Source organism: Antechinus flavipes, chromosome 1 (genome assembly GCF_016432865.1).
Source record: "Antechinus flavipes isolate AdamAnt ecotype Samford, QLD, Australia chromosome 1, AdamAnt_v2, whole genome shotgun sequence".
Classification (NCBI taxonomy): Eukaryota; Metazoa; Chordata; class Mammalia; order Dasyuromorphia; family Dasyuridae; genus Antechinus; species Antechinus flavipes.
Genome location: NC_067398.1, coordinates 680,771,061 through 680,882,210, shown reverse-complemented (window position 1 = coordinate 680,882,210; position 111,150 = coordinate 680,771,061). Strand labels below are relative to the sequence as shown.

Here is a 111,150-nt window from a genome sequence, read left to right as displayed (position 1 = left end):
GGGAGGAGAGAGCTTTTCTTAGTAACTCCCAGTGTCTAGCGCACAGTAGGTGCTCAATAAATACTTGTTGGTTTTTTTAGCTTTGACTTTTCCCATCCTCTCTGACCTGGCACTTAGAAGGTTCTGAATATGTGTTTATTGCCTGTCTCTGGCCCCGCCCCCCCGCCTACAGTTTAATCTCCTCGGGCCACTCCCTTCTCTTTTAACCCCTCCTCGACACTCTGGCCTCGCCCCCTTCACATAATAACCACGCCCCCTTTCCCATAATCCCAGTGTCTCCGGCCCCGCCCCTTTCTTCTTGGAGCCCACGGCCTCTAGCAGTGCGGCTCCTCAGACAAAGGAATACGACTCCCAGAATTCCCAGTCAATCGCCGCCATTTCCCAAAGAAGCCCTTGACGAAACCCACACAAGCCAAACACGACTGGGTGAAATATATCAGTCATAAGAGGAGATGCAGTGCACTTCCCTCTCCTGATTCTGTCTTGAATTCTTAGTCTGCTTTTATTTCTCCCATGTCTGACTCCCTATGTCCCTTCTACTTGACCTGCGACCAGTTAATTTCAGTTTAGGATGACTGAGCATGCTCGGGAGGCGGGATCTAGGCGGAAGACCAATCAGTGCTTTGAGAACTCGAACAAAACCAATCACAGGGCTCAAAACCAAGAAACCAATCAGCGCCTTATTCGTAACACGGACTCGACTTCGCCAGACGCGTAGCTCTATCTCGGGCAGTGTATTTTATTGATGTCCTTCTTGAACTGTGATGTCCAAAAGCGACGCTTCCGTGAGCTCTGACAAGGTCAGAGTATGGCGAGTACGGTGGGCTACCGTCTTCCTATTTCTGGAAGCTATGTTCCTCAGGACACCCCACTATATTTGTTTTTATGGTCCTCATATTGTTGAGGGATGAGACAAAGAGGAAAAGGGCTCACACATAAAAAGATAGTTCCGTTCATTTTTAAAATACAAATTTCTTTATGAATCATGTTGGGAGAGAAAAATAAGAACAAAAGAAAAAAAAAACTATGAGGGAAAAATAAAAAAGGAAGAGGTAGAATGGGGGAAATATAAAAGAGGCAAGAAAAAGCTTGTATAGTGGAGGAGAATAGGGGAGAGGAGTGAACCTTACTCACCTTGGAATTGGCTCAAAGAGGGAATAACATTCACACTCAATTGGGTGTAGAAATCTATCTTACCCTACAGGAAAATATAAAGGGGAGGGGATAATGGGAAGGGGAGGGACATGCTTCTCCAGTGCCTGGGGACCCCCAAACGCTGTTAGGGTGATCATCCTGAAGGACCCTACTATGTATCCAAGCATTGATTCGATCCTGGTGAGGCTGGAAGGGTCCTGTGGGATTCATTTCTGCATCTACTTGAGGGATAGCATTTAAGTAATAGCCTTTTAAAGTTTACAGAGCACTTTCTATCCTCACATCAGTCTTGGGAAGTAGGTGCCATTGTTATCCAATAATGCAGATGAAGACTCAAGATTGGGGATGTTAAATGAGTTGGTCAGAATTAGTACATAATAATTTGTTAGATTTAAGGCTGGGATCTGAATTCGGGTCTTCCTGAATGTGTCCAGGACCATTATCCTAGTGCTCCACCTTGGGTAGGAGGCTAATGTGTGTGACTCTTAAGTGGGAAACCTCAGGATGTAATGATAAACACATTACAGACAGATGAGGAAAGACTGGGTCCGTGAGAGGGACAGACTGTATGTGACAGGAGATCCTCTGCCTCTGGTGGCCGGGAAAGAAAGTATGAGGAGATGGACTGGGAATGGGGATAGACGGACATGGTTCTGGCCAGTGGGGTAGGGCTCAAGTGGCTTTGCTGGAGATAGACTATGTGTAGACAGACTGTGATTCAGTCCAAGTGGAGACACATCACTAGAGACTAACTGCAGACTGGTTCTTCTCAGTGGTTAGAAGAAAAAAGTGAACATGGATCGATTTACATTCATTCTCTATAATTCTCTCTCTAGATAAAGATGGTATTTTCTATCCAAAGTCTATTTTTTATCCTGTCCCTCCTTAATCAATTCTTCCTTTTACCACCTCCTGCTGTGCTTTCTATTATTTTCTTCTCTCCTTCTTCCTTGTTGATGAATTTCTATATCCAATTTGTATATGTGTACATATCCCTCCCTCTTTGAATTAATTCTGATGAGAGTAAGGTTCAAATATTGCCCACCACAGAAGCAGCTATACCCAAAGAAAGAACACTGGGAGATGAATATAAACTGCTTGCATTTTGTTTTTCTTCCCGGATTATTTATACCTTCTGAATTCAATTCTCCCTGTGCAACAAGAGAACTGTTCGGTTCTGCACACATATATTGTATCCAGGATATACTGTAACCTATTCAACATGTAAAGGACTGCTTGCCATCTGGGGGAGGGGGTGAAGGGAGGGAGGGGAAAAATCGGAACAGAAGTGAGTGCAAGGGATAATGCTGTAAAAAATTACCTGGCATGGGTTCTGTCAATAAAAAGCTATTAAAAAAAACACAAATATCGCCCACCAGACTACTCTTACCTTCCCCTTCCTATTATAAAAGATCTTCTTTGTGCTCCTCTTTTATGTGAAATTATATCTTAGTTTCCAATTCTTTGTTCCCACAAAAAAGAATTACCCTAACTATCTTTTTATGTGTGAGCCCTTTTCCTCTTTATTTGATTTCTTTGATGATACTAAATAGTAATATCATTAAGTCAAAGGGTATGTCCAATTTAATAGCTTTTTTTTTTTACTGATGTTCCAAATTCGTTTCCAAAACAGCCCCATGAACAGTGAATTTTTTCATATCTTTTCCAGCATTTGTCATTTTCCCCTCTTTTCATTTTAACTAAACAAATGAGTGAAAGATGGTACTACAGAGTTGTTTTGATTTGCATTTCTTTAATTATTAATCATTTAGAGCATTTTCTTTAAAATATGGCTATTGATAGCTTGGATTTTTCCTCTGAAAATTACTTGTTCATATCCTTTGATCATTTATCAATTAGCAAATAATTCTTATTCTAAATTTTATTCAGTTACCTATCTATTTTAGAAATGAGATCTTTATCAGAAAACGTTGCAAAAATTTTTTTTCCTTTCAGTTTCCTGCTTTTCTTCTCATTTTAGCTGCATAGGTTTTGTTTGTACAAAAACTTTTAAAGGTTATGTAATCAAAATTATGCATTTTACATCCAATGAGCCTTTCTACCTCTTGTTTGTTTAAAAACTCATTCTCCATCCATAGATCTAACAGATAATTTCTTCCATGTTTCACAATTGATATGAATCTTTAAGTTGCAATCATGTACCCATTTTGAGCTTATCTTGGTATACAGTATAAGATGGTGGTCTATGCTTAATTTGTTTTTTTCATTTTCTAGACTGTTTTCTAGTTTTCCCATCGGTTTTTGAGTTCTTGCTTCCAGTAGCTGGGATTTTTACATTTATTGAACACTAGGTTACTGTGCTCATTTGCTTCTGAATATTGTGTACATAATGTTACACTGATCAACCTCTCTATTTCTTACCTAATACAAAATTGTTTTTTGGAGGAGTCTTTTTGGAGGAGTTTGGGAGAGAGGGGAGCTCACTGTGCTTTTTTCTGCTACTCCCCCACATTGGCTTTGCCTCAGAAGCTAACATTCTAAAGAGAGAAATTTTTACAATTCACAAGAGAAAACTGAAAAGAAAACGGGAGGATGAAGGTATGTAGACATGGTTTTAAAGACCAAAAGAAAATAGGAACAGGGCTATGAGAATGAAGGTGGGAAACCTCAACAAAGAGAAGGTTATAGGAAAAACTTACTAATGTAAAAAGTGGAGGCAGAGCAAGCATTGCAATGGTATATTTCATGGTGAGCAGATTGTGGCAGTTGTAGGCTATTCCAAGATAAAAAGACTCCAGGTATTGAAGGAAGGTCTAGAATGAGCCAGAAATGTTTCTTGAAATCCAGAAGATATTTGAGTGGAAAGGAGCAAAGAGGCTCAGGGGGAGAATAAGGCCTGATTGAATGCCATTTTCCCCATTATCTCAAAGGCAGGAGCCTGGACCATAACATGAAAGCTTAGTGAATTTTTTTATCCTTGAAGACTTACATGAACTGATGCTAAGTGAAATGAGCAGAATCAGGAGATTATTGTATCCAGCAACAACAATCAATTCTGATGAATGTGACTCTTTCCAACAATGAGATGACTGATGCCAGCTCCAATGATCTTGTGACAAAGAGAGCCATCTACATCCAGAGAGAAGACAGTGGAAACTGAGTGTGGATCACACACATCATTCTCACTCTTTTTGTTGTTGTTCGCTTGCATTTTGTTTTCTTACTCATTTATTTTTTTTGATGTGATTTTTTCTTATGCAACAAAAGAATTATATAAATATGTTTATACATATTGGGTTTAACATATATTTTAACATGTTTAACATATATTGGATTGCTTGCCATCTGGGGAGGGGGTGGGGGAAGGAGGAAAAAAACTGAAACACAGGGCTATGCAAAGGTCAGTGTTGTCAAATTATCAGTGCGTATGTTTTGAAAATAAAAAGCTTAAAAAAAGAATTTTTTTTGACACAAGATGGAAGGATCCATTTTAGAGCAGACACGGGTGTTTTATGAATGTATATCATATGCTTACTGGATAATTAAGAAAAGTCTTTTAATTGACTGCTAAGCTTGAACTGGCAAAAGGCTTACCTTCCCCTCCCCATTATAAAAGATCTTCCTTGTGCTGGCAAAAGGCTCCAGTGGAGATACTTGACCTCTATGTCCCCTTGGCATTTATTGAGTTGGGAGGGGAAGGACTGTTAAGGGACTCCACATGGGTCAAGGAATCCTCATGATTTCTCTTCTACTGGGGCCAAGTGGTCCTCCTTACATGGTTCCGCCTTTTCTTTGATTTGTGTTTTCTCCTGATCTTGGGCAAATGAATGTTAGAATTGGAGTGGATCAGGTCATGATCTTGCAAGCTTTGTTGGAGTTGAGTATGTACATCTGTAGCAGAATGTGCCACAGCCACAGTAGTTGAGCTAGCATTTCCTTGAAAAGCAACTTGTTTGACTTACCCCAAGAAGGTATTGAACTGGCAGAGCAGACAGATACCATGTTCTGAAAATAAGAAGCTGGTTCATCCATTGGCTATACCATATTCAGAAATTAACATGGAAAGAGGAATATTTGTAGAAGTTCCTTTAAGTTTGAGTCTGTTCTTCCCAGGGACCAAGGTTGTAGCAGGGTTCTCTCCAGTTGAGGTGAGGGAAATGTTTATAGTTTTATGTTTATACTTTTTAATAATATTTATACTTTTGCCTTTGCTATATTTCCAGGGTAAATATCCCTTTATTAAATCTAGTTGGTGTTAATTGTTTATCATTGATATTGACATAACTTATTTGAATATATTGATATATATGCTGCCTAGTCTGATGAGGGTTAGATAAAATCCATACTAACTTGAAGTTTCAAAACACTATCTCCAAAGAAAAAATTGAAATGCAAGAAGTCTTAACTATCAAGCCTTGGGCTTAGTTAACATTATAAGGAAAATGAATGAAGTACAAGTACAAGCCTAGCCAGACACAAAGAAAATGGTCCAATGACAATTAAAACTAACTTGAGGAAAAGATAATGATAAATGTTGGAGGGGAGGTGGGAAAACTGGGACCCTAATGTATGGTTGGTGGAATTGTGAAATGAGCCCACCATTCTGGAGAGAAATTTAAAACTATGTCCAAAGGGCTATAAAACTGAAAACTGTGCACTATCACTACTGGGTTTGCATCCAAAAAGGATCATGAAAGAGGAAAAAGGACCCACGTTTGCAAAAAAAAAGTGTGTAGCAGCTCTTTTTTGTAGTGTCAAGGAACTGGAAATAGATTGTTATGCTCATAACTTTGGAAATGACTGGATAAATTATGATATATGAATGTAATGGGAATATTATTGTTCTATAAGAACTGATGAGCAGGGTGATTTCAGAAAAATCTGGAAAGACTTATATGAACTGATAGAAGTGAGCAGAATCAAAAGAAAATTGTACATAGTAACAGCCAGATTATGTGATGGTCAACTCTTCTCAGCAATACAGTGATTCAGGATAATTCCAATAGACTTGGGATGGAAAATACCATCCATATCCAGAAAGAACTATGGAGATTGAATGTGGATCACCTTTTTTGGTGTGTATTTGTTTGCTTTTTCTTTTTCATGTTTTTTCCCCCCTTTTGGTCTGATTTTTCTTGCAGAACATGATAAATATGGAAATATGTTTAAAAGAATTGTACATATTTAGTAATGTGCTGCCAAAGTTGTTTGCTGTCTTGGAGAGGAGAGCAGTAAAAGAAGGAAGGAGAAAAACTTGGAATATAAAACCTTATAAAAATGAATGTTGAAAACTGTCTTCACATATATCTGGAAAATAAAATACTATTGAGAGAAAAAAAAACCCTAACCTGCAGTACGGAGTCTATGACTGACTAGTGGGTGTTCAGAGGTCAAAGAGATGACTTGTAGCCATCTTAAGAGGGCTTCATGGAAGATGTGGGACATGAGCTGAACTTTGAAGGACAAAGGAGCTTTCATGAAGAAAAGGCGAAGAGGGAAGAGGAGAAGACACATAGTGTGTGAGAAGTTGATTAAAATTTTCTTTTACCTTGTGGTAATGTTGGCTAACAATTTTGAAAAATCATTTAAAAATGTGTATTGATATTATTTGTTTTTATATCATCTTTGTTTTCAATTCCAGTATATCCCTCCTATCTAATGCCCTGCCTAGAGAACCATACCTCCAAAGAAAAAGAACAACAACAACAAATTCAGAAAAACCAATCCATTTGTCCACAGTGTTGTAGAAGATGTTTAATATTCCATGTTCATAGATTGCTAATTAGTAGCATCTTTTATTTCTTACTTTTTGCTGAGGTAACTGGGGTTAAGTGACTTGCCCAGGATCCCACAGCTAGAAGTGTTTAGTGTCTGAGGTCATATTTGAACTCAGGTCCTCCTGACCTCAGGGCTGTTGCTCTATCCACTGGGATACCTAGCTGCCCCGTTAGTAGCATCTTTTAACAGGAGATTCGCAGGGTGTCAAAAATAGAAACTTTCTTAGCTGTGACCAGAAGAGGGCAGTACAACAATTTAAAGGTAAACGTGGTGGAGGAGGGAGGGGAAGCAGACTCTGCTGCTGCTGCTTAGGGACGGGGGGATGGGCCGCTTACCGATGACTCAGCGCCGCTGCACTCCGGCCCCAAGGAGGTCCCGTCCAGGTCACGGTAACCCTGGGTGGTGCTGTCCTCAGAAAAACTGCTGGCCTCCACCTCGTAGGGCTCCAAGGCCCAAATTGGAGACGTTCTCATCCTGCTTTTAAGTAGGTTTTGATTGATCGCTAACCCAAACCCTTTGTGCAACAGGCAGTAGCTGCGGGGGGTTGACAGCTCAGCCCTTCCCGGGACCGAAGTGCCCTTTCCGCACATTTAGGTTGCTGCAGGTGTCCTGTTAACTGGGGAAGTCATCCCGGGACCAGCAGAAGTCATCCCGGGACCGACTGAACCAGGAACTGCCTGTGCCTTTCCCCAGCGCTTGCCCGCCTGAGGCTTCGTTCTGACATTTGTCGTCTCTGTGTGTCCTGTATGTCCCCGAGGTGCCCCCACTCTGGGCCACCGAATTGTTCTGGGATGTTCTACTGGGAGTCAGAAAGACTAACCGTGAAAGCTTGGCAAGCCATCTGGGGGAGGGGCTGAGGGGCGGAGGGGAGGGGCAAAGTTGGATCAGAAGTGTTTGCAAGGAGCAATGTTGGAAAATTACCCACGCATAGGTTCTGTCAGTAACGAGCTATAATAATAATAATAATAATAAAGAGGTAGAAAGCAAAAAAAAAAAAAAAAAAAAGCTTGGCAAGCTACTTAACCTTTCTATTTTGGTTTCCTCACCTGTGAAATGGGACTAGTAATAGTACCTATCTCACAAGGTTAGTGTGAGAATCAAATGAGACTATATATATATAAACTTCACACACACGCACAAACACACATGCACTTGGCAAACCTTAAAGGATTTTATCCACGTTGGCTATTGTTTTTATTTACTCACCCAGAATGTCTCTCCCTCTCAATTCAAGTTAGTTGGAGATAAGTCACTGGAATTCAGAAGAAGGATGAGGTTTATTTGCATATAGATGTGTGTGTGTGTGTGTGTGTGTGTGTGTGTGTGTGTGTGTGTGTAGACACATACACACAGAGTAAATAGATAGATGATAGATAGAATATAGAGAGACAGAGAGAGTTGTTTAGCAGTTTTTCAGTCACGTCTGACTTCATGGCCCCCTTTGGAGATACTGGAGTGGTTTGCCATTTCTTTCTCCAGCTCATTTTACAAATGAGGAAACCTGAGGCGAGTAGGGTTATGTGGCTTGCCCAGGGTCACAGAGCTAGGAAGTGTTTGAGGTTGGATTTGAACTCAGGAAAAAACACACACACACACACACACACACACACACGAGTCATCTGGACCTAGAAAGGCACATGACCAGCTGCCCTGGAAGCCAGTCAAGCTTTTATTTTTGTCCCCCTTCTGAGGAACACTGGCTGACAAGCGCTGATGTCTCTCAGTACCCAGGTGCCTCTGACACCATATATTGCAGAAGCCTTAACCTGCCTTGGCAGAGGGCATTTCCCCATCTGAGAGTTCCTCACGCCAGTGAAATCATAGATCCAGTCCCCATCATTATCCTGCCTGAAGGTGATAACGGAATCTGGCCATTGTGAGATTTCTATGAGAGTGTAGAGAGAGAAAAAAGAACTTGGGACAGAGCCTTGGGGGCCCCCCATGGGTAAGGACTAAGTCTTGGACATGGACGTGGAGCCAGCAGAGGAGAATTGCAGGAGACCCTTGAATGAGAGGGTACCTCAAAAGCTGAGATGAGAGAGGGTCCAGAAGAGTCAGGGAGCTCCAACGCTGTGTCCAATATTTCAGAGATGTCAATTAAGCATGAAGGCTCTATGAGCCTCAGTTTCCTCATATGTACAGTGAACATGTAGACTAGTTAGCTCTTGATCTACAATCATACAATCAATCACTTTGCCCACTCTTCTACTGTTAACCCTTAGAATATAGAGATAGATCTGATAATGTAATCAATGAACTTAAGCTGTAGGGAAACTCTAGGTTTATTCTTCCGATTCACACGGGTTACCTGGCTTAGGTCCCAGAGCAAAACTGGCCAGATCTCTCCTTCAGAGTTTAGTGGTAACCCTGAGGAGCAGTGAGACCCTTCTAATGCTATTGGTCTATTTCCCCTAACCCCCCAGTTTTACTCCCAGTATTGATCACCAGTGATTTCTGCCCCAATATCATTTGCCAGTTTGAGTCTCTCCCTAATATCACTTAACCAATTGGTTGATGTCTCCATGGTATAATCAATGAGCAATGAAAGTAAATTAGCTTTTTAAAGGGATGTTTACTGTAACCTTCAAATTGAGACATACCCCTTGGTCTACACCTCAGCCTCTTGGCACAGTAGGCTTAAACTTGAAGTAATAGCTACAGATATTCCTCCTATCAAGTTCAGTCCCAGTGTGGTATTGTCACACTGGCATTGCCATAGACAATGGGTGAGTTCCTCCTTTGTTTTCTGCATGTGGTGTCTCAGCTCCTGGGTTAATTCACTATTTAGATGGCTTATGAAGTTCACTCCTTGGGGTTGTGCTGGCTTCTCATCATAGCTCACCTAAGATAGCTATGGTAATTTGTTCTCATCACTGGATTTCTAGTGTCTCCTGTTTTTTTTTTTTCTTTAAAGAGCTTTTTATTTTCAAAATATATACACGGATCATTTTTCAACATTGACCCTTACAGAACTTTGTGTTCCAATTTTTCTAGAAGGCAAGCAATCCAAAATACGTTATGCATGTTAAAATGTATGTCAAATCCAATATGCATAAATATATTTATACAATTCTCTTGCTGCACAAGAAAAGTCAGATCAAAAAGGAAAGAAAATGAGTAAGAAAACAAAATGCAAGTGAACAACATCAAACAGAGTGAGAATGATATGTGTGATCCACATTCAGTGCCCACAGTTCTCTCTCTGGGTGTGGATGGCTCTCTTCATTACAAGATCATTGGAACTAGCATCAATCATCTCATTGTTGGAAAGAGCCATGTCTATCAAAACTGATCATTGTATAATCTTGTTGTTGCCATGTACAATGATCTCTTGTTCTGCTCATTTCCCTCAACATCAGTTCATGTAAGTCTCTCCAGGCCTCTCTGAAATCATCTTGCTGCTTGTTTCTTACCAAATGCTATGCCATAGCATTCATATATCATAACTTAATAAGCCATTCTCCAACTGATGGGCATCCACTCAGTTTCCAGTTTCTAGCCACTATGAAAAGGGCTGCCAGAAACATTTTTTGCACATGTGGGTCCCTTTCCTTCCTATAAGATTTCTTTGTCTCCCATCTTTTTAAAGCTTCCATGGTCACCCTATCTCCAATACTCCTTCACATAAACATGACAGGACAGAAGAAACAGCAGGGCCATACATTCATGGATCACACCTGGCAGGTCTGGATTTGGGGGTGGTGAGGAGGATGTAGGGCACAGTTAGAGTTGCTGTTCCTACCCCACCTGGAAGTTTATAGCAATCCTTCCTCTTTTACCATAAGGGAAGTAAGAGATTAAATTCTTAAATTGAAACCATTTATATACACACTCACTTCCAGTTTAGCATCCAATAAAAAGTCTTTCATCATATCCTAAGGAAGCAGTCACTGAATGTCTATTGTATCTTCTGAAGTAGAGGATAGAGTCCTTTATTCTGAATTCCCAGAAGCAAGCTCACCAAGTCTCCCAGGGGAGGTTGGCAGGATGAGAAATGGTGAAAAAGCATAGTTAATCCACCTTGGCTAAAATATAGAAGAAAAACACTTGAAGTTTTAAACTGTTTGGGGGCAAGGAAGAATTGCATAAGTGTTAGAGACAAAAAAAGAGTTGGGATAAAGCTGGAGAAAAGGACTTTGACCCTAGTTTGTGGATGTGTAATTAAGGAAGTGAATCAACTTTTAAATCAATATGAATTTATTCAACACTATATACCAGGGGCTCTTTTAGATCATGAGGGATACAGAAGATCCAAGTAAAAAGTAAAAGTAAAAAAACAGTTCCTAGCACCCAAGGAGTTTATACATTGCTGGAAAGATGACATGTACATAAATAGGTACTATATACACGAGTGATGGGGATGAGTGGGGGCTAGGGCACTTTCCAAGGAATTGGGCAGACGCTCTGAACTTTTCCTTGGACATGTCCTTCAGCAAGGGGCCAGAGCACATGCTCTAATGAAAAGGGTCAAATTTCATGTCCTTGGTGGGGATGGGAGGGGGAGAACAATGAGATTGTCTGGGGAGGGGAGGGAGTAGGAAATGACTTATTTGGTGTTTTAAGTTGAGTTTTATAAAGGAAGCTAGAGGTGCGACAAAATGGAGGGGAGATGAGGAGGTAATTCCAGTCATAAGGATCATGGAATGACTATGAGTAAAAGGGGGAACTGCCACAATCTGAGATCCTTTCATCAAGATCTGTCAAAGATTCAATCTTGGGGAAACTAGCCAGGCAGGTCCTGCAGTGTCATTAACTTTGATCTTCCAGGAAATATCTAAATTAGGGTAAAAGTTTAACTCTGATGAGACCATAAAAACCTTGTCCTGTATCAGATCATTCTCTGTACTGTGTTGCATAACAACCATACTGTAAGGTTAAACAGAGATCTGGGAGGAGTCCAGGAGTCCTGAGAGGGTAATCATCCATAAAAAAAATGGCTGTAAGTGGAAACAAAAGTCAGTTCTAGATATGGAGCAACCTCTCTGGATGACAGAGCCGGGATAACCCTCCACCTCCATTCCATTCACTCTGCAGCTCAGGCATGGCTGACTAGACATGATTGCATTAGCTTTGCGCTTCCAGGTTAACAGAAGTGGCCAAGACTTTGGCTCCTGCTCTCCTGAGCTTACATTTTAATTACATCAGGCAAAGAGACATCAGTTAGCCTTTACTGATTCCTCATCTTAATCATTTTAAATCTATTTTTGAACTATATAGCTGTATGATGTTTGTATATTATATCTGTATATTTACATATGTGTATAAACACATTTACACTATACGTAAATATTATAGCTTTTGTAGTATAGGTGCATATGTGCTTGTATGTGTGCATATATACACAGACACACATAGGCAGAGTTATTCTTCTACTTTTGTATATATGTACATATTGTCTTTCCCATAGCAAGGAAGAGACAATGGAGGGGTAAGAAGTTTTTCCGCTTTGTTTCCAGCACAGGAGGTGGCCACAGAGTTGCCAATAGGATTATTACTCTTTCTGGCAAGAACATTTCACTACTTGCAGGAGGGCAGGAAAGAGGTTGGTCCATCCAGAATCCTCCCCTCTTTCTCTCTCTCAAAGTCAGGAAACGTTAAAGTCTTGCTTCAAATACATATTGAATATGTAACTAATGACAAGTGAATCAATCTCTCAGAGGTCTATGAACAACTCTCTAAGTCTTTAAGTTTCAGAGAAGCTGCCACTGAACTGAATCGCTCAAAGAAGTGTTTTCACCAAAACCACAGCTCCAGTTCCTATCCCTTCCCTTTTTACATTTCTTTTGTTTTTAAACTATAAATTTAGCAAACATCAACTGGCACAAATATTTCAATCTATAAACAAAAGAAAGTATTATATGTGAAACAACTTCTGTCGTGTGTGTGTGTGTGTGTGTGTGTGTGTGTGTGTGTATTTAAGTATGCATTAAATTTGAGAGGCAAGTAGGTAGCTCAGTAAAGAGAGCATTGAGTGGGAATTAGAAAGATCTGAAGTCAAATCCAGCCTCAGACACTTAGTAGCTGTGGGACTCTGGGCAAGTCACTTAATCCTGTTTGCCTTAATCCAGTAGAAAAAGAAAATGGCAAACTACTCCAATATCTTTGCCAAGAAAACAGTATGGTTCATAGAATCCCAAAGAGTCAGATGTGATTGAATAACAATAAATTTAATTTAATAGGCAGTATGTGGAGTGAATAGAGAACTGTCTTTGGAAACTAGGAATATCAGGGTTCAAGTTTCTCCTCTGACACTGACTGTATGATGCTGGACAAATCACTTAGCCTCTCAGTGCTTTAAACAGTTCTCTAAGATTGTAAATTTCAGAGATAATGCTGACTTGGATTGCAAAGAGTCCTCCAAACTGTGGGTTCCTTATGACAGGAGTGAACCCTGAAACTTAGATTCAGGTCTCAGATTCAGAAAAGTCTGGGAAAAAGCATACTTTCCCAGAAGTAATATTCTCTTGTTGGCATTTTCTTGAGGTCTCTGGGAACAGCCTTCATTTCAGTTCAGTAATCACCACATGAGTAGCCGGGATTAAAGTCTAAATCCTTTATTGTCTCTTTCCAAGTCTTGTCTCCTTTCCTAGAGCTCGGTTAGCTTTCTTATAGTTCAGATCCTTTATTATCTCCTTCCTGGGGCTGGGCAGCAGAAAGCCTTTCAGTCTGGCCTTGGCTCCAAGAGCTTGAGCTCCCTCCTGCCTTCTCTGGCTTCTGAATCTCCCTGACTGAATCCTGACTGAGGCTTCTAGCTTATATGCCCCACACTGAAAATAAACCAATAATTATATCACTAGGAAATCATTATTTGTTGTAGTATTAAATCAATGCTAAACTAGATTTAACTAACCATTGTCTCCTCAATTCTATTTGTTTCAAGTTCTGGCCCATAACATCTCCTTGTAGGAGTAAATCAATCATACTGAATCATGCTAAATTAGATAACTACTGTCACTATCAATTCCACTGATTTAGTACCTTGTAAGAATCCTTTGTTTCAAGTTCAGAATTCTAACCCATAACACCCAGACAAGCCTTTTCCAAGTTAAGTGGCTTCATTCAATTGGAGATCTTGGTCAAATCACCTTCCATTGATCTTTTGTGGTGGCCTGGATCCTCTTCAGGAAATTCCAGACTCTGGGAAAAACCCTTCAAAATGATTTTATTCAGTTGGATTTTATTCAGTCTGTTACTTATGGCCCTGGTGTGACGCAGGTACGGCAAGGCAAGAGGTGATTACAAGGGAAGAGAATAGACAATACCAAACAATATAAGAATGACCAAAAAAGAGATGGGGAATCAAGAGAATTTAGGGAAAGTCCCTTAACCTGCCTCATCATCTTCTCCTCAATTTCTACTCTTCCTTAGCTTTCCTGATGATGTCCCTTCCCATTCCAATCTTCTACTTCCACAGATCTGATGAACTGATCCTCTATCCTACCATCAGTCATACACTGAAACAGTCATATTCTGGATCTCATCATTACCCATAAGTATTCTGCTTCCTCCATCAAAGACCTGACATTTTGCTGACTATAACTTATCATTCCATCTCTCCCTGTGCCTTACCCCCTCCTAAAACTATCTTGTCCTCAGCCTACTTTCAACCTCTTCAGTACCTTTTTTAAGTCACTGGGATTAAGTGACTTGTCCAGGATCACACAGCTAATAAATGTCTGAGGGTAGATCTGAATTCAGGTCCTCCTCCTGATAACAGAGCTGTTGCTCCATTCATTGTACCACCCAGCTGTCATCACCATTCAGGACTTTCTCATGATATTGTTCTTTGAATTTAATTTTCTTTCCTTCCTAATTCTGATCCTAGAGTTAAAAAATTCATCTCTGCACTCTCAAAAAGAAATATAACTATAGCAGGATATCTTTGAAAGTTATATATTTAATTTATGATATTACATTTGTTATATCATTCACTGAATATATGTACATACCATACTTAACATATTAAAAGGAAAAGCACGGTATATAAAATAGATTTACAACTTTATACCCAGTCTTCCAACTTTTATGTTCAGCTTTGTATATGGAAAGACTTTTTTATTTGATGTTTGTTTAGTTCAGAATAAAAAAAATGTAAGAATTATTTTAAAAAATCAAACCAAATGATTGAAGGCAATTCCAATACAGTTATGATGGAAAGAGCCATCTACATCCAGAGATGGGACTATGGAGATTGAATATGGATCACAGCATAGTATTTTCACTTTTGCTGTTGTTGTTTGTTTGCTTGATTTTTTTTCTTTCTCATTTTTTTCCCTTTTTATCTGATTCTTCTTGTGCAGCATGATAAATGTGGAAATATGTTTGTAAGAAAAAAACCCCAAAGCAAAGTGGGTTGGATTTAGACTGGGGTAGATTTCAAACTCAGACTCTGGAGTTTGAATTTCATTCTGAAGGCAGCTTTAGTCTCTATTCCCACTTCTTTTGCTCTCCCTGTTGGCCTCTGAGATAGGATTCTAGGTGCAAAAGTGTTTGAGAAAGTTCCTACCACAATCATATTACCTGCTTGGAAGCAACCAGTCTAACTAACACAAGTGTTTTCACATGTGAAAGGCTCTCCAAGGTCCTCAAAGACTGGACATGCTATAGGTTGTCGAACTATTCCTTGAGTGAAATTGGCCAAAATACCCATGGGGAAACTCAACAAAAGGCACTTTGTCAAATACTCTAGTATACCCATGTTTTTTTTTGTGTTCAATGGGATATTTTTTCAGTTCAATAGTGCCTGCTATATGCAAGATTGTATTAGATGCCAGCATTTTTTTTTTTTTAAGTGATACAGTTCCTGCCCTTAAAGGGTTTTTAGTCTACTGGAGAGGGAAGGGAGGAATATGTTCTTATATGTGTATTTCAGGCATCTAAAGATACTTCATTTATTTTCTCTCTGTCTGGGATGATGTTCTCCCAAATTACCACTCATAATACTGACGAGTATGGAAGGTGTTCTGTCCAATGGAGGAGATAGCCATGGATGCCATGCCATAGCAACATGGTCCTAAGATCAATCCTGGTATAGAAGAAATACATCATTACACTCAGAACTGTAGCTTTTGAATTCCTACTGAAATCTCTTACTTATACAAATTAGTCATAAAGAAAGAATGAACACTTTGTGAAAAAAATAGATTTTATTAATATCTTCTGTTTTTACTCAGCTACATATCCCCATGTACCATTTTTTCTTCCCCCCTCTGAGACATCCCTTATAACAAAGACTTGAAAGCAAAAGATTCATTAAGATCAATCCAACAGAAAATATCTTCACAATTAAAGGTTCTGATAAAGACCTCATTTCCAAAATATATAGAGAACTGACTCAAATTTATAAGAAATCAAGCCATTCTCCAATTGATAAATGGTCAAAGGATATAAACAGACAATTTTCAGATGATGAAATTGAAACTATTACCACTCACATGAAAGAGTGTTCCAAATCACTATTGATCAGAGAAATACAAATTAAGACAACTCTGAGATACCACTACACACCTGTCAGATTGGCAAAGATGACAGGAAAAAATAATGATGAATGCGGGAAAACTGGGACACTGATGCATTGTTGGTGGAGTTGTGAATGAATCCAACCATTCTGGAGAGCAATCTGGAACTATGCCCCAAAAATTATCAAACTGTGCATACCCTTTGATCCAGCAGTGCTACTACTGGGCTTATATCCTAAAGAAATACTAAAGAAGGGAAAGGAACCTGTATGTGCCAAAATGTTTGTGGCAGCCCTGTTTGTTGTGGCTAGAAACTGGAAAATGAATGGATGTCCATCAATTGGAGAATGGCTGGGTAAATTGTGGTATATGAATGTTATGGAATATTATTGTTCTGTAAGAAATGACCAGCAGGATGAATACAGAGAGGACTGGCGAGACTTACATGAACTGATGCTAAGTGAAATGAGCAGAACCAGGAAATCATTATATACCTCAACAATGATACTGTATGAGGATGTATTCTGAAGGAAGTGGATTTCTTTGACAAAGAGACCTAATTCAGTTTCAATTGATAAATGATGGACAGAAGCAGCTACACCCAAAGAAAGAACACTGGGAAATGAATGTGAACTATCTGCATTTTTGTTTTTCTTCCCGGGTTATTTTTACCTTCTGAACCCAATTCTCCCTGTGACAAGAGAACTGTTCGGTTCTGCAAACATATATTGTATCTAGGATATACTGTGACATATCTAACATATATAGGACTGCTTGCCATCTAGGGGAGGGGGTGGAGGGAGGGAGGGGAAAAATCGGAATAGAAGCGAGTACAAGGGATAATGTTGTAAAAAAATTACCCTGGCATGGATTCTGTCAATATAAAGTTATTATAAAATAAAATAAAAAATATATATATAAAAAAAAGATCAATCCAACACATTGACAAAGTCTGATCTATGTAACGCTCTACACCTGTGGAACATTGACTTTAGCAAAGGAGCAGGGAAAAGTGACTTCTTGTTTCTTGTTGGGGCCAACTATGTTCTTCATAATTTTGCCACATTCAATTTCATTTATTTTGTGGTACCATTAACTCTTAAGCACAGGACTTTTACTAACTGAAAAGACAAGGCCAGTTCTTCAAACAACGGAGGATCAAGCTTTCTCAATCAGTCCCTATCATCAATGAAGTTCCTGCAATCAGATCAGCTCCAGGTACCAATGCAGACATTGTCTGCTTTTAGTCAGCTAACCTTGACTTTTTTTTCAACTCTACTGGTTTCTGTATTTTGTCTTCAATTTCTGTAAGCATTTGCTCTCACCAGTTTCTCTATCCTTTTAAACCTCAAATCAGAGCCTCTAATCAGATGTAAAAAAATTCCAAATCTACATTTTTGTCAGATGTGCTACAAAGAATTAATACATAATATAGTCTCAGGATCCAAAATAGTTCTTTCAAAGTTTCCAACAATAAAAATAAAATTAAAAAAATTAAATCCTCTGTAAATTAGCTATTGGGAAACTGCATCAATCACTTTTATAATAGCTCAGGACTTTGGCCTCTGAAAAGCATGCTTTCACTCCAGTCCTCTCAGAATTTTGAATCTCTCCTCAAAACTCTTTTTTACAAGGGGTTGCCTTTTTCTTCAACACTGTTTTTGTTTCTTTTCAAAGTGTATATATATATATATATATATATATATACACACACACACAAACAACATACATAAACAAAGTATATATAAACAAAAACAATATCTATTCACCTTCCAAAATAAAATAAGAAAAGGGAAGCATCTTCCATGCATATGGTGTGCATATGAATAAGGATAAGACAAGATAAAATGTGATAGGGATTTTTGAGATATTCTGGTAAAGTGCTGTTAGAAAACCTGAATAGGCAGAAACACTTTTTATTCCAGGGGATGGAGGAAGGCTCCCAACAGGAAGAAGTAGAACCAAAAGTTAGAGCTGAGAAGGGAGCACATTCCAAGCCTGAAAGGTAGTCTCACAATTGAACACAAATGGACAACCCAGTCCAGTTTGGATGTCAAGTAAAATAAAAGGTAATGAACCCTCTTCCCAGGGTGTTGTGAAGATCCAGTGAGATCATAACTATAAAGCATTCAGCACAGTCTGTGGCACCTAATAAAATCCATTTCCTTATTTGTAGAATGAAGGGATTGGATTCTATGACCTTTAAGTCCCCTTCTTACTCTGATTTTGAAATTTTATGTGATTTATTCTTTTTTCTTGATTCCATTTACATTATCTAATGTCTTTTTTTTTTTCTCTCAATGGAATCCTTCTTCCTACTTTTCCCAATCTTTTTTATCAGTAGGGCCTTCCCTGGACCTGGAGGGAGAAAACCTAGGGGCAAATCCCAGCTTTCACACTTATTTGGCACACATGAACTCAGACAAATGACTTAACTTCTCAGGGATTCAGTTCCTAAAGTGCAAAATGAAAGGATTAGATGAGATGACCTCTTAGATCCCTTCTGGATTTGTGAATTGATCTTATACATCCTGGGTTTTTTCTGGCTGGATGGGACTAGATGGCTGCTCCTATTCCTTTCATCTCAAATTCTTTGTTTCTACATCTGTTTATATTGCTTTCTCCCAAAGGAATGTAAACTCCTTTAGGGCAGGAAGTGTCTCATTTTTGTCTCTGTATCCCTAAAGCTCTGCACAGTGTCTGGCAGACAGTAGACACTTAATGCTTGCTGAATGGAATGAGAGTGAGATTGGAAAGGTAGAGGGGGGCCAATTTGTGAAGGAGCAAACAATGCAATGGACAGAGGCCACTTGACTTGAGAAGGCCATGAGAGACAATGTTTTTTCCCTCTGGTTTCTTTTAACAGAATGGATTAATCCCACTGAGTTGGGTAATTTTACCTACTGGCTAATCCTACCTGGGTGTGGACAGGATTTTGAACTTCACAGGTAGGGTCACACCCAGCTTTTCCCAGATTAAAAGCAAACATCCAGGAAACCCCAGGCCAGGAACCCACTGAAAATTCTGAAGAGAATCTAAGCATTCCCCATTTTTCTTCCAAATACTGGTCGTCGCTATTTCTCTGTGGTGTGGTGGTTGGAATGTGGGACTGGGATTCAGAAGATCTAGTCTTGGATATAATGGCATAACCATGTATAAATCACTTAACTTTTCTGAACCTGTTTTGTCTATAAAATGTGGATGATGATACTTGAAATACCCATCTCATAGGATTGTTATAAGGTTCAAATGAAATCATATATGGAAAACATTCTGCAAACCTTAAAGCTTGGATAGACCGACAGATAAATAATAGATAGTAGATAGATACCAGTTTATTATTAGTATTCCCTGACATGGGGAATGAAATGAAGTGTGGATGTTAATCTGTACCACATTTTGAGAGCAGATATGAGTATTTAACTCTGCCCCCACCCCTTTCTCCCCACCCTTGCTTTTCTGTCCCTAGTGCTTGGTATAGTATCTGATATACATAGCAAGCATTCAATAAATATTGACAAAAGAATGAGGGGCCAAGAATAAGAAAGATAAGAAGCTTGGGATGAGGAACAGGAAGAGGACCAGATGCAGATGAGGGATAATACCAAAGAGAGTTAGGGGGACAGAAGTCCAAAGAGATGGGGAGACAAGGGGAAAAGGGGATGAAGTAGACAAAAGACAGGGAGACTGGGAGAAAAAGGAAACGGGAAATGAAAGAAAAGAAGATAAGGGACAAAGATGAATCAATTAACACATTTTTAAGAGTGTTAGGCATTAGGCTGTTGCTAGGGTTAAAAAGAGTTTTATCTCAAGAAACTTTTGCCATTCTGGCAAAAAAAAAAAATGGATTGAGGAGAAAAGAAAGGTGTGCAGGGGATGCTTTTAGGTGTGCTCCATGGTCCCTAACCAAGATCTTCTAGAGGCAGCAGATATAATAGAGAGAGTCTTAAGTGGTTAATTCAATATTTAGTGTCACAAAGGCTTGAGTTCAAATCCTGATTCAGATATATAATAACAATATGAGCTTGGACAGTTATCTAATTTCCTCTTAATTTGTTTTCCTATTTGTAAATAGCACCTATTTCACAGACTAGTGCTATGGATCTAATAAGAAAATGTATATAAAGTGTTTTTGCACACCTTATTAGGTGTTATTGTTATTATTATTATTAGGAAGACAGGTTTTGTTTTATTTTGTTTTCATTTTCTGCACCTTTTTCTTTTTTTAAAATTTATTTATTTTTTTAAAATAAGTTTTTATTGACAGAATCTATGCCAGGGTAATTTTTTACATCATTATCCCTTGCACTTACTTCTGTTCCGATTTTTTCCCCTCCCTCCCTCCACCCCCTCCCCCAGATGGCAAGCAGTTCTTTACATGTTGAATAGGTTACAGTATATCCTGGATACAATATACGTGTGCAGAAACGAACAGTTTTCTTGTTGCACAGGGAGAATTGGATTCTGCACCTTTTTCTTTAAAAAAAAAAAAAAAGTGGGGGGGGATTTTTCATTCTCTTCATAAATTTTCTTCCTTTTCTAAGCATCCTTTTTTTTTTTCCATGCTTCGTGGTCCCTATCCGTATTTATTCCTCCTTTAGACTGTATTCTTATATTGTTCTGTAAGGAACGACCAGCAGGATGAATACAGAGAGGACTGGCGAGACTTACATGAACTGATGCTGAGTGAAATGAGCAGAACCAGGAGATCATTATATACTTCAACAACGATACTGTTTGAGGATGTATTCTGATGGAAGTGGATCTCTTCGATAAAGAGAGCCTTAATTGATCAAAGATGGACAGAAGCAGCTACACCCAAAGAAAGAACACTGAGAAATGAATGTAAACTACTTGCATTTTTGTTTTTCTTCCCAGGTTATTTATACCTTCTGAATTCAATTCTCCCTGTGCAACAAGAGAACTGTTTGGTTCTGCACACATATATTGTATCTAGGATATACTGCAACCCATTCAACATGTAAAGGACTGCTTGCCATCTGGGGGAAGGGGGTGGAGGGAGGGAGGGGAAAAAATCGGAACAGAAGTGATGCAAGGGATAATGCTGTAAAAATTACCCTGGCATGCGTTCTATCAATAAAAAGATATTAAAAAAAAAAAAAAACAGACTGTATTCTTGGGTTTCCTCTTCCAGAAAATCCCTACGTTGCTACTCTGAGGTGGTGCAGGGGACAGTCCTGGCCCAGGAGTCACAAAGATCTGAGTTCGAATTCTGCCCCAGTCGCGCTCTATCTCCTAAGGTAGTTGTGTGGGTGACGTGAGTTGTAAAGCGAGCACTACGATCACTATTATAGTTATTAGATCTGGCATCTTATACTGCCCGAGGTGAGGGGGAAAGAGGGAGGGTGATGGGCAAGTCCCATTCCCCTACTGGGGACTCCCTCTTGCCTTCCATCTCCAGGGAGCGGATCCATAGACCCCCAGGCCACAAAGACAGACCAGGAGCGGACGACATCTCGTGAAGCTCTGCGAGAGGATCTAGAGCCAAAAGGTACACTAACTCCTGGATATCCGTTCCATGATTGGTCACTCTCACCAAGGGTTAAGTTACCCCTCCATGATTGGTCTCTTTAGTACAAGACTGATGACGTAAGAGGCGAGGGCCTAGGAGGCTCTTGTGGTCTGTGATTGGTCAATACCATCAGGGAACGAAACCAATGCTGGTCGCCATTGGTCTCTACCGCGAGGGCGGTGCAACCTCGGAGGAGGTGTGTTCAGGGCCGAGATCGGGAGTCGGAGAGTCGTTGGCTCGAGTAAAACTTGGGAGGCAGCGCGCACTTTCGGTGGGTACCTGGACAGCGGGCGGGGAAAAGGAGTCGTCGAGCCGGGCTGGGCCACGTGTGCATGGTGAGAGTAAGGGGGAGGGGAACTGAGGGGGCCTGGGAGGGAGGGGGGACTCGTGGGGTGTCTGAGGATGTTTCGTGGGGGAGGGGCAAGGAGAAGAGCCTGGGGAGGGGCCGGGAGGCTGGTCGCTGGGTCTCCTCTGGTGGCCGCAGTCTGACTGTAGACTACCCGGGGCTCTGAGAAGAGGTTGGGGGGCGGTTCTAGCAGGACGGGTGACTGAAGGTCTGAGGCGGAAACGGCTGGAGGAAGGTTCTGGGGGAGGGGTTAGCCGGCAGGTGGCCGGAGGGCTGTGTGTGTGAGTTGAAGAGAATCCTTGGAGGGATCTGGTAAGAGGTGTCTGAGGGACTATGAGGGGGTCTGAAAGAGGATGTTGGGGAGATCTAATAGGGTCCGAGCATCTTGGGGGTCTCAAAGAGGATGATGCAGGGTTGAAGAGGGCTGGCTGAGGGTCTGTGGGAGGTCTGAACGAGGATATTGGGGTCTTGCAGGAGGGGCGGTGTTTGATATTCTGGGTGGACGAGCAGGGTGTCTGAGGGCGCTGATGAGAAGGGGGGAGGCGGGTAGCAATCACCACTCCTGGTAGAAGGGGAACGCTCTGCTGAACTTGGGGCCCACACAGAGCCGGCTTGGATGGGGGTGGTGTGGGACTGGGAGGAAGACTTGATTAAAAAGTTGACTTGGAAACCTGGTTCTGCCAGCCCTGCCCGGCGGTGTTTGGCTTCCTCTCCTTTTAAGTCTAGGGAGGGGCAGGGCCTCCACTTCAAAGGCTGCTCCCCCTGAAGAGGGAGTTAATTATTACCTGGCCCCACCTCTCTTGGCAGGGGTTGCTGTATTTCACTGCTCTTGTCTTTGGGTTCCTGGGCTTTGCCCCTCTCCCAGCGGGACTTGGTCAGAGCCTGCTGGGCCAGCTAGCTGAAACCCCCTTTGGGCTCTCTCTGGTCCTGCCTCAGTGGCCCAGGATGTTCCTCCTCCTGCAGAAAAAGCCTTCTTACGGTGTAGAATTGGAAGCCGCTCTTGGAGGCTGACTTTGTCCGTTTGATATAGTCAGGGAAGCTGGAGATTGCCTCCTGTCTCAGTGACTCTGTAGTTGTGGGACCCCTGGCAACTTTTGCCCTTTGTAAAATGGGGATCACTGCAGCACTTACCTCCCAGGGCTGTGGAGGATCAAAGGAGTCCTATGTCTATGGACAAGGCACTCCCAAGTGTCGGGTAAACGTTATCTATCATTTAGTCCAGCCCAGAGATAGAATGATCATATAGTCGAGCCAGTCAGCAAACATTTATTAGGTGCCTGTTATGTGGTAATGGGGTTATCATCCAAGCAAATAGCTGAGACACCATCACACAATACTTTGTGGAGAGAAAAAGGGCTCCTGGTCTGGGGCCTAATCCTAGTCTGCTCTTCCCCTGTTTTAGAGTGCCGGAGACAATGTCAGTCACCAGCCACGAGACCCGGAAGTCTCGCTCCAGCTCTGGCTCCATGAACATACAGATCTTCCACAAGCCGGGCCACGCGGACAGCCTGCTGACCCATCTGAACTTGCTGCGCCAGAAGTGCCTCTTCACCGACGTGGTGCTCAGGGCCGGGAGTGGTGTGTTCCACTGCCACCGAGCTGTGCTGGCTTCTTGTAGCTACTACTTCGAGGCCATGTTTGGGGGAGGCCTGAAGGAGAGCAGAGAGGGCCACGTGGACTTCGGAGACCGGCTGCACCCGGAGGTGTTGGAGCTGTTGCTCGATTACGCCTACTCGGCCAGGGTGCTCATCAACGAAGAGAACGCGGAGTCTCTTCTGGAGGCCGGGGACATGCTGCAGTTCCATGACATCCGGGACGCGGCTGCAGCCTTCCTGGAGAAAAATCTGCACCCCACCAACTGTCTGAATATGCTGGCCCTGTCTGACACCTTTAACTGTGACCGGCTGTTTGAGCTGTCCTGGAGAATGGCTTTGGCCAACTTTGCTTCTTTGTACAAGTCTGATGATTTCCTAAAACTCCCCAAAGGAAGGCTGCTGGAGCTTGTGCAGAGCGAAGACTTGGAAGTGGAGGAGGAGAGCCTGGTATACGAAGCAGTCATTGGATGGATCAAGTACGACCTGTCGGTCCGCCACGACGACTTGCCAGAGCTTCTGCGTTCGGTGCGCCTGGCTCTTTTGCCCGAGGCATACCTGAAAAACCAGGTGGCTCTGGAAGAAGTGGTGATGGACCACAAACTGGGAGGGGAGATCGTGGCAGACGCCGTGCGCTGTAAAATGAGGCTCTTGCAGAATGACGGGCTGGTGACGGGCTTCTGTGCCCGGCCCCGGAAGGTCAGCCAGGCTCTGCTGCTGCTCGGGGGGCAGACGTTCATGTGTGACAAGATTTACACCATCGACCAGACCACCAGCGACATCATCCCCAGGACAGACATTCCGAGTCCCCGCAAAGAGTGCAGCGCTTGTGCCATCGGCTGCAAAGTCTACGTCACCGGGGGCCGAGGCTCCGAGAACAGCGCCTCCAAAGACGTGTGGGTCTACGACACCCTTCACGACGAGTGGGCCAAGGCCGCCCCAATGCTGGTGGCCAGGTTTGGCCACGGGTCGGCAGAGCTGGCTCATTCTCTCTACGTGGTCGGGGGCCACACGGCCGTGAGCGGCTCCTTCCCGGCCTCCCCCTCCGTCTCCCTTAAACAGGTAGAACATTACGACCCACAGACTAACAAATGGACTTTGGTGGCTCCTCTCCGGGAAGGGGTCTGCAATGCTGCCGTGGTCGGGGCAAAGAAGAAGCTTTTTGTTTTTGGGGGCACCAGTGTTAACCAGATTCACTTGCCCAAAGTGCAGTGCTTCGACCCCTGTCAGAACCGCTGGACGGCACCCACCACCTGTCCCCAAGCGTGGAGGTACACCGCAGCGGCTGTGCTGGGCAGCCAGGTGATTGTGATAGGGGGCGACACGGAGTTCTCGGCCAGTTCTGCCTACCGCTTCCACAGCGATACCTTCCAGTGGTCCAAGTTTGGGGATGTGACGGCCCGAAGGATTAGCTGCCGAGCAGTCACCTGTGGAAATAAACTCTTTGTGGTGGGGGGCTACTGTGGGACTCAGCGCTGCAAAACCCTCGACTGCTACGATCCCTCCTCCGACACCTGGAGCAGCATCACAACCGTGCCTTACTCCCTCATCCCCACGGCATTTGTCAGCACCTGGAAGTATCTGTCGGTCTGAAGCGCACCCTGGCAGAGAGGAAGGAGGAAGGTAAAAACGAGGTTTTGTCCTGGTTAAGGGTCAGTTAGAGCTCCCCCTCGTCCTCTAGGCCCATAATAAGATGGTGACATGGGTGCTTTCTACTGCCAGGCTCTCCCCGAATTGCTACTTTCTCATTTCTCTCTGTGGTTTTGCTTACACTTAAGTTTGCCAAACTATATTTAGCTCTCCTTAGCTATGGGTTTTTGAAGTGTGGTTTGAGATTAAATGTCCTCAGTAACTCAGGCCACTTTGTAAAACAGCACACGTAGAAGCCGCCTTCCTCCAAAACAAACTTACCTAATTATACTGCAACGTGCCTTCTTCAGGTTCAGGAGATACAAAATCTGCCTTAGAGGAAACCTCAGTAATACTAGAAGGCTCAGGCAGTGAAAAGTAATGGAGATGGTGGGGAATTCTGAGTGGAAACTGAGATTCCGTCTGGGTCAGCCACACTGATAACCAGAACTTGTCCACTGCTGGACAGAGTCCTCGTGCACCCCTGAGATTCTGGCTTTTTCATAGTTCAGGTTTCACTTACACTGGCCTTAAAACTTTGAAGTGATTCTTACTCATGTCTCAGACAGAACCTCCAACTTTTTTTAATTAAAGCTTTTTATTTTCAAAATATATACATGGGCAATTTTCAACATTCATCCTTACAAAACCTTATAGAATCTCTTAACTTATTAATGAGCCATGAATTGCATTAGAAAAAGTTAATATGCTGCCAGCATATAATACATAAATGAATTATTTTATGTCAGAGCAAGATGAGACCTGATCTTCTCAGGGCAAGGGCAATTATTTTTAATTTTCTTTTGAAAATCATGAAAGCTTTTTCACTGAAAAGGAAAGGATGGAGCCAGGCCATTTTCTGTATGTATACTGTGCACCTAATCATCACTTTTTGAGTTGAAAACACCTACTAAAAGGAGAAAGCCCAGTCCTTTAATCCTAACTGCAATTTGTTCTGTCTGTAGACTCTAACTTAAGGTACCGTTGGTTCCTTCTCTCCTGCTCCCCCTTATAACCTCTCATCATTCAGCAGCCATTAACCACATGATGCCTTCTTTTATTCTCAACAGGAGACCTGGGCGTCTGCTTTCATTTTCTTGCTGCAGAGGATCCTCTTAGGCAGGCAAGTGTTGTCTGCCCTTAGAATGTCCTGTCCACACCCAAGTCCTGCCTGGCAGTTGGCAGGGTGGCGTCTGTTACAGACGTGGCTTCTGGGATCACAGGGGCAAAGGGGGTCTGCTCCCCAAAGAGCAAGCGATTTGATTGATGCTGGTTATATAGACTTGGGACAGATACAGTGAGCCCAGTTGGGTGAATGGAGGGAAGAAGAGACCCCCGTGGCAGTGATCACAGCCTCTGGAAGATGGTGATCATTGTCACCGATTGTTCCCTCCTGTTAAAAATGAGGAGAGCAGTAGGTCAAGCAGAGAGGACTTTTTAAGCAACATATTCACACCTTCCTGCCCAAGAGGAGGTGGTAGTCACTGCTATCCTGATTACAGTTCTGCCCTCAGGGGCCCGCCCCATCCTTTTCACAATTTGCTTTGCCAGTTGTGACATGTTTGTCCACGTTGGTGGATTTTAGTCAGTGAAGAATGCCAACCAGCGTCGAGCCTCCTGGTCAATGTGGTGAATGACCAAGCTGAAGAGTCCTATTTTAGACCCAAAATGAGACCCGTATGTGAAATGACAGCTGGCTTCAGGGACGTGAAAATTAGCAGCAGTTCCCAGAGATCTGTACTAGAAGCATCTTTAGAATCTGTGTGGCTTTCCAAGATCAGGCATTGTTTAAGAAAAAAAGTCTTCCCTGACAATTTTCTGTCTTTAGTTCTTTAACTTGCAATATTTTCTTGAATTTGTGGAGTTTTTATTCTTGTATTAACATTTAATTATTAATTGCATCATTTATTTAAAATTTTTTGTCATTTATTTAAAATTTTAAAACATCTGTTTTTAGTCTGTAGTTTTTTTTTTTTTTTATCAAGTTCAAAGTTGCCTTAATAAAACTAAGTCTTAAGTGAAAAAGAGGGCTGGCACTTCTCTTCATGTTCCCTTAGTCTCGACCGCCTTTCAGCGCAGCAGGGTAAGAAAAATAAATTTCAGTTTTGCTGTTAGGTCACATCATGGCTGCAGAGGACTGAGTCCCAAGTGAACTCACTGAACTGATTGATAGAGGGGCGGGGCTACCCAGGTGGAATGAGAGGCCCTAACTAGGAGTTCTCCAAGGGTCAGTCTTAAAATCCCTAGGACTTTCATACTCTTCTCTGAGATTTGCAGACAAACATACATGGGCTCACCCGAGATCACTCAGCAAAGCTGGTCAGGCTGGCACACCCACTGACTAAAACAGCTCAGAAGGAAAGACGTTTCTATGATAAAGTGACAGTCACTCCACTCTGGTTGGTGTAAAGACTTAAAGCTGGAATGTGTCTTGGAGATGGCCCTTCCTCTCATGGTATAGATGGATGGGTGAGTGGGCAGTGTGAAGACATCTCAGCCATTCCTGTGTGCGCACGATGCCCATTTAGAAACTAAATGTGCTTCAGTCCACAACCACTGCTCTTAAGAAACTCAACTCCCAGCAAGTGTTAATGGCATAGGGAATCGGAGGCCTGGTCCTGGGTTTGAATCTCACCTCACACTTGATAACTTTGGGTCCCCAGGACAAACAACCTTTGAGCGCTCAGCTATTTTTTTTTCCCAATATTTATTTTTCCTATGTGTGTTAAATATGGTAAAAATATATGTAAATCCAATATAGGCATATGTATGCGATTATCTTGCTGCACCAGAAGAATCAGATCAAAAAGGAAATAAAATGAGAGAAAAAATAAAATTCAAACAAACAACAAAAAGTGAAAATGCTATGTTGTGATCCACACTCAGTTCCCACAGTCCTCTCCGAGTATAGAGATGGTTCTCTTCATCACAAGATTATTGGAAATGGTCTGAATCATCTCATTGTTGAAGACAGCCACATCCAGCAGAATTGATCATTGTATAATTTTGTTGCCGTGTATGATGATCTCCTGGTTCTGTTCATTTCATTTAGCATCAGTCCATATAACTTTCTCCGGGCCTCTCTGAAATCATCCTGCTCAGCTATTTAAAAAAAGAATTTTTTAAAAACAGCTTTTGAATTTCTAATTCTATCTTCCCTCCAAACCTCCCTCTCTGAGACAGTAAGTAATCACAGAGAGGTTATACATGTTTTGAGCCTCAGTTATCAGTTCTAGCCCTGTGGAAATATAGGGATAATCACAGCATCTGACACTGAATAAATTGAATGAATGTGAACTGATTTGTAAACCATATATGTTCCAAGGAGAAGAACGGTGCTGAAAGCTAGCGAGCTCCTGGTTTTAGAGGGGAGGCACTTCAGTGCAGTCCCATGGCTGAAGGCACTGGGCCCAGCCTGCTGCCCATGCAGAGGTCACGTGCTCCTAGACACCTTCCTTAATCATCAGCCAACATTTACACATACAGCTCTAACCCCCTCCACTTTACGGAGGGGGAAAGTGAGGCTGTGCTTCATGTTATAAACTCCCATGTTTTAGCAGAACCTTGTCTCAAACAGGAGAGGGCTCTACAGCAGTGGGGGCCTGATGCCCCTAAACTACTCCTCAGACCCGGTCCAGCCTATGGGTCATTCCAGAGCACCATGGATGGGCTGCTTCCCTGAGAGGGTCATGCAGGGGTTCCTGGTCCTTTTTACGGGTTCTCTGTGCTTTGTTCCTGGCTTGAACAAACCATCTTTCCCAGGAAGATTCGTCCTCTCTGGCTCGCACAAGCTTCCTTTGTAGCATAAAGACTAAAGTCTTCCCCCCTAAAAGGACCCTTACCCACTAGCAAGAGTCACGGGCATGGTACCTTCCTTTTGCCTTTTATGCCCTGTCCCCCATTCTTTCCCTCACAAGGTCAATATCTGGCTAAGATGTAAGATCTAACACTGGCCTTTTGCTGAGCCCCACACAACAGAAATACATTCCTCAACCTATCCTTCCCATTCAAAGGTGCTGGGCTGGCTTCCGGATAAGTGTTTGTTTCCTCAATTTATTAGCCTTCTTTCCCTAAACAAACTGCTTTCATTTTGGCTACTTCCCATCCAACATTGTCATTGACTTTATTATGTAGTTGTGCTTTTGTGTGGCAATCCCCCAATTGAGGTCAGAGGCCCCAGTCTTATTTTCCTTCTTCAAAACTGAGAGGCTTGAAGTATCAAAGAATGCTGGATTTGGGTTTGAAATTGGGGTTATAAGTTATGCTGTGAAAGGGCAAGTAAATAAGTGATCATTTCTAGATTCACGAATCCAAATGCAACATTGATTTTTCTTATTTCATCACATGCAACACTGAGCCAATTAGAAGTTTTAAACTAAGACATACCCATTGAAATATAAACTATATCCCACTAGGACCTGTAGTTGAGCACTGACATACACTACTTGTGAATAAACCACAGTGTTTTGGTTTTGTCATTTGACTTATTTTTCTTGATGGCATGTGAATCTCATTTTAAAATGATTTCTCTGTAAATGTACTTTTAAAAATGTTTGATGTTTAAATGTTTGAAATGCTTTAAAATGAACTAAAAGCAGTTACAAAACGAGCAATACTAAAATTTATAAAAGCATAAAAAAGATATTTAAATAAATGATGCAGAATACTTAAAAAAAAATAAAATGGGGACGATGATGCTCAAATATTGCCAGAGCATAATTGATGTATAGACATCAATTAATGAGTGAATATCAAGTAGTTTGTAAAACAAACACCAGCTTTTATTATCACAGTACAGTAGTTATTTCACTTTTATTGAATTTCACCAAATTCAAGATAAAATCTTCCATCAAAGTGGCCTAATGTGGGAGCACCATTAGAATTCAATCAGGCTTGAATAGCACAGTGGTGGCTCGTGAAATATTCATATTCATCATAAAGCCCCGGAGACTTCTGGTGTCATTAAATTGGGAAGAGATTATGGAAGGACAAACTTCACAGAATAAGGTATGGGTGGGTGGTGAAGAAATCCCCAGGCCCCAAATTCATGGATCTATTTAAGTATCCCAATATGTAATTGTCACATGTATGGTAGCAGGAGTCATACCTTAGGGTTCCCTGTACAGCCCCATACAGGGACCCAACAGAAGGTGATCAATAAATGATTTTTAAAGAACATTTAGAAAATAACAACAATGCAAAGAAATACAAATTTGAAAGATTTAAGAACTCTAATCAATACAACAATCAAGTGTTTCCAGAGAACTGAAGAAGTCTGCTGCACACCTCCCGACACAGATGATAGACACACCCATAACACAGAATGAGGCTCAAGGTGGAAATTTGTTTTTCGTGCTTTCATAAGTTTTCTTTTTTCCCCTGAGGTGTGTGTGGATGAAAGAATTTTTTGTTAATTGAAAAGGAGAAAAAATTAAAACCAACCAAATAATTAAAAAAAAAAAAAACCTAAAGCTGAAATAGGCCTCCAAGTTCAGAGGTGGAGCATTCTAGCTTTGTCACTACCTTAAAATAGCCTCTCTCAAAGGAAAACGTTACACTGATCACAAATGCATCCCACTCCAGACAGGGAATGGAGGCTGGACAAGCTGGAGGCAGCACATAGCACCATGAGAATGTGCAATCCCAGCTCTCTACCCAGCTAAATCCAGTTGAGACCACAAGATCAACCATCCCTTGGCAAAGCTAGTCTTTCAGAGCATTATGAAACTGATACTCAGACACAGTTTAACTTGAGACACAGAGCTTATTTTAGTAATTTTTTTATTGCTAGAAATCAGTACTGTTGTTCTGAAATCGTGCTGACAAGAGCCAGCATAAAAAAATTATTAAAAAAAAAAACCCACAAAAACCCCAAAACAAAACAACAAACCAGGAAGTGAATCTAAGATCACAATACAATTAACGAAGTGCACGAGTCAACAGATGTATTAACATGTGCTTATCCATTAATTTTACAAATAAAATTAGATACTAACAAGAAGTGACGGGGATACCACTGGCAGGGACATGACTATTTACAACCCTGCCTTCCAGCAGAACTGAGAAATCTCCTCAACTTCAGGGAAGAAGACAATCCTCTTGGAGGTTTGGATTGAAATCCCCTGAATCTCCTATCATGATTATTAACGAGATCACAAAGTCACTAGACTGGAACTAAAACTAAACAGCATCAAACTATCACAGCTCAGTAAAGAATTATTACGTGAGCTCAGCAACAGAATTACAGACAAGTCATTTTCCTTCCAAAATCAAACAAATTTAAAGTAAACATTTCTAAAGTGCTCCAATACTTCAGTACAAAAATAAAAAACACTGATTATAAACATGGCACAATGAAATTTAATGTGTAGTACATATATTTCAAAGGGCAATGAGAATCACTGGTGAAAAGGGTTTTTAAAAATGGTAAAAAGTTTTTCTCTCTCAGAACTTCGCTTGCTGGGCAGGACCTGCCATCGTAACAGAAACTGAAATCAATGCTGACTCATGATTGTATAATTGTTCCTTCAAGGAGAGGATGGGGGTGGGGGGAAAGGAGATAGGGAGAGACAAGATCCCAAGTGTTAGGGACTCATTTCTGGGCTGACAGCAAACAACGTTCCAAGTGCCAGAAAGGTTTCCCTCATTAGAGTGAAGGTGAGAAGGAAGACTTCTGCTTTTGGTCCCTTCTGCAAGTTCATGTGGGACGTTTAAGCAAAAGCAGAACCTCACCTGTCCTGCCCACTCAGGTAAAACTCAGGTGTGCTGCGGGAAGATTTCTTTACCATCATGCTGATGGATGCAGCAAGACCACAGGGGCCATCAGAATTTATGTGGGGGGATGGGGGGGTGGAAGACATGTTCACAGAACCACAGGGAACAAAAGGGACTACTACGATCACAGGACGCTTTAGGAAAGACAGACTACCTCACTCTGGCACCAAGAGCTCGAGCTCTCCTTTCTCCGGCCCACTCTCTCCACCTTCCACTGGGCCTAGATGCAGCATCAATGGCAGAACTCCTCAATCAGGACAGGACCTGGACAGCAGGCACCTGGCCATGTCTCCCTTGTAGTAAGGAGACAGAGGTCCCCGACTAGGCCCTGGAAGGAGCTCCTTCTGGAAGCAACTTCCTTTCCTATTATCTTGCCTGTCAGGCTTTGAACAACTGAACTTTTGAATCCGATTTTGATTCAAAAAACTGAAAAATCTCTCCCAGCTCCACTGACAAATCTATTGTGGAACCCATGTGCATGCGTGTTTGGGGCTGGATTTCCCTGTGAGTATGAGTTGATAATAAGACAGGAGACTCTTACGTGGCCTGCAGACTGTGGACTTGCTGGAAACATACCTGTTCCAAAGATGAAATGAATTCCTGCAATAGGGCCTATAACTTTTATTATTTGCTGACAATTACAGTGTTAAACTCTTCAGTTGTCCTTAACTTGGAGGTCTGGGGAAATGAGTTGCAACTCTTCCCTGGCTATGACAGGTTACAGTCCAAACCCCCAAACTTAGATAAGCCGGCCATCAGCCCGATAAGTCCCACACCAGAGCCCTCGGAGGAGGCATCTGCAAGTCCAGAGTTTGGGCCAAAGCTGTGATATGGCTATAGATGGAAGCAGACAGAAATGATATCTAACCACTCCCCTAACATTAGATTTTAAAGGTATTTCCCCCCCAGGTGTCCAAAAGAACCATAGGCAAACAATTTCATTTCCACGACACTGGGCTGGGATTAATTTAGAGACAGACTTAATTCAAATCTAGCCTCTGCTATTTCCTCCCAGTGTTGGCGGCAGTTTCCTTACTGGTGAGATTATTGAGCTAATGTGTCTCTGGTCACTTCCAGTTATAAACTACGAAACTACCCCCAAACTGAGGGGAGGAGAAAGGAGAAAACTTCACACCAACAAATCTTTACTGTAAATCACCTTTCCCAATAGCATCTGTTTTGTGCTAGTCACTAACACTTTCCTGGCACCCAACCACCCAGATGATTCTCTCTACAGGAAACTTCAAATCATTTGCCAGCTCTTTTGGACAGATGAGAGAATATGTATTGGTTACATGGCTCCTTAACTACTGAGAATCAACACAAAATGTTTCTTTGCTTCCTGCCACTTTGTTCAGCTATTACTAAATATTCATCTTTAATGACAATATTCTAAGACCTTTAAAAAAAAAAAAAAGCCATTTGTCCCCATTTCAGAGCCAGACGGGTCACTTCCTTCCTGAGGGCGACTAGCCCGGTATATAACCCATACATTCTGCTTCTCCGGGGGCAATGGCAGGGAATGGGGCACACAAAGAAGAAGTTGCTGTTGCTAAGAAGCAGCTTCATGGCCCGAGAGCTCGGTTCCCCTGGGTTGCTTTATGACCTGCCGAGGGCCTGCAGCTTCTACAGATCCCCGGCCAACACCAAGCTCTGCCTCAGGTAAACTCCCAGGCATTCATCTGCAGAAGCACTTTCCACTGTCTGTGATAATCAGAAGCCCCCACAAAGACTGGGCACCGAGCTGCCATAAAGACACACTGCTGTCTGAACAGCCAAATTCATTTTCTTCACCATATCAAATTCAGAATGAGGAGACTCCAAAGCAATAATACAACGGTTCGCCAATGAGAACTCCTTTTTGTTACATATGTCTCGATGTTGCTGCTCACGTGTGGAGATAGCAGGACCTCGACAGCCACCTGCGTGGTAACAAACGCCTCTGCTGGCAGGGTGCCCACTCTAACAACCTAGACTACGTTATAGAAGGATTATTGAAGACAGTAACCTATTGCACTCTCAACCTTGCTAATAACTTTTTTTAGATTTAGCATCTTCATCAATGATCAGGAAAATATCCCAATCTTAAGTTCACTATGAACCAACAAATAATTCGCTTTGGGAATCTGCACCACACCCAACAAAGCCTCAGAAGCGGAGATGAGCTTAAGGCTCCTTTTCTGAAGACAGACAGCACTGACGGCCAGTCTGGACAGCCAAGAAGGTGGGCTGCTAGCACCACCTCCCCCAGAATGGACACATTTCCTAAGTTGGCCTCTGGGGCCTTAAAACTATTACCTGGCCTCCTGTATTCCAGGTCCGCCTGCCAGCTCATGCCCAGGGCCGAGAACCCCAGGACCTGTTTTCTGAAACTACAGCTAATGGCCACAGCTCTGTAAAACCAGATTGAAAATAGATTTCTCTCTTACCCAAACGGGGGTCCTATTATTTAGAATAGCTCCTTAGTTCATTTATAGTTCAACTTCCAATTAAAACTTTTTTCTAAAAAGAGATTAAAAACTTTATCAGGGAATCACTGCAAATTCACCAAAAAGAGCATATTATGGTGGATGGCAACATATCCATAAATTTGGAATTGAGACACCCAGGCCATGTTCAAGTCCATAGTGGTTATGCCTGAAAAAGAGACAAGCAGGTGCCCACATGGTCCCAATGACCCCTTGGAGTCCCCAAGTGGGTTCTGACCATGTGAAGGAAAACCTGGCTTCATCTGAAGGGGATGTCATTCTGGAGGAGACAAGAGATGCCAATCAGCAGTGGCCCTCTGTTGTCCTGGAGACTCCATGGAAATCTTCTCCAAGGGGATGGCACCAGATGCACCGTGCAACAGCAGTTCAGAAAAAGATAACATCTTCCTTGTTGGCGTCTTCTTCGGAAGCGGGCCGCGCGAGCGGCTGGGCCGGGGGCGAGAGGTGTGGGGCGCTGCTCGGCCTGAACATGTTTCCTGAGCCCAGAGGAGAGATCTCCGAGGTCTGGATGTCCGCTGGGACACATGACTCTGAAAAACACCGGATCCCGAGTCAGCAGTCGCCTCTGTCCCAGGAGCCCCCCCACCCCCCCCGAAAACCTTCATCAGCCCTCGGCCGCTCCCCGACCAGGCCTTACCCTGATGCACAATGACGCTCTGGCCTGTCAGGGCAGGACCCGGGGCCTGGCGGGCTTTCATAGTGTTTTCTTCTTTGCCCATAAACTTGCTGAGCATCAGCTGCTGTTTTAGGTCAAAGGAGGCTGGGGGGAAAAGGAGAGGGATTTGCAGGGGCTCTTTCGGATGATCTCTGCCCTCCCCAGCCCCCAGGGCCGGGGCTCCATGAAGACACCAGTTTCTGGACAGGAACCCTTTCAACGACTCCCTGCCAACACCCAAGCCGAGGGGGGAGAGAGGGAGCTCATGTGGCCAAGTCAGGAGTCACTTCCCCACCTCGGAAGCCCCTCCTGAATCTGTCTCCATCGCAAATTCACACGCAAGAAAGACAAAGTGCACAGAGGCTCCTGGTCTCGAGTTCTGTGCTGGAACCTACTGGCGGCTGTTGTAGTCTCTCCCCACCCCCCACAAGCAATCAGGCTTAAGTGACTTGCCCAGGGTCACACAGCCGGGAAGTGTTAAGTGTCTGAGGCTGGATTGGAACTCGGGTCCTCCTGACTTCAGGGCTGGGGCTCTATCCACTGCGCCCCGTAGCTGCCCTGTTGTAGTCATTCAATACTGATTTCATTGGGACACGGTCCCGCCATTACTCTCCTTACCCTCAGCAGTAACTGTATCTTGACCATCTCCCTTATGCATGTCTCAAACAAGATAAAAGCCTTAGAACAAGAAGGTAGGAGCCGGGCTTCCTCCGCAGGCTGCCTCCCCTCTCCACCACAGCCTCAAGCCTGGCTCCTGATGGGAGGGAAGCTCAGGCTGTCTCCTTATTCATTTGTGAGCCGGACTCACTAAATCCGGGTCTGCTCGGGGAACCACAAAACAAGGGCTGCAGCTGCCCCGCCACACTTAGGGCCAGAGCGCGGCCGGGAGCCGGGGCGTCACTCGGCTCTGCGGCCACAGAGAGGGCGGCCCCCCGAGCCGGCCTGTCTGCAACACAGCTAAGGAGGAATCTAAGCAGAGGCTTTCACAAAGTGGCCACGTTGTGGCTTTAGTCTTGCCTCTCACTGGCAGAGATCACAACCTTAAATTAATTCTCAGTGACAAATGTAGCTTTAGCTTCTATTTTTACAACTATAAAAGCTGATTCAGTGCCTGAGACTTAGGTTAGCTCGTCTGAGGACTTCCCACTCTTACAAATACCTCCCCCTCCTTCTTAGTGACCAAGACAGAAAAGACATGTCTCTAAATGAGTGACCTAGGAGGGTTCCGGTTAAAAGGTTCCCTTTTCTCTTCAAAGCTCTTCTTTTAAAGAATAAGCCTATTTCAATCTGTTACTGATCAAATTCCCCAATGAACTATATTCACCAACCACAATGACTTTAGCCTCTCCAGGCTACTTCCCTGCCCACTAGTGACTGCTTCCTCCTCTGTCCCAGGAAAATGGCCCATGAGCCTCCTCAGGTTCAGTGTGGGAAGAGGGCACAGGGCATTAGTCACCAGCTGGGGTCACCAACAGGGAGCCCAACCCCCCTCCCCCCAGGCTGCCCAAGGGCTTTGTGCTCTGTACATTCTGAGAGCACTGAGGGGGAACCAGCACTCACTGGAGCTGTCGGAGCGCTGGGAGGCTTTGCTCTTCCCCCCCTTCTCTTTGCTCCCTTTTGTGAGCACGGCCAGCTTGGTGGGGATCTGCTGCTGGACGGCAGCTTGCTTCTGGATCTGGTTGGTGGCGCTCAGGAGCTGGATGGGCACGTCGCTCTTCGCCAGGCGGCCCTCTGCGGCCGTGCTGTCCCGACGAGCCACCTCGGGGCGCTCCGCGTAGTCAGAGCCGCACAGCAGGGTGCTGGTCCTCGCCAGGGGCTTGGCCAGCTGCACGGCCCCCTCGAGGCCCTCGCCGTTGAAACTCGAGGAGGTGCTCAGGGTGTGGCCCTACAAGAGAAAAGTCCGCTGACTCACCCGAGCCATCAGGGCCATCCCCGCTCCGGCCCCAGCACATCAGGGAAGGCTGCCTCTAGGCAGAACCCCAAAGCCCTGCAGCTCTTCCGAGTGGCAGTTAACCTCTCCACCTAATAGCTGGTAGTACAGCTTCTAGAGTATATGGCCTCTTTCCTGAACTAAATGGAACGATGGGTAGGGACCAGGATTTGTACCCTTCCTTATCTTCCAGAGCCTAGGTACTCCAAAATTTTGGATACGAGAATTTTCCCCTAGGATTCTTCAGGACATCCAGATTATGCTGATTCACTTCAATAATTGTTGACTAACAAACTTTAAGACTGTGATTCATTTTCCGAATCTCTTATTACTTAGGACTTCTTTCTTAAGCCAGATTTTCAATCACGAAACCACACTGATCCTGAGCTAGAAGGGGCCTTTAACATGTCAAACAAGTCTGCCAAACAACAAAATTAACGCATCACATCCATTTGATAATATACATTTAGAAAAGGAAAGTGTGGTCACAAAGAAGCAGTGTGGCAGATCCCCTCTAAGCTTGCTTTGCTCCTGAAAGAAAGGTGGGCAGCCAACTGTTTCCCATTAGAGCAGAACAACCTACTTCCTTGTATCCCACTGTTACTAAACTGATAAAACAAGGGAATGTGGCAGCTACAGTGTGACTAGATATTTAGCAAAGCAAATGATGATACAAGTGCATGGATTTGGAACTGGCTGAGTGGCTGGGCCCAAAGAGTTTTATGGAAGGTGGTTTCCAGTGGTGTGGCCCAAGGATATATGCTACTTAATATTTTTATCAACAACTTGAATAAAGTCATATCAGATATATACACATGATAAAAAGCTGGAAGGATTGGCTGACACACTAGATGACAGGGTAAAGACTTAAAAACTACCCTATATCAAAAGATCAATGAGTCAACACTGGGAAATAGCAATTAGTCTCTCTATCCTGAAGTTGTGCAATTGGCCTTTTAAAATATACATATAGTATGATTTTTCAGTTATCCTTTTTGAATTTCATAATAGATTCAGTTTTAGTACTTCCTTCCACCAGATCTATTGTCAAAACCAGAAATTTCTGTCTGTACCTGATGAGAAAAAGCTCAATATTCAGCCAAAGAATAGTATGAAGAATTACTGCTTCCCAAGTCCTCTCAAAACCAAACCCTCTAAAAGAACACGAGTGCCTCACCTCCAGCCCTTCGGGAGGTATTGTGCCAGGCACGGTGTTCTGCTTCTTTAATTTTTTCAGAAGTTCAAGCCTTTCCTTTTCCTTCTCCACAGCTCGCTGGGACTCACGGAGCCTCTCCAGATCATGCTGGTAGGCCTCGCGCTGCCGGTCCAGCTCCTCTTTGTCTTGGGTCAGCCGCTCCCTGAACTGCTGGGACTCACTCTCCCGCTCCTGCAGCCGGGCTTCAGTGTATTCCAGTTCTTTCTGCTGACGGCTGCGCTCACGCTCCCAGCGTTGCTGTTCCTGCTTGAGTTGGTTCTGAAGCTTCTGTACATTGGCCAGTTCTTCTCTTTGCTTCTCAAAGTTCCGCTGTTTCTCTTGTTCTAACAGGAAGTTTCCACGTGTTGACTGCAGTCTACATTGCTTTTCTCGGTCAAGGATTGTGGCCCTCTGCATTTCAATGTAGCTGTCCTGCTGAGCAACCACTGCCTGAAAGACCCAGCACAAAGTACTGTCAGAGAGACAGGACCACAGGGGCCTCCGCTAAACAAGATAGGGTTTCTGTCACCAAAAACTGATTAAAAACTATGGCCTCTCTTGGATTACAAGTTATATAAAAACAAGCAGTTAATTATGCCTTTTCTAAAGATCCACGTTTACCTGAAGATTGGAAAGCAGCTTTGACAGGGTGTGTATTCTCTTTAAAAGCTGAGGAAAAAAGAAAAGAGGTTTTTAGAAGAAAACGTCATTGGCCTGAATCTGTATTTAAGTAGGGGAGGAGAAACAACAATGAACATTTATCAAGTCACTATTGCTAGCTGTTGGGGACGCTACAAAATTTAGCTAATGGAGCTAAGTCTAGCAGAAAATAAGTCATCCACTGCCCCATGAAAGTCTAAGTGCCCTTAGTGATATGGTGAAGTCATCACTGATCAAAGGGATCAGGGAAGGAATATAAAAGGTGCCAGTTGATGTGGGCAAGAGGAAGAGGGCAAGCAATACAGGTTCAAGAACTCGAGGCACCTGGGAGAGTACGATGCATATTTTCACATTTAGACTCAAATCCAGTTTTAAGGGGAAGCAGAGTGTGAGAAAGACTAACAGAAAGCAAAGCTGGAAAGAGAATGGTGGATGCTGCAGGATAGAAAGCCTTGCTTATCGGGCATAAAAGCTGGAACTGAGTGTAGCCATTATCAGAGTAATGAGATCTAGGCATAAGGAGATGCTTCTGGAATATGGAGAAAGGCTGGGCTGTAGCACAGATAAAGGGGAGGTAGGAAGTGGTAGCTCAGGTGGCTGATAATAAGGACTTGTACTAACTAGGATGGGAGCAGAAGGATGACACAGAACATGCTGTGGCGATGAAATCAGAAGGCCTTCGTGAGATACAAGGGGCAAAGACAAAAAATTGGGAAACTGGGTGAACAGAAATATCTAACAAACAGTGATAGGAGGGAGAAATAAGTTTAAGTTTGGTTTAGGACATCCTGGTAGATGAAGAAAAATCTTACAAGAAATTTTTAAACCAACACTAGAGAGAGCATAGGAATAAATGGAGTTTTTCTTAAAATTGATAAGTAGCGTCTATCTAAAAACATCAGCAAGCATTATAGGTAATGGGGAACAGCTTAGAAGTGTTCCCAGTAAGATCAGGGATGAAACCAGATTGCCCACTATCACCACTAATATTCAATATTGTACTAGAAATGTTAGCTTTACAGGATTAATACAGAAAGGCTTGGAGAGACTTACATGAATTGATGCTAAGTGAAATGAGCAGAACCAGGAGATCATTATACACTTCAACAATAATACTACATGATGATCAATTCTGATGGAATGGCTCTTTTCAACAATGAGAGGATCCAAATCAGTTCCAATTGATCAGTGATAAACAGAAGCAGCTACACCCAGCATAAGAACACTGGGAAATGAGTGTGGACCACAACATAACATCTGCACTCTTTCTGTTGTTATTTGCTTGCATTTTTATTTTTCTTCCCAGGTTATTTTTACCTTCTTTCTAAATCCAATTTTTCTCATGCAACAAGATAACCGTATAAATATGTATACATATATTGTACTTAATATATACTTTAACATGTTTAACATGTATGAGGCTGCCTGCCATCTAGGCTGGAAGGAAGGAAGGGAAAATTTGGAACAGAAGTGTTTGCAAGGGTCAATGTTGAAAAATTACCCATGCATATGTTTTGTCAATAAAAAGCTATAATAATAATAATAAAAGAAATGTTAGCTTTAGCAATAAGAGAAGAAAAAGAAATTGAAGGAATTAAAGTAGGTAATAAAGAAACAAACAATTACTCTTTGAAGATGAAATGATGATAGATTTAAGAGAATCCTAGAGAATCAACTAAAAAACTACCAGAAACAACAATTTTAGCAAAGTTGCAAGATATAAAATAAACCCGCATAAGCATCAGCATTTCTGTATGTTACTGACAAAGTCCAGCTGTAAGAAATAGAGAACTCCCATTTAAAATAACTGTAGATAGCATAAAATATCTGGTAGTCTATCAGCCAAGACAAAGTTAGCAAGTATAAAAACACAATTAAAAAACACTTTTCACACAAATAAAGTTAGATTTAAACAAATGGAAGAATATCAAGTGCTCATGGGTAGGCTGAGCTAATATTAAAAAAATGACAATTCTACCTAAATTAATCCACTTATTCAGTGCCATATTAAAATGTCAAGATTTTACTTTATAGAGCTAGAAAAAAAAGTATTGTTTTAAAACCCCTTTAAATTAACAAGTATTTATTTTTTCCTATTCACTCTCCTTCTCTACAAAAAGAAAGAAAAAATCTTATGACAAACATGAATAATGAAGCAAGGGCAGCCTCTAAGGTGACACAGTGAATATAACTCGGCTTAGAGTCAAGATGGCTCATCTTCCTAAATTTAAATCTGGCCTTAGACACTTATTAAGGGCAAGGCATTTAACCCTATCTGCCTCAGTTTCCTCATCTGTAAAATAAGCTGGAGAAGGAAATCACAAACTACTCTAGTACCTTTGCCAAGAAAATCCCAAATAGGGTCAAAAAGAGAAACAACATAGTAAAGCAAAGCAGAGGTGCACATTGGCTACGTCCAAAATGCTTGTCTCAGTTTTCTGTCAGGAGATGAAATGAAGGTTGGAATTCAGAAGAAGGGTCAAGATGAGAAATAAAGACATAGAAATTATGGCCAAAGAGCTAAAAGTTAAAGTCCTGAGATTTAAAAAGATTTGTTAAAGGAGGGAGCATAGAAAAGAAGACTTTTGTGTGAAAATTCACTTCCACAGCCCAGAAAAAAGACCAGAAATCAGGTGAACCCTAACCAAAAATTAGTCAGGTAAGGACTACAAAAAAGACAAGGTGGCTAGGAAGAGGAAAAGGCATTCTCTAGATTTGTCAGTGAGGTGGCAGTGACCTCTGAGAAAGCAGCTTCACTAGGGCTGGGGGAGAGCCTGGGTGGTGAAGGTGGAAGAAATCAACTGCAGAATTGGGAAAGGATGTCGAGCAGCCTGTGGGTAAATACTGGGCTGAGCTGAACCCAACAAAGTGAGCCTGAGAAAGCAAAGATGTCTTTGCTCAGGGGGAGCACCTCAGATTCCATTGTGGCTGGTGCACTGTTGTTCCAGTCCATTTGGGTTAGCTCAGCCTAAAAGAAGAACCACAGAAGGATACAAATTAGTTTCTATTACATAGAAAACAATATATCACATTGTTAATAAAAATGTAGCATTATATATAATATGTAATTATATTTAGTAGAGAATATCTTATTTTACAGTTAATATCATATGTGATTCTTCGACAACGATATTGTATGAGGACATATTTTGATGGAAGTGGATTTCTTTGACAAAGAGACCTAACTGAGTTTCAATTGATAAATGACGGACAGAAGCAGCTACACCCAAAGAAAGTACACTGGGAAACGAATGTGAACTATCTGCATATTTGTTTTTCTTCCCAGGTTATTTTTACCTTCTGAATCCAATTCTCCCTGTGCAACAAGAGAACTGTTCAGTTCTGCAAACATATATTATATTTAGGATATACTGCAACATATCTAACATATATAAAACTGCTTGCCATCTAGGGGAGGGGGTGGAGGGAGGGAAGGGAAAAATTGGAACAGAAACGAATGCAAGGGATAATGTTGTAAAAAAATTACCCTGGCATGGACTCTGTCAATATAAAGTAATTATTAAATAAAAATTTTAAAAAAATATCATATGTGATTACAGAGTAAATGACATCACATAATTTATAATTAAGAAGCATGGGGTAATTGAAAAAGTCCTGGCCTTAGCTGCTAAGGAACTTGAGGCTAAAAAAGCTGAGGCCTGAGGTCACACTGGCAAGTAGGTCTCCTAGACTCATCACCACTGGCCACAAGGCCAGACTTTGAGGGAGGCCCTTGAGCAGACTCAATCTTCTACCCAATCCTATTTACTCCTTTCCTCTCCCCCATCCCTCACTTCCATCCCTCCCAATGTCCCACTCCTTCCCTGTACTTTCTGCAGGGTCTGCTCCTCAGTTAAGAAGCTTGCTTTCATCTTAAAGTTTTTCCTCCCTTACTCTTTCCACTGCAGGCATTCATTCAGACTTGGTCCCCTTTCCATTACTAGTTGTACCTTCACTCCCCCAGGTAATGTGCTGGTCTTGAGGGAGTTGAGGTTGAAGGTGATGATACAGTGGTTTGTATACTTTATGCTCCCCATTCCCATGTTGTTGGACTTATGCTTTAGTCTATAGTCAAACAAAATTAGTTCTTTCTCTGAATGAGGATTATATGCTTCATCATTATAAACTCAATTTTAAAACACAGAATTAAAATGAAGAAAAACCTACTGTCTGTGATCCTTCTTCAGAGTCTCCTGAAAGGTCACCAAGCTGTGAGTCCAAACCGGTAAAAGGAATTCTCCGGTCTTTAAGCCGGGCATCGCAATTGCAGACTTTCTTCTTAAAGCTAGCATCTTAAAAACAGACCAGAAAAAGAGTCCTAAGACAGTGTCGATAAGCTACCACACAGGACAAAACCAGCAATTAAGCAGAATTCTGAATGCCAAGAGTGTGAATTTAGTTTTTGGTCCTGAGTTTTCGCTTTTACTTTTACAGGGCGCAGGGGCTGAAGCTTCTGTCACTCAAGACAACGGCACTAACACTGAGAGGAGCCCTGTCAAGATGGGCCAAGGAGAGACAGAGTAGAGAAGCCAACTGGAGAGGATCTGAGAATCCTTTTGGAAACAGCTCCTGGGAAGTGCACAAGAGGACAAGTTATCATGAAAGGGCTTTCCTGGGTCTGAAAGTGTGATAGAAGTTGGAGAACACCAGTAGAACAAAGGAGTCAAAAGATAAATACCATGTGCTCTGGGGAGGAGAGTACTCTCAGGGGTGTGGTTTAATGATCAGAGTAAGGACCAGGGGCATATTAGATCCTCTGAAGAGCGGACCAGTTCTCCTTCACTTCCCCCCTCCTCTTGCCCCCCCCCCCCAACTCCCCAGTATGTCCAGCTGCTTACTTTTGTTTGGGTTTGTATTGTTGTCAAAGCCTCCGAAGGTCTCTGCTCTCCTGGGCAATGAGAGATCATCCCCGGCCCCACCGTCTTCACTGTCGTTTCTCAGCTGTTTATATATATGTGAGTGCACCAGGTGAAGCATATTCTCAACTAGCGAAAGGAAGAGAGAGCACAGAATTATTGCTGCCATAGAACAAGGTGGTCAGCTATCAGGAAAGAAACTCGGAACCTCACACTGATGCGGGGACTTCAATTGGGGTATCTGATGAAACCCGTCCCTGCTAGTTCTGCCAATGTCTTAGCAAGGAGGAGTCACATCATGGACTCTCTAATTTGTTTCCCTTTGAAGATGGCCACTATCTATCACTAAGGTCCATATCCTGAGCTGTGTTTAGAGTAGTGCTGACAGATTTACACTGAAATAAGCCTCTCTTGCTCAATCCTTAAGAGCACACACTGGCAAGGTGGCAGGCCAAGGTTCAGGCTGTGGCCATGGAAGAGACAAAGCAAAATAACCCATAATGAAATCTGATTCAGGGATGTGGCTTCATGAACACAGTGCCAATTAGCCATAGATTCCATCTATCAATGCAAGCAAGTTACATTTTCTGAAATATGAAATCAGATTAATCAAGGAGAAACAGTCAAGTGAACCTACAAGCGAAGGCATCCCCAAGGGTCAGCCCCCTTGGCAAAGGACAGATAAGGTAGGTCTCTTCCACTTTTAAACTCAGAAAAAAGGGGCTCAATCATATGGTTGCAATAAGTGCATGTTTGTGGGATGAGTCTGATATAAATATCAGATTTATAATATTCTGGATCTAGCAGTACCACCTCACAGCTGTGACCTTCTGGATAATGAAGGCTTTGAACTAGGTAGTCAATGACTCCCTGTCAAGCACTATGTCCTGTGGTTCCAATGAATATTTTCCTAGTCACGAGGGGTCATCATGTGTGTCCCTAGCCACCATCTGAAAGGGTTTTGTGCCACCTACCTTCAGATACTGCCGACTTCAGAATCATCTCGCCTTGCAGGCTGTTCTCTGAGGGTTCCCCTCCTCGGAAAAAGAATCTGGACTGCGAGCCGGGAGGAAGATCTTCAAAGCTGTTAATCTCAAACATTTCCAAATAAATCTGCTGTTTCTCACTGAGACTTTGAGCAATCAGCTCATCTTTCTTGCTTAAACGTTCTAAAGCGGGGGAAAAAGGGAGTCAAGTTAAAAATGTGTCAGTCTCTTCCATGTTAATTTATGACTTTTAGAATAGAAACCTCTCAAGTGCCATTGGTGCTGGGGCCAAAATAAGTAAGTGTCAGCATTAAAGTTAGGCTAGGTTTTTCTGATGAGAATGTTTCAGACACAAGCATGAAGCTGGGCTGGAATACTTAATTAAAAAGCATTACTGTTTTTAAAATCTTCAGGATGCTCCAAAAGTCTAGCTCATGTCCAATTCTATTAATTGGAGAAGCCATGGGCCAATGATTCATCTTTGAGAATAGCACATGATTGAACTCATAGGCTGGCTGCCTAAAGAGCCGACTTGTGATTTAGGTCAGGGAGAACCACTCACATGTACGGAGCTCAAGCTTGCCAAATATTATGTTTGTTTTAGAGATGAAGTAACTGAAATTTCTGAGGCTGGATTTAAGCCCAGTTTGGCACTCTACTTCTACTACACCAAGTTGTCTCCCTAAAGGACAAAGGGTCCCAGTCCCTAAGGAGTGCAAAAATCTAAACAATCTCTTCAAACGACAATGAAACAATGAGTTCTTTCCAAAACATGCTGTACTATCAATGCTGTCCTAGTGGTGAGGCTCTGGGAGTTGGGACACATGCAGCATCCTCCCTGACATTCCACACCAGAACACCATGTGATCTCCTCACTGTGCAGATAGCGGCCCTTCCACTTAGAGCAGGAACTACTTCCCTAGCTCACTGGAGAGGCGCACTCACAGCCCCAGGACGCTGGCTTAGTTGGGGGCGAGTTTACTTGGTGCTACAAAGTAATGGTCCCAGCTTTGCTACTGGTGACAGCCACCTGGTCCTTTCTGATTCCTGGCTTCTCCGAACCCTTCCTTCTCCCTGCCCACCCAGCAAAATGCCTGAGAACCCCAGGAGAGGAACAACCATGTCTATCTCTTTGCTTATGTGCTGAACTGAAACTAAACCCCAAGCCACTGGGGGAACTGGACCAGAACTGCAGCCTCTGTGCCCTGGCCCCACATCCCTCCAGGGGTTTTCTGCTGCCAGTGGCTCTCCCAGGACATAGTCAAGAATTCACACACATACACACACACACAACAGACACAGATACAGAAACACAGACACACACACACACTAGAGACAGATACACACACACTCTCACTCACTCATTTACACATCCTAGAAGGTTCAGAATTTGTTTCCAGTCCCTTTACCTTGGAATTCTTTTAATTTGGCAGCTCGGGCCTCAGCCATTTTTTCTTCAGCCTCACTGAATGGCTCCTCCTCCCCGTCAGGGCAGCTGAGGGAAGAAGGGAGGACACTGCTGTGAGCTGACTTTATGCTTTTCCTGGATCATTCTCTGATTTCTTAAAAAAAGACACTGCTCTTCTAAGTCATCTGACAGAGAGGGAGGCTAAGAATTTTTTAATTGAATAAAACCTGTTCATCACTAGTTTAAAAAAAAAAAAGGCAGGAGGAGCTGGAAGAAATAAATGAGCAGACATCTGGGGAAGATTATCTGTACAGAGTGTATTAGTGAAAAAGGAAAGCATGTTCACAACCTGTAATAACAGAGAGCTCACAATTTAAGAAGGGGACAACACAGGCAGGGTATAATAAGAACACAACAGAAAGAAAAATCAGTCAACATTTATCTGAAGGCTCCAGACTATCGACACTTAGCCCCAACCATATGCAACACTGATGGATTGCTGGAATGAGAAAATCTGGACAAGATTAGCCTAGGAAGCCTTCAATGGTGAATGGTGAAACCATTTGGTAGAAAGAAAAGGAAAGCATTCCGTAAAGAGGGAACAGGACTCAGAAAACCCTCCAAGGAAGCCAAGTTTTTCTAGGGCACAATGTAGGTTTGCCCATCCAAAGCTAGCTAAAAGCCAGGGTGTACATAACAGGACTGAAGGGCTCTCAAGTAAAAGCAGAAAAAGTGTGTGGGGAGAAGAAGTAAGGTAAAGGGATGAATGAGTTTAAAGAGGAAAATCAAGTTTGTAAACAACTTGTTCCATCTGGAATATGGAAATCTAGAATCCACCAGATACGCAGAGAACTAACTTTCCATACTCCCTCCCTACAGAACCAGTGGTTTAGTTTTTATTAAATAATCTCTATGTAGTGCTACTAATAACTAGGACAAAGTTAACTTTCTTTTGATCATGAAGGTAAAATATTTACTCTGAAGGGAGCTTATGTACAAATGGGAAAGAAAACCCTTCCCAAGTTTTTATTTACCTCTCCACAGCTCTGCGGATCTGGTCCATCCATGAATTTCTCTCTTCTTTGGAGCAGGTATAAATTTCATACATTTCTGGGCCTTTCAGGGAGGCACTGATCAGAAACATTGCTTTTTCCTCATTCGCTACCTCCCTCACAATTAGCTTTTGTAATGAAATAACAGGTGGTTTTGAATCCTGAAAAACAAAATCAGATGGGGGAGAGGAAGGTGGTGTTGTTATTATTATTTTTTTTTTTTTGCCATCACCTCTTCACACACCAACTGAGTATTCCTCTCCTTAGCAGCAGCCTATTTAAAGGAGGAAGGAATGTGTCCCTGTGCATTTTCAACCTAAGTTAGAAGTAACTAATTATATACAGAATTAAATGCTGCCAGCAGGCTTGGTACAGGAAAGGTAATGGCAAAGCAATGAATATTTTTAACACCATGGGGACACATATTTTCACTGGCTAATACAACAATGAGACAAAGAAGATATATTTCTCAGTTTTTAATTATTTGCATTTGGCCAATCACAGTACCCAAGAAGGGACCCAAACTACCATCTGTCTCCTTGCTCCTTCATAGCTGACCTTCTGAGGAAAGTGTCTTCATGAAAGCTCATCTGTAGCAGATGCTGCCTGCACCAGTCTGTCCCCAGAATCCTCCCATCAGGCAACTGTGCTCACAACTCCTCTGGACCTCATCACCAGCCTTTGCTCAATTTCCTCTAACCACTTTGAGGGACTGGATTCAATTTAACTCAATAAATGTTTACTAAATTTACTAAGTTGAACATCTCACGCTCTGCTGACATTAGCAGCCACCTTTTCTTCTCTGAGATCGATTCCCTCTGTCCCCAATCCCCTGTTTAGATCCTGTGGCCATTCCTTACCAATCTCTAGTTTATCCTCCTTCTCCTTAAGGAGTTCAGTGTCTAGCTGAGTGTTCGTCTTCCTGTTACTCCAACTCTTGTCCTCACATTTAGGAATTTCAATATACCTAGTGATATACTAATAAAAAAAGCCCTTACTTCCATTCTCTTCCATTCATTCCCATTCTTCTGACTTGAACCTTATTAGCAGGAATGGATAGATGGATCAAGGGAGGTTCCTATCACAGATAACTCAGTATATGGGTAGAATAGTCTATAGATAGAAGCAATGCAAATCCTGATGTAGGGAATCCTTCTGAATCTCTGAGAAAGGTAATAGGCACCTGCTTTGTCAGAGAGCACCAAAATCTACCTCAACCTCCCTCTTCTTCCTCCCAATCTGCACAGTAAAGCAAGCAGCTGGGCCTTTCAGTGCCATTCAGAAGGGCAGTACCAACCAGCAAGTAATTCTACTTGCCACGCAGTCACCAAATGGAATCCAAAGTAAAGATGGGCCTTGGACCTGGAAGTCCAACAGTAAGTGTCCTATAGCAATTCCATTTGGATTTGTAGTTCCTTAAATCTGCTTGAAGAAAGCTCTCCTGATCTTCCAACATCCAGCTGGTTCTTAGTTACCATAGACACAGATTAAAGGCAGAATGAAGTGTACTGTTTTCCAGGGTGAAATAGTAGGTCTAATCCTCCTCCTCCCATCAGGCCCCTGAATTAACATGCTACTAATAAGAGAGTTCATGAAGCAGGATTCCAGGACCAATATCCGAGGCTATGCATTTTCCATGCCCATGCAATGGAAAAATGCAGTAAACAAATATACTGAAAAAAGAAGGACCCATTCCTTCTGTCAATAACAAAACTCTTCCCATTTTAAAGGTGCAAAACTCCTGAACTCATTGAAACTTCACTTTGTTTTCAATTTTTCCCTCTGGATTAATATTAAACTGTGTCACTTGCCTCCTTTGCTGAGTGAAGTTTTTAAAAATGCACTTCAATACACCAAAATTTATGGGATGCAGCCAAAGCAGTACTTAGGGGAAAATGCATTTCTCTAAATTATTACATTAACTGAGCAGAACCAGGAGATCATTATACACTTCGACAACGATATTGTATGAGGACATATTTTGATGGAAGTGGATTTCTTTGACAAAGAGACCTGAGTTTCAATTGATAAATGACGGACAAAAGCAGCTACACCCAAAGAAAGAACACTGGGAAACGAATGTGAACTATCTGCATTTTTGTTTTTCTTCCCGGATTATTTATACCTTCTGAATCCAATTCTCCCTACGCAACAAGAGAACTGTTCGGTTCTGCAAACATATATTGTATCTAGGATATACTGCAACATATCCAACATATAAAGGACTGCTTGCCATCTAGGGGAGGGGGTGGAGGGAGGGAGGGGAAAAAAATCGGAACAGAAATGAGTGTAAATATAATGTAATTATTAAATAAAAAAATTTAATAAAATAAATAAATAAATAAATTATTACATTAACAAAATAGAAAAAGAACAGATTAAAACACTGGGAATGCCACTAAAAAAAACTAGCAGAAAAAAAAATCTTCAATTGAGTACCAAATTGGAAATCCTGAAAAATTAAAGGAGAAATTAATAAGATTGATAGGGGGAAAAAAACCCCAACTTTTCAGCTAATCAATAAATTTAGGGGCTGGTTTTATGGAAAAAAAAATCAATAAGCTAAACCACTGGTTAATTTGATTAAAATAAAGAAAACCAAATATTCAGTATCAAAAGTAAAAAGTAATTAACATTACCATCAATGAAGAAATTAAAGCCTTAATTAGGAAATATTTTACGGTTATGTGTCAATAAATCTGACAATCCAAGCAAATTTGATGACTATTTACAAAAATACAGATTACTTTGTAATTTGCATTTCCCCCCACTTATTTTTCATGTTTTTAAATTTTCCTTTTGATCTTTTCACAACTGTGACTAATATGGAACGATGTACATGATTATACATGTACAACAATTACCTACCATTTTCAGGAGAGAGGAAGGAACAAAAAAATTTGAAACTCAAAAATCTTATAAAAATGTAACAGGAAAATACTATTAAAAATGTATGTGTGTGTGTGTGTGTGTGTGTGTGTGTGTGTGTGTGTATATATATATATATAAAATTCAAAAGCAAATGCAATTTTCTCAATGTGTACATGCTAATCCTAAATACAATTTATTACACAATACTACACTAATCAGTTCATCTTCAATCTTAGCGATTAGCATTGATAGGAAATGGATTAAAACTGGGAAAAATGGCTTCTGGAACAATCCAAGTCCCTATGTAGGCAAAAAGCCCCATTGCTAACAAACAGCACCAGCAAAGATCTTTGCTTTAAAAACAGACCTTCTCTCTGTGCTGTCCTGAATACAAATGAGAGGAGCTTTATCAGATTAAACCAGGAGTGCCCCAGAGGTTCCCAGACAAAAGTTGCCATCAATAATTGTCAAGCTTCCATTTTCTATCTTGGAGCCATTGGTGAGTGCATAAAAAATATGGCAACCATAAAAGTAGAAACAAAGTTGCACCTTCCCACAATAGACCTCCTTAATGTACATCAGCATGCTAGGCTTTCACTCTGCACAAGCTCAGTGGGCCAGTCTGTTCCGGGGGGCTGCTCTTTATCCTTTCATTCTAACATTCTTCCCACCCTTCTAAAGTCCTTATCAGGACTCACTGTTCTGGGCATTAATAATTTGTTTGTTAGTATAGCTAAAAGTTATTAACCACTGCTATTCCCCTCTCAAATATTTATGCCTTTTCTCTCTCTTCCTTTTCAAACCTATCCTTTAAAAAAAGTTCAGAGGCTCACGTACTTCACCTCCTGGCCAACCCCTGGCAAGTTCATTCAAACACGAGCAGCATAGACGCCTTGATACCCTTGTGTATACACGTCTGAACATAGGCAGCAGCCCAGGACCCTAACACTAGACCCAATCGAGGAAGGCCTGGCCAAAGTGTCACTTATAGGGAGGAGTATACAAAATACCTACCACAGATGCAAAGACATATTTCTGGTCCTTTTCTTGTAGCAGCAGAAGCACATCAGTCAGTAGGACAGCAAGAACGTCTATTAAGAAAGAAGAATGAAAACATCAAATGCTATCAGTAGATGACTGAGAAGGATCTGAGTCAGAGAGGCCTAGTCCTCAATGCCACTTTCTGTCCATACTATCCCAGGCAAGTCATTTTACATCATTAGGACTCAGTTTCCTCATCTGTAATTGAGGGAACTGAATGAAATGATCTCTGGGTCCCAGAAGTCCCCTAAGACTGTTCACATACAGTATGGAGATAGACTTTTAAGCGCCATAATTATGTTTTCCAGAATCTAAGAAGTCCCTTGGCCTGAGGAAGATAAGTTCCTAACTTTCCTTGATTTTTGTATTTGAGAAAAAAGAAGTGGGGTGCTTTCCCATTTCAATCACAAGTAAACCCAGCAATAAGCTAATGAACATGCTAAACAGTCCCTCTCTGAACGTATATCTTGAAACAAAGGAAAGACCTACTATAATCTTTGACATGGAAAATTTCTGCACAATAGATATAACATGCTCTAAAAGGAGCACATCTCTAAAGATTCACTACAGTTACACCAAGAATACTGGGACTTCAAGTTGCAAGTACTGGAAGGAAAGGAGCTGGCTTGAAGGTAGGCTTGTTAGGGAAACCTGAAGAATGTCAGCTTTTTAAAACAACCTTGCTTCCTGCCCTGATCTTTTGTGGGCAAAAAAGTGTCATGGGGTTGACATGACATAGGTTGATGTTATTTTCTCGACTACAAAGCACAAGTCTCTCAGAATAATGTGTTTTCGTGGAAGAGAGCCCATGAAGCACTCATAGAAGAATGGAACAAACAGAATAGAGAAAGAAATGATTTGTACAGTTATCTTACATCATCTTTCTGAACCATAATGTTCCAAACTTAGCTTATATAAGCAGTTAAACTCGTAGTTGCCTTTCTTTGTACCCAAGTGCTTTGTTCCTCGGTGCATAGCTGGTCATAATATAGTTTTATATGACAAACCAAAGGCACCTTTTCCACCTCCTTTCTCTCGTGGAGAGGCTTACCTTTCAGACGTCCTGATGCAGTTTTCCAGCAAAGCATTCCATCGACATGGAGCTGCCTGTGAAGCATATCCTCTTTCCGGAAGGTCAGCCCGTTTTTGAGCTTGCCGGAGGATTTGAGGTCCATCTTGCCAACAATCTCTTTGAGGCGTTGCCCCTTCTCACATTCATTCACTTTGGCATCAACTTGCGTGATGATGTCTTTTATGAGGCCTAGAGCCTGGTTCAAATCTTCATAATCTTCAGTGCCAGCTACCATGGACAGCAGAGTTAGTTGCTTTTTTTTTTTTAAGCTCAGTAAACACAAGAAATGATGGTCTTACCCCCAGATGTTATTTGTACAGCAACCCAGGGATCCTCCATCAAATTTTAAAGTCTCATATGGCTCCCCAAAACAAAACTACTTTTTGTGCCAATGTAAAGATTTTCATTTTTAATGCATCAAAATAAGTGCAGCTAAAGTGACCTCCAAAATACTCTTCATGGGTCAAGTCTTGGGGGGAGGGGGAATCCTGTATGGAATTTATAAGTATACAACTCAAAGGCAAAAAGAGGATCATATTTGGATATTAGGAAGACAATATGTGGGACAAAAGTTAAATGATCCACAGAATTTTATTTATCAAGCAGTGCTTTGATGCCCATAGAGAAAGACTTAGAAAATTAAGTACCTTCAGTATTCTGAATAATGCGCTCGACCAGCACAGGGTATTTGGTAATACGCTGAGTAACAAGAAGGATGCACTCCTGAACACCAAGCCGTCTAACAATGGAGAAGTTGCCAATTTTCTATGGAAAGAAAAAGCCAAAGCTCACACATAGTAATTCTTGAGCAACCAGAATGCAGTCCTCTACCCAGACCAATTAACAAGTCAGTCTGCTTTTTATGTCTCCATTTTCTGATCAGAAACACCTGGCCTTGGATATCAGGCTGCCTATGCCTTTGGAAATATAATTTTCAACTTGTAAAAGCCAAGGGGGGTGGGAGGGAGGAGCGAAGGGACAGTACACCTCTTAGGGAGGATAAAGGATTAGTAACTAAGCCAGGTTGGAAACTAGCCCATCCTTGCCACTGGAGGGAGAGAGAAACAAGTTTTATTCTTCTGAGCATAGTGTCAGTTATCCTTTTATGCTTCTAAAGCTTGAAATTGTTTCCAAAAAAAAAAAAAAAAAAGCTGGCAGGACTCCAAAGTCACCAATTCAGAAAACAGCTGAGAATGTGGCCTTGACCTCTGGCTCTGGACAATCCAGTGACAATGTTGCACATCAGCTTCCCCCCTCCCCCAATTTGGTCAAAATCTTTCTCTTGGACATTGTTCTGGTTCTCTAAGCATGAGGCAGCGTCCAGCACAGCTTATCAGACAGGCACGTGTCCTCCAGGTGTTCTCTCCCTTCCTTTCCAATTCAGTTTGGTTCCTTCTGGACCAAACTCGATTGTTGTACTTTTAAAAATAAATCCTCCTGTAAACCATTTATGCCTCTCCTGTTCAAGAACAAAAGCATCAGGGAACATAGAAAGGCCTCCAGTTCTCACAGCTAGAAGGCTCTTACTTCTTTTTACCTTAATCATATTTTGGAATTTCTTGTTTTGCTGAAGCAGTTCCTTATAGTGACTGACAGCTTCATTGTGACCACAACAGAAGATACCATATTTTTCTTTCATTCTTTCTCCATTTTCACCTGAAAACTAATATAGAAGAGACAGAAAACAATCATGGAAAGTCTGTTTGCAACCACCAGAAGCTAACTGAATTCATTTCATCAGGCTTCAGATGTTTACTCTGTTTTCTCCTGTTTACTCATGTTTTCAGTTTTTCCTCTTTAAAAAAAAAAAAAGAGAAACCTGGAGGCACAATGCTCAGACTCACAACATACTAAGCCAAGGGCTTTAACAGGCTGCAGAAGTTAACAATAATTTGATAACCCATAAACCAGAGTGATAACACATTTTTAAAATTCAGAAAATATGGGGAAAAAAGCAGAAAAAGAAATGAGGATTGCTGTAATAAACATTCTTCTTATTAACAGTACAAAATAACAGTTTAGAAACTGATTCAGGAATGAATTCTAGGATCAAGAGATTTGCTGCTCTGCTCAGGAATTTATGCTAGTCATTTTATTTCTTTCAGATTAAAACACATTTTTCACTTTACTTTTCCTTAAAAAAAAAAAAAAAAAGCTTTTTATTTTCAAAATACACGCAAAGATAGTTTTCAGCATCAACCCCTTTAAAGTCTTGTGTTCCAAATTTCTCTTCCTCCCTTCTCCCCACTTTCCTCCCCCAGTCAGCAAACAATCCAATATAGGTTAAGCATGTACAATTCTTCTATACATATTTCCATATCTATCATGATAAAAAGAAAAATTAGATCAAAAAGGAAAAAAAATGAGAAAGAAAAAAAAGCAAACAGCAATTTTAAAAAGGTGAAAATTATATGTTATGATCCACATTCAGTCCCCATAATGCTCTTTCTGGATTCTGCCTGTCATTTTACAAGTGACCCAAACCACCTGTACCCTGGTAGTTCTCAGCCCCCCTCACATGAATTTCTGAGGAGAACAAATCTATCCAGAAGCCTGAGACCAAAACAGCCACCTAAAATGGGCTCTGTGGTCTCAGACCACAAGCTACTCTACTCATCAAAGATATTGGGATGCCTACTTTACACTGATTCCCCCCAATTTCTAGAGTTCTTACCTGTTGTACCAAGAGGTCTCCAATTTTCTGGATCACATAATTCTGATCACTGCCTTCTGCCAAGGATTCTCTGCGTCGCTCCTTCAAGCGGTGCAAGAACTGCCCGTGCATCTCCAGCAAGTCATCCACACATGGGAAGATGCGGTTGATTACTCTGCTACTAAACTGCATCTCTTCCTTCAGTGCTTTGGAGTAGACTTTCAACATTATTTTCAGGGTTCGGACATGATGCACTTCAGTCTGCATTAATTCTGGAGAGGACACAAAGTGCTGACACTAAGAAGCAGCTACAGCAAAATCACAATTCAACTCAGGTGCCCACACACCTGCCCAGGACCCCATGTCTCCTCCACCTCTCAGAATCCTGCTCTTTCTTCCAGGTGCATGCAGCGCTCTGGTACCACCTCCTTAAAGAAGATGATAAATCCCAATGATCAGTGTTTTATTCCTCTTCAGGGATGCTATATAGGTCAGTGGAGAGAGGGCCAGGCCTGGGGGCAGGAAGATTCATCTTCTGAGTTCAAATCTGGCCTCAGACACTTACCTGTGTCTGACCTGTGTGCCTCAGTTTCCTCAAGTGTGAAATGAGCTGGAGAAGGAAATGGCAAACCTCTCCAGTATCACTACTAAGAAAACTCGAAATAGGATCACAAAGAGTCAGACAAAATTGGAAAAACAATAAAATGTACTTATCTGTGTCCAGATTACAACTTTTCAACATACTAAAAGGTTCTTATGAGTAGGGAATGCTTTTTTTTTGGTTTTTGTTTTTCTATTCTCTGTTTAGCACAGTGCCTTATGCCCAGCTGGGTGCTTACTAAATGCCTGTTCATGATTCTAACCACTAGTTAATACAGTTTTCAAAATGCTTTCTTATATGTGAATTGGCTCATGGAGTCCAATAAGTCTGGGAAGGATGTTTGCTGAGGGTTCCCCAAAGAATAATCCTAAGCAAAAATCGCAAGAATTATTTATAGATCCCAGCAATCTACTGCCTGTCTGACCACTGTACTAAGCCTTTTGATATAGACCAGGGCTGGGGAATCTTTTTTCTGCTCGGGGTCACTGGACATTTCTAACATCATTTGTGAGCCATACAAAATTATCAACTTATAGAACTCAAGCAGCAGGAGCTTGTTGTGCCAGCTTTCAGCTCATCATCACTTGCAGTTGATTGATTTTTCAGGCCTTATTTGACCAACCCACCCCACAGTGAAGGCAAGAGAAGCAGAATGAGGATGAGAGAGTCAGATTAGAATGAGATGGTGGAAAACCAATCTGGAATCCAAACACTTGGGTTCAAATCCTAGCTCTCTTATATATTATCTGTAGGGCCTCAGTCAAGAGATTTCACCTCCCAGGACCTCACTTTCCTCATGTAGAAAAAGGACAGAGGCTGGTCTAGATCATCTTTCCAGTCCTCTTTAACTCTAAATCCTACAACAAACTGGCTTTTCTTGCAGCTAGTTTGGTAGCTCCAAAGGTGATTCCTTAAAAAGGTGCCCAAAAGTGTATGGGGTTAAGATATCCACAGTGAATTCCTGCACTTACTTGTGCAATGAATGTTGTGCAGGTGGGGAGAGAGAGAAGAACAATTAACATCAAAGTCGCAGAATACCTTATTCAGCGCAGTTTGTGAGCATTTAAAAAGGCAAAAAGGCATTAATAAGGGCCAGTTTGGACATAACAGAGTTAAGTAAGGGAATATGAAGTTAAACTCACTAAAATCCAGCCAAAGACTGTTCTAAAGATTGTGGTCAGTCTCAAGCTGAGTGCCCTTTTGGGCCTCTCTTTGGTCCTAAGAATGTTCAACATAAACATTTAATACAATAAACTGAATAGAGGAAGAGAGCATGTTCTTGGTTTTTTGGGATATCACAAAGCTGGGAAGGATAACAAACAAATTAAAAAATCTAGATTCTAATAGATGTTAATAGACTAAAAAGATGTTCTGAATCTACCAAAAGGAAATGCAAAAGTGAGAAAGGTAAAACTTACATTTATTTTTAAAAGAAATAGAAAATGACAATAGCAGTGTAAATGATCTATTAAGCGCAGGATGTGGAAAAGGAAAAAAATCACTATAGGTCTTCAAAGAGAAGTTGGGGCCATTGTAAAAGGGGGAAAATCCTATTGAAGTATGAGATGATCTAAGGTCTCTCAAAACTAAGGTTGCATGATACTAGATAGAATTCATGATCATCCTATTGCCCTGTTTGATATATAATATGCTACCTACTGTTCAGGGCAATTATATAGATTTATTATAGATGGCAGCTGTAAGAATTTCTATTAAAAGTTGAATATCAGTTAATTGCACAAGCAAACTTTTAAGACATACCATTTTTTTTGGAGGTGGGGAGGGAGATTCTACCCTGCTATACATAAATTCAACTTCAAGTATTTTCCTATCAGCGATTTATAGGCCTTTAGTACACAGACTATCTCTAAAAGAAAATACAATATGAAGAATAGCAAAGTATATGTAATTAGCAAATTACATATAATAGCAAAGTAATGTTCTTGAACTCAGAAAAAGGAATTAACAACTCATTCTCAATCAACTACATTTTGTTGACTATATTGAAGACACAGAGAAGATAAGACAGCTAGCTCTTGACATAATTGGTAAACCAATCCGAAAAGCAATTTGGAATTATGCAAAAAATTGACTAAAAAATTCATAATCTCTTAAACCCAGAGACCCAATTAAAAGCATATACCTTCTTTAAGGAGGTTAAATAAAGGTTCCATATACACCAAAACATACATAGTAAATTTGTTTTGTGGTAGCAAAGAACTGAAAAAAAGTAAATGCCTATTATGGTACAAGATTGTAATGGAATATTATGGTCTAAGAAACAATGATTATGAATTCAGAAGACTCATCTAAATGGATACAAAATATAAAGCAAGCAAACCCAGAAAAATATGACAATATTGTAACCAGAAAGAACAAAAAATCAAAACCGAACATTGCAATTTCAATGACTAAGTACGGCTCAAAAGAAAAGGTAAGAAAACATGACTCCCTCCTTTGCTTGTAGTATTGGGAAGTATGGACATAGAAGCACATATAAACTGTGAGACCTGAAGTCTTAGTGAGTTTTGCTAACCTGCTTTTTTTAAAAAAAGTTTTTTTATCATGAGGGATGGCTTACTAGATAGTGAAGAATATATCTGGAAATAAAAGTGATATAAAACTAAAAGGTAATAATACTTTTTAAATAGGGAAAAACTCAATTTTCTGAGTACCTTTACAAGAAATAGCTAGGTAATGAATGGGCAAGATACTTATAACTTACATAGAAAGTTAGTAACAATGCAAATTTGCTTGTGCATGGTAAATAAGAAATACTGCAGAAGAGGAAAGGACTGTAGCAGTCATGGAATGATTGATAGAGGTGGCTGGTCTGGAGCTATGCCCTGAAAAATGGGTAAAAGTTTAAAAAAAAAAAAAAAGACTGATTTTCTCAACCCACATAATAACATAACTTGAAACGACCTAAGTTCTGGGAACAGTTCATCTCACATTTACTGGTTAGGTCACCTCAAGATGGGGGTGATACACAAAGTGCAGGCACCTGTTGCCGTGGCCTTTAAAATTTTGTAAACTAAAGATGACAAATACCTGGGGACAGTGGCCAGGTCTGCCCTTGCCAGCCCAAAATATAATAACTTCACAGGCATACCTATACCAATTCAGCTCATTCTATTCTGCTGAAGGAAGTAACACAGACAATATAAACAACATACCTGAAAGTAGCAAATAATCTGACAAGATTACTAATATGGTTCTCCCCCTTTGCCCCAACTGTCTCACTAGCTCCATTAGAGGGATCTTCTTTCTCATATTTGAGAAAGAAACACATGCTTCTGTATGCCAATGATTAGTAAAAATAATATTCATATGAGATCCTGGAAAGGATCCAAATCTCCATCAAAATATAGCTCACAATTTAAATCAACAGACTGGCCATCGAGACCCTAAGTGACTGCACACCTCTTTAGGCCTGGAGTCCAATAAGAAATAATGAGCTGGCTGGCTTTCTGTGAAAGCAAAATTGATTCTTCAATTCATCAAGCATTTCTTAAATGGTTATTCTGCAGAGAACACTGTACCCAGGTAATAAAAATGCTTTTAGGGTGGCACTGTGGAGGCAAAAGGCTAGCCTTGGAAGAGGAAAGAAGGCCTTGGTTCAGATCCTCTCTGAGGCATATATAGAGATAGGTACATTTATTCCCAGGTGTAGACCTAGCACTATCAATCCACTAGTTATGTGACCCTCTCAAAACTAGCAAGAAGTTGTTCATCTTCATCAATGGAAGGAGTTTTAGTGCCAGCAATGCCCTACATCAGTACACTCAGGTCCAAACCAAATATCACTACAAATTTATATTTACAATACAAAAACAATAATGAGACAGACTATAGAGAGGTAGAATTTCCATTTTATAGCCAAGGAAACAGCTTCATGAATTGATAGGTAATGGAATAAAAAAGAGCTAGAGTTGGGACAACACCTGGTCTACTTCTTCCGGCTCCAGATTCAGCCTGGAAGAAATGGCACATGATGACTAACACTTTGCTAAAAATAAGCTTTTTCCTAACACCCAGAAAAACGAATAACTGGAAGGTACTGCTAAAGAACAACTGGAAAGCAACAGATCTTACCATAGATGACATCTTGCCTCTTCAATACTTCCTTTTTTTGTTTCTTTGCATATGGCAGTTCCACAGAAAGACTCCAGGACTCAGCCTCAAACTCTTGGCCATCAGCTTCTATTTCACTTTTTAGTGAGGCAGAGTAGGAATCTAATTTAAAAAGCACAAATATTCTGACTCATTAGACGACATGTCCTACTCCATATCACCCTTCTTTATGTCTTTTAATATGCTAACAAAAAGCATTTGCTGCAAAGAAATTATTTGAAATTTTTACAAGAATAAAAAAGACTTTTATACCTTCCACGAAAATAGATTCAGTAGTTGATGCAAGTGAAAGAGAATCATCTGTTGCCTGCTTGAATTTTACTAATCCAGCATCGGTTTCATCCATCTCTCCTGTACCTGATCTAAATAGGGAAAAAAAAATATCATTCTCATCTGGCCAATTAGATTAGTAACTAATTAGAGATGTGTGGTGCTCTCCTTTTTATAGGATTTCCACATACACTTTCTCTTTATCATAAGGATGATAAAAATTAGGGAACACTGACTCAAATTCGTTTGTCAATTTGAATCACCAGGACATATTTCATTACAACAAATGGGGGAAAAAACCAAATCTTGAGGATAGGTCATGTGTGATCCTTTGGAACTCATTCTAATCTGTAGGATCAATCTAGTTTATTAGTACCACACCTTAAGGACTCCTTGAAGTAAAGAGTGGAATGATAGACCTCTCATCCTATGAACACAAATGTAAATATTCCCAGCAACAGTCTGGGGATCTGAATCAAAAGACCATAAGATAAAGATAAGCATTAGCATAATGAATAGGAAAAAAGGTGAACACAGCAAGAAACCACAGAGTCCTAAGAATTTTCAGAAAGACAATGAACAAGCTGGGAAGCTAAAAGTCAGGTGTTACTTAGGATTTCATTCATTAACTGAAGAAAAGACAGCTGGCTGTCTTACAAATTCAGTAATGGAATCATCTTCCTACAGAACATTTTAAAATCAAGTAAAAATTTAGCACAAAATACACCTAATTAATCACATTTAAACAGAGATGGGAAATCAAGCTGCTTTATGAAAAAAGCCAACTTACCCAAATCTATTCAGAGTTCCAGCCGTATTTAATGCTGCTTGAAGACTTGCTTTGGTGGAGATAGTCATCCCGACATTCCTGGGCAGAACTGGGGTGCCATTAGATCCCAAGAGGGTGCTGCGAGGCTGCTCCTTCAAAGAGGCTGCTACGGATGCAAACACAGAGTTGGTACTCAGAAAACGAGCAGGACATTGAAGATTTCCCGTCCTTAAGCCCCTTTCAGAATGTGGCCGAAGTGCTGACAGGATCTTGGATGTTAGGAGTTCATTATCCAAAAAGACATTCTCATTCCATTTCCTAGAAAAAGAGCCATACAAAGACAGCTCGGGATGACCCGGGATGGAGCTGTTTCGGCTGCTGCTTTTGGAGTTTGCATTGCCCATGTCGATACCTGGGTCTCTCCAACCAAGCAGTGTGAGGATCAGAGAGGCACTGGCTTTATAGTACCGTGTGATCCTTCTAGAAATGTAAAGCTCCACTTAACTTACTGTATTGGCTAAATCAGCAGGTCTGAAGGGCAGGAAATTGGTCCCTACTGTGCCCATTTAGTGTGGAAACTGAAAAGTATTTTCTCCATTTATGAAACACCAGAGCCCATCACTGTTCACAGATGATAGAAAGCAAAGATCATTTTACATCCAATGCGAGTAAACAGATCAGAAAAGCCAGTGCTTTTTCCTATGATGCAAATTACATTATATTAGCACAACAGTGACTAACAATCACATCTAGGGCTTAATTACATGAAGTCAGGATAATTTTTGAACTTGAAGGGATTGCAAAGTATAATAATATTTGGCTACATCGTGGTCAAACACAACAAACAACTTTCATATTTAAAATGCAATAGATATTAACAGTTCCTTCCATTTGCTAATTAATTTATAGATTCAAATGATAGGCTTATCCCAATAATTTCTACTAAAAGAAAATGCATTTCTCAGATAGAAAAATTATGCTAAAAATTTTCTCCTCAGTCAAAACACTATTCCCAAGCAAAACCTGACTAAAAAAGGCTAGAGAATTAATTTGATTCTTACCATAAAATCAAATAAATAAAAAAAAATAAAGCATTTTAGAGCTTGTTCCATACAAGGATATATATATACACACATACATACACACACACACACACACACACACACTAAGAATTAAAATAAATCTGTCCAGTGGCTGGCTTTAGCAGTGGTCTGCTACCATTTTCCTTAAACTGGAAAATCCACCTACAGGTCAGCTGAAGGGAAAGCAGTAAATCCATTAGTTCTCAGCAGTCTATCTACAAACTGGTACTTTTAGCATGAAGCAATTCCAGAAAAGGAAGAGTTAGCTAATCTATATTTAAGACACTACTTCATTTCCAAACTGAGATTAGAATTCAGGTCCTAGGGCAAGATTAATATGGATTAGCATTTAAGAATAATCATAGCTGTACTTCTTTTATAGAGAGATAAAGACACAGGGTATTCTAAACATAAAATTTCTGATAGAGCAATGATGAAGAATAAAACAGTTTGTAAGTAATATTGGCATTTAAAGTCTATGATTCAGGTGAAGTGACATTACACCTAAACTATGGCTTAAAAAAATAACGGCGCAATGGCCACAAAAGTAATTCATCTTTATCTGTCAGTTTATATACAATAGGTTTCATCTGATTCTAACAAAACGATAAGCTAAGGGACTACTGGTAATAACATCTATTTGATAGGTGATATTAGGTGTAATGCAAGTGAGCGTCAGAGGTGGGAGGTGACTCAAGATGTCACCTGAGTCCAAAGTATACAGAGGCAACAATTTCATTAAATTTGGATTCAATATGTCCATAAGGAAATAAAATAGCCAGAACTGATATCAAGCCTATGATGTTAAGAAAGATGAGGGAGTTTGAAGGATCACAGATTTAAAGCTAGAAAAGGTCCTTAAAAAATCTAATCCAAGCCTTTCATTTTACAGAGAAGCCCAGAGAGGTTAAATGATGTCACAGCCAATCACTCAGTACTTATTAAATTCCCACTGTGTGCCTGACTACGACAGGTGGGCACTAAGGACACAGAGGCAAAAAAGCAACAATGTCTGGCCTCGTGGAGCTCACGCTCGATCAGAGATTGAGCCCAGTCAGGATTCAAACTCTTCTGCCTGCTAAAAAACAAACAAACAAAAAAACTTCACCTGTTTCCTTATAAACTCTACAATAAAATACAAACTCCTCAGATTGACATTCGTAAGCCTACCATCTTCGGCTCTTACCTACTTTTTTTCTCTCTTTTTTCTTTTATTTATATATTTAAAACTAAATACAAAATAAGAAAAAACAAAATAGAAAAAGATAGAAAAGACAAATAAAAAACAAAACATTGTCATGTGCCCAGCAGAGTATCAGGGAGGATTCAAAAGATGTAACAAATTTCCATTTCAAGAAAGCATATAATAATAGAAGAGATTATATATTCATGACTGTCCATCTCTTCTTTGCTTCCTTGCAGGTTATTCTTTTGCTCTCTGCTGTGCGCTTTTTACTTTACTCTTTTTTTCCCCTTTCATTCCTTCCTCCAAAAAACAATAGTAACATGGCTGACGTGTAATGCAGATTTTGCTACGTCTCCAGTTTAATGTTTTCCTTTTTGTTTAATATATCCCCTTTGTCAAAGGAGAGCTGTTTTTCACTGTTGGGACTCCAGCTTCCAATGCCATACATTTGTCCAGCCTGTCCTACCAGTCTTTTAAGGTTGGTTCAGATGCCACCCCTTCAGAACTTATCTCCCCAGTTTTTTGTGCTTACTTCCCCAAATTTTCTTGCATTTTCTTATTTGTGCCATCCTGCACACCATAAAATGGCTTTTTATTTTTGTACTTTTGTACATCAGAGATACTGAATAAAATGGTTTTTGAACTGTCATACCCAGAAAAAGCAACCAACAAATATTCATTGACTGAACTTTCAAATGACCAACACTCCAGTCAATAAAAAGTTACCATACATGGATTATTTTATCCATAATGAACTACAATACTACATTAAATCTATAAGTGAAATCACTGCATCAGCCTCTAATAATTAAAATGGCATTTCAAGATTTCATTGAATCGCAAGATTATTAGGACAAGGATAAACTGGGTGACTCAGTGGATAGAGCTTTGGAATCAGGATGACCCGAATTCAAAATCAACCTTAAACATTAGCTGATTGATCCTGGACAAGTTACTTAATCATGACTGCCTCCTTCCTCCACCACCCCAGAAAAAATTAGAACAAACATCAATCACTAGTAGAGGATAAACATGTAAAAATTACTATGGCTTAATGAAAGAACATAAGGCTTGACAGTCAGGAGATAAGAGTTAGTATTTCACCCCTCACATTTCCTTACCCCACGATCACAGACACATAACTTAACCTTTCTTTAATACTACCTGCACCAGACTGTGAAGTCCTTGAGAACAGAGACTGCCTTGCTTTTATCCCCAGATTTAACCCAATGTCTGGTACACAGTAGGCACTTAACAGATATAAACATAAGTGGTTGCTTTTGTAAACAAAAGGTACATAACAGATATGTACTACTTCTCTTTCAAACATTTATTTCCTAGAAAAAAGTTTGCCAACCAAAATCCTTCAATGTAATCTTTTTTTAAAAAATATTTTATTTTATTTTATTTAATAATAACTTTATATTGACAGAATACATGCCAGGGTAATTTTTTTTACAACATTATCCCTTGCACTCGCTTCTGTTCCGATTTTTCCCCTCCCTCCCTCCACCCCCTCCTCTAGATGGCAAGCAATCCTATATATGTTAGATATGTTACAGTATATCCTAGATCCTTCAATGTAATCTAATAAAAATTTTTCATCAGGACCATTCTACTTTATTTTAACTTTTAAAATGAAAACTATCAGGAATAGGCAATTATTTCCAGTAATACAGAAAGAATTATCCTACACAGAGAACCCAGGGCATGCCTCCGCAGCAGACTGCCAATCTGGGCTTTTAAGCCTCCAAATATCAGGTGGGAGTTTTTTCCTAGCTCGAGTTGCGGATAACCACACAAAACAGAATTTCTTAGAGAAAGTGCTACCCCCCATCTAAAAGATGACAAATTTAATTTGTAAAGATGGGCTTTTGGCTCTAAGAATAAAAACATATATTCAGAATCAGATGGTGTTTCTCTAAAACAAAAATCCAAGGAGTCAGAAGTCATTAGTTTCTTGGAGTTGTGCTCTATTGGTCACAAGGTGAAGTACACCATGACTGCCAAACAGTATCTTCCCTAACACAAACGACATCTCTGGCGTTTAATTAGCACTGTCTGCACACTGCTGAGATTTCATATTGATTGCTGTCAGCCTATCACAGACAACTAGACTGTGCGTACCCCAGAGCTGTTTCATGGGAGTCTTAGGGAAGGAACGGATACTAAAATAAGGAGTGAAGAACAGTGAAAATGGAAGAAGTTGTCTGCCTTAAGGCAAAAGTGATGAGACAGCTCTTGGCAATAGCAGTAATCTTGTCTCAATCACAACAAGTGCCCTGGTGTTACCTCAGTTTCCTTGCTTATTGAAAAGGTCTCAAGTGAGTCTATCTGACAATTATAGCCTCTCCATAACCTCAGCTCAGGACCTCACCTGGCCCTAAACAAATACAATGGCACTCTAACAAGCAACCTGATTTTATCCACTTGAAGACAATTTATAATGAACTCTTTACAGAATATCATTTTACATGTTAAATCTCGAGAGACTCACATATAAAAAGACAAAACATTAATAAAGTTCACTAGTGTCATTAATCTATACAAAGGTAAACTTAGAGAAAGCCTTCCTCCAAAAAGGAAAAATATGAAGCAAGCTCTTTGATAAAGTATAAACAGTTTGTCACACATATTTCTAAATAAATCTTTCCATGTTAGCTCTGCAAAATACCAATTCTAAAGAAAGCATTTTACACACTAAATGTGCAGACTCCCAACAGATATGAAAAATACACACACACGCACGCATTAAATGTGTTTGCACTGGTGCAAAAATTTCTCCACTGTGTTCATCTCATCAGAAAGTCCTCCCAAAAATAGCCTATTGGAGTGTTGCCTCTGAAAGCAGGAACATCCTGGACATGGCAGCAAGAAGCTACTTTAGAAGCACTATCTCCCCTTCAGAAAGAACTGTCCCGCTATCATTTTGTACAATTTTTAATCCTTCCAGATCATTCTTCATTTCAATAAAGATTTTTCTATCAGACTGAGAATATCTCTTGTCTCTGGAGAATTCTAGCAAGCTTCAGTTACAAATAAGTTTTAAATAGACAAGCAGGAAAATGATGTAAAGGAGATTTTCAGATCACTGTTCTAGTCTTTTCCAAGGTCTGAGAATAGATGTAATCAATGAGAAGCTAAAACATTGATTTCTCTTAACTACCTCATTTTGATGTTACACAGCAAGAAGGCTTCATAGAAAAAAAATATCCAAGTGAAAAAGTGAAAAAGTAAAAATCAAAAATCCCAGCCATTCTTCATCCTTGCTACAGGAAGAAAACGGTACCTTGCTTTTAATTCATAAACCAGAAACACTGCCCTTTCTCAAACACAACTGAAATTTTAGAAGTTAAATTTGACTTACATCCTTTTAAAACTAAAAAATGATATTTTAAGAACAAACCTTGATAAAGACTCTGGACTGAACTTTGTGCTGAATTCTGTGGAGATCCTGGAGGTTTATGCTGGAAATCTTTCTGCTATCGAAAAAGAAGACAAGTAACAACAAAAATTACTTTGGGCACAAATTTTGAGTTTTATCCTATTACCATATATCATAATTGCATCATTTTCTACAAATATTTTTGAAGCTCAAAATGTAAAGGTTCAAAGCTCCATACCTTTTCCCCAACTTCAATAATATTTAAACTAGTTTCAAGCTAGTTTGTTTTAAAATTTCACTTTCTTCACATTTATCATTTGCCAACCAGTATTTGAATTCAGGCTAACTGAATTCAAATAAGTAGTCAAAACACCACTGATAACATTTGCAGTAATGGAGGATCTACAAAAACTCTTCACTCTTCCCCCAAGTACCTGAGTTTACTAGTGAAAGCATTCCCATACAATCTTCATACATAGGTACTTCAGCAAGTAAAGAGTTGAAATTGATTTCTAAATATTTGAATCACTGATTTATCTCAATTAGATAATCATTTCAAATGAAGCCACAAGTATACCAAGAAAGGTACATAACTAATCTTTGTTGGAAGAAAAGAAATCATAGCTTGGAAATAAAGGCCTGAAAAAAATTAAAAACCAAAATTTAACAAGAGAAATACTTGGGGAATTTCAATAATTGAATGTTATGGTTAATTTGGATTTAGCCAGAAAAATAATTTTAATTTCAATTTTCCCGGTTGAAAATAGTAAAAACAGCAGGGGTTATCCTAAGAGTACCTGATATCTCCTACAGCAGCTTGTGTATAACAGGCACTCTTTTTAAAAACTTAAACTGAAAATTCAGAAGATGTGACAAAATCTTACTCTCACTAGTTGAAAGTTAGTGTATTTATAAAACTGTAAACCAAAGTAACACCAAATGTTGCTTTGTACAAGTAAATGCTGTTTTTTAACAGCCACCTCTTGCTATTCTGGTGAATATGGAGAATTTACAATCTGAGCCCAAGGTAGTAATGATCCATGCTTGACATCAGAACCACTTCTTTTAGGGATGAACATCCTTAAAATAGATAAATAAAATATAGGTCTATTTCATGACATGGAACATCACTAGTGGAAACTGCGATAAAATGCTTTGATTAAAGATAAGTCTTATTTTAGATCAGGAATTGAAATATCTTTGCAAATATTTACTCATTCATCTTAATATCATCCTTTACGTAGGCAGTGAAAAAGCAGTCATTAATGGATCAATCTTAACTTAAAGGGAAGGTGCGATGGGAATGCTCTAGTGATTCTATATTCTTGATCTTGAATAAAGACAAAGATGGCATTCTCACCAGATCTGAGTGACACAGAAATGAGGGCTACCTCATTTTCAGTGTGTTAAGCCAACACACTGGATGATAAAAGCAAGATCCCCGAGTATTCATCTGGACAGGTTAGGATGAGGAGACAAATCAAATAAGAGATGATCATAAAGTTCTACACTCAAGTTGAAAGAATCAGCTGTAGCTCTTTTTGTAGTGGCAAGGAAATGAAAATTCAGGGAATGCTCATCAATTGGGAATGGCTCAAGCTGAGGTATATGAATGTAATAGAATAATACTGTGCTGTAAGAAATGATGAGCAGGCTGATTTTAGAAAAGCCTGGAAAGACTTCCATGAACTGATGCTGAGTGAAGTGAGCAGAAAAAGAACACTGTACACAGTAGCAGCAAGATTTCGTGATGATCAACTATGATAGATTTAGCTCTTTTCAGCAATATAGTATTCAAGACAATTCCAATAGAGTTGGAATGGAAAGAAAACGCCATCAGCATCCAGTATAAATTAAGGAGACTGAATGTGGATCGAAGCATACCATTTTCATCTTTGTTTGTTTGTTTGCTTTTTCTTTCTTGTAGTTTTTCCCTTTTGTTCTGATTTTTCTTTCACAATATAAATAATATGGAAGTAGATTTCAAAATGATTGTACATGCACAACCTGTATGAGATTGTTTGCTATCTTAGGAAAGGAGGGGGAAAAATTGGAATTCAAAATCTTACAGAAAAATGAATGTTAAAAAGTATCTTTATATGTAATTGGAAAAAATAAAATACTACTAAGTGTATGTGTGTGAAGAGGGGGGAAGAAGCAGCAGTACAAACTTAAGATAGTAGATAATCAGCTGATTTGTTCCCCATGAAAAATATCTGGTGATCTTAAAGAGGCTTGTAAGCTCCCAGAGTCGTCAGGATGATATAATAACAACCTTGGACCTTAGGAACACTTTAAGCTGTCTTAGTCAGACCACATCTAGAGTGCTGCTATCAGGTCTCAGAATCAAACCTTAGGGAATGCAAGCTGGATTGCATGCATAAGAACAAGCAGAATAATAAGGGTATATAGAAGACAGTATCCTTTAATTTGATGGGTCAAATGAAGGAAGTATTATTTCACATAAAGAAGAGAAACTGAAGGGGGAGATGGGATAGCTCTGACTTTGTACAGGAAGAGGGACTGACTTTGTCTGACTTCAGAGATCAGAATCAGAATTAGAGCAAGTGGTTACAGAAACTAAGAAACAAGAGTTGCAAAAAAAAAAAAAAAAAAAAAAAAACAGATTTGGACTACATTTAAGGATATACTTCCTAAAAATCAGATCTGTCTCAACAGTAGAGTGGGCTATTCCCTATCAACAATGGTCTTCAAATGGAGCTTAGATGGCCATTTCTCAGATATTGAGTAGAACTGTCCCCAAATCTCTTACAACTGAGATGTTAGCTAGAGAGTATGCTTTAAATTTTAAAGACAGGAAAAAATGATGGAACCAGACATCAAATCCTATTCTAATTCCCATGTATTATTCTAACAGTTTAAGTTACATGCAGTGTTTAAACTGAGAATCTCTTGTCAATTACTTTCTTGAGAAAAGAAAGCTGGGTTTAAAAACCTACCTTGAGTTTATTGCTATAACTGCAGTCGGCCAGTAAATTCTTACAATTCTTATGAACATTCACTGCACAGTCTGAAATTTTTAAAAAAGTCTAAATTATTCCATAATATCAGTCCATAAAGGAAACAGATGGTATTTTTCAAAATTAAGAGAGAAAGAAAAGTCTAGTTTTAAGTCAAACCCCACAATCTTATTCACCAAAGATAAGGATTTATAAAGCAATGTTACTGGCTGAGCCACTCAAAGAACAAAGAACAACATTCTTGGCAGGAAACCAGTCAGTCATATAACATGACCCCAAAGTACAAATCAGGTACAAACTCATTCTTCACATACAAGGATTCCTAGATGATAAAAATAATGACCCTTGTGCAAGATCACAGATCTCTTTTCCAAAAGGTTACCTCAGTATTATATTATTTATTTAAGATTGCTCTTTTGCCCTTCCCCCAAAAAGATTAAGATAGAAAGCCTAAGATTTTCTGACACATTTTCCTCTGTGAGGGTCAAGGAATAAAGACAACAATATTTCTCCCAACACAGACAAAAATCACATGATTGGGCATCAACATCAACTCTATGAAAATCTTATTAACCAAGAATTCTTGGGGGAGTAAAGGACTCTGCTCTAAAATTCCAAAATCACTTTTTTATTTCTTCCATTACAATCAAAACTCTCCTTCCAGAAGTGAGCTCAACTAAATGTTAAGAGGAAAACACTTCAAGTAAATCACTCACATTTACGCTTGAATGTGAGAAGACTCCTCCCATCAAATGAACCCTTCACAGGTAAAATTCTGGACACAGGGAGACATTTAGGGAAAGGCACATATCCTGCAATCCAGGGAAGCTCCATGAAACCACTCCCTTTTCTACTTTTGGTTCTAAATATGTTCACAATAGTTCCTAGGGAAGCAAAGTGCTCTTGGGATCACTTGAAAGTGGAGTGGCATCTATACTTTGTGCTCTGAGGGATAGGCCACTGGATTAAAATGTCCTTTTTTAATATCAAAGTCTGTATCTATCAAGTATAGAAGAAAAAAAAAAAAAAAGACCCAGAACTTTGAACTATCTGCATCAATTAAATGATCAACATATGAAAATAATTAGGCATTATGATAGGTAAAAAAATAAGTGATTTTTACTGAAAAACATCCAGTTTGAATTCAATTGTACTCAATCTTGTGCAGTCTTTCTACCTCAATTGAAAAGATTATTGGGAAACAATAATTCTTATAGCCAGCCTTTCCACATCTACAAAAAGCTCCCAGAAAATACTTAATAGAAACTAATTTCTCTTCCAACAACAAAAGCACATTGTTAAAAAACCAAGTTAGAAGAGGAAAACACATATATACAAAGCCAGAAGAAAACCTGTTTGTCTTAAATGTATTAGGGAAATTATTCAAGGACACTGCATTTGTGTAAAAGGAAACCTGAAATGGTATTAAGGTCAATGAAATCAACAAAGACCTACTAACAGAAGGCAATGTCTGAATTCCTGCCCAAGGACAGAGTTCACTGACATTAATTTTTCTAAAACATCAAGCTACATACACCCAAAGAAAGAACATTGGGAAATGAATATAAACTGCTTGCATTTTTGTTTTTCTTCCCGGGTTATTTCTACCTTCTGAATCCAATTCTCCCTGTGCAACAAGAGAACTGTTCGGTTCTGCACACATATATTGTATCTAGGACATACTGTAACCTATTTAACATGTATAGGACTGCTTGCCATCTAGGGGAGGGGGTGGAGGGAGGGAGGGGAAAAATCGGAACAGAAGTGAATGCAAGAGATAATGCTGTAAAAAATTACCCTGGCATGGGTTCTGTCAATTAAAAGTTATAAATAAAATAAATGAATAAAACATCAAGCTACAATAGAAAATAAACTAACTTTAGTTCTTTTACAGAACATTAGACCTGACTACTCCCTCCTGTATTCCAAACAAATCTGAACTCTATTAATGGGGATCACTTGCCAGAGCAACCTGATTCTTTTAGACCCCATTCCACAGGTAGGCCTAGAATGTAAATAAAGCACGCCTATCAGTAGTGCTATTTCCAGTGAGGAAAACAAAGCTTACAACTTTAATCAGAGTATGTTAACTGTTCTTAGAAAACAGGATCAAGAATTATCTCAAGTTTTCAATGCTTCTAAGCAATACTGGCTCTAATTTAAAGAAGTCAGCATGATGTTTCTGTACAAAGAAAATGAGAATCTTCCAAAATTTACCAGTATTTCTTCTGAAATGGTATTATTTTTGAGTATGAATGTTTAAACTACTTCATCTCCATTGCTAGTGGAAAACCACTTACGTTACAATACAGTTAGAATATACCTTTGAATTCTTTTAAGAGTTTCTAACAAACAGCCAGTTTACAATCAATATTAACTTTCAAAGCATGGCACTGTCCTCATTCCCCAAAATGGAGATGAAGTCAAATAATTATACACCCTTCAACAAAGATTTGCTTTCAAATATTTTAAACCATTTGTTTAAATGTACTTTAATAATCTGGGTATTAAATTGTTCTCTCCTTTCAGACAATGAAGGTTCTCCAGACATAAAATCTGTCAATACTTTAATGCCACCAACTTACATTTTAATAAAATTTATACCTTTCAAATTGCTTTCACACAAGTCTCACATTTATGGTCTAAGGCAGCTGTAATGTCATCAAATTACAGAACTAGAAAAGATACTTCAGTGAGAAGTGAAGGTATTTTCAACAATGAAAACAGTCCAGAAAAATCAATTCTATTTATTAAAAAAAACAAAAAAACAAAAAACCCCAAAACAACTATCTTTAGAAATAGAGAATTCAGCTTAACTATATATAAGGAGTCAAGCAATAGAAATACACTATTATCACTGAGAAAATTATTGGTATCTAGTCTAAACTTTTTCTTGCTGAGAATTTAGCCCATTTTCTTTTGTTCTGGTTTAATTCAGTCTGACAACTCCACAAATAATTTAAAATAAAAATAAAAACACTATCCTAGGGGCTGTGGAGACAATAAGTAGTCCTTGATTCTAAACCACTTCTCCAGAGACAAGACAAAAGCACAAAGTGATAAAAATCAACATGTAACCCACAGCAAGTCATTTCAATCTCTGTTAGAGTAGGCTTAATCTGTCAAATAATGCAGCAGTTCTGGAAGACATTTACATATTGCTTTTATATTCTCATTCGATCCTAACAAAGCCCAGGGAAGGAGATACTGATACTATCCTCATTTCACAGATGAAGACACTGAGATTTAGAAGATTAAATGATATTCCCGGAGTCACAAAACTGGTAAGAAGAGGCAGGTTTTTAACCTCAGATTCCAAGTCCAGCAATATTTGTTTCTTTCTTTCCTTATTTAACTTATCGTTATTTTATTTCTTTAACTTATAAACTCTTCAAGGTTACCTCTCAAGTGGAGTTATACAAAGAATGCCTGAGCTCAGAGGAGGAAGAAAAAACACTCCTTACTGGCTGGCAGGTGAAACTTCAAGGAAGGGCCAAGGGCAAAGGGCAAGGCAGGGCAACCAAGGGAAGGGAAGCAGAGGCCTGCAGATAGCTCAATTAGGATAGGGCCTGGGGCCAGTGTGCAGGGGCCCTTCCAGGCCAGGCAGAAGAATAAGAACTTTCCCCACTAGGCCCAGATTTCCCCTGCTAACTAGGTAGAATATGCATCAGAAGGATGCAAACACAACTTAATGCCACATTTACTAAGCACTTACTAAAGCCAAAGTGACTTCATTTGATGTTGGGGATCAAAGATAAATTTAGCCCAGAGCCTGCCCTAAAACCTTGCAATTACAACTGGGGAGATATCCAAAGACACAACTATAAGACTTAACTTTAATAAGATTTCTGTAAGATATTTGATGCTAGCAGTTTGGGACCTCCTAAAATAGGGGTTAGTAAACTCGGGCCCCCCACTCATGTTTTTGGTATCAGAGGGTAGCTAGGAATACTGTTTGCATGAGAAAATATTTTATTGTCATTTAAAGTGTAAGAGCCAGAGAGCTCTATTTGGGACTCAGTGAATTTTGACACTTTGCCTTAAAATATTCAATATGGAATTAAGCAGCCAAAGTATTTTGGTGAAATAAAAATACCTTATTTCCTCTATTCTGATCCAACATTTTCCCAACCCAACTTTTATTCAATGGAGGATATCATCTATTGTCCACCTCTGGCTTTCAACATCAAGAAACCATACTTATTGACCTCATCAAGATTTCAAATTCAAAAGCAATTAATTAACCTAGGGAACTGCTGTAGTCAATATGGAGAATGTGATGAAAGCAATGCCGAAAAATTTAAATGAATTTAGTAGCAGTGTGGAGGGTAGAAGAACATGGAAGAATCCAGTCCTTTTTACATCTCTCATATTTCATTTTCTCTAACCATCACTCTGCCCCAATGCAGTCAAATTCTCATAGAAAAGGGGCTCTGAATTCATACATGAAGATCAGTGGACCATAGTGGGCTTAATTTTAAAATGTAATACATCTGTTTTATTGAATTTTTATTTTAAGTATTTCCAATTACATTTTAACCAGTTCCTCTCCAACTCCCCGGTGTTGCTAGCTTTGGGACCATGTGTGGCACCTTGGCTCAAAAATTACCATTCCACACCTGGACTGCTATAAATCTCCCTTTTTAAAAAAATGTTCCCCGATTCTAGTATTAACTCTCTTCAAATCTAACAAAAGTTAACCTAGCATTAGTATAAAGTACTTTTATCATATAGTTCTTCTACTCAAATACTATCAATAGCTCCCTCTTTCCTAGGAAAGAGTCCACATTTTCCCTAGGCCCCTCCACAATCTAGCCCTACTCCAATTCCTCACTGGACAGTTTGTTTGAAAAAAGACCTGTGGATTTAAGTGGACAGTGAGCTCAGTGAGTCCAGTGTGTGATCAGTCTGCATCTTTGCAACCTCTAACCACTGTCCCTTGTTCTGACTTCAGGGGCCAAAGAGAGCATTTGTAATCCCTCTCAGGTGTGGCAGTCTCTCTCTCTCTAACACTCCCACCCCCCAGTCTTCTCTCTGTACCAAACCTCCCCGATGCTCCAGCTGATCCGCCATGCTCTCAACATTGCAACTGCTCGGTCCCTCGAATGTTCCAATTTGCCAAGACCTTTCTGGATCCGCCATCCAGCCTGTCCGCTCCCCTTCCCAGCGCGGTCCCATTTACAAGCCTGGGAAGCACCCCAGCTGCACCCAGCCGAGTCACAGAGACAAGCACAGAGCCTTCAGCAGCTCTTTGAGAGATGACAACCACATCGCTGGCTTAGTGTCAGAGGACTTGACCCCAAACCCTTAGACCAATCTCTCTAGGGCCGATTTCCCTATCTGCTCACTGGAGACCTGGTGACCGCTAAATCTGCTGGTTCTGTGAGCTGATGATACCTAACCACTGAAGCCTTCTCTTTGGATATGGTCTTTCATTCTGTTCTGGACAGCCCTTGCTCAAGTACTATTTAGCTCCGTCTTTCAAACTTTTCCACAAGTGCAGCATGAGATTATCAAATGCTTTGCAAAAATAAACTGTTATCTATAGCATTTCTATAGCAATTCAACTAGCCTAGCAACCATGCAAAAAGAAAATGAGGTTCATCTGGCATGACCTGTTCCTGCGAAGCCAAACTGACTCTAGGATCATTACTACTTCCTTTCCTTGAAGTTCACGAACCATCTCTTTAGTAACACAGTAAAGCTATTTTGTAGATTCCACTCTTGCCTTTTGGGGAAATAAGTCTTGGTCACCTCTTCTGGTCTCTGTGATCTTTCAAAGTGGCTCACTGATCTTATGGAACAACATGGACCAAAAAAATAAGATAGGAAGGAGCAGAAGTGTTGCAATCTTAACCAAATGAAAGTACAACAACAATGAAATTACATATCCAGGAAAGCATACATAATGGGGCTTTGCAAAAAGTTGTATTCTAAGAATGTTATAGAACATGGTCCTCCACCCTTAAGAAAATCTGACCCCTGACCTAGATAACCTCTAAGGTTGCTTCTGGCTTTAAACCATGCTCTGGAGAGTCTTATGTTTCCTACTCTAACTGTGAACAAAACCAGAAACATAACCTGGTTTGATAATGGGTTCCAACTTTTATATTTTGATGCAATTGTATGAAATGCAAATAAGTCTGAAAGAAGCAGTGATAGAAAATATTATTCAGGGACCTTCCAGACAAAGAATTAAACCCCATTTAGATTGACAGGAGGAAAGTGAACTCTGCAAGAGAGATGGCTTGGCCCCAGGGCATGGAGGAAGTGGGAGCTGCCCCCTCAGCCGCTTCATTAAAATCTCAAGTGCAGGGATAGCTGCCCTTTACCCACCATATTCCACCTGGTAGGCCTAGAGCTGCTCCCAGATTGTTGTGTAAAAGAAAATTGGGTTCCAATTCAATAGCGCTGCTCCTCGCCAATTCCTGGAAACAGCCCAGCTTTCACAACAGAGCAGCAAAGCTGACATTCTCAGAGGTTTTTCTTAATCACGTTGTTACTGTTCAGTCACTTCAGGCATGTCTGACTCTTCATGACCCCTATCTTGGCAAAGATACCGGAGTTTGCCATTTTCTTCTCCAGCTCATTTTAGTTTCCTAACTGTGGGAAACGGGGTTAAGTGAGCCGACCAGGATCACAAGTGTCAGGATCACAAGATTTATCTTCCTGACTCCAGGCCTGGCACTCTAGCCCCCGTGCCTCCTGGCTGCTCCTTTTCTTAAACATAACTCACACATTTACGGTACTTTACACCACTACCTCATTTGATCTGAAATAACAATGGCTTCCCCATTTTTATCACTTAAGACACAAATCAAAATATCTAATTCATGAGAGATTGCACTGAAAACCAAGAAAAGAGAGCGATCCCCCAAGCACCGAGAGAAGAAGCGGCAGCTGTGCGTCAGCACCAAAGGCACGCCAGCCATGTGACGGGTGAACATTCCAGGCCGGTGCAGCAGGCAGTCGGATGGCTCTTGTCCCGACAACTGTTGACTCTGTCCTAGCTAGAACCGCCATTCCTCACTCAGAAAGAAACCGCCACCAGCACGCATGCCCGCAGAATTGGACGCAGGTGGGCTTCCTGGGCAGAAGCTCATGTGACCCTCTAATGAGGAAATAAAACCCCCAACTGCACCTGGACCCAAGGCCCTTACAAACCAAACAGCAGGTCACACAGTCACTGGCAGCTGGCGGGACGTGGGAGGCCCCAGGGCCAGGGGAGGCCCCAGGCCAGGGGAAGCCAGGCTTTTCGGGCTCTGGGTGCTGCACTCTATCCTTCTCCCCCAAGCTCCGGAACTGATCCTAGGGAAAATGGCAGACCTGGAGTCTGGAGAGGTTCAAACCTAGGCTGGGACACTTCCTGATGGCATGGACAACCAGGAATCATCTGCCTCAAAACAGATGTGGGCGTGTCCTTGGGGATTGCCCCCCTCCAACTATCTCAGTAACCTCCTCTGTAGAATGGGTTGGTGCTGCCGCAAAGTGACTTACTGCTGCAATGCCAGCTAAGGGACTGCCGCTCACCAAGGAAACATTTACCATTATCTGCAGAATCATGCCAATGTAAGCCATGGTCCTTCTCTACTGCCAAGGAAAGCCCCAAGTTCCTGGTGCCAATCACATAAAGGGGAAAGGATTAATCGGAAAGATGCCTTCAAAGCTCTGTGCTAAGTACACAGGACTAGAGAAAAACGGACCGGACGCATTAACCTTGCACTGAGAAGCCCGACAAACCCCACAGCCGTTACTCATCTAGTCTCATCCTTGGTGGCACAGTGATAGAAAACCGCCCGGAGTCAGGAGGACCTGGGTTCAATGGACCTTCCCAACCAAACCACCACCAAAACCCCCATATAAGAACAGAGCAGGAGGGAGGAGGCAGCAGCACGGAAGGAGCAAGGGGTTCATGCCTATCAGATTCTAAAGAGGCAAGACAAAGGCTGGATGGGCCAGAGGACACACAGATCAGCTCCCGGGCCAATGGAATCGGTGCAGCCGTTCTGGATAACAATTTGGAAGGCGGTGGAGCCACCGAGTCCAACTCTCTCAGAGAAGCCAACCGAGGCACAGAGAGGTGAAGTCACTCCCTAACATCAAGTGCACTACGGGTCAGGCACTAGGCAAAGCTCTGGGGACACAAAAGAGGCAAAGACAGGGAGTCCCTGCTCTCCCGGAGTTTCCAATCTAATGAGAAAACAACAAACAATTGTGTTCAAAGAAGCTGAATACGAGATCAATAGGAAGTAAATGAGAGCTGGAAGGTACCAGAGTGGCTGGGAAAGGCTTCCTATATAAGTAGCACTCATCTTAGCGCAAACTTGAAGGAAACAATGGAAGCCAAAAGGCAGAGATAAGAAGGGAGAGGCCTAGAAGTCAGGAGGACCCGAGTTCAAGTCTGGTCTCAGTCACTCAATACTTTCCTAGCTGTGTGACCTTGGGCAAGTCACTTGACCCCAATTGTCTCAGGGAAAAAAAAAAAAAGAAGAAGAAGGGAGAGCCCTGCAAGCAAAGGGGAAAGGCAGAGAAAGTGTCCAGAGCCTAGAGACTCTAGGAATGGCCAGAAGATTGGAAGAATACCTGGCCCGGAGTGGGATTTAAGGACAGAAGAGCAGGACCTAGCAACCTGCCCAGGATCACAGCTGGGAACTGAGGTGAGAGCAAAGCCCTGGTGTCCCCGACTCTGAATCATCCTGCCAGAGGCAGCAGAAGGAAGCGCACACTTTCCGACATAGCCAAGATGGGAGGGGAGGGCTTGCTTCACCTGACTATAGCTATCTCTTCACATCGTGAGCTTGGGGCAAGGAGCTAATGGGATCTGGAAAATCCAAGTACAATGTTGTGGCCTTCCCTTCATAGCAGGGAAATCTGAACTGTTATGGTATTAGAAGATAAAATGCTTACATTTTACATATGCATATGTATTTTGAGCATTTCTGAGTTTCTAAACTTTTTCTACATCTGTTTGCTGGCCGTCTCATGTTGCAGCTTCCACGAAACTCTCCCAAAAAGTTCTATTTAATTTCTTATGCCAATCTGAAATACATCAAAACCAGGATGGACACAGTCCTGATGTGGATGGATAACTGTGGTTTACCGTATTACAAGGAAAGATTTTATTAGGAATTCATTAGAAGGAGGGGGACAGGTTAGGAAGAAATCACAAAAATAACTGCAATATATAGTTAGAGCACCTGGATTGAGACTTTAGTTCTATTTTACTAATTATATGGCCTCATAACAAGCCATTTTAAACTTCTCTGAGTTTCAGTTTCCTCATATTTAAAATGAAGGTAATAAAATAGAGGACATGTCAGGTTTCTAAATCTTATGACCTTAGATAAGAAAGAACAGAATACAGTAGAAAGCACATTGACCAGGGAGTCAGAATCCTAGGTTCAAGTGTAAATTGTCTAAATTTGGGACTGGGGGAAACCCAGGTTGAAAAATCCAAAGAATCTGTCAAAGTCCCATTACATATTCAGAAATCTTTTAGTCAAGACTGAAAATGCTCTCTTTGTTCATGCTATAGTATGGAAGCATCCAAGTCTGTCACTGTTGCTTAGATCACTCAGTAGGCCCTAGGAACTGACTTTTTTTTCCTGCGGAGATAGTTCTAGTAACGAAACTTTGGATTCCATCATTCTGAGAATCAAATATATTCCTGGAAATACCAATGCAACTTCCACACACACACACACACACACACCCCTTAACTTAAAAAAAAAAAAGTCCTTGAATCCAAGATTGTGGAAAGTACTTTAGAGGTCATTTGTTTCAACCTCCTGCCTGGCACAGGAATTTGTTTTGAAACTTTCCAAGTTTCCTGTGATGGAGTTGGGTTTTTGTTTTTTTTTTTTTTTAATTACAAGTTCTTCCTAATCAAACTAATCTGTCAAAACGGCAGATTAATCCTAAACTCTGCCTAGTTTCCTCAAAATCAGGGACAACCAGCTAGCCCCACATTCAGTTTTCAAGTCTCTACCAAGTATATCAAAACATATCAGAGTCCCAGACAGGTGGTGCTGACACAGGATAAACTGTGTGCCAAAGAGCCAGCTCAGTGTGTGGAGGAGGAAAGAGAGGAAAGGACAGAAGGGGCAGCTCCCACTGCTGGGACCAAACTAATGGAAGCAGTAGCAGTCACACATCAGACCCACTTCTAAATACTGTTCCTTCAGGCAGAAGAGACACTATTCTTATTAAAGACTGTTCAAGTTCCCTGCCAGCTTTCAGAGGGAGGAAATAAACCATCCTATTGCTCCTATCTGCCCTCTCCTCTCCCTCATAGTCTTTCAGTCAATATTTTACAGATATGTATTTTTCCCTCATTTTTTTTTCAATCCCAACACCATACAGACCGTATTCACTTTTTTCTCCCTACTTTTCAAAGCAAACATTTCAATGAGAGGTTCTAACTAACCTCGAGGCCATTTTTTCATTCACCCAAAACTCCTTGGTGTAGTGAAAACTGTACGCGGGTGAGTGGAACACGGGTTCTTGTCATCCACCTTAGACCCAGAGACTGCCTGCTGCTCTCCCCACACACACTCCATTCCAGTGGCCCCCATCTCCCCCCACACACCGCAAGCATCCATCCCTGGCTCCCTAGCCAGCTCCACTCCAGGGCGGCCTCTCAGGATCTCTCCGCACCCTGATAATTTGCACTTACTTGTGGGCATACAAGTTGTTTTTCCAGATCCAATCTAAGCTCTTTGAGGGTAAGGACTGTTTCCTTTTTATCAGTGTCACACACTCAGTAGGTGCTTAATAAATACTTCTGGAATGACAGATCCACATTCTCCCAGGAACTCCTCCCCAAACTTTTCACCCTTTCTTTCTGGGCGGCCCCACCCACCCCTTCCTTATTCCACAACCCCAGGAATCCCATCCTAAGCCGCTCACACTCGCCTCCACCAGAGCCCCGTGGGGCCCCAAGGTCTCACCCCCGCTTCCCAGGGCTCGGCATCCTCACTTCCCAGGCAGATATTTCCCCCTTCCTCTTCCGTTCTTAAAGCCCCCAGAATGTCCCAGCCAGGCCATCTCCCTTATCTCTTCTGTCCACACCCCTGCCTCTCTCTAAACCTACTTGCCAGTCTCAGCCCCTTCTCGCCAGGCCTGGAACGCTTCCCCTCCTGACTCCAGCCTCACCTTCGGGGCCCTCCCCAATGCACACCTTCTGGAGGATGCATTTGTCACCTCCTCCTCAGGCTGGAACCGGACTCGGGCTCGGGCATCCCGGGCAAAGCAGCCCCCCAACATCCCTGCTCCCTAGCCAGCTCCACTCCAGGGCGGCCTCTCAGGATCTCTCCGCACCCTGATAATTTGCACTTACTTGTGGGCATACAAGTTGTTTTTCCAGATCCAATCTAAGCTCTTTGAGGGTAAGGACTGTTTCCTTTTTATCAGTGTCACACACTCAGTAGGTGCTTAATAAATACTTCTGGAATGACAGATCCACATTCTCCCAGGAACTCCTCCCCAAACTTTTCACCCTTTCTTTCTGGGCGGCCCCACCCACCCCTTCCTTATTCCACAACCCCAGGAATCCCATCCTAAGCCGCTCACACTCGCCTCCACCAGAGCCCTGTGGGGCCCCAAGGTCTCACCCCCGCTTCCCAGGCAGATATTTCCCCCTTCCTCTTCCGTTCTTAAAGCCCCCAGAATGTCCCAGCCAGGCCATCTCCCTTATCTCTTCTGTCCACACCCCTGCCTCTCTCTAAACCTACTTGCCAGTCTCAGCCCCTTCTCGCCAGGCCTGGAACGCTTCCCCTCCTGACTCCAGCCTCACCTTCGGGGCCCTCCCCAATGCACACCTTCTGGAGGATGCATTTGTCACCTCCTCCTCAGGCTGGAACGGGACTCGGGCTCGGGCATCCCGGGCAAAGCAGCCCCCCAACATCCCTGCTCCCTGCAGCCAGCCTTGCCCTCTCCATCTCGGGGTCCCGAGGTCTCACCTCAGATCTGAGACCCCAGAATGATCCGAGCCCTTGCCACCTCCCAGGGCCCCAGAGTCCAGGCTCTTGCCCAAGCCCCCACCTGCTCCTTCCTAAGCCTGGAGTGCAGGTACTCAGCACCTCCCAATGCCCTGCTCACCCAGGCTGGACTCCGGTCTTTGTGGGCTTCCCAGTCCTTCTGCAGCCCCCTGCGCTCCCAGCCCCCTCAGCTCCCTGAAATCCCACGGCCTGAGCCAGCACTCCAGCCCCCCACCCTCCTAAATCTAGGCCCCAGCACCTGTGCACCCCCAAAACCCAGGGACCAGCCCCTCTGCACCCCTAACCCCCCATGAACTTGGGCCCCAGCCCCTGTGCACCCCCAGCCCGTGCCCCCAGAACCTTGAGCTCCAGCTTCTCAGCACCTCCTGAACCTCGGGTCCCAAGCCCTCTGCACCCCCAGCCTGCCGGCCCCTGAAGTCTAAGTCCCAGCCCCTGTGCACCCCCAGCCCCCCTAAACTTAGGCCCCAGCCCTTCTGCACCCGCAGTCCCGGGCCGCAGCTTCCCGGCCGCCGTCGCGCGGTCACCCAGAAGGACTCACCAGGCCACACCGCCGCCGCCTCCTTTAAGCACCCCAAAGAGCCACAACCACCGCAAAACTCGGTATACTGAGCGCCTATGGACTCGGAGCCGGAAGGGGACGCCGAACCGTGCGCTCTGCGCAGGCGCCCGCCCCGCGGAGGGGGGGCGGGACCCATCCCACGTGACCTCTAGAGTCCCAGCGCCCTGGGGCGGGGGAGGCAGGCTCGCGCCAGTCCGTAGCCCGGGGTCAGAGAGCTCAGAGCGGCCCCTTCGAGGGGAGGGGAGGGGTGGGGTGAGGTGAGAAGAAGCGGGGAGGGAACGTCTACCGAGTCTCCCAGAGCCGCCCTCCCCTTCCTCCCGCGCGCGCTTGCTTTCCGGGACCGGACACGAGGTCCGAGTTTGGGGCCCCTTTCCCTTTCCCCTCCCGACGCTGAGACAGGGTGAGGAAACTGAGGTCCCGCGGACCCGAGCTCGGGCGCCCCGCGACATCCCCTCCGGTCCCGCTAAGAAATGGGCAGCATCCGCCCCTAAAAGGATCGCGGTGCCCATTCCTCTGCACATTGTAAAGCACCAGAGCCCCGGACCTGAGTTCCAATTCTACCCCGGGAGGGATCCTAGGCGAACCCCTCAGTCCCTCAGGGCCTCCAATTCTTTGACGGAGAAGACAGAGCTCAACGCACGCAAACGCTGAGCTCGGAGTCCCAAAAACCTGAATTCAAATTCGAGCCTCCCCAGCCGTATGACCTTCCCGTAACCTCCAAGACCGAGTTGGAGGCCCGGAAGAGTCGGACCCGAACAGAAGTACTGACTGACTGGGCTCGGGGAGGAGCGGGGCTGAGCCGAGGCAATCCCGGCAGAGGGACCCTGCCCTCAGGGCGCTTACTTTCTAATTCGGGAAGGCTGCCCCCTAAGAGGCTCTAGAAAGCGAAGACTTTCCTCCTGGGGGAGGGGGTGGCCAAGGACCCAGAGCCCAGAGTGGTGGAGAAAAGAGTCAAGATGAATTTGTGTCGAGGCTTCAAGGAGATATTTTATCTAAATAAAGCATTTTGCAAACCTTTGAAGCTCTAATTTTAATGGAAAAGTTTTACGTTGAGCTCTATTGTTATTAGTCAACATTTATTAAGCACCTACCAAGACCCAGGCACTATATGCTAGAGACACAAAGAAAGGCAAAAAAAAAAAAAAAATAGCTTTAAAGGAGCTGACCATCTAATTAAATTCCCTCAATTTTAAGCGATAGCGGTGGGGGGGCGATACAAACTGCTGTGGACAGCAAAAATAGATAACTGACTAAATTAGGAGGATTAATTGAGGGAAAGCATTGGTATTAAGGGGGATCTGGAATAGCATCTTGTTTGGAGATAAAGAGAAAAAATCCTTTGCTCTTCCTCTTTCACAATTTCATAGATACCAGAGAGACCTTTTAGACTGGGAACTCTTTGAGAGAAGCAGCGCTTTTGCCTCTTTCTGTATCCTGGTACATAATAGCCACTTAGTAACTATTGGTTGATTGACTAAGAAATTGCTTGGGATGTCCATCTATGATCAAACTTTTGGCAAGTAAGTGACCAGTCCACCTTCTTTTCTGGTCAGAAATGTCCTTGCTGACTTCTTTTGTACCACTTCCTGTGTATAAATTACATATAAAAATACATATATACACACATATGCGCCAGTGTCACATACATCTAACACGTCATGTATATTTATTGTATGTATGTTATATGTATTGCAATATAACTTATTTTGACATTGCAAAGCATGTATGTGATCACATGATACACTGTGTATGTAGCATATTTCCACACATGCACATGTGTGTCATATGTTCTGTATCCTAATGACATGAATATTTCCATTGTCCTTTAGGTCATCTAGAACTGTGACAGTAAGCTGACACAGTGGATAGAGCACTTGGGTTAAGAGAGAAGAATCCAAATCCAGCCTCAGACACTCATCTGCTCTATCATTTGGGTAAGTCACTTACCCTCAGTTTTCTTAATAAAATGAGAATATTATAGCACATCCCTTTCAGGATTACTATGAGGATAAAATGAGCTAATATGAATAAAAACACTTTGTATGAGCCCCTTGAAGTGCTACCTAAAAGCTAGTAGTAGGAGTGAGCCTTTTTGGCAGGACTTGAAATCAGTCCTCCCTTATCTCAAGTGTTCTAGCCATTGTGCTAATCTAGAATCAAAGTTGTGTATTTGGAATGAAATGTTTTTGATTCAACTTTTTTTGTTGTTTAGTCATGTCTGATTCTTCATGATTCTATTTGGGGTTTTCTTGGTAAAGATATTGGAGCAGTTTGCCCTTCCTTCTCCAAATCATTTCACAGATAGGAAACTGAGGCAAATGGGATTGTGACTTACCAGGGTCACACAACTAGTAAGTATCTGAGACTGGTTTGAACTCAGGAAAATGAGTCTTCCATCTAGTTGCCTCTTTGATTCAATCTAATATTTATTCAGTGCAGTGCATAGAGCTTGGTGCTGGAGAAAGAATCAGGTTAGAGAAATCATGTCCTCATAGGTGAACAGTTACTCAAAGGTCAGTGAAAAGATTCATGTCAGTAGGTTGCAGTATATACGTGTGTGTATGTGTATAGATGCAGGTATACACACACTCCATATACACACACACAATTAACCTGGAGCAAGAAGTAGCATAAAAGGGTCAGCAGGGGCATGTCTGCCCAGAAAAGGAGGTAGCTACTCATTTATCAAGAATAAGGAGTCATCGATGGACATCCCCAAGTATTCCCTTGGTGGCCATGAAATTATGAAAGAGCAAGGAGAGCTTTCAGTGTCTGGGTGACCTCCCTAAGCCAGGTTTACATAAGAAAAAGAACAGAAATCCTAGGATGAGGAGGTACGGAGGGCTTGTGGTCAGCACAGGTAGAGGGAGTAGCCATACAAGTGGAACTGAATCATAGCTTCCTCATAGTATGGAAGAAGCATCTATCTACAGGCGTCATCTGCTCTATAGCCAAACCCTCCTATACTATGGTCTTCTTCAATTAGAATATGAACTCCTTCAGAGCAAGGATTGACTCACTTTTCCATTGATGCTCTCTCTAGTCCTTAGCACATAATTAAAACTTAATAGATGGTTTTTCATTCATTAACTCATTAATGCCTCACCATGCCCCCAGTGTGAAGTGGGACCTTGGGCCTTCTCTTAATGATAGGTATGAGGTGCCAGACTAGAATGTCAATAAGTGTGGCTGCATATCTGTGGGAATTATCCTTTGGGGCATTGTGTGTGACTAATTATATATTAAGTTTAACTGGCCATTTGATGATGTTCTGTCTGTAGCAGATGGTAATAAAGTGGGCTGAAACGTCTTTGCTGAAAGGTCAGAGGGAGGAGCTGCTGCTGCTGCGGCTTCAGTACTAGAGGCAATGCCAGCCCCCAGCCCTAGACTGGCTTCTATGAGAAGAGAAATGTCTGCCACCAAGAGTAGATCACAGGTCCTAGATTCCCATCCCAAGTTACCTGGCGTTTATCTGGTATTTACTCATCTGTGCATGTATGCGCACATCTCTTTCCATCTCTTTCAACTCAAGCTTAGCAAAGAGCCTTGTGCCCAACAGACACATCATCAATATTTATTGAATTGATTAGAATTGGATCTCAGAATATTAGAGCTGGAGGGGATCAATGCCCTTATTTTAACAAAGAAGGAAATGAGGAAGTGTTTTGTGGTAGAAAGAGTTCTGGATTTGGAGTTGGAGAACCCAAATTCAAAACTCAACTCTCCACTAGTTGCATTATATTGGACAAGTTACTTCACTCCCTTGGGCCTCAGTTCACTCAGCTGTAAAATGTAAAAAAATGACTTCTAAAATTCCTGCCAACTTTTCATCTGTGGAAATTAAAACTAAGGAAGGTATATTTAGACAAATGAGTAAATACAAGAAACATATCTGGTAATTTGAGATGAGGATCTATGTCCAATGAACTAGTGGGTAGCAGAATAGACTGGGCAGGACAATCGGCAAATCAGTAAACAGTAAGCACCTACTATGTGGTAAGCACTGTCTAAGCACTAGGGATACTTACCAAAAGAGGCAAAACACAGTCCCTGCCCTCAAGGAGCTTACAATCTGAAGTGGAAGACAACCAGCAAATAGGTACAAACAAGGGATAACAGAGAGAAGGCACTAAAATTAAGAGGAGTTGGGGAAAGCTTCCTGTAAAAGATGGGATTTATAGGAAGCCAGGAAACACAGAAGTCAGAATTCAGGAGAGAGAGCATTCCAGGCATGAGGGACAGCCAGAGAAAATGTCCAGAGCTGAGAGATGAAGGGTCTTGTTTGTGGAACAGCCAGAGTTATTGGATGGAAGAGAACATGGCAAAAAAGTATAAAAGGACAGGAAAGGAAGGAAGAGCCAGGAAGAGAACCCAGAAGTGATAACAGGGAGCAAAGAATACTCTAACTCCTCTATTTTGACCAGTCCAAAGGTCTGGGTCCAAGGAAATGGGCAAAGATGCAACCAGTATTGGAAAGGGTGGGCAGATTGGTAGTGTCATCTGGCCAAGCCAAATTTCAATAATAAAAGATGGAAGAAGTGGGAAAGGAAAAGAATTAAGATGAAGGGAAGTTCATTACTAATGCAACAGGGAAGGAGACCCATTACCTTCCCAGGCAAGTCCACTCTTTTATGACCTGGCCAGCTCCATAGTATAGCTAACAGAGTTCCAGGCCTGGATTCAGGAAGAACTGAGCACACATTTAGCCTCAAACATTTACTTGCTTTTTTGACCCTGGGCAGGACACTTAACCCTTTTGCCTCAGTTTCCTCATCTGTAAAATGAGTGGGAGAAGGAAATGCCAAACCTCTCCAGAATTTTGCCAAGAAAACTCCAGATGGTGTCACAAGGAGTTGGACATGATTGAAATAGAAATGGTTGAGAAGCTTCCTCCCCACCCCCATCAACCCTAAATTAGTATCTTTGAAAATTCTCCCCATTGAAATGAATATAAACTGTTTGCATTTTTGTTTTTCTTCCCGGGTTATTTTTACCTTCTGAATCCAATTCTCCCCATGCAACAAGAAAACTGTTTGGTTCTGCACACAGATATTGTATCTAGGATATACTGTAACCTATTCAACATGTAAAGGACTGCTTGCTATCTGGGGGAGGGGGTGAAGGGAGGGAGGGGAAAAATCGGAACAGAAGAGAGTGCAAGGGATAATGTTGTAAAAATTTACCCTGGCATGCGTTCTATCAATAAAAAGTTATTAAAAAGTTAAAAAAAAAAGAAAATTCTCCCCATTGCTCCTATTTCTGCCCTCTAAGTAGTCAAATTAAATACCTCCTCTATATCAGAACTTCTTAAACTTTTTCTACTCATGACCCCTTTTTGTCCTGAGAAATTTTCACGCAGATCCAGGCATATAAGTTTACAAATCAAACATTTACTGATGATAAATCATAATTTCTAGATCCTCACATTCAATTACACAATTACATAAGGGGTCACAACCCATAATTTAAGAGGCTTTGCTATATATGAGAGCCTTCAAATAATTCACAGATATCTGCTCCACTAAGTATTTTCCTCTACACATTAAGCATTTCCTTCATTTGGCATTTATACAAGAGGGGCTCATCAAGATCCTTTATTGTCCTGCTTGCCTTCCTCTAATATTTAGAATTAAACATGATATTTCAGATGTGCTGTGATCATGGCACAAAATACCAGGATGATCACTTCTTTGAACCTTGATGTCATTCCTCTATTAAAGCAGCCTGAGATGACATCAGATTTCACAGATTTCATATCTCCTAGATGGTACTCATATTTAACAAGTAGTCTATAGACATCTTCAAATGTTTTTCAGAAGGACTCCTATCCAAATATGATTCCCTCATCTTATACTTAGAAAGTCCAATTGTGAGGGTTTTCTGAATTATTTGCTTCATACCAATTGGATATCGTAAAGAGAATGCTAGATCTGAGATCAGGAAGAACTGAGTTCAAATGCTGCCTCTGATACTTGCTAGCTATATGACATGGATAAATGGATTAACTTGTAGGATTTCCAGTTTCCTCACCTGTAATACAAGGCTCAGATGAAACCATAAATGCAAGATACTTTGGCCAATTTTGCCATAAATGTCAGTAGTAATTATCATCCCCAGTCCTAATTGCAGGGGTATGCATAGAAAAGGTTTTAAAAGTTTCATTCCCTTTTACAGAAGAGGTGTTATGGGCCAGAACTCTGAATTTGAAACAAAGGACTCTTACAAGGTACTAAGTCAGGGGAATTGATAGAGACAATAGTTATCTAATTCATTTAATTTAATTGATTTAATTATGATTGATTTAATCCTACAAGGAAATGTTATGGGCTAGAATTTGAAACAAGGTACTAAGTGGAATTGAGGAGACAATGGGTAAATCTAGTTTAGCATTGATTTAATCCGACAACAAATAATGGTTTCCCAGTGATATAATGATTAGTTTGTACTCAATGGTAGCATATAAGCTAGAAGCCTCAGCCAGGGAGATTCAGAGATTCAGAGACAAGCGGACAGAAGGCTGGAGGCTGCAGGCTGGAGCATAAGCCCTTGGACTCAGACAGATTCATCCCATCTCACACCACCTGGGTGGCAGGCTCTCCTCCTTTGCTTTTCCACTGAAACCAAGACTCCAGAAGGCCCCCAGAAAACTAGCCGAGCCCCAAGTGAAGGAGATAAGACTTTGAAGGAGACTAAAGGAAATCTCAGTAGAGACCATTGCCTTTTAGAGAAAACATTACATTTTGGCACCCAAACAGGGACTTGAATCCTGGATCCTCAGATCCTCATTACATTTTAGAAAGAATATTACAAAAAGGGAAAGAGAAAATTGAGGGACAGAGGATCAAAGAAGAAATAAGATTTTTGCTTGAGGAGGGCAGGAGAATAATAACTCAATTGAAAGAATGTAAAGTTGTTCTGCTTTTACAGTGTTTCTATTTTCTCACAAAGGAGCATATATGACCTTTGTACTAGAAAATGACCAACAGGGAAGGTGATTACTGAGGTGAGTAAGGAGGCAATTGAGCTACCTTTGATGAACCTAGCCCAGATATACTCCAACCTTATGTCTGAAAGAATGGGTAGATATGATGACTGAGCCATTGTCGGTGACATCTGAAGGGCTAGAAAATGGAGAGAGGAATCACAAGATTGGAGAAGGGCAAAGGTACCAATGCGACCCCCCCAAAAAAGAGAGAGAGAGAGAGAAAGAAACAGTAAACAGAATCTTTTAAATTTGACTTCAATTTCTGGGGAAATTCTAGAATTGAATATTACAGACAAGGTTGGAAACATCTAAAAAGGGAAGCAGTAATTATGGAGAGCCAAGATGGTAGATGCAACAAAGACCAGGTAAGATTAACCTGATTTCATTTTTCATGGTATAATTTTTATTATAGAAATGAAATGAAAGCTCTTATATCCCTGATAGAGCTTACCTAGATTTTCAGCAAAGTTTTTAATAAGATCTCATATTATTCTTGTGGAGAAAATGAAAAGATATGAACTAGATGATAATTAAATGGATCCAGAACTGACCAGATAGCCAAGTAGTTGTTAATGATCCAATGGACCAAGGTTCTTCAGTGGAGTGTCCCAGCAAATGGTGCTTTTTAACAGTTCAGTAATATAGTACTGAATCAGTGATATAGGTAAAAACATAAATGCTATACTCATCAAATTTACAGATAATCCAGAGCTGGGAGGGGAAAGCAAATATATTGGATGACAGTTAGGATCCAAAAGTTAGGACAGTTAGGACAAACTAGAACATTGAGTTGAATGTAATAAAATGACATTCAGAAGACATAAATATAAATAAAGTCTTGTAAATGGGTACAAAAATCAGCTTCACAATACAAGATTGGAGAGACATAGTTAGACAATGGCTAGTCTCTAAAAGATCTAGGGGTCTCAGTGGACTGCAGGCTCAACATAAAGTATCAAAGTAATGCAGAAACAGGCAAACAGTTCAGGTTTGGGCTGCATTGGGAAGTATAGTTTCTAGGAATGCCAGAATACAGGAATGCCAGTCCCACTGTGTTACACTCAGACCTCAGCAAGAATTTCATGTTTATTTCTGTGCATACAATTTAAGAAGGAAGTTGATAAGCTAGAGAAGATCAACAGGAGGGCTACAAAGATGACCAAGGGCCTTGAGTCCATTTCATATGAGGCTCGGTTGAAGGAAATAGAAATATTTAGCCTGAAGAAGACAAGACTCAGGGGAGATACAATAAGGACCTTGAAGTATTTTCCAAGTCAAAAGGAAGAAGAGGCTCAAGGACCATTTGTTTGGTATATTATAATAGAAATTTCTTTCATGGATGCATTACGGCCTCTGACATCCTTTCTAATAAGAAGTCTGTGACTCTGGGGAAACAGAGGCCCACAAAAGGGAAGCATTTTCTTCAGTCACAAAATGAGGGTTCAAGCTTGTGTACAAGAGTATACCAGTCATTAACTTGCTTTGGGTTTTGTTTGTTTGTTTGTTTTGGGGTTTTGGTTTTTTTTTTTTTTTTTTTTTGGAAGGAAGGCAGCAACCCTCTGCTATCTAGTAAGAGATAACAGATTTCTCCAAGGCTGGGTTTTTTAAATGGGGCCCACAAACTTATTTTTATAAATATATTTTAATAGTTGGTTTTCTTTGTGATAAATAGCGTTCTCCTCTAGATTACCAGTAATAGCATCCATTACCCAAAAGAAGTTAAAAAACAAACAAAACTCAACTCTATTGGAAGCCAGCATCAGGCAGCCTTTTCTCCCCAAAGCTAAGCAGGCAGGAAGGCTGACTCTGCAGGGGACTTTCCCCTGCCCTGTGCCCTCCGGCTATCACAGCTATAAACCTGTGTATGATCTGGCTTTTCCAGTCTTATTTCATACTATGCCCCTTCATACCCTGTCCGATTCCAGTCCAACTGGCCTGCTGGCTACTCCCTGTGCACCACGTTCCACCTCCACTGTGTGTCTTTGCACTCATGTCCGAATGACCTCCACCCCTAATGGCCCATCTCTTTCATCTCAATCTAACTTCTTGAATGTACCGATCAAGGAGACCTGCTTTTTCTGATTCCCAGAGCTGTTAGGACTTTTCACCCTCTTGGAAATACTTTGCCAAAATAGAATGTAAGCTCCATGAAAGCAGCTGGTTTTATTTTTGTATTTGTATCCTGATGTTTAGCACACAGCAGGAGCTTAATGAATGTCTGTTGATTGGCTGAGGATATATGTACATTCCAGTAGAAGGGAAGCCCTCTGGAGACAAGGACTCTTTCATCATTGTTTTTGTATCCCCCAGGATAGTAGATGTTTAAGAAATATTCTTAGATCCATAATAGCTAGTATCTATGTAACACTTTAAGATTTACAAAATATCCTTTGCATATATTATTTCCTTTGATCTCACAGCAACTCTGGGAGGGAAGTGCTACCATTATTCCCATTTTACAGATGGAAAAACTGAGGCAGAGTTTAAAGGCCTTGCCCAGGATCACCCAGCTAGTATGGCTCTGAGACAGGAACCAAACACAGAACTTTCTGAATCTAATCCACTGTGCCACTTCATTGTCTAGATTTAGCACAGGAAGGGACCTCAGAAGCCATCTAGACCTGCTTTATTGTTTTGCAGATAAGGAGGTTAAATGACTTTGCCCTGGTTCTCAAACTGATTGAATGAAATTGAAACTAAACAGAACGAAGACTTATGAAATCTCATTCCCACTAGGTCCTGGACCATAGTTATGTCTAAGAGAGGGAATGTCTCTCCATTTTTCTTCCCCCTTTTCCTTCTTTCCTCTCTTTCCTCTCCCCCTCTCCCTCTCTTCTTTTTTCCCCCTCTTTACGCCCCTCCTTTCTCTCTCTCTCTCTCTCTTTTTTTCTATATATATATCTTTGTATCTTTCTCTCTCTGGGTCTCAGTCTCTGTGTCTCTTACTACCCTCCCTCCTTGTTTCACTCCTTTCTTCTTTCTCTCCTCCTTCTGTCTCTGCCTATCTCCCTTTCCCCTCCCTTCTCTGCCCTCTTCTCTTCTTTCCCCCTCTCCTTTGTCTTCCCTCTCCCTTTTCTCTCCTCCCTTCCCTCTGTCCCCTTTCTTCTTTTGCTCCCCTTCCCCCTCCCTTCTTCCCTTGCCAATCCTGGGCAACAATAATAAAACAACCAGGCTGGGATAGTTTTACACAGAGCTGTGCCTGCCACCTATTGACACAAGGAGTTGAAACATGTTTGCAGCTACTCCAGGCAATTCTTTGCTAAATAAAACACAACAGAATTTTTTTTGTGTGTGAAAATATTGTTTCTGGCCCATAACACTGACAAATTCCCAAGACAATAGTAAAGGACTGACCCATGTCTGATGGCCTCTGAGGTCCCCTTCAGTTCCCTTCCTGGGGTTCAGTCTCCTCATTTATAAAATGAGGGGGTTGGTCTAAATTAGTGCTTCTCAAATTATGGTCTAGAGAATCCTGGGGATCTCTGAAACCCTCTTAGAGGGTCTACAAATTCAAAAATAGTTTTTATTTCCAATATGATAAATGTCTATAAATATAATCCAGATAAACAAAAACTCTTTGGAGAGATCCTCAATCATTTTTAATAGGATAAAGATACTGAAAACAAAAGTTTGAGAACCACTGATCTAAATGAACTCTGAGGTCCTTTCCAAGTCTAGAGCTGTGTCCCCATGATATTTCTCTGGCCACTGGGCATGAAAAGGGACTTCCAAGAGAAGGTGACATCCCATGTCTTAAAGAGGAACTACTGGTTGGTTCTCTTGTAATGCACCAGCTGCTGAATAAGATAAAAAAAAATTGGTTCATAGTAGGAAAAAAACAGTCACCTGCTTGCCAAGAAAGCCCACCTAGAGGCAGGTAGGGGCTGAGCCAAGTTCAGAGGAAGCCCAGAATGAAAAGAGGATGACAAGGGAGGAAGGATGAGGAGACAGCCAAACCTAGAGCTGGCTGCCTTCACAGAAATAGGAGGCAGTCTGGGCCAGATTTAAGGACAGCTCCCTTTTCAGGACTGCTTATCCACGAATCCCAGTGGCTTTCCTGGGAGTCTGTCCAAAACCTTCTGTAGGTTTTCTCCTCTCCTCTCCTGGAGGCATTCCCACAATTTCCCATTCTAGCTGGAATTCCTGTTTTGTTTATCACTGACATCCCAGTTAAATTGTCAAAACTTCCTCTTGATTTTTCAGAGAGATGACCCAGAGCTTTGAATTTCAGAAAGTGCCAAGCCAATCTCAAGTTTTTTTTTGTTTTTTTTTTTTTTTTAAATCCATTCAGGTTCTTATTTCTTTGGATTACTGTAGTCCCAAAGTGAGAAGGAACCTGATAGGTCAAGGGAACATCAATTAGAGCCAGAAGTGACCTTAGACATCATCAAATGCAGCCTCTCCCTTTGCCAGTCAGCCTGGTGACTGTCTGCCTTATGGTACCTTATAACCCTTCTCAGTATCATATATTAAATGAATCAAATAAAATAGATAGAATTACAAAGAAAACCAATTATACTGAAATACAGCTCCCAAAATATTAAAACAAAACAAGTTAATGGACTCCAGCATAAGCTAGAGAATGCAGCCTGAAGTCTGGAAGGCCTGACTTCAAATGTGACCTCAGATATTTACTGGCTATGTGATTCTGGGTCAGGCTTTAGCTTTAGCTTCTTCAAATGGAAAATGAGGCAATAATAGCACCTATTTCCCAGGGTTGTTGCGAAAATCAGATCAGATACAATTCACAATAATAAAAGGAGAGAAGAAAGAAAGAGGGAAAAGGAAGAAAGAGAGGAAAAAGATGAAGGAAGGAAAGAAAAAAGGAAGGAAGGAAAAAAGGAAGGGAGGTAGGAAGAAAGAAATGAAGGGAGAATGAAGGAATAAAAAAAAGGAAGGGAGGGAGGGAAAGAGAAAGGAAGAAATGAAGGAAAGAAGAGGGAAAAAAGAAAGAAGAAAGAAAGAAAAAGGAAGGAAAGGAAAGAAAGGAGGGGAGGAAGAAAGGAAGAAAAAAAGGAAGGAGAGGAGAGGAGTCTGGCTCATAGTAGGTGCTATATAAATATTTATTTCCTTCCTCCCTCCCCCCACCCTCCTGGCACTTAAATGCTATTATTATTCCTATTTTATAGATAAGGAAACTGAGGCAGAGGGTGGCCGAGTGACCTACGGGGTCACCCAGTTAGTGTCAGAGTCCTGATGTGAGCTTTCCAAACTCGCTGTACCAGCCCCTGGCGACCACACGCGGCTGCCTTTCAGGGGCAGGCCCCTTTGATCTGTCTGCCTGCAAAGCCCCAGCCCACACCGACAGAGCCTAGGCTTGATCTAAGACAGGAGGCTGCTCTCTCCTCCAACAAGCCTGTTTAAGGAATTATTGCTCACTCTTTGGTGACACCGGCAGCTGAGAGCCCGGGATAATAGCACCACCTGCACGCCCTGGGATTCGTCTCATGCCTTTATGTAAATAGGAGACGCTAGTTCATGTCAAGGACTTAATTTAAGTGTAGCACCTAGGGCAGGGCCCAGGGTGGGAGGGTCTAGAAGCAGCTGGAGGGGAATGGATTCAAAAGAGATAGGTAGAAAGTGAGCCTTTAAAAAAAAGGAGTTAAACTGAGACAGAATTTACATTCAGAAATGTTTAACTCCAACTAAAAAGCTCTATCCAGTCCACCACACTGCCTCTCAAGGCAGATAAACACCATATAGTCTGGCCTCTCAGGCTCCAGTGATGGGTCTAGGCCGAAAACGGTAGGACCTTCCTTCCATCTCTCCCTTAGGACCAGATCTATTTCCCCTTTTCTCTACCTCTCTCATTGCCTTGTTCCTACACACACACACACACACACACACACACACACACACGCACACACATGCACACACACACACACGCGCGCACACGCACCCATCCTCCAAGAAGTTCACCTCCAATTCCCATAAACCTCCAGAGCCAGAAACACTGAATCAAATTGACAAGAGAATTTGTTTGTATGGCCCAAGCGAGCCCAGTGTTCTGGTAGAACAAAAACTGCCGTGGGCCCTCCAAGCTGCCAATGTTTTCCATTAGCACCAGAAAACAACTTCACTTTGAACCCCAACCAACTCATCCAATCAACTCAGCCCCAGGCTTCCCCCGGTGGGCTGTACACCCCGTCCCGAGCAGCCAGGAAGGGTGTTTGGAATGTCAGACAGGACCCGCGGCTGTCAGCCACTGGGGCAACCAGGGAGGGACATGGATAAGGCGGAACCCGAGCAGTTGTCTTGTCTGTTCTCCCTTTCTCTTTCCATCGATCAGACTGAGCCTATGAGATCCCATCATCCCTGGTCTGGGAGCTAGGGTCAGGTTGAGACTTAGTAACTAAGAATTTGGGAGCTCACACAGTACTTAGCTTCCTACCCTACTAGGGAAAATTCTCCAAAGTACATCTCCTCCCCACCCCTCAGCCAAAATTTCCATAATTAATCACATTCATGACAGATCAAGAGCTGGCAGGGGTCTCAGACCCTCAGAGACCCACGTTATACCCATGAAAAAACTGCCCCAGGGACAAAGTGTTACAGATCTGCACATGGTCTTCAGTTGTGCCCGTGACCCCAATTAGGATCTTTTTGGCAGAAATACTGGATCAGTTTGCCATTTCCTTCTCCAACTCATTTTGTAGATGGGGAAACTGAGGCAACAGGGTTAAGTGACTCGGAGAGGGTCCCCCAGCTGCCAAGTGTCTGAGGCTGCATTTGAACTCGGGAAGTCTTCTTGACTCCAGGCCAGCACTTTATGCACTGTGGCGCCACCCAGCAGCCCGAGGTCACTAAGGGAGGGAGGAGCTGATCAGGGAGCCAAACAGCTCTCTCTGAATGCAGCCGCCTCTCACTAAGCTCCTGTACCTGACATCTGAAGCTCACAACGTCAGTCCTTTAGGGAAAACAAAGAGGATGTGCCCAGGCCAACAAGCAAGGGGGACTTGGCTACTGTAGGGAAGAAGGGTGAGCTGGAGCACCGGGCCGTGGTAGAGGTGGTGGCCCCCAGGTGGAGAAGGCAGGTGGGAAAAGCAGCCAGAAAGGGGAGTGGTGGAGAACAAGTTAGGAGGACAAATAGAAGGGGAAGGGGCCAGAGCAGCGTGGGAGGACTGCCCAAGTCGGGGGCAAGGAGATGAACGTGGGGACCCAGACAAGGGCAGGCACCGAGCAAGCAGCCTGTGTCGGGAAAGGCCAGCCAGCCGTACTCACTTAAGCACTGCAGCCCATTCCGCCTGAGCAAGGGCTTGTCACACAGGGAGCAGTTGATGCAGCTGGACAAAATCCCTGGCACTAACTCGTCACCATTTATGCTTTTCCTTTTTTCCCTTGGCTCTATCCCTTTCTGTTGTTCTTTGTTCTTACCCTGAGAAAGAAGGAAGGAAGAGCTTAGAACTGGTCGTAGGAGTGCAGTTTTAGAGCTGAGCTATCTTCCATGTATGGATGAGGAAAACTAGGGGAGCCCGCGGAGCAGCAGATAGAGCACTGAGTCTGCAGTCAGGAAGACCTGGGTCAAGTTTGTGGAAAGAGCCCTTTTATGTCATCCTGAGTCATGTATACACCATGTAATTTCATGTTGTGTCATAGATTTCTAATCAGGAGGGGCTTGCATTTTACCCTGTCATTTTACAGATGAGGAAACAAAGTCAGAGATTGTGGTTTGCCCAAAAATGCAGTCGGGATTTGAATCCAGAGCTCTTTGTGTCTTAGCAGAATACAGGACAGAGGTGCTTTCTGGAGAGGATAGGGGTGCCTCGGGGGCCTGGGGTGAGGGTTTGGGAGGACCTGGCCAGCTCCCATCAGAACCTGGAAGGCCAGCACACCGCCAGCTGATTCCCAGCTCCAGACTGATGGAATCAGGCTTCCCCCTCCTTACCTTATCCTTCTGCCAGGAGCCAGTCACTCGACTTCTCAGGGAGCTCAGCGTTCGTTTCACTTTGGTTCCCTTTTCACTTTTTTCATTCTTCCCATCATCTTCCTTCCTGAAGCGGGATCCCCAACAGAATTCAGGTTAGGGCATCAGAAAGTCCCAGAAGGCTCAGATCTGGGAGATTTGGGTCAGTTCTGCCTCTCAGACCTTTGCCTGGGTTAGTTCCTCCACTTCCAACTTCTGGGACTGGAGCCCATTAGAACAGTACATTCCTATTCCCTGGAGCTGGTGGGTGTCTCACTCCCACTTCCCTGTCCTTGGGTGGAACTTCTTGTAATACCAGGCTCATCCCCAAGAACATTCTCCCCTAGACCCCCCATGCTGCAAAGCCAGCTGTGAACTCCAGCCATTAGCACTGGCCTCTTCCTGGGAGTCCTTCCCAAGCCAGGTGCTCCCCCCTGCACCCTCACATACTCACTCATTAGACAGGAACTCAAACCAAGTTATGTTCTGCTGGGAATCCCTGGGGCCATCCCCTAAGTGAGCCCTTTGCTTCGCCCTGTGCAGGTCAGATAGAATAGCTCATCTCAGCACCTTTTAAGGAAAGCCTGGGCAGTGTGGCCCTGGTCAGCATTTCTCTGCATCTGCTGCCTGTCTGCTCAAACACAGACTTCCTTCGAGATCTTCAGCAGCCTTTGCCAGCAGGCGGGATGCCCACCTCTCTTCAGGTGGATAAAGCAATTTGTCCAGGTCTGGGCTTTCTGATACTTCCTCCACTCTCCCGCTTAGAGACACCCTGCCTGGGCCCTTCTTTACCCTCCCCCCTCGGCTTCTGACTTTTGGACTTTACCACCATGCCCCTTTCACTTTGCCGCCTTTCACCCTGGAACATCCTTCAATGCCCAGGACTTTCTCTGCTCTGCCCCTTCTTCCCTGGGTGAATTCCTTCCAGGAGCTGCCATCTTGGGAAGGAGCCCAGACTGGACAACCTTTATTCTCCTCCTAGCTCTACTTCTGATTTTCTGGATTTCTATACCATGCCTCCATGGAGGGGTACTTTCCCCACCTTGTCAGCTCCCAATCCTGTATTTTCTCCCATTAGAATGTATGCTCCTTGAGGTCTTTCCTTTTGCTTCTATTTCTATCTCCAGCACTTAGCTCAGTATCTGGCACACAGTAAGCATTTAATAAATGCTTATTGCCTTGCCTTGCCATGCCTTTGATGCAGCATCTGGACTGCCACTAACTGAGAAAGCGACTCAGAATTGTAGCCTGAATTCCTGGGTTCAAATTTCAGTTTTGATACCTACTACCCATGTGACTTTAAGGGAAGTAGTTCAACTTCTCTGGCTCTTGATTTCCTCAGATGTAAAACTGACCAGGTTGGACCAAGTGACCTTTAAGATCCCCTATATGGTTCTGTACGCTAGGATCCTTTATCTGGGATACTCCCCTAAAAAGACCCCACTCATTCTTCCAGACCCATCAGCTCCTCTTATTTCCTCCTTCTTAATCCTAGGGCTAGATAAGCTCTAAATTCTCTAGGCTTACATTCCAGGAAAGCTCTAATCTCTCCACCATATGAGACTTCTGGGCAGGCTGAATCTTTTCCTGCCTTTTCCAGACCCCATGCAATTGTTCAGGCTGTGTTCCATGCATGCTGTGGACTCCATCCTCATCTCCAATCCCCCATCCACCCAACCTTCTCTTCCTTCAAGGCTCAGCTCGAGTACCATGTCCTCCATGAAGCCTTCCCTGATTCCTGCCAGCTAAAGACAATTTTTTTCTCTTCTCAAATGTTCCCAGAGTCCTTTGGATCTCTCCTTGGTTCCCAGTATACTTTCCCTTGGGCCAGACTTTCTCCCATAAGGAACTTAAGCTCATAGAAGGCATAGAAGGTATCCCTATATTCCAAGTATCTATCGTGAAGCTTGGGCATAGAGGTAGCACTTAATAAAAATTACTGAGATGGAAATGAAAATTTAAAAATTAAAAATGGATGTGACAAAACCATAATGAACTACCATGGAAATATGTTTTGCATGACTATACATGTATAATCTGTATCAAGTTGCTTGCTTTTCAATTAGGGCTAGATGTGGGAGGGAGGGGAAGAATTTGGAACTCAAAAATTTTTGAAAAACAAATGTTAAACAATTGTTTTTACATGTAATTGGGGGGGAAATAAAAAATAAAATCTTTAAAAATCCCCTAATGAAAAAGCATGACTCAGAAATGAAAATATGAAAAGATACTTCTACCTACCCTTTAGCAGTAGAAAGAGGTCCACAGAGCTTGTATGTTGTACAATTTTTGGACTTTCTTGATGCACTGATCAATTATATTGATTTTTTCTCTTTCTTTTTCTCTTTAAAAACACTATTTGGGGGCAGCTAGTTAGTGCAATGGATAGTCCTGAAGTCAGAAGGACCTGAGTTCAAATGTAACCGCAGACATTTAAATATTTCCTAGCTGTGTGATTCTGGGTGAGTCACTTAACCCCAATTGCCTCAGCAAAAAAACAAAACAAAACAAAACCCCCTCACACTATTTGTTATATGGCATATACGTGGGAGGGAGCAATAACTGGGAACATTATGGAGAGAGAAAAACAAAAGATATTAATAAAGATATTTTTCAAAAAGGAAAATTGTTGAATAGAACTGAATTTCAGTTTTGCTATTTTAGAGTTATTGAAAGAGTACTGGAGTTGGTATCCTGGGTTCAGATTCCAGCTCTGTCAGTTGCTTACTACATGTATCATCCTCATTATTGCCCTTCACCTGCAGGGTTCTCAGTTTCCTCAACTGTAAAAAGAAGGGGTTGGGCCAGATGATGGCAAAGATCCTTTCTGTCTCTAAATCTGCCTTTCCTACCAGGACTTTCTATGTGACTTTGACTTCATTCTGTAGGGAGCAATCTCTCCCTTCTCTGAAATCTGGTAACTCTGAGTCTACCCCATAGAGCTTAACTGATGATTGTACATTACAAATGATCTCTAATTGTTTTGTATAGGATTATAATAATTTAGAACTGGAAGGGATTGTAGAGATCATTCCCATTTTGCAGATGGGAAAACTGAGGCCCAGAGGAAGGAACTGAGTTAGGCTCAGAGCTGAGGTTAGAACCCAATGATACTTATTTACAAACATTAACTGGCATGTATTAGGTGCCTTCCTGGGGGTCCAGGGCTGTAGGAAAATTAAAATCTGTTCTCCTGACCTTCACAGCTAGTTTGAGGAACAAGAGACACATCTATAGAAACCTGAACATTACAAGGTTCTGTGTGAATTCTAAATAAGTGGTATCAGTAGGTACTAAGCAGACAATTGCTGAGCTGGAGTCATTCTGGGAGGCTTTGTGGAGGAGGGGAGAGTGGAAAGCTGAGCTCCACTGCACAGGAGAGCAGTTCTGAAGAGGGAGAGAAGATCGAGGGGGAGATCCCAGGTGGGGTGACAGGCGTGAGCAGAAGCACAGAGTGCTGTGGCCAGCAGTGAGAAGGCCAGCCTGGTCTGGATCCCTGCAGCTCCAGGCATGAGGCAGGCTCAGGGACTCAGTGCTGAGCTGTGTCTGGCCAGAGCAACAAGACCCAATTCCTCTAATTGGACCATCCTACATTGTGCTGGAGAGATCTTAGGATCATCCAGCCCAATCCTTTCATTGTAGAGATGGAGAAACTGAGGCTCAGGGAGGGGAAGGGGCTGCCTAAGAGTTCATACACTCACACATATATACACTGACACAGACTCACATACTGTTTCACACATATATACACTCATGTCCACATGCACATAGTGTCACACAATCTCTTTCTCTCAAACACATATATATTTGTACTTATATACACTCATGTATGAACACACAAGCACACACTTTCTCTCTCTCTGTCTCACATATATATATATATATACACAGTGAATTAGTAGGTGATCAAAGATGAGACTTAACCTCACTCAAGTCTCTTGGCTAACAAACCTTAGCATCCTTTCCATTACATTCTGCTAACCATAGCTCAGAAAGCAAAAAAACCCCAAAAGTCCCAAGTCCCAACTACAATCAAATCACCTCCAAATTCTAGGTCATCTTCTCCTTGAAGAAGCCTGGCAGGGCACTAGCCCAGTGTCTGTGGGATTTAAGATTACTGACATACTCACCCATGATACTGCTTGAGCTCCTGAAGGACTTGCTGGACAATCAAGCTAGAAGGAGATAGAGATAGAATGTGACAGCATTTATCCCAAATAATGCCCCCATGTCTAATGTGGCAGTTTGTTTGCATGACTTCACATATCTGATTGATAGCATATTACTTGTCCTTTTTTGTTGAGGCAATCAGGGCCAACTGACTTGCCTTGGGGGTCACACAGATAATAAGTATCTGAGGCTAGACTTGAACTCAGGTCCTTCTGACTTCAGCACTAGTTATCCTGTGGGTCACTAGCTGCCTCTGCTTGACCTATTCAATGGATATAAGAGAGGGACTGGAAGGAGGGAAAGCATTTGGAACTCAAAAAAATTTTTAATGAATGTTAAGATAAATAAATGATGTGTACATTAAAAAAATTATAATTGTGACTTAGGGTATGTGAATCTATGTACTTGGGTCAATCTAAATTTGTGTGTTTGTGTATATTAATCAATCAAGTACATATTAAGCACCTATTATGTACTAGACATTGGACTTGGTGATGGAGACAAAGAAAAACAAATGAAACACTCCCTGCCCTCAGAGAGCTTACATTTTATCAGAGGAATAAGAATATCTGCAAAATACAAGGTTGTTATTGTTGAGTCATTTCAGTTGTCTCCATGATCCTTTTTTTTTTTTTTTTTTTGCAAAGATATTAGAATGGTTTGCTAGTTCCTTTTCCAAGCTCATTTTGCAGATAAAAGAAACTGAGTTGAGCTGTACTGTGCAGGTCTCAGGTGACCTGTTTCCACAGGGTTAAGTGACTTGCTTAAGGTCACATAGTTAGTGTTTGAAACCAGATTTGAATTCTTGAAGATGAGTTCCTGATTCAAGTCCTATCCATTTTATCACCTAGCTGCCCTAACTCTAAGGTTTTTGTAAATAAATACAAGGTGAGGGAGCACTAACATCTGGGAGAGGGGATGAAGACATCAAGAAAGTCCTTGAGTTGAACTTTGCAAGAAAATAGGGAGGGCATTCTAGGCATGGGAGACTATTTGTGCAAAGGCATGGAGATGGGAGCTGGAGAACCATGTGTGAGGGATATGTGTCTGGATCCCTGTCTTTGTATCTGTGCTCATGGTCTCTTCCCCCATGTCCTTGGAGTCTAAAGCCCCAGGGACCAGATTTCATTAGTACTGCCCTGATGTCTGCCTGAGCCTCCCACGCTACCACATTTTGCAGCAATATTCATTAGAGAAATTGGTTCATAGTTTTCTTTCACTGTTTTGGCTCTTCCTGGTTTTGGTATAGCACCATATTTGATTGTTTAAAAAAAAGCTTCTTCCTCTGTGGAGTGATAAGGGGAAGGACATATTCATGGTACATGGTATATCAGAGTTGGAAAGAGTCATAGGGATTATCAAGTGCAGTGTTCTTTCTTTATGGAAGATTAAACAAACCAAAGCTGCTTGTTGACTGACTGCATGATGAGAGAGATGACCATATTAGAAAATGGAAGATTAGCGATGAAGGCTCACTGCTCAATAAGTGGTTTATCACATCACCACCTCCTTTCTCCCCATCCCAAATTATCTTGTCATTCTGGCAGGCAGAACACACAGCTCAACTTTCCTTTTCCTTTCTTGTCTTTGGACTATTGTAAAATCAGGGGTACTCACACATGATCTGGGGATACGTGATCTTTTTCTGCTCTTTCCAGCGTAGGGGGTTCAATACCTAGATGCACCCCACAAAAATAAATACAAATATACAAAAATAAGATTTAGGGTCCCAAGATCAAGACCTCATCAGAACTACTCATTCCTTCCTACCCTCCAAAATAGTGCTAATACTGAATGTTGCTGGCCCCTTTCTACCCTTTCAGCAGGGGTAGATACATTTTACCACTGAAGCCAGATTTGAAATCTTGAAGATGAGTTCCTGATTCAAGTCCTATCCATTTTATCATTTAGCTGCCCTAACTCTAAGGCTTTTGTAAATAAATACAAGGTGAGGGAGCACTAATACTGGGAGAGGGGATGACTGCTTAGCAACTCTTGTCATGAGATGGGGGAAAATAAGTAATATCTGAAGGGTCCCAGCCAAGAGAAAAAGTGAAACATGAGAGCAAATAGGAGAGAGAAAAAATCAGAGAAACAGAGGCATGTGGGAAAAGAAGAGAAGATGTATAGAGTCAGAACCAGATGGAATGACAGAGAAAAAGGAAGAGACCCAAAATGAATTAAGGAGGGAGACAAAGAGCACCTCAATGGATGAATATAGGAAAGTCCCCTGATCAATCTGATAAGGCCAGAGAACCTTTGTTTAGGCGTTTTCCCTGTGACCTTCCTATCCAGAAAGGACAATTACCTGTTTTGTCATGGACCCCTTGGACAATCTGGTAAAATCTATGCCATCCTTTGCAGAATCATGCTTTTAAAAATGCATGTAATAGATAGGATTACAAGAAAAAACAAATATCTAGAAATAAAGATATATATATATTTTTTAAAAATCAAGCCTTCCTTGGACCTGGATTCAAGTTTTAACTTTGACACTTTACCTATCACCTCTGATGGGCTATGTAACTTTTAATGTAATACTTAATTTCTTAATGCCCCAGACAACTTTCTAAGTCTATAAATTGCATTTCCTGCATTAGAAGAGAGAATTTCTTCATCTGGGAGTTTTTGAAGCCCAATGAAATCAAAGGTCCAGGCCCTACCCCCTAGACTCTTAGTTTCATGAAAACATACTATATAGGTTTGTGATCAAAGATGAACTAGTTGGTTTGGTTCATTATTGCTGGTTTATAAAAAAAGGAATTTTCCATCAAAGTAGTATTCCTTGAAATACTAATGACAATAACCAATATCTATATCGCCTTTTAAGGTTTGAAAAGCATTTCATGAATATTATCTTATTTAATTCTTACAGAAATCCATGTAGAGAAATACTGTTATCATCCCTATTTTATAGATGAGAAAACTAAGAATGAGAGAGATCAAATGACTTGCTTAGAGTCACATCACTAAATATTCTACATAGGTCTTCTTGACTCCATCATCAGCTTCCCAGATGCTGAATGTAAGAGAATTTCCCTCTTGTAACCCCAAGGGAATCCAAACTACAATTCCTGAGTCTGGAGGACTTGAGACTTCAGGGAGAGGTGGGACTCTGAGAGAATGGAGTTCTTTTTATGGGTTGCTGTGATTCCTCTATGGATTTTCTTCACTTTTTTTTTTTTGGGTGGAGATTGAAATAGTGCTATGTTATTCCTGATATAACCATTGCTACTTTGAGTATTGGTAGAAGTCCTGAGACCCAAATCTATGGACACTTAGAGGTGAGCTATTTTTAGAGTACAGTGTAAGATTTTCCATAGGGAGCTCTGGGACAAAATGAACCAAAGAGAATGAGAATTTCAAGTTGCCTCCAAAATGGAGTCCAGTCCATGGAAAACTTGGGGTGTTGTGCTACAAGTGTGTGTATGTGTGTGTGTCTGTCTGTCTGTCTCTCTCTCACACACACACACACACACACACACACACACCTACTCACTCTTCAAAGAAACAAGCACAGAGTCATATACACAGAGAAAGAAACTAGACAGAGACACATAAACATGGACACACACAAACATAAAGGACAGATAGAAAAGAAGACAGAATGAGAGATATACATGGAGAGAAAGAGAGAGAGAAAGAAAGGGAGAAGAAGAGGAACAAAAGTATATGAAGAAAGCTAGAAAAGGGGGGAAAGACAGAGAGCAGAATTACAGACTTATTATTTAAAGGTGATTAAATGTGCCTGGAGGCAACCACACACACAGTACAACTGAAGTAGAAGATGCCCCTGGGATACTGGGAGATGAGCAACTGTAGTAGAAAAGGCAATCCCTGCTTCCTTTGTGAACAAGCAGGTAGTCCCTCCACCTGATCCCTGGACACTCCATGATTCTGATCAGGAACCCCTGAATGAGATTCCACACACTCCTTCTAACGCAAGTAAATGTTTCCTGGAAGGACTGAGGAGTGTCCCACTGAGGCAGAGCTGGCTAAATCTTCCTATATTCTTCTATGGTAGATCATTTTTTAATGGTGATTCATAGTCTTTGATGTAGCAATACCACTACTAGGTCTGTATGCCATAAGAGATTTTTTTAAAAGGAAGTGCACCTATAGGTACAAAAATATTTATAGAAACTTTTCTAGAATTGGAAATTGAGAAGATGACCATCAATTGGAGAGTGGCTGAATAATTGTGGCATGGAATTATGATGGAATATTATTGTGCTATAAAAAATGATGAGCAATATACTCTCTGAAAAACCTGGAAAGACTTCCAGGAGCTGAGGCAGAGTGAAATGAACTATGTAAAAAGTAACAGGAGTATTATAAGATAATCAGCTGTAAGTGACAGCTATTCTCAGCAATGCAATTATACAAGACAACTCTAAAGGACTTAGGATGAAAAATGATATCCATACCCAGAGAAAGAACTAAGGGTGTCTGGATGCAAATTGAAGCATACTTTTTAAACTTAATTTTCTCTTTTGGTCTATGTTTTCTTTCACAATATGAGTAATATGGAAATGTTTTATGCATGACTACACATGTATAAGCTATATCAAATTGCTTGAGGGGAGGATGAGGAGGGAGAAAGGGAGAGAATTTGGAACTCAAAGTTTTAAAAATGAATGTTAAAATTTGTTTTTGTATGTAACTGGGGAGAAATAAAATCAAAAAGAAAAGGAAAAAAAATTTAAAATAGTGATCTAGGAGCTGGACAAACCTGGGCCCTTACTGTTAACTCTCCATCAAGTCCCTTGGGCTCCCCATTCTGGTCTTACCCATGGACAATGGACAATTTGCAGATTGGTGGATAAAGGGAAGGAAGCCTGGGTTAAGGCCAGGCGGCAGAGAATGTCCCCTGAGGGACCCCCTCCCCCCTCCCCAACCCCAGTCGTGCAAAACGAACCTTGGGCAGCTGGGATGGAAACCTGCAGGTTCTGAGAGATTCTTGAGGGAGAAAGCATATCACCAGTTTGAGGAACAGATCTTGACCTCAGCCTTTTCCAAGAGTTGTTAAATTCCTGCAGGAATTAGGCATCCCAGTGAGAAGAATCAGGGACTGAAAAAAGAATCTCGGGACAGAAAAAGCCTTTAGAGAGGGAGAATGTTAGAGATCACCCAGCCCAAACTTCCAGTTACTGAGGGCCAACAGAGATGGGAATAGATTGCTCAGAGTCTCCTGGTTGGGCCAGACTACTTGGAGGATCTGACAGATATCTTTGGAGTAAAATCCCAGGCTCCTAGAAGGATAGCTGATTCAGCAGGGTCCTGTGCTCTCCAAGACCCTTTTCTGGCTCATTTTGGAGCTACGGTCTAAGAAAGATTCATAAGATCTCAATGATATTCCACGGCTGGTGCCCACCTGGAGAGATCTTGTGGGAAAGAGGATCCAACCTGACCCAGAGCCTGCTGAAAGGGTAGCTCCAGATCCAAACTGAACACCAGTACCCTGGCCAAGCCTCCCAGCATAAGAAATCTGCAACATATGCACTTAATAGAATTGTATTGAAAGAAAAGCTTGATTTCAATGTCTCTTCTAATTATGAAAATTTGTGATGATCATTATAGTTATTATAATCATTAATAAACATATATACACTTATTAATAAATATTTATTATGTACCTTTTATATACAGAGAGACTATGTGGTTCAGTGAATAGAGTCAGCAGCCTTAGATTCAAGTCTTGTCTGTGACTGATACTGGCTATGTGACCTGGACAAGCCTGCACCCCTCAGTACCCTTTGGTAACTCCCCAAGACTGTAATGGGGGTGAGGGAAGAGAGGAACTCTGGGAGAGGGAATTTCCTCAGTGGAAGTCATCACTAGCCAAATCACAAATCAGGAATATGCACTGTGAGACTAGGAGAGATGTAAAATCTAAATCAGTCACATCCTTACTCTCTTGCAGTTCCTAGTCTAGCTTGCTATAGGAGACAATGGTTGAGGGAATCATGGGACAGTTATTTTGCCCAAAGATTCATAGTTCATTCCCTTGATCACTGACAGTCTAGAGAATAAATATAATGAAGTGGGAGGTCTGAGGAAGTATCCAAAGGGACAAAGATGAAGGAATCAGTGCTGAAAGGGATATCAGAGCCCTTAATTCAATCTGTTGGCCCCCATGAGAATCATAGAATCTCACAGTTGGAATTGGAGTTGGAGGCCAGCTGGTCCAACCTAGAACTAAATAATCTCTCTTATAACTTAATTGACAAATGGCCATCCCTTCTCTGCCTGAAGACCTCCAACGAAGAGGAAATCCAATCCCTCTGGAGGTATCCCAGACCACTTTTAAACAGCTCTAATTATTAGTATTTTTTAATAACTTTTTATTGATAGAACGCATGCCAGGGTAATTTTTTACAGCATTATCCCTTGCACTCGCTTCTGTTCCGATTTTTCCCCTCCCTCCCTCCACCCCTTCCCCCAGATGGTAAGAGTCCTTTACATGTTGAATGGGTTAACAGCTCTAATTATTAGGAAGGTTTTAAAATCTGCCTCTCTGCTCTGCCTCCACTTCCTTTCCTCTTCCTCTCTTCTAAACCCGATGTAATCCAACTGAAACTACTCTTTCCAAATTTACCTGTGATCTCTTAATTGCTACATCTGATGACTTCTTCCTAATTCTCACTCTTCTTGATCCTTCCATGGCCCTGCACTCTACCCATCCACTTCTCTTGGTTATTTTGATTCTCTCCTTCCTGGATCTTTATTGGATTTCTTCCTATTTGTCTGATCGTTCCATTTCCCTCCTTGCCAGATTTCCACCCATATCTCATCCCCTAATTGTGGGTACTCCTCAAAGCTTTGTCCTCTGCCCTCTCCTCTCTTCATGCTCTCTCATTTGGGCGATTTCATTGGTTCCCATAGATTCATTGTTCTCTCCATGTAGAAGGCTCTCAGATTTATATATCCAGCCCCAGTCACTCTCCTGACCTCCAGATCCACATCACCAACTGCCTACTGCTTAAGTTACTTGCCCAGGTCACTAGTAAGGGAGGCCAGATATGAATTCCTGACTTAAGTTCAGCTCTCTAACTACTGCATTACCTATTTTCTGTTATTAAATATAACAAATGTTGTTAGTATCAAATGATCATCCATGGCCCATTTCCTGAGAATGGAGATATTTTCTGCATCTCACGCAGCTAGTGATTCCATAGGGCAGAGATGAGGAAGATGGACTTTTGGGCATTGAAGATAGTCTATAGAGATAGATGGAAGATGGAATGCCAGTTAAGGAATAGGGAGCAAGCCAGTTTGGTTAGAATCTAAAATTCTGAAAAAAGAGTAATAGAAAATTAGCCAGGTTCTATTAACTATTTTATGGAAATATTTCTTTTATTTCTTAAGTTCAAAATAAATTAAATTAAATTAAAATTTAAAAAGGCTGGAAAGTGGGAACTATATTGTGGAGAGCTTTAAATGATAAGCTGAAGGTTTTGTTAATTTTATCTTTGAGGCAATAGGGAGACATTGAAGATTTTTGAAAAGGGTTGAGCTAGATCAAGGTACCACTGATTGCAAAATCTAGCCTCAAACAGAAATAAGCATCATGATTCAAACCAGTTCCAATTGTTCAGTGATGAAGAGAACTATCTACAATCAGAGAAAGGACTATGGGAACTGAGTATGGACAACATAGCATTCTCACTCTTTCTGTTGTTGTTTGCTTGTATTTTATTTTTTCTCAGGTTTTTTTTCCTTCTTGATATGATTTTTCATGTGCAGCAAGATAAATATAAATATTTATACATATATTAGATTTAACATATATTTTAGCATATTTAACATGTATTGGACTACCTGCCATCTGGGGGGGGAGGGTGGGAGGAAGGAGGGGAAAATTTGGAGCAGAAGGTTTTGCAATGGTCAGTGCTGAAAAATTACCCATGCATATGTTTTGTAAGCAAAAAGCTTTAATAATAATGAAAGAAATAAGCATCACGGCCTGACTTTGTGTCTTGTCTCTGACCCAGAATTAGGAAAGACTGTCTAGAATTTGTTACTCATATTGCAGCAAATGACTCCTTACCTGCTGTCTCCTTGGATCATTTCTTGCCTCTTCCACAGCTATGTAGGTTAGCTCAGGGGAGGCTCTCCTCCTGGAGGTTGTCCGGTGACCTGTCCTCTCTGCCCAGGCCTGCAGGCCCCCTCCAGACAGATTCAAAGAGTGGCTGGCAAATGTTCTGGGCAAGCTCTGCCCTTCATCATTACCCATGTCAGAGATGTCAAGGCTGAGTCTGGTGGAGAGAAGGCAGTGAGTTGTGGTGGGTCATGGACGCACTCCCTACTCGGTATCTGCATAGCTATCACCTTCAGAGCTACAACTAGGGATTTTGGTTTCTGGGGTAGGCCCCACAAACCATAGCCAGGACAAGTAGAATGACCTTTGTCAGAAATGGAGGAGGTAGGGGAAGAAGGGAGGAGATTGCCCATGGACTCACTACCCTTTTGGAAATGAACACAGTTTATCCCATGAACATGCTGTCAGGTTATTCCCATCTTGACCCCATATGGGAATATGTGACCAAGTTTAGGATCAGAAATATGGCCAGAGCCTAGCTAGATAAGGATTTGGGGTTGAGATTTTTATTTGGAGAGACTGCACAATTAAGGAAATGAGGAATAAGTCATAAGAGAGAAAACATGTCCAGTAGTATACAAAAGTCTGGACTTCTCTCCATCGTAAAATAAAAAGATTCTTCAAGGCAACTTAGGCCTTAACTCATAATGGGGTATTGAAATGGAGAAGAAGAAAAATGAGGAGATGAAGGCAAGGGAGAAGGGGGAAGAAAGAAAAGGAAAGGAAATGGAAAAAAAGGGGAGGGAAGAGGGAAGGGAAAGGGAAAGGAGGGGCAAAGGTGAGGAAAGAAAGAAGAAGAGAAGAGAAAGAAAGGGGAGAGGAGAAAAGGAAGAGTAGTAGATGAGAGAAGAGAAGAAAGGAAAAATGAGAAGAGAAGAAATAGGGGAATAGAAGAGAGGAAACAGAGGAGAAAAAATGAATGAGTGGGATTATTGGTCAAGGTGTTCTCAGTCCCTTCCTGCCTGGTGGCAGTGTCTAAAGTCCAGGTGAAGGTTTCCCTTCCAGCTTGACCTCACTCTGGTGATTGCTGACCTTCTTTTGGTATCTAAGGGAGGCAGAGGTCTCTCCCAGCTGTGTCTCCGAGTGGTCATTGAATGGGCCAGCATGGGGAAGGGCTCAGTGGCTCTGTCAGTGAGGCCATCGGGGCTCTGGAGAAAATAGCCAGGTTCCTGGCATTGTGGGCCTACAAGTTCCCCTGGCAGCTTCTCCTGTGACCAGGAGGCCGGAGGGAACCATGACATCGTCTCCATAGGTGGAACATAGCCCAAGTCTCTGTAGTATTCTGTCCCCTGTAGAGCCGCGTCTATTGAGAGGAGGTCTTCGGTGCTGCTGTGGACATCTTCCAGCTCCAGCCCAGAACCAGCCTCCTGCGAGAGAAAGAGAAGAAGCCCATTACAAACCATCCAGGCCCCTCAGTCCCTATGGCAAGCTTCCCGGCCATTCTAGACCCTCATATCTGGTCTGGAAGCAGCACTGAATTCTAGGGTTTGGGGGGAAAAACCTTTTTAAAGAACATACACACTTAAGGGTATGATATCTTATATAGATGGAAGGAAGAAAAGAAGGAAGGAAGAAGGGAAGGAGAAAAAGAGAGAAGGGAAGAAAAGAAGGAAAGAAGGAAGGAAGGAGAGAGGGAGGGAAGGAAGGAAGGAAGGAAGGAAAGAGGGACGGAAGAAAGGAAAGAGGGAGGGAAGGAAGGATGGTAGGAAGGAAAGAAATAAAGAAGGAAGGAAGAAAGGAAGGAAGGAGAGAGGGAAGGAAGAAAAGAAGGAAAGAAGGAGAGATGGAAGAAAAGAAGGAAGGAAGGAGGGAACGAAGGTAGGAGGGAAGGAAGGAGGGAGGAAGGGAAGGAAGAAAAGAAAGAGTTTCTCAACTGACCAGGTCCAGTTGTGTCTCCAGTGGGCAGTTCTACTCAGAGAGATTGTGGTTTG

At 41.8% G+C, this 111,150-nt stretch overlaps 3 protein-coding genes across 7 annotated transcripts; 1 reads left to right on the top strand and 2 right to left on the bottom strand.

Moving 5' to 3' along the window:
• The first annotated feature begins 22,062 nt into the window (after positions 1-22,062).
• On the top strand, positions 22,063-30,917 carry LOC127545342 (ectoderm-neural cortex protein 1-like). 3 transcript variants are annotated; one of them, XM_051972549.1, is made up of 3 exons: positions 22,063-22,156; positions 23,634-25,446; positions 26,523-30,917. In XM_051972549.1, the coding sequence occupies exon 2, from the start codon at positions 23,647-23,649 to the stop codon at positions 25,414-25,416; it is 1,770 nt and encodes a 589-aa protein (XP_051828509.1). In that variant the 5' UTR covers positions 22,063-22,156; positions 23,634-23,646; the 3' UTR covers positions 25,417-25,446; positions 26,523-30,917. The 3 variants fall into 3 exon arrangements, with proteins under 3 accessions (XP_051828509.1, XP_051828508.1, XP_051828510.1); XM_051972548.1 differs by having other exon boundaries at positions 22,104-22,220; XM_051972550.1 differs by lacking the exon at positions 22,063-22,156 and having other exon boundaries at positions 22,321-25,446.
• A 299-nt stretch (positions 30,918-31,216) lies between these two features.
• Positions 31,217-82,135, bottom strand: LOC127545341 (rho guanine nucleotide exchange factor 18-like). Of its 2 annotated transcripts, XM_051972547.1 has the most exons (21): positions 82,040-82,135; positions 66,543-66,618; positions 60,890-61,034; positions 60,082-60,191; positions 59,791-59,931; positions 55,116-55,366; positions 53,979-54,104; positions 53,089-53,206; positions 52,421-52,669; positions 51,343-51,419; positions 47,440-47,618; positions 46,407-46,492; positions 44,986-45,180; positions 43,994-44,140; positions 43,323-43,447; positions 42,067-42,123; positions 39,117-39,164; positions 38,478-38,945; positions 36,931-37,255; positions 35,353-35,475; positions 31,217-35,245 (listed from the first exon to the last, which is right to left on the bottom strand). In XM_051972547.1, exons 3-21 carry the CDS (start codon positions 60,955-60,957, stop codon positions 35,082-35,084), a joined length of 3,057 nt encoding a protein of 1,018 aa, XP_051828507.1. In that variant the 5' UTR covers positions 60,958-61,034; positions 66,543-66,618; positions 82,040-82,135; the 3' UTR covers positions 31,217-35,081. The 2 variants fall into 2 exon arrangements, with proteins under 2 accessions (XP_051828507.1, XP_051828506.1); XM_051972546.1 differs by lacking the exons at positions 66,543-66,618; positions 82,040-82,135 and having other exon boundaries at positions 60,890-61,287.
• Positions 82,136-91,906: 9,771 nt separating this feature from the next.
• LOC127545343 (rho guanine nucleotide exchange factor 18-like) lies at positions 91,907-110,807 on the bottom strand. Of its 2 annotated transcripts, XM_051972552.1 has the most exons (9): positions 110,252-110,807; positions 109,169-109,376; positions 106,037-106,151; positions 102,736-102,793; positions 101,079-101,123; positions 97,403-97,483; positions 96,931-97,036; positions 96,267-96,420; positions 91,907-92,839 (listed from the first exon to the last, which is right to left on the bottom strand). In XM_051972552.1, exons 1-9 carry the CDS (start codon positions 110,620-110,622, stop codon positions 92,799-92,801), a joined length of 1,179 nt encoding a protein of 392 aa, XP_051828512.1. In that variant the 5' UTR covers positions 110,623-110,807; the 3' UTR covers positions 91,907-92,798. The 2 variants fall into 2 exon arrangements, with proteins under 2 accessions (XP_051828512.1, XP_051828511.1); XM_051972551.1 differs by lacking the exon at positions 91,907-92,839 and having other exon boundaries at positions 95,735-96,420.
• Positions 110,808-111,150: the final 343 nt, after the last annotated feature.

Bases quoted from the DNA above. Each gene is read 5' to 3' on its own strand.
- LOC127545342 (XM_051972549.1), top strand. From the start codon at position 23,647: ATGTCAGTCACCAGCCACGAGACCCGGAAGTCTCGCTCCAGCTCTGGC.
- LOC127545341 (XM_051972546.1), bottom strand. From the start codon at position 61,272: ATGGGCAATGCAAACTCCAAAAGCAGCAGCCGAAACAGCTCCATCCCG. The intron at 45,181-46,406 runs GTAAAGGGACTG...CCCCCGCTTTAG, and splicing joins CAAATTAAAAGAATTCCAAG to AACGTTTAAGCAAGAAAGAT. The intron at 38,946-39,116 runs GTAAACGTGGAT...TGGGTCTTTCAG, and splicing joins AGCTGCTTTCCAATCTTCAG to GCAGTGGTTGCTCAGCAGGA.
- LOC127545343 (XM_051972551.1), bottom strand. From the start codon at position 110,622: ATGGTTTGTAATGGGCTTCTTCTCTTTCTCTCGCAGGAGGCTGGTTCT. The intron at 101,124-102,735 runs GTGAGTACCCCT...ATCTCCTTCTAG, and splicing joins CACGTATCCCCAGATCATGT to CTTGATTGTCCAGCAAGTCC. The intron at 96,421-96,930 runs GTAAGGAGGGGG...CTTCTTTCTCAG, and splicing joins GCTCCTGGCAGAAGGATAAG to GGTAAGAACAAAGAACAACA.